The sequence below is a fragment of the Passer montanus genome, unplaced genomic scaffold, assembly GCF_014805655.1.
Source record: "Passer montanus isolate IOZ18808 unplaced genomic scaffold, ASM1480565v1 scaffold63, whole genome shotgun sequence".
Taxonomy (NCBI): domain Eukaryota; kingdom Metazoa; phylum Chordata; class Aves; order Passeriformes; family Passeridae; genus Passer; species Passer montanus.
The window spans coordinates 3,113,909-3,238,433 of NW_024371371.1; the positions used below are offsets into that span (position 1 = coordinate 3,113,909).

The 124,525-nt window shown below is 46.9% G+C and overlaps 6 protein-coding genes across 6 annotated transcripts; 5 read left to right on the forward strand and 1 right to left on the reverse strand.

The window, feature by feature from the left end:
- Window positions 1-14,503: 14,503 nt before the first annotated feature.
- On the reverse strand, window positions 14,504-47,438 carry LOC120511189 (pinopsin-like). Its single transcript, XM_039727927.1, has 6 exons — window positions 47,368-47,438; window positions 33,354-33,787; window positions 28,983-28,996; window positions 17,350-17,388; window positions 17,023-17,205; window positions 14,504-14,686 (listed from the first exon to the last, which is right to left on the reverse strand). Exons 1-6 carry the CDS (start codon window positions 47,436-47,438, stop codon window positions 14,504-14,506), a joined length of 924 nt encoding a protein of 307 aa, XP_039583861.1.
- Window positions 47,439-51,421: 3,983 nt separating this feature from the next.
- On the forward strand, window positions 51,422-52,354 carry LOC120511190 (G-protein coupled receptor 35-like). The gene has a single exon (XM_039727928.1). It carries the CDS (start codon window positions 51,422-51,424, stop codon window positions 52,352-52,354), a length of 933 nt encoding a protein of 310 aa, XP_039583862.1.
- A 2,762-nt stretch (window positions 52,355-55,116) lies between these two features.
- LOC120511212 (G-protein coupled receptor 35-like) lies at window positions 55,117-59,480 on the forward strand. The gene is made up of 2 exons (XM_039727966.1): window positions 55,117-55,334; window positions 57,081-59,480. The coding sequence occupies exon 2, from the start codon at window positions 57,093-57,095 to the stop codon at window positions 58,032-58,034; it is 942 nt and encodes a 313-aa protein (XP_039583900.1). The 5' UTR covers window positions 55,117-55,334; window positions 57,081-57,092; the 3' UTR covers window positions 58,035-59,480.
- A 3,679-nt stretch (window positions 59,481-63,159) lies between these two features.
- Window positions 63,160-66,101, forward strand: LOC120511225 (G-protein coupled receptor 35-like). Its single transcript, XM_039727993.1, has 2 exons — window positions 63,160-63,657; window positions 65,140-66,101. The coding sequence occupies exons 1-2, from the start codon at window positions 63,450-63,452 to the stop codon at window positions 66,099-66,101; spliced, it is 1,170 nt and encodes a 389-aa protein (XP_039583927.1). The 5' UTR covers window positions 63,160-63,449.
- Window positions 66,102-87,696: 21,595 nt separating this feature from the next.
- On the forward strand, window positions 87,697-93,496 carry GPR55 (G protein-coupled receptor 55). The gene is made up of 3 exons (XM_039728027.1): window positions 87,697-87,768; window positions 88,564-88,794; window positions 92,409-93,496. The coding sequence occupies exons 2-3, from the start codon at window positions 88,775-88,777 to the stop codon at window positions 93,421-93,423; spliced, it is 1,035 nt and encodes a 344-aa protein (XP_039583961.1). The 5' UTR covers window positions 87,697-87,768; window positions 88,564-88,774; the 3' UTR covers window positions 93,424-93,496.
- Window positions 93,497-113,029: 19,533 nt separating this feature from the next.
- On the forward strand, window positions 113,030-116,334 carry LOC120511223 (G-protein coupled receptor 55-like). Its single transcript, XM_039727992.1, has 3 exons — window positions 113,030-113,120; window positions 113,960-114,238; window positions 114,902-116,334. The coding sequence occupies exon 3, from the start codon at window positions 114,903-114,905 to the stop codon at window positions 115,830-115,832; it is 930 nt and encodes a 309-aa protein (XP_039583926.1). The 5' UTR covers window positions 113,030-113,120; window positions 113,960-114,238; window position 114,902; the 3' UTR covers window positions 115,833-116,334.
- The last annotated feature ends 8,191 nt before the right edge of the window (window positions 116,335-124,525 follow it).

Below are 124,525 nucleotides of genomic sequence, written 5' to 3' on the forward strand. Positions count from 1 at the left end.
CCAAAGAATTTAAGAGAAACAACAAAAAAAAATTGTTTTGTTAGAACTGAGATGCTCAAAGCAGTTTTGACAAGAAGCAACTTAATCTTTTTGAACTGTCATAGCAGATAATTTGAGTCTGACCAGGCTAATTGTGACTCATAGGTTAGATAAACTCTTTTCTTATTTTTACTAAGAGTTTTAATTTGCATAAATAAGATATGCAATCTCTTATTTGTTTTTCTTTCCTGCTGCCAGTTCTAGACCTGATTTGTGTAGAGACATTGACTGGGATAATGAGATGGAGATTTGGCTTTGACATGAGGTAATTGTGTGGGTAAGTTGTGTATCCTGGCAGCAGCTGAGCTCCCTGTGTCCAGCTGGGTTCTGGAGGTGCCAGATGTGTGGGGTGCAGTAAATGCCCCACCATGTCAAAACCACTGCAGCCTTGCTCAATTGGCTTTGAAGGTTTGAGAGAGCCTGAGCTCTCTTTGAGCTCACCTCACAGCTGAGCTGGTGCCTCTGAGCTTCTCTGCTGATCTCCAGTGGAGGTGTGAGGTGCCCCAGGGTGGGCACAGTGCCTCCTGCTCCTTCTGCATGGAGGGGACACAGCTGTAGCTGGCAGTGGCTGCTTTGCACTCCACCATCTGACTGCCCTGCTGGTGAGGGATGCAAAAGAAGAGCCATAAAATGGGTGTGTTTCCATAAAATGGGTGTGAACTGAGCCCCCACAGTCATTGCTGGGTGGGTTTTTCACTGCTGGGACACTGGGGTGGGGTGCTCTGGGCAAGCCTGCCCTGCAGCAATGCCAGCCTCTGTGTTTCTCATGGCATGCACTCAGAAACTTTCCCTGGGTGACAGAGCAATGGAACCATCTCCTCCCTGGCTGTGTCCTCCAAGGAAGGAAGGAAGGAGCTCTCTGCAGGTCTCAGCTCTTGATGTGTAGTGCAAACCAAGGCAAAGTGAGTGTGAGTGGGTCTGGGGCTGTAACCTGGGCATTGGTGAGGCTGTGCTGTTCCAGGCTTTATGGTAAAAGTTTCATCCAGCTCTGCACGCCTGACCCTGATGCCTTCCTGCCTCTAGACACCCAAACCTGTGCCCTGAAGGAATTCTGATTTACTCCAGTTTAACTTTACACTTTTAGTTAATAAAGAAATATAATGATGGTGCTATAAAGCAGCACTGTCATACACGACAGAGAATGAAAAAAAATATCAAATGAGTAGCCCTGGTGGTATGTGTGAACAAGGAAGTGATGTGTCAAGAAATCAGCTATTTTTACCACCGTTTGCTATAAAGTGAGCAGTGCAGGAAATAGTTTTATGCTCAGTTAATTTTCAGTTCTCTTGAATAACTATTAATATTAAAACAAAGCTCGTGCTGCCCCCCACTCCCCCCTTTCTGTCCAAAACTGTCACCCCAGGCTTGGCACCCAGATTCCTGCTTCATGGAGGAGATGTGTCCCCCCACTGCACCTTCCCTGCCCCAGAAAGTCTCCAAGGGCTGGAAGGGACAGTGATGGCTGTGGGTTTCTCCTTTATGAAATCTCTGGGCTTCTCCTTTCTGCAAGCCGTGTGTGTACCTGATCCCATCCCAGTTCTCTATCCATCCATTCCTGGGAGCAGATGGTTTTGTAGAGCTGTGCTTGATGTTTCCATAGCCTCAGCATGACATGGGTGCTTTTATTCACTAATCTGCCAGTGTAAGCAGTAAAGCATCTTTGGAAAAGCTGATACACAGACTAAAAGCAGCTGAGCTATCCCATCACCTGAAGTCATGCTTTGTTTTACTGCAAAGTGAAATTTGTCAGCAGGCTTCAATTCTCTCTGTGCCCAGCTGTCACTGTGTGTGGTGGGGGGATTTCTACAGGGGAGCTGCTTAGAGAAAAAACAATACACACAGAAAAGTTCAGCCTTGTGGTTTGCTGAGGGTGTAATGCAGCAGGGATCTCACTGGAGGTGAGGAGAGGGATTCAGCCCTACAGGAATTTGACAGCACTGAGGAGGAGACACCAGTGTGGTACCAAGTGTGTGTGGGAGCTGAGCCCCACGCTGCTTTCTGCACAAGGACACTCGAAGGGCAGAGGTTTTGTATCCCTGGTACAAACCACATGGAGCTGGTTTTGTGCCAAGTGTTTTGCTACAAAATCCCTGGACTGCAAAGTTTAGCTTAATCCCTCCAAACTCCCCAAAGCCCTTGGGAACACCTGGGTATCTTGCAGGAGGTTTTCACTTGTGATGAAGTTGCACTTCAAAGCTCTTGCATGGATCAGCAAGTGCCAGAAACACTTTATGTTTTCCTTTCAATCAGGGCTAAGCCTCCAGTGACTGCTCAGTGCAAGCCTGAGAATTGCAGTGCTTATGAAAACACACAGAGTTGGTGACATCTATCTGACCTGGTCAAGTTAAAAATTTGCTCTCTGTTTGTTTGCTAATGTACCTTTTGCTTTGATTCATAAAGATAGTGATCTGGCAGAACTGAGTGCAGTGTTTCCAAGAACACAGCTCTTAAAAACAGCTCTTCCTTTCAAGTCAGAAGGTGATTATTCTACCAAGAGTAGCACTTGACACTTGTTCGTGGTCAAACAACAATAAAAGCTTAGTAATAATCAAGGAAAGGAAACGGCATGTTGGGTGAGAATGGGAAAAGTTATGCAATCAGTGTCAGGAAATTCTATTTAATAAACAAAACAAAAGCCCCAAACCGACCTTACCAGCAACATATGGTAAATATGGCAAAGTACTTGACAGGCATCTCTGCACCTGGCAGTCAGAAGTGGCCTGAGTCAATGTGATTTTGCTGCATTATTAATATTTTAAGCTCCTTTACTGGAGCCAGTGCACAGGCACCCGAAAGAAATCCTGCAATGCCCCAGCAACTTTGCATCTGCAGATGTGAGCAGGTCCTTGCCTGGTGCAGAGCTGGAGCATCTCCCCTGGGCTGGTTGGGTGAGGGGCCTGCAGGGAGGGGCTTAGTGCTGCAGGGCTGGCTCCTTCCCCCTTTGCCAGAACTCTGCTGCTCTGTGGGATTTGAGCTCTTTGTGCACTCCTGGGGCCCTGCTGGCTTTCCATGAGATGTGTGTGTGCACATCAGGGGAAGAAGCACAAAACTGCGGAGTGAAGCAGGGCTGTATTCAGCAAGAATGGCAGCGAGGGCATTCCTGGCTTTTCCAGTATTCAGGATTCCTAACAGTTTTGAGGATGGGGCACAGGTTGGAATTTGGGAGGTGGAGACTCAAAAATGTGAGCAGGTGTAACCAGCAGGGACCTTCACACTTCAACTAAAGGCTGTGTGTAAATGAAAATGAGTTTCTTTCACTCAGTTGCTGTTCAATGAATTTTTCCTGCCTTAATTGAGTTCCCAAGGTTGGAGCGTCCAGTCCATTCACGTTGTCATGGGTTGGTCAGTGCCTTCACTGCCACTCTTTGGCTGTTTAGTTTTGTAGTATTTGAGGTTGTTAAAGCCACTAGTGTAGTCTAAACCCAGATTTGTAATGTCTGCTGCCACAGCTATTCCTCAGTTTCTCTCTCAAGGCTGGTAATCTGATTTTTTAGATATCTGGCTGGAAGAAAAGAACCCAGGAAAAATAAAAGGCTTAAATATATCAAATGGGATAAAAGCACAACCTCCTCCCTCCAGCTGCAGTAGACACTTCCCACAGTAAAGTATGCACTGAAATTAAAGCAGCCTTTGGTACAAGTTATAAAAACTTGCACAATTGCAACTGTCTCATGACAAAGCTAAGGAACTCAGTATTTAAAATGAGGAGTTCTTTGAATTGTTTGAGGAAAAACACAGGAGCCTCGTAGTTTTCTCCCATGAAGCAATTTATTGTCACCTCAGAACAGCAATTGTCCACGTTTGAGGAGTTTCCTATGCCCAGTTCATGAGTTTCTGTCCCAGCTCTGAAGGGCTCCTGTCCCTGAGTGCTCTGAGGTGTGTGGAGCCAGCCCAGGGTGGGCCTGCACTGCTGAGGGAGCTGGGCCGTGGATGGTGATGGATCCTTCCATCTTCTCTTGGGGACTTTCAGAGGAGAAGGGAGAGCAGCTGGGAATGTGGGCAGGGCACAGGGCGGCTGCTGGGGCAGCAGGGACAGTGGTTCCAGCTGCCAGCAGCTCTCAGGGCAGGAGAGCTCCATCTTGAGAGATTCCCTACAGGGTCAGGACACTCATGTCTCTGTTTTCAATAAACTGGGGAAAAAAATCTACCCTTCTATCTCAACCATTTAAGTATGTGCATGTGGCTTTTCCCCTCTTGCACCTTTTTTTCTAATTATAATTTTCTGACATACTTCCTGGAAGCCAGAGTTATTAATATTTATTCTCCCAGGACTGAATGCCTCTGCTCAGCTCTGAGTCACCCTTCTAATTACAAATTAATTTAACCACTATTGCTCTTTGCTGAGAGGAGCAGCAATGAGCAGTGCACCAGTCTTAGACTGAAATTTGCTGAAGGGAAGCAGTGCCATGTCTGAGGTGTGTCTCTGGGGTTCAGCTTCCTGAGGGGTGCATGGAAACAGGCTGAATGTTTGGGAAGGCAGTGGGGGAGTGTGATGGCTGATTTACCCCTAGGAGTTTTACAGTGTGCAGGTAGGAACAGCCCCCAGTGCAGGGGAGCTCCCCAGGGCTTCTCTCCTTCACCTGCCCTCCCTCACTCCTGGGGCACCAGAATTTAAATCAGCCTTGGTTTCTCCCTGCTGCACTGCTCAGGACAGGATGTGGATTGCTGAAGGCATCTCAGTGCTCCAACTTGCAGAGCAACAGCAACTTGCAAAAGAACGGTTTGTTGAACTGGGTAGCTTAAGATCACTCTTCCCTGGTTTTGGAAAAAAATGCAGATACTTGGCTGTTGGTCCTTCAAAATAGAAAAAGCTGTTTAAAGGATTCCTAAAACATATAGGTGGTGGAAAATGACTGAAAAGTTTTTAGCTGTTTCAACCACAGTCAAATTGGCAGTGGCTGCAGCCCAAACTTTGGACTGACTGGTGAGAATCCCTGTTGGGATGGAGGGGAGTCACAGCCAGTCATCCTGAGGAAAGCTGCAGGGAAATCCTCTGCCAAAATGTGGGAAATGGCATTTGCTTTGGGATATCTGCCAAGACAGAAAGCTGTCCTACTGTCCTGATCGATATCTGGAGGCATCAGCATGAGAAGCTGCTGTGCATTTGGTGATCACTGAAAAGGCAAAAGCCAAAATCCTCTTGGGGTCACCTGAACTGCATCAAAGGCATCCCCTTGCACATTACCCAAAGACAGAACCCTGACCTGGGGAGCTGCTCATCAAAACCAGCTCTTTGGGAGGCTGCAGAGTCACCTGCCTGGGTCTGACAGGGGTTCTGTAAATAAACCTCTGCCCTGGCAGATGGGGCAGGTCAGAACCCTGAGTTGGGGGTTTTGGGTTCCTGCCTTGGGTTGCCCCCACTCAAGAGCAGCACAGCCTGGCCAAGCACACCCATTTCTGCAACCCCCTCACTTGCCTGGTCACTTCCAGCAGGTCTAGATGGATTTCCTCTCCTCCCCTTGTTTTATCTGAAAGCAAATTCAGAGAAGTGCACCTAAAACAAACATGCCCTCTCTTTTCTTGGAAACAGAGATCCCTGTTTGTTCGACATGCCATGTCCTCCCAGGCTGATTGAGCAACTTCCCAATGCAGCGTGGGGTGAACCTCTCCTCTGGTTTGGGGTCAGATGAAAAATTCAGAAGGGGGAGGCATTTCCTGCTGAGGGGGCCTTGGAAATGTGCAGTGATGGGCATGGGACAGCTGTGTGAAACAAGTGTCCCTCTCCAGGAGCAGGGAATTGTTGATGTCACTGAGCTGGATCCTGACAACTCAGATCAGACCAAATCAGGAGCCAGCTCTCCTGGTTCCATCAGCAGTTTCAGACTCAGCTGAAAATGTTTTAGCACTGGAAAGCCTGTCTGATTAATCTTATTCTCATTGATTTACCACTGTGGCATTGTCTGGTTTTTAATGCAAAGTGGTGGGGTTTTTTAGGCAAATTATATTAAAAACCTCAACATGTAGAATTAAGACTGAATGAAGCTCTTTTTGTTGCTAATCAATCTTCCTTTATTCCATTAATATATTTTTATCCTATCATCATCATTTTGGATTGAAGGGAACATTTTTGTTATTTACCGTATTTATAAGTTGTTGGAACCCTGGCTGCTGAGAATTTCAGACTTTCTGTGCTGCCAGGCACTGACGCCAGGAGAACACTGCATTGACCTGAGGCCGTGGAGAAGGCTTCCAAAATGGAATGGCAGAACTGAGATTATGGATGTGGAGTTTGAATAGAAGTGTGTGATATCACATGGTGGAAAACTTAGAGTTTGGGCTTTCAGAATATAGCAATATATGTAAGGCAGGATGGAGGTTTTAGGGTGGAGGCTGGTCCTTCTTTACTTGGGGAGTCATCTTTTTTTCTTTTGTTTTCCTCTCCCTAATTTGTATCTCAGTTGTAAGCTCTGGTTTCATCTTTCAAGGTGAAAACCATGGCTGATGTTGGGGTTTAGAGGTGGAAAACCCTGCTGTGACTGGAGGGTGCCCACTGGATCCTGGGCCTTGGCACCTGCAGTCCCCAGCTGAGCTGGGCACGGGGTGATGGAGATGGAGGTGCCCAGCAGGGTCTGCTGGGGGAGCTGAGCCATCCTGGGGGAGCAGAGCTGAGCCCTGCTGGGGGGGCTGAGCCATTCTGGGGGGGCTCAGCCCTGCTGGGGGGGCTCAGCCCTGCTGGGGGAAGGGCTCTCCATGGAATACATGTACAGAGGTCACCCTCCATGCAAAGAGCTTTTGTTATTCTACCAAGATCCTTGAGATCTCAGTGGTTTTCATGCTAATTTTAAACTTGTAAGATGTTTCTCATGGGCTGTTTATAGATTGGTTGGCTTTTCAAAGGCCCAGAGGGACTTTTTCTGTAGAGCAAGCCTGAGAACTTCACTCAGGGAGACCAGCCAGGATCCCAGGTCTTTAATTTATGATACTCAGAGGCACAGCTCCCTGGAGGGGGTGAATGCTGCAGACTTAATGCAGCTTCTCAGCTTGGACTGACCACGCTGATGCTGAGGGAACTGCTCAAAACACCTCAAATAAAGGCTTGCATGGAGGTGTGTGGGGCTGGGGTCAAAGAGACTCCAGCACCCCAAAATCTGCACCTTTTGAAAACCAGGCTGCTGAAGATCTCCAGCTGCTGTGCTCCTAAATAGTTAGGAGACCACAGACATCCTCACTGAGGACAGCTTGTTTTGGAGAAGGCAGTTTCACACCTGACTCAGTATGCAGTAGTTTCCTCCCTGGTTTCTGCTATGAAAATCTTGCAGCCTGACTGGGTTCATTGCTTTGGAGCTTAAGGGGAGAGTTAAATCCCTCTTCTACTCAGTAGGGCACATGCAGAGGTTTCTGAAAGCAATCCCCTCTGTAGTGAGGGTTAAGCATTGATATGCAGGAATAAAGGCAAAGAAACAATCAGTCCTCTCTGAGGTCATCTACATAACCCAAATACAGACAATATCTCAAATTATTGTCTGTATTTGGGTTATGTAGATGGACAAGATAGGATCTTTCCCCTGTGTTTCCTCAAATTCCATTTGATAGGAATGAATTGTTAAACTCAGGCAGTTCAACCAAGCAAGGGCAGGTAATTGGTCATCTAATGCTTGTATAAATCTGTTTCCAGTGCTTGTGGTGGAACAGAGGTTGTGTGCACTTTGATGTTGTTAGGAAAATTAATCCACAAACACCAGAGGTTTATGTCCAAAAAGGAGACAGAGGAGTCCTTTGACTTTATTCAAATAAAGGGAGAGGAGTTAAGCATTGATGTGCAGGAATAAAGGCAAAGAAACAAACAGTCCTCTCTGAGATTGTTATAGAAGGCACTGTGCAATAATACCTCAAATTACTGTCTGTATTTGGGTTATGTAGATGGACAAGATAGGATCTTTTCCCTGTGTTTCCTCAAATTCCATTTGATAGGAATGAATTGTTAAACTCAGGCAGTTCAACCAAGCAAGGGCAGGTAATTGGTCATCTAATGCTTGTATAAATCTGTTTCCAGTGCTTGTGGTGGAACACAGTTGTGTGCACTTTGATGTTGTTAGGAAAATTAATCCACAAACACCAGAGGTTTATGTCCAAAAAGGAGACAGAGGAGTCCTTTGACTTCATTTGAATAAAGGGAGAGGCCATGGGGCATTCCCCTGGGATCTCTCAAATTTTTGGAGAACTCAGCCTCCTTTTTATCCCAATTTCCCAGCTACATTTCCCTTCTCTCTTTCCCCATTGGCTGAGGTACTTGAGAGGTTCAGGCTTTCAGGAATGTCTGACACCAAAGATTTCCCTCTAATGTATAACCCTTCCTTTTAATTTTTAATCCTTATGGAATTTAGGGGTTTTTCTTCCCCATTGTTTCTTTCATCTTTCAATGTCTAATTTCATTTATCAGCAAACCTAAAGTTTATTTGTAAAAGCAAATATCTTTTTCCATTCTTCAATCAGTGGAATCCTTCCCATTGTTTCTTTTCTCTCCCAGCAGACCCACAGCTTGTTTGTAAAGACAAATCTGCTATTCCTCTCAACTTTAATAATCTTCCTTTATTTTTCATCTTTCTTTAAATAGATGCTGAAATTCCTTCTCCATTGTTCATCAGTTTGGGCTGTGTAACTGTGTCAGTTGCTAACTGGGAGCCTGTGGAACAGGAGCCTCTCTGCTCATTCCTCCCAGGTCTCCTTCCAAAGGATGTTTTTCTTGGATCCCAGAAACTTCTGCTGAAGTATTTGTGGCTGGCACTTAGTGCATTTTTGCTACATTTAGATCATAAGGGTGACACCTGCATGAACCCTCACCACTGGAGCTTTTTGCAGCATTTCTGCCTTCAAAAAGCACTCCAGGTTTTTAAATCTCATCCGTGGGAGGTGCTGTGCGAGGTTCATTGGGTGTGAGCAGCAGGTTTGGAGCTGGTTGAAGCAAACCTGTCTGTGCTGTGTGAGGCTGGCTGCTCTGGGACTGCAAGCCATGAGAGTGTGCTCTGTCAGCAGCACAAAGCGTGGCATGGCAGAAGTGCTGCCCCTGGGGTGTAACAGGAGCTTGTCAAGGTCTTTGGCTTCGTTTTCATCTTTGATTTTAGCTGTGGCTCATGGGCAGCTGGATCACTCTGTCCTGTGGCCATCAGCAAATTAGTGGTGATGCTGATGCCTTGGAGGGGCTCCCCAGAGCAGAGGCTGGACAAGATTCAGAGAATAAAGTGGGCATTTATTAAAGCCCTTCAAACAGGTTCACTTTGGGCAGTCACAGCCTCCCAGAGGCTGCACCCAAGCTGGACAATGGGCACCAGTTTTTGAGACAATTATAAATTTGATCCATTTACATATCAGGTGTTAATCCTCCAATTACAGCTTCAGCTAATGAAGTAATTTACCCCCAGTTTGCTCCTCCAATTCACTTTTGTTTGTACTTTTTGGGGCCTGAGGCTGTCGGGTGTCCTTGGGTTCCAGGCCCAGAGGATTTGTTTTGTCTGACCAAAACGTGAAGACAGTAACTAACACTGTGTATGGAGTTTGGAGTTGTGCACTAATGCAGTGCAGGATCTGAAAAATAGAAAAGCTGAAATCCTGAGGCATCAGTGCCTCATAAAACCCCTCGTGGCCTGGGGCATGTCCAGTGCCAGGGCAGCCCTGGGATGGGCTGGGATGCTGTGGGGGCTGTGCTGTGCCAGGCCAGGGCAGAGCTGGGGGAAGGAGCTCTCTGCTCACACCAATCCTGCCTCCCTGAGTGACCAAACACAGCACTGCAGTGGAGTTCACCTCGTGGGGAGCATGGAAAGGGATGGCAGGAGCTTTTTGTGCCTTTGGACAGCCTTTGATATGACTGAGTTGTGGGGCACCTTGCAGATTAAAGAGTGCATGGTCAGGGCCAGCTGGTGGCATTGGCAGGGACTGACTCTGCTGACACCCCAGGGTTTGCCCTTTGGAGGACTTTTGGCTGTGTGAGGATGTGGAAAGTTGACCTGAATTAACATTTAAAGTAACCAGACCGTCTGAATTGGTTAAACCCTCCTGTGGGTTTGGATTTCAAATAGTGTTGCTTTTCTATCAGGTACTTCAGGTTAATTGTATCTGAAAGTAGAGTAAGGACCACTAACTCAAAGCAACTTAACACAGCTCAACCAATTAACTTGAAATCCACACCCCTGAGTTAACTCCAGCCAATTTCCCTGTGTCCCTGTGCAGGCAGGTCCAGGGCCCCAGTGCTCTCCAGAGTGGTTCTTCTCTCCCAAGCAGAAGCAGCTTTTAAGTAAGGGAATTTGATGGCCTAAATTTGCCTCATCCTTCCTTTCTCCCTCCTTGGAAACAGCCTCTCTCTGCTGAGAGCAAACACTGTAACATTACAATTAATGCCACTTTGTAATGAAGAACTGCCTGGAAGACACTCTCTGCTCCACTTCTAACTGGAAAATCTCATGGAAGGACCTGGAAAAGCTCTCAGTCTCTGTTACCTCAGTGACAGATTTCCCTGGCAGTCCCAACACTGCTGCTAAACAGTTTTTTATGTATAAATCATAACTGATAACTTACACTTCTTGCAAGAGGAGTTCCCACTGAGTGCTGCCTTCCAGCCTTCTGGCAAAGTTAAATCAGTAACACATCCCAAAGTAAAACTACGTGCAAGACGTGTGTGATGATCTAGAGCTGGAGAACTGGATGCTGCCTCCTCTCTCTTGCTGAGAAAAGGTGCTCAAAGGCCTTCTGCAAGAAAAACTGGGGGGGTAAATGAAAGGTGCTCTGCAAAAGCTGTTCACAGACTGCAAGATCAACTGGCCCTACCAGCAGGACTCGCTGGTGCTCAGGGAAACAAGAAAACCAAGGAATCAGGTACAGGAAAGAGGCTGCCTGGTATAATCTCTCTACTTGGGTTGCCAAAACAACATGAAAGTGTTGCACAATCCTTTGTTATGGGCTGCTGGCAGTACTGGTGTCATTCTGGTGTAATTAGTTCACCTGTTATTGAACTTGCTCATAGTTTGATGGGAAAATCCAATAAATATCAAAACATTTTCTGGGGGCTGGATGTTATTTCAGTTGTCAGCAGTGTGACTGGTGTTGCCCACTTTTTTGGGCAATATTCTCTAAGACTGAGGGGAGAAAAAGCCATCTAGCCTATGAAGAAGACAAATAAATTCAGTCACTGCAGTGATTGCAGTGAGTGCTAATCACCCTAAGTTTAGTTCTGCCCTGGTACTGTGCTATGTAAAAATAACAAGTGTGTCAGCTTCCTACCTGTCTGGGGGTTGTCCTGGCTCCAGACCTGACAGAAACTCTGCAGGGTAACTCCAGAATGAGTGCTGGCTGTCCCCACGTGGCCAGTGACCCCAAACTCCTTGGGATTCAGCTCCCTGCAGCTCCAGAGGGTGTTCCTCCTTCTCCTGCAGGACATCTGGGACCTTGGCCTTTTGCAGCTGAGCTGGTACTCATGTTCAGGTCAAGGTGAGGCAGAGGGTCACTGAGAACTGATTTGCTTTAAATTAAGTTTCAGACTGTGGGCCTGAAGCTCTCCTACAGTGGTGAGAAAACTCCCATTGCCTGAAGAGACTTTTCCTCATTTCTTCTGGAACGGGACCATCACAATCCAGATAGAAGAGGAAAGAGTGAAAGAGCTCCTGAAAGCTTTTTCTGTGATCTGTACAAGGGGGTCTGTGCCTCTGGGAGGTGACATCTGATGGCATCTCACATCTGATGTGTCCCAAGGGCCACTGCAAGGCTTCCTCCAGCGAGGTGCTGGTGCTTCATCATCCTCAGTTCCTGCTGCCCGATGCTGAGAAGGGAGAGCTCGAAAGGAGATGGGGATGTTTGACCTGTTTGATGTTCATTTCCTTGCTGGTTTCAGTTTTGATTGACTCTAAACCCAGTGCTTGTGTTTGTATCTGAAAACTCAGCAAAGTCTCTCTTGGGGTATCCTAGAGGGTCTCTGGGGACTGGGTCTGCATGCAGTGAAATGCATTCATTCAAAGCCAAATAAATAGCTTTTCCTCATCACAAAAAAAAAAAAAAAAAAAAAAAAGGCAAAGTAATGCAAGGGGAGAATTTCCTTCACATTTCCTTCATTTAGCTAATTTTTCATAAACTGAAGGTGCTGAAAAACAGGTAAGGGAAGGCTTGACTGCTTGCTGAACACCTTGTGATGCTGCTGGTTACACAGCTACAGTGCTTTGTTTAAAAAAAATCCAGATAAATGGTTATAAAATTATCATCAAACCTGCCTGCTGAAATGAAATTACAAGCTGCTTATCATAAAGCTCAGAAAGTAGAGAGCTGTACACCCACTGAAAAAAATGGGAGCTGTACCTCCTTTTCAAGGAGGAGATTTTTGCTCTCCCGTTGGAAGCGTGAATTGAAATCTGGGGAATTTGGTGTTGTTTTGCTTGTGCTGGTGTGTATGGCCTTTTTCTGTGTGTTTTTCATAAAACTGGTGTCACCTAGATGGTATTATCCAGCAAATTGGCCAGAGGAGCTGTGGGGCAGCACAAATCAGATGCAGCTGCTGTCCCTTTGGTGCCAAACGTGGGAATTGAGTGAGGGCTGTGGTAGTGAGCTGCTCAAGAAATGAGGCTGGGGAGGTACCACAGGAGAATATTTTTATTTACAGCTACAACATCCTGCATGTTTCCAAGCAGGGCAGTCACAAGCTGCTCTCAGGTGGTGTTTGCAGCAGGTTACAGGGTTATGGAACAGAAACCATCAATTTGTGCTGAAAACACACATTTGTCTCACAAACCACGAACTATTTAAAGCCTCCAAGACACCTACCAACACCAGATTTGTATGCTCTAAGAACAAATCCTTGCATGTACAAAACCCACCAGACACAGAGCTGCAATACTATTATTAATGTGGAAATTCATACTGGAATTGAACAATCCACCAAGGGACAACATCAAGGGAAAAGATGAACTGAAAATTTCCTGGCGTGCTTTCTAATCTGAAAATAACAAACTGCTTTTTAAAAATATGTGCTTGGGAATAAATAATTGATTAGTATTGCTTAGCAAGCAGTAAGTGCATCTATTGCTTAGATTTCATCCAGTAATATAACCTCAGTAAAAACCTCAATTCATGGCTTCTGCTTCTGTATTTTGAAACATTTGGTGTTATTTAGGTTATTGGAACAATTGTGGTTTAGGGATAAAAAAAGAAATAGGTTGTGAAATAATGTTGTGACAACAAGGAAGCTTTTGTTAATATTGCAAAGAAAAAATAAACCCACATCCCTGGAAGAAAAAGACAGCTTTGATCATCTGAAAAATCAAAATACCCTTTTGGAACAGGTACCCTGGTAATGATATGCATGGAGGGCTCACTCCCCCAGACCCCTGTGTTGGCTAATTATGATAATTACAGCACTGTGGTACAAGTTTTTGGCAGCTTTGTTGGCAGGGCTGTGGATTTGCTTCTGTGTGAAACTCCTTTGAAAGAAGGCATTCCCATCTAGTTTGGGATTGGAGGAGTAATTCTCCACAGAATGGTGCCATTTCATGTTTTCCTTCCTGTTTGGGATGAAAATATTGTCAAAATATTGAGATTGTGCTCAGAGTTGATGAGGGAGAAGGTTATTCCCTGTTTGTTTATAATTCTTCCTCCTGCTGCACTGGGGGGCTTTCCAATGCTTTTCTGTTTGTAGGAGGCACCACCTGTCCCTCCCTTCCCAAAGATGCCCAGGGGGAAGATCCTGCAGAAGGTTTCCCCCAGTTTTCCTGGTGGGGACAGTTGTGGGTGAAAGCAGAATTGTTCCCACTGCTGCCCTGCAGCTCACAGCCCCCCTGGCTGGCCTGGCCCTTGGGCCCCAGATCCTTCAGAGCCACCCTGCCCAAAGGGCAGCAATCCCTCTGCTGTGTTCCTAATGCTCAAAAACTGGCATTTTCCAGAGATTCCCAGAGACAGGGGCTTCACCCAGCTGAGTGCTGTGCATTCACAGCTGCTTCTTCCCTGAGTGCTGGGAGGAGTTTATCTTTTGGTGCACTAATGTCACATTCTCTGAAAAATCTCTTCACCCAGGATTTTTCTCCTGGGAAGAGTCAGGACTCTGGAGAGAGTCATGAGTTTTCATTATTATCTTTTTAGCACTCAGTAAATATCTTTTCTGTATTCTTTAGTATAGTATAGTATTCTTTAATACAATATTATGAAATAATAAATTAGCCTTCTGGGAAAATGGAGTCAGATTTATCAGTCCTTCCTTCATCAGGGCACCCTGCAGATACAATACACTAACTTTCTAAGCTGACAGTTAAAAAGTCCCTAAAATAAATATTTTCCTGAACTTCAGCTGCAATTTCTAAAGTTTGAAACATAACCAATACATGCACTTTAAGTTTTAGTAGAGCTTTACCCTGTAACTGCATAGCTCATCATGGTCTGTTCAGGTTTGTATCAAAAAGCAACATGAGATTTTTGGAGGAGCACAATCCAAGGCAGGGAGAGAGGGACCAGCTGCAGGCTGACCATTCCCTCCTGGAGAGCCTTTTGCCTCCTCTGCTCACATGCAGCTTGTTTCCTGGAGCCCTCCTACAGCAGCACACTCTGGATCTCTCTTTTGGGCTTGGCTGGGCTTTGGCAGGAACTCTTCAGAACCTGGGTTTTGTTGTTGCTTTTTCAGCCTGGACAAGGAGCTCTGGGGGGATTTGTTGCACCTCAGGAGCGCCACAAAGCACCTGTAAAACTGTCACACAAAGAGAACAGCAAGTCAGCTGGAGTTTCCTTCAGCTCAGGTTTTATAAGACAGACTTTATCTCATGATTAATTAATTAAGTTCCTGGGATAGTTCTGGAACAACATGGGTGTCATCATATTTTGTACTGGAGGTTGAAATGTTTTGTTAAATAAAACATGTCTATCAAATGCAGGGAGTGATTGGCATCTGACTCTGTGATCCAGAATGCTGAACAATTGCTTTATTAAGCTATGCTCTATTACATAAATGCTACATTATAACTGTACTAAAGAGATACTATGCTATACAAAAGATACTAAAGAATACTAAAGAAAAACCCATGACTGTCTGAGACAGCCAGGACACAGCTTTGACCCAACTGGCCAAGGAATCAAAACAATCCTCAGCTGTGTGAGCTGTCAAGGCATCTGCTACAGCTTTCCACAGCCTCAGGAATGCTGTTGGTGTTGAAGGTGGTTTTCTGGGTGACCAACACCTCCTGCTTTCACATGCTTGGCACTGTTGGGTGGCTGCAGCATCTTCTGGCCTGAGGTTCTCTCCTGAGTGCAGAGAAACCCAGACTACTGACTTCTCATTCTGCACTGGGTATAGAACCCTGAGCACTGATTGCTGCTAAAATACCAACTGAGCAATGCAAACCAAATGGAATTTAAGAAAAAGTTTTTAAAAACACTACCAAAAAACCCTCCATAAACAAAATTAAGTGTGTATGGAGCACGAGGAGTAAAATTTAATGGTGAACTTCAGAAGCCTGGCATGGATAAACCCAGTTTAATTTATGTCTAGCTGCTGTTTGTGTCAGACTGCTGTTTGTGTCAGCAAGCTATTTAGAATTGTCTGTGGAAAACTCCTCTGCACAGTCTGTGTTGTTTTGGACTGCTCTTTGCAGCCATGCACACGTTCAGATCAGCCTGGGATTTCTGAGCTGCCTCTCTGGATGCAGCCAGGGCTGGATGTGTTGGAGTGAGGCAGAGCTACCCTTTGTGTGTTGGGCTCTTCCCTAGTGGGGGATGGCAACAGCTCAGGAGGTTTCATCAGAGCGTTTATTCAAAAGCTAAATTATAGAGGAGAAGGGAAAGAAGGGCTCCTATCCCAGGGAAGTGCTCTTTGCAGCCATGCACACGTCCAGATCAGCCTGGGATTTCTGAACTGCCTCTCTGGATGCAGCCAGGTCTGGATGTGTTTGGACTGAGGCAGAGTTACCATTTGTGTGCTGGGCTTTTCCCTAGTGGGGGATGGCAACAGCTCAGGAGGTTTCATCAGAGCGTTTATTCAAAAGCTAAATTATAGAGGAGAAGGGAAAGAAGGGCTCCTATCCCAGGGAAGATGTCAGGGAATTCTGCAGAGAAGGGACTGCACCCCCATGAGGAGATGATGGGTGGTGAGGAGATGATGGATGGTAAGGAGATGATGGATGGTGTCATGGGAACTTTCACTCCCTGGCAATTCCTCATGTCCCAGTAAAAACACCCACAGCTAATTTAAGCCAGACTTAAATCAATCTTTTACCATCATCATTTGTTTCCAAGAGAGAGTGAGCAATTTACTATCTGTGCTTCCTAACAGCTTCCAAAAATCATTTCAAGTGGAGGATTTGCTGGACTTGAACAAATGATCCACGTGCTGTAATGCCAGCAATGCAAAGCTCAGTGAATGTGCCTGAGCACATGGGGTGGTGGAGCTGGACCTGGCTGAGGGACTGGAGGAGCTCAGATGCTCTCTGTTTTTCTCTGTACATCTCTGCTCATCTTCTCTTTTATTGTCAGTCCCTGTGCCAGGGGCTACCCCAGCTCCTGCCTGCTGTGTGCTTCCCTGCTGCAGCTCCTCTGGCACTGCCTTCTGGCAGATCCTCACCAGCTCCTGGGAGGGGAGAGCAGGACAAAAGGGTGACTGCAGGATTTGAGGGGCTTAAAAGAGTAAATCAGGGAGTAAATCAGAGAGCTGGTGTTGTGAGGAGGAGGAGTTGCTATGGGCAATGTGCTGTGCTGAGGCTCACATCCTCACAACACTTCACGTATCTGAGTCACCTCAGACAATTTCTGGTGCTTCCACTCTCGCCAGCACACGAATTTCTTCTCTTTTTGCTGAATTGGGCAATGGAAAAGAAGGACCAATCATTTGCTATTTGCACATGTGGGGAGCTGGTTGTCCAACTGCCAAAAATGCAGATTTATTGAATAGGTTTGCTCCTTGCAGCCCTTTTTCAGAGCTTCCCTCTCACGGATCTGGGTGATGTCACTGATGCTCTCCCTATCTCCCTTTGCCATTTTGTCACTCCTTGCACAGATGGAATCCAGACAGATGAAGGAGAGCATTCCACTGACCTGTTTGTTCAGAAACATGTAGATGACGGGGTTGTAGACAGTGCTGCTCTTGGCCAGGATGGCTGGGACGATGCTGGCTGCAGGGGTGATGAGCCCAGGCTGCCCAAAGGTGGCCAGCAGTGCCACAGCTGCGTAGGGCAGCCAGCAGAGGAGGAAGCACAGCACCATCAGCTGCACCATCAGCTGCACCAGCAGCTGCACCATCAGCTGCACCATCAGCTGCACCATCAGCTGCACCAGCAGCAGCACCAGCAGCTGCACCATCAGCTGCACCATCAGCTGCACCATCAGCTGCACCAGCACCATCAGCTGCACCATCAGCAGCACCAGCAGCAGCACACGCTGCTCATGGCCCCTGCTGCTCCCCTGGGGGACAGAGCACAGCACAGAGGTCAGCCCTGCTGGCACTGGCACTGGTTGTTTCACAAACAGGACTGCTGGGGCACCTTCCCTGAGCCTTACTGCAGCATCAGCCTCGTGACATGGTTGAGGCAATGGGAAGATGGCAAAGCTCAGCCAGCAGCAGCCAAAGATTTCTTTGTTACAGAGCATCTTAAAAGCTTTCCAGCAAATAGCACATTGCTAAAGCTTACAGACAGCTGTTTTAGATAATCACTAAAAGCACATGTACACCTACTTCACATGGTGCTTGCTTGTCATCTTTCTATTAACAATATACAATAAAACATTATTAAGTTTAAACCTTCTACTATCTTGCTAAGCACATTTTCCTGCAGTCTTAAGGTCTATCTTAGCCAAGCCTAAGACTCAAACTATTGTTTCATGTCTTTGCTTGCTGTACTATTGTAACTTTTTCTACCTCCAGATGTGCAGCTCAGCTGATCCTATGTTTCTCTGCTCTTTCTAAGGTTTTCTTTCCCAACTTTCTGAAACTCTTCTTACCTTTACTATTTCCCACACCTGGGAGCTCCCGGGGTGGCTGCACTAAGGGCAGGGCTGGCAGTGTCACTGAACAGTTGTGGCTGCAGAGGAGCTGGGCAGGGCTGGGGTGGTGAGTGCTGAGTGTGCTCCTGCCTGCTGGGGCTGTGATGCCTTTTAAAAGTGTGCCTACCTAAAAACAGAGGCCAGACAGAATTAAAGGAATAAAAAGCAGCTATATTTATTGAAGGGCCTTCAGGGCAGACAAAGGCCCCCAGGGACTACACCCAAAATGGATGATGGAACAAGGGGTTTCACACTTTTATAAATTTGGGCCATTTGCATATTGGGGGTTCATCTTCCAATTACAGCTTCAGGTAATGAAGGCATTTACCCCAAGTTTGCTCCCCCCAACTCACTTTTGTTTGCATCTCTGGGGTCTGAGGCAGTGAGGTGTCCTTGATTGCCAGGCCTGGAGAGGAATTGTTGTGTCTGCCCAAAATGGGAAAGCAGCAGCTCACACTGTGTGTGGAATTTAGAGTTACACACTAAAAACTGCAGGATTACAAATATATGAGAAATAGAAAAGCTAAAATGCTAAGGCATCAGCAGGACCAGCAAAAGTGCTCTGCATCTACAACAGCCTCCTCCAGCTTACTGCAAACCCCAGATCCCACAGGAGTGTCCTGGGCAGGAGGTAAGGAGGGAATGTGCCCTGGTGTGCCCGAGGGCAGCAGCTCCCAGAGCCCCGTGGCCCTTCCCCAGTCCTGCCAGGAGGGTCCCCAGCCAGGATGGGATGTGCTGTACCCACCAGCCCTGGGGCAATGAATGATGGGGGGCTGAGAGAACTTCCCTCCCTGCACCCATGGCAGCATTGAATCAAAGTGATTTACAACAGGCTCCTCCTCTGGACGCTGGGCTCACAGCACCTGAGAGCAAATCCCAGTGCATTAAACACTGCTGCCTGTGCCTCAGCTGGTTTGCTGTCAGTGTGTTTTGAAAGCCAGACTTTTCAGTGGCTGCTGTGTCGTGCCTGCACTGGGGAGTGCTGCAGGAAGCAGGAGGAACTAATTATTACAAGCAGTTTTATGGGGAATCCGTGAGGAGTATTTGAGTGTTGGAAGTCACCTTGAGACTAATTAAAAAACCTAACCAAAACTGTTCAAAAAATAGAACATATCTGTAATTGCCTGCTGAGGGAACTCAAATACCAAGTACTTTATAAATATCTTGTTAATGTGCAAATGAAATCTTTTATGACACTTGTCTGTGATTTAAAAGGAAAAAAGTGATATTTGCCACTAGGCAAATAAAGTTGTTAATCAAAATATTTCCATTAGCAAGAAGTGAATATTTCACTCAGAGCCACCCACAGGCATCAGTAGCTCAGATTTATTCACAGCCATCTCAGACAGAGAGCTCACATTTATCTTCCATTGTTGATAAGAATTTTGCACATTCCCTGGGTGTGGATTTTTTTATAGTCTGCCACACCTTGGTATAAAACTTCACTCAGGCTGTGTGAGGAAGTCCAGAGCTGGACTGGGGTGGAGGCAAGGCTGGAGGCCAGAGAGGGGCTGCATTTTGCACCTGTGTGTTGAGTTTGAGGCTCCTGACGAGAGGCACTGGAAGGCACAAGCACCAGCTGCCAGGGCTCTGCACCCCACACAAATCCCAGCTCTTTGTGCCCCCTGAGGCCCTCCTGCCCACCCCCATGGCAGGAAACACCAGGGAAGGTGGTGGGTGATGGCTTGCCTGTGGAGCACCTCAAGGAAAACCAAAAGCTCCCTTTGGTTCTATCGATTTCCATCAATTCCAGAAAAGGAAACCAAACCACCTCTTCCTTCTGGTAAAGTCAGAGAGGACAAATGTTTTACTGATGTCTTCTAGCTGGAGGTCAGGCTGCTGTGAGGCTGGCCATGGCAGGAGGGCTCTGGAGGGAATTCCCTTTAATAATCCTGAGCAGGGCTGGGTGTCACTGTGATATTTTCTGAAAAATCCCTTCGCCAGAATTTCTTCTTCTGGGAAGCTGAGAAGCCTCACAAAAGAATGTAAATAATAATTACCTGATTGCTTCTCGTTGTGTTTTGCTGCTTTGAAATGTGGTAGGTGATTGTTTGATTGCTTCCATGGGAATTGTTTTAACTTAATGAGCAATCACAGCCAGCTGTGTCAGACTCTGAGGAGTCAGTCACAGGTTTTTATTATTCATTCTTGTTAAGCCTTCTGATGCATCCTTTCTCTTTCTTTAGTATAGTTTTAGTATATCATTCATAATATATAATATAATATAATATAATATAATATAATATAATATAATATAATATAATATAATATAATATAATATAATATAAATCAGCCTCCTGAGAACATGGAGTCAGATTCTTCTCTTCCCTCACCCTGGGACCCTCACAAACAGCACAGGACTGGGGTCCCAGGGAGCTGTGCAATGCTCTCCCCATCTGCAAACCCTGCTGCAGGGGCAGGAACAGCTGCTCTGGGCCACTGCTTCAGCTCAGAGCCCCTGGGGGACTGCTGCTGCTGCCTGTGCCACCTGGGCACTGCTCCCTGCTCAGGTATCACCCTCCTGATGTTTGAAGTGTTTTATCCTTTCCTGGGAAAAGAGCAAAGCTTGCAGTTTTCAGACTGCTGATGCCAGGGAATGGCTTCATGGGTAAGCAAGGAAAGGTTTCAATTTCCTTGCCAGCAGCAGGATATTATTATTTTCATCCTATGAGGCCAGACATTTTGAATATCCTCCCACTTCTGTAGCTTATCCTTGAAGCATTTTTTGCTTTCAACTACAAGGCTCCCCACGACAGTCAAGGAAAGCTGAGATATTCATATCTGGCACACATGCAGAAAACTTCTGCAAAACTAAATCAAACCCATGAACCTTGAAATGTTTCTGCACCCCATCAGCAGATGGTGACTTGGCTGCACCATGTACTGTGGGCTGGCATCAGATCACCCTCTGGAGGTAGGCAAAGCAAAGAGCTCTGTAAGAGTGATGCTGGTGAATGGTGCTGTGGGTTTTTAGTTTAATTTTGTCTTTATTATTATCACTGCATTAATGAAGGGATGGGACCGTTCTGGGGCTGAGAATGATTTATTGCTCAGATAAACATCAGTCTTAGAGGCTGTCAGATTTTAGAGGAGCAAGTATCAGCCATAGCTCAAAGTAGTCACAAGTTCTTCATTACAAGACAATATAGACCCTCTTGATCCAATGGACCACAGGGTTATTTTGCATTTCTAACCCATCACCTTTACTCACTCCTGCTGCACTGTGGATACTGTTATGCAATGGGCTGTTAGCACACATACACACATTTGCTTTTATTATAACATCTAAACTTTTAGCTACTCTATACAATTACACCCCTACATTAGAAACCCTTCACATCTTATTAATACAATTTTTTAATTACTTAAGGCATATTCTTACAACTACAGAAACATAAGTTCATGATTTTTCTGCCTCATGTCTGTGCATTGTGTTTTTACATCAATCCAAGCTTCTTCCAAGGCTGCAGATCAAACCCTCCTGTGTCTGTGGACATTTCTACCTTTCCATTTCCCACAGTCTTGGTAACTTCCAGGAGAGCCAAGAGCACAGGTCTGGCCTGTGCTTGCCTTTGGTTGCTGGCCCACGAGGCTGGGCAGTCAGTGCAGGCAGCTCCAGGCTCAGGGGTGGCAGCAGCAGGAGCTCAGCACAGGGGAACCCTGGCCTGCACTGTCCTCTGCTTCTGGCTTGGTCACAAATTGAAACTTCAATCTGCTGTGCAAGAAATTTGTTTTTAAAATCTCATTATTTCTGTAGGTTTTGGTATAGAAAAGAGCCATGAAATATGTGTTTTTATAGCCTTCATTTTTTTTCCACTGGAAATTGGTCTCTGTTCCTTCTAAAATTATCTTTTCAGTTTCCTAGAATTTATTTTGTCTCTGTATCACACCTGCAATGTTGAATGTGTGGCCCAGTGTACTGAGTTAGCAGGACTGGGGACCTGCAGCCCTAGCCCCATCTTGCTCCTCCAGTGTTTTTTTTTTCCTCTTGCTTCCCATGACTGTTGATTTTTTACTGGCTAGGTTTCTTTGTGTTTTCTCCTGCAGAGAAGCACCTCAAGGTGGTGATTCATCCTGCAGAAGTGATTAATTTGCCTTTTTTTTAAATCTCACTGACCATAACTGGGATTGTGCAGAGCCATCCTCCCAGTGCAGGAGCAGAAATGCTCACAAATGGTGGAGTAGCATGGGACTAATGCAAACCACAATAAGGACAGGTTTAAACAGAGGTCACTGTGGACACAGCAAATCCCTGGTTGGTGCTGCTGACTCTGTGCAGAAAGAACAGTCATCACTTCACCAGGAAAGTAAAATCTGTGTTTTCAGCACAGCTGAGCCACCTGGGGAGCTCAGCCATGAAACCTCCCTGTGAAGAATTCCTGGATCCCAGGGTTACCTGAGAATCTCAGCTGAGGGACTGTGTCTGCTCTTGCCTTCTTGTGAAACCCCCATACTAATTAGAGCTTGGAGAATGGATGAATGTAGTTAGCTAGATTGGATGCTTCAGGGGAAACCCTCAACCCTTTGGGGCAGGGATTACAGGATCTTTAAAGTCCTTTCAAACCCGACACAACCCATCTGATGATTCTATGATTATTGAGAATTTCCTTGAAGTTCTGAAGAAGTGGGCATCCATTCAGTACTGTTTTATCAATATTTCATGATCCGTCCTAATACTAATTTTAAAAAGTTTTGCTTGGAAAATAAATAAATGGCTGACACTCCATGCAGAAATGTTGCAAGAACAAGTTAGATTTTATTTTTAAGGAAGTTTTTTTTCTATCCCTGCTAATATTCAAACCTTTCAATTATGCTTAAAAACCTGAAAATACAGTCATAAAAGCCAGAAACTCGTTACCTGCACTTACAGTGAAGCACTGCCTTTCTCAAAGTCCCATCCACTCAGTGCCTTGCCATGGAGATGAGAGTGGGGAGAGCAAGTGCCTGCTCTGTTCCAAGTCTGTTTTAATGCTTGTCTGTGAGAGGAGAGCTCTGCTCCTGACAGACCTGGGGGTTTTACCCCACAAAACATTGATGGAACAGCCTTGAGCCAGCAGAGCACTCTGCAGGGCAGCACAGGGACAGATGGGGAAGAGCAAAGCTGGAGACCCAGAGTGACACGAGGCAGAGAGCAGCTGCACTGCTGGTTTGTCTCTGGGAACTTCTGCCTCCAGTGTGCTGATTACCTGGACTGGCTCTGGAAAACTGACATTTCACCAGGCTAAGCTGCATCATTGATGACAAAACCCAAATTCATTTGTCTGAGTGAAAGACAAACCTTTTGTAGTGCCCTTTGTGCAACACCAGCTAAGCCCTGTCCCTCCTGGCTGGGGCCCAGGCCTTTCCTACATGAAAGAGGACAATTAGAAGCCCCTCTGATTTATTTAGATATAAATATTTCTGCATGCTTTGAGGGAAATGAGGGAATGTGAGGTGGGGGTGATGTTTTGTGCAAGATGTAGAATGGAAAGGATTTGTCAGTGCTCTGAAAGTGACAGAAAATGCAGCACCTTTTCCTGCAGGGACAGAGGAGCTTCCTGCTCTGCCTGGGCTGAAGCTGGGGGCTCTGCCAGCCCCAGCTGCACACCCAGCAAAGCTGAGCTGGCAGGGAGACTGGAGATGGAAACTGCTTTCAAACAGTGGGTGTCAGTGTCATGGGCAACCCCCCACAATTATTCTCAGGGCTGGAACCTTGCTCAGGATGAGAAGAAAGCCTGTCTGTGGGCTGGGCAGAGCCTTCCTTCCAACCACAGCATTCCTGACTCTGGGTTTCTTGCCTGGCACTAAGGGTATTTTTTATGGATATTGGAACACCTTACACACAGGAAGGAATAAAACATCTGTAAGAAATTCCTTTTGCCTCCAGCTGCTGAATATTTTAAACCAGAATCCCATGCTTCTTTTGCAGAAGAGGTGTTGGCTGGGGGAGCTGAGCCTGGAGTTGGGCTGCACTCAGGAGGTGTTTGGAGGTTTCTGGGCTCCCCTGCCCTGCCCCATGCCCAAGCAGAGATTCGAGAGCAGATGGCTGTGACCTGCACAGCTGAGGGGTTGCCTGTGGCATTCACATTCTCTGAAAAATCCCTTTGTCCGGGATTGTTCTCCTGGGAAGCTGAGGAGCCTCAGAGAAAAGGAAAACCATTCCTATCTCATTTGCTTCTCCTGTGTTGTGCTCATGTGGAATGTGTTTGGAGATTGTTTACCCACAGGTGATTGTTCCATTGGATTCTGCTGGGAGTTGTTTTCACTCTTTGGCCAATCAGGGCCAGGCTGTGTCAGGACTCTGGAGAGAGTCATGAGTTTTCATTGTTATTGTTTTAGCCTTGAGTAAGTATGCTTTCTGTATTCTTTAGTATAGTACAGTATTCTTTAATATAATATAGTACCATAAAGTAATAAATTAGCCTTCTGAGAGCATGGAGTCATGCATGATTCCTCCCTGCCATGGGGATCCCTGCAAATACAATATGTGGCCCCCCTCTCTTCTGAGGGCCTGTGGAAAGGCAGAGGAATCCTCAGCCACATCAGGACGTTTGGATCACTCAAGCTTCACAAGCCCACATAAATTACTGATTTTTCTAGTCACACATTTCCTTTCCCCCTGCCTTTTTCCTGTGCTGTTTTACCTTTGGCTCCCTCAGTTACTGGGTTTGGGTTGCTCTGAGCATCTCCTTGCTTTTGGAATGCTGTGGAGAGCTCCACCTCACTTGGCTGTGCTGTGAAAGGGAACCAGATGACAAATGTGACCATTCATGGTGTACAAAATGTGCTCCAAATCCCACTGATGCTTCTGCCTCAGCTTCAAACCTAAATACTGTGTGTGATCATGTGCCTTAATGAGATGGGTTTGAACCAAAACACCCCAAGTTTGCCTGCGCATACAGAAAGGACACCCACCAGTTTGGGGGGTCCAAACAAAACTTCTGACCCTGGGGCTGTGCTCCTGGTGCTGCCCAGCACTCAGCTGGGGGAGGATTTGCCTCTGGAAATCATCTTTTCTTTTCCTGTAAATGGAGGCTGTGGAAAATCTCCTGTGGTAGGTGAATTAACAAGATTGGTGCTGTGGAAATTTGGCCAAAAGCCCTTAAAGCTGGCTCTGAGCAAAGGCAGGGGTCTCAGGCTGGCAGGGGATCACAGCCCACGCAGGGATCATCCACTCCTGATGGCTGCTGCTGTTTCCAGTGTTAACACAGACCTCTGCCAGAGCTTGTAGGGAGGTGAGAGGAGAGAAGAAATCCATTTCCATCTGCTGTGCTGATGTCTTTCACCTCTGCAGCAGTAATTTTTCTCATTTCTAAGAGGACCTGGAAGGTGCTAGAGGAGTCAGTGAGGGCTTTGTGAGGTGCAAGGGAGTAGCTCCCTCGCTCAGATACCCTTTGAAGTGCCCAGAGCGTCCTCTCAAGGGTGAACCTCATGATTTAAGATCAAAATTTAAATCTCAGTTCAGTCCCTCACTTGCTCTTATAGACATAGAGGATTGTAAGGAAATGACTTGAAGTCACGAAAAGGGGTTAATGCTTAATCTCAAATGCCAGAATATTAAAATAATTCATCCTGGTTGTTTGCAAAGGCTGGAGCACTGAGTGCAGGCACGATGCAGCACTGCTGGGTTCTAGGTCTGGCCTCATTCTTCTCAGACCCTGTGTCTTAGGTTGGAAGATGTGGCTGGGGTGTGTGTTCTGTCCCCATCTGTCAGAGCTGGGCAGTTCTCTGCTGTTCATGGGGCAGTTTTCTTCCAGGGCATGTTCTGGCTCTGGCAGTGGGGTTTTGTATTACTGCATTTTTATTTTTATATTTTCTTTTAATTATTTTTTTCTTAATAAAGAACTGTTATTCCTAGTCCCATACCTTTGCCTGAGAGCCTCTTAATTTCAAAATTGTAACAATTCAGAGGAAGGGGGTTTACATTTTCCTTTTCAAGGGAGTCTCCTGCCTTCCTCAGCAGACACGTGTCTGTTCAAAACAAGACACCCTGAGTTCCCTGCAACACAGCCAGGGTGCTTCCAGGCCTGGGGGCTCCCTGTGCAGGGATGTCCTCGGGGGTTCTGAATCTGCACAGCCCATCTGTCAGTGAGAATGGTCATTACAGCATCTCAGCACCACTGATGGTCACACTGGTTTGGTTCCCCTCCTTCTGCACCTTGCACTGATTCTTTAATCAGTAATGACTGTGGTGAGAGTGTGTTCTTCTCACTGAGGGTGGAGCTCTTCTCAGTTATTCTTATCTGGGAATGCACACAAGGGAGCACCAGGGAGAGCCAGGGGAGAAGGACAGTGGAGCTCAGCCTGCAGGGCACAGCTGCTCCCTGGTGTCCCTGCCAGGCTCTGCCTCCCTCACTGCCTGTGCTTGGACACTTCCGAGGTTTGGGAGCACCTGCGGGGGAATATTGGCACTACAGGAGAAAAAAAAATATCACAGCTGCCTTGTTTTCAACCAGAAAAATCCTCAGTGTGCTCATCAGGTGGGTGAGTGCTGTTGGACAAATCATGCTGTGGCACACCCAGCCCAAGGACACCAACCCTGCAGCTCTCTGGACAGGCAGTGCCCCTCTTTGAGCAAATCCTCCAGGGAATCCCAGTATCCCAAAGAGGGGAAGTGTCACCCGTTGTTCCAGAGGCAGCACCTGGGCTCTGGCCCTCCTTCACATGTGCTTTGTATTCATGAGATGCCTTAGGGTTTTAGCTTGTATGTTTTTCATATATTTGTAATCCTGCAGTTCTTTATTGTATAACTCTAAACTCCATACACATTGTGAACTGCTGCTTTCCCATTTTGGGCAGACACAACAATTCCTCTCCAGGCCTGGCAATCAAGGACACCTCACTACAGACCCCCAGAGATGGAAACAAAAGTGAGTTGGGGGGGCCAACTTGGGGTACATGACTTCATTACCTGAAGCTGTAATTGAAAGATGAACCCCCAATATGCAAATGGTCCAAACTTATAAAAGTGTGAAACCCCTTGATCCATCATCCATTTTTGGGTGTAGATCTGGGGGGCTTTGTCTGCCTGAAAAGTACCTGAAGGCCATTCAACTGCTTTTTATTCCCTTAATTTTGTCTGGCCTGTGTTTCCAGGTAGTCCCCACAAGGCATCACACGTAGGGATCAGATCTTGCACAGAAGGAAGAGTCCTTCCTGCAGCTCTGAGCAGGGAGCTGCAGCAGAGAGAGCCACGAGCATCCTGAATGGGCAGAGCTCCTGCTGCCGTCCAAGAGGGGAAATACAGAAACATCCCCAGCGCATTTTCACTGGGACTGAACTCAGCTGAAGCCAGGAAAGCCAATTCCTTGGTTTTCCTGAGCGTGGGTGGAGTGACCCGAGGTGATTTCCCTCTTTGCTCACTGACCTGCATGGCCTCTGCTGCTCTTCTGGGCTCAGCTGTCTCAGGACTGATTTTCTCTTCCCTGGTGGCTGAGGTGTTCCAGTGCTTAGGCTGTCATGATTCCTGCCTTTGGGAATGTGTCTGTCTCACAGGCCCAGCCTCAGGTGATGGTGGCTATTCAGGCTGTCCAGATTAGTGCTGGAGGAGCAGTGTAATCACCCCTTCCCCTTCCTGCCCAGAAGGGAATTGCTGGAACACAGAGCTGTCCTCCCCCAGTTTCTCCTGCCCGTGCTGGACGAAGCTGTTTCCTGCACTGGAAACTGCTGCACTGGCTAATTGATGTAAGGAAATTAACATGGAACACATCAAAGGCCTCCTTGCTGCACTTTTTTTTCCTTTTCCATAACACATGAGGGACCAAGGGGGCAGAGGGCTGCTGGAAACCATGCCAAGGTGTTGGCTTTTCCTGCCCTGCCTGTGATTACTGCTCCAGGTAGATTCACCCTGATGTGACTCAACCCAGGGCAGGAGTCTGTGCAGAAAAGCAGAATATTGAGCCTTGCACTGATCTGCTTGGCTGAATAATTTGAAGGCAGACCCTCAGATTCATTTGTCAAGGAGATAATAGAAGAGTAGGTTGTCTGTGAATTAAAGGGAAAAATCCCCAACCACAGTGTAATACAGTGACACAAAAGCTGGGATCAATTGTGTTTGCACTGTGACAAGTCATGTGAGCGGGCTCAGCCAGCCTTGTCAATGACCCTAACTAATGACCATCTAACCCCTGTGCTCACAAAATGATTTATCTGCTTCCAGCAAGCATTTTTAAGGTTGCACATGCTGTTCTAAAACCTGGGAGCAGAATGGTTGTCTGCTGCAGGGTCCATGACTGTGCCTGTGTGCTGGCTGTTTCCAGCTGCAGTCTGGGATGCTGACTGTGTCTGACCAGGTGGTTTGCCCAGACAGGCACTGGGATGCACAAGACACATGATGGACTTTGGACCTGGTTAGCATAAGAGATTTGATAGTAGGATGCCTTGGCAAGAGCAAACAGAACTTTGAGGATTAAATCAAGATTGCAAGAAGATCCAATCAGACAGGTTTACTGGAAAAAGATTACATCAGACTTCTGCAAGCAAGAAATGTTTAGAATGTATAAGTGTGTTAATGTGATTTTTAACCCAATCATTGTAGCAAAACATTACTACCCTCCCTAAAATACTATATAAGCAGTTGTACTTCACAATAAATTCAGATTTTTTGACCATCACACCGTGTCCCCATCTCTCTCTCTCTTCCTTGCCAATAGACAGGTCCTTACAGGGCATCTTCCCACAGCACCCCTGGGGCTGTGCAAGGTGCTGAAACACAGGAAGGGCCAGGGAGAGCCCTTCATTCTTCAGGACATGAAGAATGGGGTGAGCCAGTGCTGGCTGCCAAGTCCTGCTACCAGAAGAAACCCTAAGCTCCTCTTTCTTGGCAGTCCATTGATTGTCTGCATTGCCAAAGCTGTCTTGAGGGTCCACGTGCACTGTTTCTGCTGGCTGGGGGGTTTGCAGAAGTTACAGACACCACCGAGCTTCTCAAAGCAGCCAGGAGCTTTGGATGAGGATGAATCCAGCCTCCCTGCACTGCCAGCTGCACGCTCCAGGGGTTTGCCCTGGGCAAGGAGCACTGGAACAGGTACCCTGACAGCCTCTGCCCCTGCTCTGGCTGCCAGGCCCTCCAAGGGCTCTGGGCCCTGCAGAGCCAGAGGCAGATTTGCTGTTCTGCTCCTCACAGCTTGCCCAGCCTGGCCTCCCAGGCTCTGCTTCCCTCTGTCATTTCCAAACCTTCGTGGATTCTGTCACTCTCCCGCAGTGATCTGAGCTGAGGGACGTGCCAGCTCCTCTGCTGTGGCACAGAGCAAGGTGCTGTGAGCCCCTCTGGAGCTGCACCCTCAGCTGCAGGAGCAGCAGCACACCCTCCAGCCCTGCTAACAAAGCCAAGGCATCCCAAAGCATCCCTGCTCCTGCAGCAAACCCAGATGGCAGATTCCTGCCTTTCAGGGGTGGGACTGGGCACGGGGGGCACAGCCACCTCCTGCCATGCCTGGGGCACTGTGGTGAAGCCAAGGCAGCAGAGATGAAGCCCCCGAGCCAGCTGTCAGCCAGGGCACAGCTGCATCATGTGCCCGTGTCCCCAGGAAAGCTGCAGCCTCCTTTGGCTTCTGCCTGGAGAGCTCTGAAACCTGTGTCAAAGCAGGAGGACTTCTCAGAAATGAGATGATTAAGACTAAAGCTCAAGGTGATTGGAAACGTAGATAGTCCTCATTTTCTAATAGTTGTTTTCAGAATTCAGATTCCTTGTTGGCAGTGTGCTGTAATACATCCCAGCTCCTGTGCTGCTCATTTTAAACTGCTCAGAGCAAGCCCTTCCCTCTGGCCATTCCCTGCCAGCCTCAAACAAGACATGGGAGGAAAAGCAGATCTGCTCCTAGAGCTGAAAATTCTCTTCAAATTTAAGGAAACTGTGACCTTGAAGCAATACAGTGGGAATGGAGCCTGGACTGACTTGCCAGAGTTAAGGCACCCCTGCAAATCTCTCGTGGTGACAATCAGGTCAGAAATCAGAGCATGAAAATACAAATGTTAAGTGAAAGGATACAATTTTTCATGCCTGGCTGAAACCAAGCACCCTGATCTCCCAGCAGTTTTACTCCTGTAAGTGGTGCAGATAATCTCACTTACAGGCAGATATCCATGGCAGGAGCTGAAAGCACCATTAAAGGCTCACACAGTGTTGCCTACAATTTAGGGTCCACCAAAAGCATAAACATCTGTCGTTCAGTTCCTTAAATATTAAGCTGGCATGTGAAGCTTATTTTTGTTCATTTTTTTTCCCTCTCTCTCCCACACACCCCAGGGATTTTGCTGCTTCTGCACCTTGCTGCCCTGGGGACCCTGGCAGCAGCCTGGGTCAGGAACAGGCACAGCACTGGGCATGGGAGGCAGCAGAGAGGCTCTGGGGCTTCTGCCCCTGCACCTCCCCTCCCTCCTGGCTTCCCAAAAGAGCCCAGGTGCATCCACAGGACCATCCAGTTCTGACTTTCCCTCTTTGATAAAAATACCCCTTCCTGGAAAGATAATTACGATCCAGACTGAAAAATTTTTGTATTATTTTCCCATGTTTTGTGGTTTCTGCAGGACCAGGGAGCACAGGAAAGACAGCTCCTGACCTTTAGAGTTGTCACCCATCTGACAGGGAGGGTGAGAGCCCCTGCCACCACCCTGTCCCTCTTCCATGCCACTGTGGTCCCTGGTGGAGCAGTTCCCTTCCCTGCAGAGATCCCATTTGTCACTGCAGTCACCGAGGGCTCTGTGCTGCCACCCACCCTGCTCCATGTCCACAGCTTTGCTGAGGACAGGCAACTCTCCTGAGGCCAAATGCAGCATTTCATGTGATGGCTGCATTGGTGGGAAGAGGATTTAATGTAAAAACCTCCAGCCTGCAGTGCTGCTGCAGCTCCAGCAGAAATAAATGTTCTGCTGGCACTGGAGAGGGCAGAGCAGAGCTTGTCCCAGCTCTGGGGATCACTCTGACACATCACACAGAACATTCTGACAGGAAAGCAGGTTTGTTTGCTGTTTCTTGCCCTTGGAGGAACTTTGGAGAGGAAGAGCCTCTCTTGCAGGCAGGACCTGCTCCAGCCCCAGCTGCTGTGAACACCTTGCAACAAGCAGCGCCTCTCAAACAGTATTTTTAGCCTTAAAAGATGCAAAACCACTGAATTCCTGTGAAATGCAGTCCTTGCCTGTGCTCAGGAGACTGGCCTATGGTGGTGCAGGAGAAGCAGCTGTTCCCAGCACAGGGTGAGCTGGCTTTTGTGGGGAAAGAAAGGTGTTTGTAACAGGACAATGGGCTGGGGGTGTATGAGGATTAATTTAAACATCTCCACTGATTTAATCTGCTTCTCCCTAAAGTCCCTGAGCAATAATAGGCTTAAATTAAAGTTTACATCTGCAAATGTGGCTCACAGAGTGATCTTTATCTAATTCCATCTTATCTTTCAGGTGCTCCCTGCATGAGGTTTGGAAAAATGATGGAGGTGGAGCCAGCCTGGGGTGGCTCCCAGGGTGCAGGGACCCAGTGTGGAGGTGCTTAGGGGGTGAATGATCCCTTTGTGCTGGGAGAGTCCTTGCCTGTCACAGACTGGTCCCCAAGGGGGCTGCCCTGCTCTCAGTGTCTCCCAGCATCTCCGTGCCATGAGCAGCCAGTGCTGGTCCATCACTCGTGGCTAAAGTCAGATTTCTTCACACAGGAGGAAAAACCTCTGCACTGGCACTTCCAGGCACCTGACAGTGCTGCCCTGATGGTGTTTGGTACCAAATGTTCCACTGGAATGGCAATATTTAGAGCTACTATTCCTTATCTTGGCAAAAAAAAGCTCATGGCCTGTTGGAACCCTGGTTACTGAGAATTTTAAACTTTCTGTGCTGCCAGGCACTGACCCCCAGGAGAGCACTGCATTGACCTGAGGCGCCTGACAGTGCTGCCCTGATGGTGGTTGGTACCAAATGTTCCACTGGGATAGCAGTTCTTATCTTGGCAAAAAAAAACTCATGTTCCTTATCTTGGCAAAAAAAAAGCTCATGGCCTGTTGGAACCCTGGTTACTGAGAATTTTAAACTTTATGTGCTGCCAGGCACTGACCCCCAGGAGAGCACTGCATTGACCTATCCACATTGCAGGCACAGGTGGTTGGTTATTGGGTTAGAGGTAAAAATAATGTAGGTGTCATTTCATAATTGGACACTTTATCCTTAAAAGACCTTACAGAGAGAGAGAGAGAAGCTCCATTTTTAGTTTGTTAAAGTGCTGCGCTGCCGAGAGAGAAGCTCCATTTTTAGTTTGTTAGAGTGAAGTGCTGCAGAACTCAGGGTTTGTGAGACTGTAACATGGATAAGAACAAATAAACATCCGAGTCCAAACAATAAATTCCATCTCACACATTTAATCCTGACCTTGGCAGAAAATAAGTTAAGACTCAACGATGATCATTTATGGACTGGCTTTGCTTTGTGTCCAGGTTTATCTGCCTCATGTCACGGGTCTGTCTTGCAGTTTGTATTTGTTAAGTTCCTGCTTTGCCTGATCCCACCAGCAGCTTGGTTACATGTGACTATTTTCTTAGCAGCCTTTTTTGCAGGCTTCACTCTCCTGCTCTCACAAGAGAAGCACTGATCTTCAGAAGTCACTGCTCCCACACTCTGCACTGGCCATGCAGCTGCTGGACCTGCTGATAATGCTCACCTCTCTCCACAACATTCCTGCAGATTTAAATCCTAGGACCAATCTCATCGAGGTAGGTAAATCTTTCCTAGTTTTAGTTAGGGGTAATTTGAAGTATCTAGAGTGCTCTGGCAAACTTTCCTCATCTGTGATGCTGCCATAGGAGCCTCTGATGCCTCAGGATTTTAGCTTTTATTTTTCAGATCCTGTACTACATTAGTGCATAACTCCAAACTCCATATAAAGTGTTATTTAACTGTCTTCACATTTTAGTCAGACAAAACAATTCTTCTGGGCCTGGGAACTCAAGGACACCCTACAGCCTCAGGCTCTGAAAAGTATTTTTAAAAAGTGAATTGGGGGGAGAAAACTGGGGGTAAATTACTTCATTACCTGAAGCTGTAATTGGAGAATTAACCCCTGATGTGTAAATGGACCAAACTTAGAATTGTCTGAAAAACTGGTGCCTGTTGTCCACCTTGGGTGCAGCCTCTGGGAGGCTGTGACTGCCCAAGGTGAGGCTGTTGAAGGCCTTGAATAAATACCCACTTTTTTCTCTTGTCTAGCCTCTGTTCTAGGCAGCCCCTCCAAGGCATCCCCTCCAGCTGTGCACACCTGAGGATGACTTTCAAAGCCCTGGTAGGCTGGAGCCTGTCACCAGGACAGCCACAGGAGAGGCATTTCCAGGGGAGGCAGCACATCTGAGAGCAGCAGAGTTCTAAAGGTGGAAAATGGGGATCATGGGCTTCTGCCTGGTTTGGGGTCACAGCCAAAAGGCAGCTGAGGGATCAACTTACCTGTCTGACAGCACAGAGCAGCTTCCCATAGGAACAGACAATGGCAAACGGGATTACGAGGCAAAAGATGAAAAGATAGATGATGTAGGAGGTGTTGTTGGCATCCTTGGAATGCCAGTTCACAGAGCAGGTTATCCCTGCTCCTTCTGGCCCGTAGCTGCTCCAGCCAAGAAGAGGAGGAACAGTCCAGAGCAGGGAGTAAGTCCAGGACAGGAGGATGGCTGCCCATGCTTTCCTGTAGTTGGTGGTGTCAGGCTCTGCTGTCCTCGTCACGGTGCAGCAGCGCTCGTACGAGAGCACAGCCAGGGACATGAGGGAGATGATGCCTGTGTCAAACCAGACCCTCGTATCAGCAAAAAGTGAATGAGTGAAGGCTTTGCTCTGCCTCCCAAAAAATATTGCAAGCTGTGGATGAGACCGATGGCACTGGCTTTGGAAACAAGGCAGGCAAGGACTGGGACTGGAGGTGTCCCCCTGAGGGCAAGAGGTGCTGAGAGCCTGGCCCCACTCACCAAGAGCTGGGGGTGCTTAAACACGTGTCCAGCCAAAGCCAGTCACTAATAAATGCTCATCAATACTTGAGCACACCTGTCTGAATGGATATATGTGTGTGTGACCTGCAGCAAAATCCTGCCTTCTCCATCAGATTTGGTTCTTGCTGCGCCTGTAAAATTCGAGATTAATATCTAGACTTGCCCAAAGTGTGGAGCTGATCTGGTGCTCCTCTGCCAGCTCTGCAGCCTTCTGAGCCCTTCTTGGCAAAGTGCAGCCCCACAGGGTTTCATAAGGGTTTCATGCTGTGCATAATGAAGAGCTGTAGATGAAACCCATGTCCTGAAGCCCCCGTGCCAGCAAGTGCCCCCTTGGGGAGCAGGCAGCTCGTGAGCCTTTGCAGGGACAGTGCTGGGTCTCCTGCAATTGGGGTTCTGCCAGCAGACACCAAGGGGGCAATAAAACCACCAGCAGCAAATCAAAAGCTTCTTTAGCATGCAGAAATGCTGGGGGGAGGTAATTTCTAAAGCTGCTATAAGAGTTTTCAATTTCCCTCCACACACCTCCCAGGCTGCATTGTGGAAGCGATGCTGGCAGTACAATGCTGGATGCTGACACACTCCTGCTAAACTTTCCTTGCCAAGTAAAGGTTTTACATGCACAAATTTGGCTTTTTACCCTGTGTAACTTCATGAGGGAAAGAGATGGCAGCAAACAGCTGCTGCAAATATCTCTTCAGAGTGTGCATATGCAGTGTCAGTATCTCCTAAGTGGCTGTGGGAAGCCTGGATGCCAGGCTAAGCTGAGTTCCTGGGATCAGAGGGATGCTCTGCTGGCACAGCCTCTGCTCCATGTGAATGCTGGCTGGGGAGAGCCCCACTGATGCGTGCCAGTGTGTGCAGTGGAACAACAGGCTGGGAGAGATGGTCAGCGCTGGGAAGGCTGAGAACACGAGCTGCTGTTCTGTGTAACACGATACACACTGCACCTGCCAGCCCCACAGCCCCCCTGCGTGCCCAGCTGCCAGCTGCGGACAGGGCTGGCTAAAGGTGCCAGGGCTGCTCTTTCTGCCGGCCTGTCCTCCCGCTGGGAGCTGGGCTCAGGGCTAGAAGCCAGCAGATTTCCAAGGAATCGCGGCTGTGGGGGCTCAGGGCTGCCCGCGCTGAGATGGGGCACTCAGGGACAGGTTTAGTGGTGGGCTTGCCAGTGCTGCGGCAGTAACTAAACTCGATGAGCTTAAAGGTCTTTTATAAACTAAACGAGGCTGATTCTGCCCCGTTTTCATCCTTTAAAGTTTATAAAGCTCTTCCTCATCCGCTGGAAACACGCTGTGGAGCCTGAATGAGGACTCACACCTATCGCTGCCTGGGCTTTTCCCAGCAGAACAACCGCAAAGCTGGGGAAGTTTCCCACCACAGCTGGGGAAGCCTGCCCCCAGCGCTGTGCTCCTGGCGTGCCCGGTGTCCCCTCCCCAGGCGCAGCCCGAGCTCCATCACAACCCCCGGACCCGAACCCACTGCCCCTGAGGGGGTCCCTGCCCTCCCGTGTCCCCCGGCGCTGCCGAGGCTCTTCCATTCTCTCCTTTGAGCTGCCAGGATTGTCCCATCCCCTCTGAAGTGCCTTAAAATCTAAGTTCTGGTTATATCCCACCCTCCAGCAAGGAGAGCACTCTCAGACATTTTAATGTATTGATGCGCTGACCTAAGAGGGGAAAAAACCCACCTTCATTGTTCTACTCACAAGGGAATTTTTCTCTGTGTTTGCAAATAAAAAGTGAATTTGTCCAGTTTCCTGCAGCATGGTTGCTATGAGCAATCAGTACTGAAAAGGTGAGTGTGAAGCCTGGCATCCCCCCTCTTTTTTTCCCCCTCTTTTTATCAGTTGTTCATTATGAGGAGGAGGCAGTTCAGAGTATTTCTGCTTGTAATGACATTCAATATGTTTTTTTTAAAAAAAAAAAACAAAACCCCTGCACTTTGGGAAATCTGGCTATTTCTTGCCTTCCCTCTGGACTGCTAAGGGGATGGACAGGGTCCGGCATGATGCTGTTATTTATCAACATTTCTGAAGACTAAGAATGTAACTGGGCAGGGTAGCTCAAGAGGTCAGTCACCTGAAACTCTGCACTTTAGGTAAAAAATAAGGATGGAAAAACAGACCCTTCAGCAACTTTGCTGCACTGCTCTGGACGTGCCCTTCAATGTCTTTCATGGAGTGAGGGGCCCAGAACTGACACAGGATTTAGTGAGGGGCCCAGAACTGGGCTCAGGATTTGAGGTGCATCCATCCAGGTAGTTTTTAATGCAGTGAAGAACGTGCCTGTCCAAGCTGTGGGCTGCCAGTTTTCCCAGCAGAACGCTGTGGGATGTTTCAGACCATTTACTGAAAATGTGTCAAGAAGTCGTTTTCATAAGGCAAAATTGGTTTGATCACTTGGAAAATCGTATCACTTACTATTTGTTGTGGTGGCAAAAGGACTTGCCAACTCATTTGGGGGAAAGGTGCTACAGTGTAGTACCTCTGTCTCCTTGATCATCTGGGAACTTGGCTGGAATTGCCCAGCTGCTGCTGAAACTGATTTCTCCTGTGAAAAAAAGGGATAGGAATTGCCTAAACCCAAATGTAGAATCCGAAGCGATTTAGTGACGTTTCCCTCGATTTTAGCAACGGCCACAAGATGGCACAGGGCCGCTCCGAGCAGGATGGGACGTGGATCCCTGGGGAAAGGGTTTTCCAGGACGCCTGGAGCAATGGCTGGGCTCAGCGCTGGAAATGAGCCGCGGGCACACGATGCCCGTGGGCCGTGCCCTCAAGCCGCGTGTGCGACAGCCGGACCCAGGGTCACCTGTGTGTTTGTGAGGGTCCCAGGACGAGGGAAGAGATGAATCTGCCTCCATGTTCTCAGGAGGCTGATATATTATATAGAGATATTATATTAAAGAATGCTATACTAAAACTATACTAAACTATAGAGAAGGGATACATCAGAAGGCTTGACAAGAATGAATAATAAAAACTCGTGACTCATTCCTCAGAGTCCAACACAGCTGGACTGGAATTGGTCATTAAGTAAAAGGGGCTCTGGTGTGGCGGCCCAGCTCCCTGCCGGGCCGGGCAAATTCCCTGCCGGGCCGGGGGCGTTCCCTGCCGGGCCGGGCGCGTTCCCTGCCGGGCCGGGCGCTGCCCGCGCTGTCCCGGCGGTGCAGGGGACGGGACAGGCGGGGACAGGGCAGGGCTGTGCTGGGGCTGGCAGCAGCAGGGCGCTGCCGGGCTCGGTGCGGAGCCCAGGGCAGGACAGGACGGGCGCTCCTGGCAGGGGCAGCGCTGGGCGCGGTGTCCGCAGCTTTGCTGCTGTGCCTCGCTGCTGGCTACCGAGTGCCAGCGTCCAAACTCATTTCCCGCACAAAGATTTCCATAACGGCTGGAAAGGGGCAGGAAAGAGACACGGATAATTCCCTCTGGCTCGCAGCACTCTATGGGTTGTGCTGTCCTGTAAATCCCTTGTCTCGATGAGGAAATCCCACCAGCCACAGCCACCAGTGGCACTGAAGTCAACAGTGTTGTGGCAAATTATCTAAACTCTCTTAGTAATGATAAGAGAAGTAATAATCCTCCTACAGGACTAATTACAGCCACAGAAATTGCGGTAATGAAAATAACTCCCTTTGCCAGCTTTCGAAAAGTTACAATTTACATGAACTAAGAGGCTTATGTAAAGAATGATTCTTATTTTGTACATGGCTCTCTGTGGCCCCATCTACTCTGATCGCAGTAAATCAGGGTGTAATTAATCACAGAGGATTAAATGTTGCAGGACAAAGACTGAAAAATTCAGTAGAAGAAAAACTCTGGTTGGTTTTGACTCAAAATAAACTTGGGTCATCTGTCCCAAAGGAGGTGACAGCTCTGCTTCCCTTGCTGCTCTCAGAAATCAATGCCAGCTCCTCTTGCTGCTCTCAGAAATCAATGTAATTCTTGTTTGAGTTTTGGGCTTGTGTTTTTTATTTCTTAAAGATTCTTAAAAAAAAAAAAAATAGAGATCTTTATAAATCCTCACGTCCTTGTAGGGCTGTAAGCCCCAGAGTGTCTCAGAGATGTACTGGCCCTGAGCTGCAGCCTTGGGTCTCCCAGCCTGGATCACACTGCTGACACGGGGTTTCAGATCTCTCTGTTGTTCTTGTGGTGTTTGTTAGTGCAGATCTGAGGTCTGTGCTCCTCTCCAGCCTTTCAGCTTCCCCAAAAGATGGGGTGTGGTGGAGCAGGTGAGCACAGCACTGTGGTCCTTGTGGAACCAGGAGACCTGCGGGATGACATGTCCTCCATGCCAGGGGAGAGGTCTGTGTGTCTCAGAGAACCTGGAAATTAAATAAAATGGACATCAAACTGTAAAAAAAGACTTTAATTTAGCACTGGGGGCAAATAGATACCCAAAAGGCAAAGAAAAAGCAAAACAAATGTATTGCTTGGGATGTTGAAGTCAGTAATGTCTGTGTGAAAGACAGCCTGGTACAGAAACAGGGTGTTCCCTGTGTGAAAATCTCCAGAGCAATAAGGGAAGGACTTTGGCTCGTTGGAGTCCTCACCGGCCTCTTCCCTCTCCCTGTGGCTCAGGCAGGTGGGTGCATGGCAGGTAAAGCTCCTGGAGCAGAGCTCGAAGGCTACAGAGGTGCTATGAAGTAGAGCCTCTGCTCACAGCAGAAAAGAAAAACAAAACAAAACAAAAAAAACCAAAAAAACAACAAGGAAAAAAAACCCACAACCAAACAAAGATAAAAAAAAATCACCCAGGAGAAAATAAGATTTAACTCTTTTAACTTTCAAGACAAAAATAATTCTGAACAGATGTATCAGTGACCAATTTCCTAGGATACATTTCTCACAGCAGGAGCTGTGAGGCATAAGCATACAAGCACTACTTGCCCAAACAAAGATTTAAAAAAAATCACCCAGGAGAAAATAAGATTTAACTCTTTTAGCTTTCAAGACATCAAGACAACAATAATTCTGAACAGATGTATCAGTGACCAATTTCCTAGGATACATTTCTCACAGCAGGAGCTGTGAGGCATAAGCATACAAGCACTACTTGCCCTATGCTGAATCACAAAAAAAGGCTGTCAAAGAAGAAGGTAGATAATAAGCTCTGGAAACGAGGAAAAAGCTTAATGACTTTTTCTCATCTCTGTTTTCAAGGCCTGTTAAGGCTCCTGGGATGTGCTAAAAGCCAGAGAGGTCCCTGTGCTCTGCACTTTAACAGACATTCCCAGAATTTTCTTTTTCTTTTTTTTTTTTTTCAGCACTGGGCAAGAGCAAATGCAAGGGGAGTCTCTCAGCCATCAGAAGCTGCCCTGCTGCCACAGCTGTGGGTGCCCTGAGAGAGCACAGCTGGCTCCTGGCCACTGTGGAGTGATTCCCTAAAAAGCCCCCCAGCTGCCAGCTATCCCAGGTTTAGCAGGTTACCAGATCCCCCACTCACCTCTCTGCACTCCTGGCTCCAAAACCCAGGTGAACAAGCTGAGCCTGGTGTCCGCTGCCCCTGTCCCCTCTGAAGGGTGCACAAGTGCCACAGCAAAGGCCATGAGGGAGGGATGAACAACTAGGGTGTCCTGGGACATTCAGCTGCACACAGCCAGACCCCCAGAATAATTCTGGACCTCCTGGATTATTCAGCTTTGTTTTGCCCAGCTGCAAGTACTTAAAATGTCCTCAGCAGTTCCAAGTGATGTCCCAGTCCCAGGTCCCTGCTGCACCGTGGGTCCTGCTGCCACCAGAGCAGCCTGAATTTGAGACGCCATCCTCACTGCTCTCTAAATAATCAGCTCAAATGGTCAAAATAGAAGCCTGAATTACGCCACAGCTTGGTGTTATTCACACCTGATTCTTGTGGTATTGAGGGGCCATCTGCCAAACAGACCTTAACACCACAAATAAACCCATTTCCTCTCTTTGTCTGCATTAAAAATTTGAGCATCAGTTTTCCCAGCCAAATTTAACACTGGTGTCAGCAAAGCACTCTAACTGAAGGTACCAAAGCCGAGGATCAGCCCCAGCAGACACAGCCCTGCTCACAGGGGGCTGCTTGGGCTCTGTTCTGGCTTGCCTTGGTGATGCCAGTGTCTTCAGAACTGGCAATTTCAAACCCCAAGTTGTTTCAGGCAGGAATTACTTTTACTAGGTAGGTGGAGCACCTAAAAGCAGCCTGGAACTTGTTTAGGACTTGAGGTGCTCCTGCACTGGAACAGGGGCCTGCCTCCTGGATGGAGGCTTGAGGCTGTGAGAGCTGCAAGTGCTCAAATGTCAAGAGGAAATATCACTGTCATGAACATCTGCCCACACGGTGTGGGGCTAATCTGAATTTTGGAGTGCAAGCTCTTGCACTTCCAAACTGTCTTATCTGGAAATGATGCTACAAAGTTTATAAATGACCTTTAGACACCTAGTTCAGACACCATTTCCCCTGACTATAACATTCTGGTCACCTCGGGTGTTATAGCATCCAGCAGGGTGATAAGAAAAATAGTATTAAGTCCTGGCAGAGCCACTGCAAATTGGCTGTGAGCAAAATGGAGACTGATCTCTGTTTAGAGAAAAAGCAACACAGTGATCTGCAATCGGGAAAGCAAATCAAGTAGAGATTTCCTGAGATAAAAGGCTTACAGTGAAATTGATGTAACTGAATGGAAGAGAAAGGAGGAACCATGACTGGTTTCATTAAACACATAAGCAAGGTGAGCAAATAATTTCTTCCTTGCTCCCTGTTTCTTTCCCTGAGAGGACATGGTTTTGCTTGGATTTACTGGTCCTGGGTATTTCTGTTTGAGGATCTACATCTGTCTGGCTGATAAATTGTCACTGAGGGTTTATGTTGGTGTGAGAGGGACCAGAACACAGCCATGGGGCAGCAGCTCACAGGTGGGGGTGTGGGGGCAGGAAGGCTTGGGCAGGGTGGGTGCTGGAGGTGCCTGGCCCAGCTCCCCATCCTGCTGTGCCCAGAGCCCCCCTCTGTCCTCACCCCAGCTCATTCACTGCTCCAGCCCCTCAGCACAGGGGACAGAAGGAAATTCCCCCTGTGTGCTGGTGGGGATCCCTGAACACACACAGGGCTGAGGTGGGTAGCTGTGTGCTCACAGCATCCTCCTTGCTGTGGCACTGAAGGGTTAATGGGAACGGTGTTCAGGCACCCCAGCACTTCAACAAACCAACAGAGAACTCTGTCACCTTGCAGCAAACTGGGAAATTGCTTTCAAATGTAATGGAAATAAGTCATGGAAGGTTACTTCCTGTGCTTGCAAGTTTTTTAAACCTAGGGGTCTAGGAGCAAAAAATAAACATCACATCTCATTTGTGTCCTATGGCTTCTGGTAATACCAGCAGAAGAGGCTGATTTTCCCCTGACCTTTTACTTCAAGGAGGAAAGGAGAACTACCAGATGAGAGGTTTCCTCTGTGTGTGGGACACACTATACTGTGCTCAAGGCCATGGTGAGTAGAGTCACTGACATCTCAGTTGAAATGCCAAAAAGATACTGATGCAGTGAGAGAAATAATGCTCATTTTAGGAGTTGCTGGGATGAAGCAATAGCCTGAAGTCACATAAGCAACTTAGAGCAGCACACGTGTCCCCAGAGGCTCCTGCCCAGTGTGGCCCAAAGGGTCACAGCCTGCTCTCATTGCGTTGGAGGGTGATTTTGGGCAGTGTATTTCAGGCAGCACCAGCAGCAGATTCACTCAGGGGCCTCAGGGTCCAGGGCTTTCTCAGAGCCTGCTCTGTGTGCAGCAGTGGTGCCAGGCACAGCAGATGGAGACTCCCAGCACATAACCCCAAAACGATTTCTCTCAGGTGGGGAGCATTGGTGTGCTGGGAGAGGGCTTGTGGGAAATGGAAAGATATAAACTTCCACAGACACAGGAGGGTTTGATCTGTAGACTTGAAAGAAGCTTGGATTGATGTAAAAATAAAGTACAAAGACATTAAGCACAAAAATCATAAATTTATGTTTCTACAGTTGTAAGTAAGAATATGCCTTAACTAAGTGAGAAACTGCATTGATGAGATGAAGGATTTACAGTGTCGGGGTGTGGTTGTATAGAGCAAGAGTTTTGATGTTATAATAGAAGCATTTGTGTGTACATGTACTAACAGCCCATTGGATAACAGTATCCACAGTGCAGTAGAAGTGAGTAAAGGTGATGGGTTAGAAATGCAAAATAACCCTATGGCAACTGTCCATTGTATCAGACAGTTCTATATTGCCTCGTAACAAAGAACTTGTGACTACTTTGAGCTGTGGCTGACTGCTTGCTCTCATAAATCTCAGGGCCTCTGAGACTGATGTTTATCTGAGCAATAAATTGTTCTCAGCCCAACAATGGTGCCACCCCTTCATTAAAAAGCAGTGACAATGATAGGGGCTCAGTGCTCTAACCCACCCCAGGGCTCTGGAAGTAGCTGCACAAGTTGGTCCCATCACTGTGCTCCAGGTCAGGAGATACCTGTGCTGCTCCTTAAGGACCAACCTCCCACAGGAGGTCTTTTCTTCTCCAAAACAACCAATACTGCCATAAATGAGTATTTTAAACCACTGCAAGTATTTCAGCCACTGAAGCTAGGGAGAGGTAAAGGGCAGGGACCCAGATAAGGGGTCACTGCTGTCACTATTGCAGCCACAAAGCTTGGGCAGGTTTAGGTGTCCCTGACCAGCACCAAGGGAAGCCCTGCCCTAAAGAGGCACGAGAAGGTGCAGGGTTATTTATGTGCAGGCTCAGGAGCCCTATCAGTGACACCTGGAATCTGCACTGCAGATATTTGTACAAAGGGGCTGTGGGGAAATTTGCTATCAGGCTGTGGTGATAAAGGCTATCACACAGGAGAAGAGTACTGGAGCAAAGCAGACACAGAGCCAGGCACCAAATGAACTTGGCAGTGAAATGGGGTCCAGCACAGCTTTATGGGGTTCTTGTTTTCCCTTCCTCATGTGCTCCCTGATGAGCTCACTGTCCTGCACAGCTTTATGGGGTTCTTGTTTTCCCTTCCTCATGTGCTCCCTGATGAGCTCACTGTCCTGCACAGCCCCTGCTCACTCACTGCTGGGAAGGGGAGCAGCCACTGCCACCACATGGGGTCTTCTTGGGCCAATTTTCCCACCCAAATGTTGGGGTTTTATGTTCCTAGGCAGCAGGGAGGTCTGGAAGTGGGAGGCCCATGGGAAGCCTGTATTTGCTGGCAGAGCTGTCAGGGTTCTGGGCAAAAGGGTGTGTCTGGCACGAGGCCAGGGAGTGGAAGTGTCCTGCTATGTCAGTTCCTTACCTTTGATGAGTGGTTTGATAACAGAGTGATTAAGTAAGAGTAAACATGCCTTGATGTAAATCAGTGGCTCTCCACTGGTGCACAACTTCACACAAGTTTTAACTGTGAGATGCTGAAAGCCAAGATTTCCAAGCTCAAAATTAAATTCCAGTGTCAGAAGTTGGAGCTGACCTTACCAAACCACATTTTCCCTGCTTCCTGTCCATGCAAGTGAGAAATATGCACATCTCACACACATGTTCTTCAGCCAAGTTCATGTTCTTTGCTCTTCTGTTTTATTCTCTGAGCACAGTGTGTCAGCACAGCCCTGCAAAGGAAAGGTTAAGATAGATGTATTTTTTATAGATATCTATAGATATGCTTATATGCCTCCCTGGCCTGAAAAGCAAAGCAAATGTGACCAACTTACTGTTTTACTCCACAAGGCAGCCCTGCAAAGGTTACCACTCCATCCCATCACTGACATTTTACATTTTCTACAACTGCACAGGCAGATCTGTGGCTCACACCACCCAGCAGGATCAGGGTGGTGTCATTGCTTTCAGCCCTGTCACTCCAGTGGCACAATGTTATTATGCTGATGCTCTGTAGCTTGCACAGGAAGGCAAAACCCATTTGTTATCATGAGCTGGTTGCCCTCTGTCCCCAGTCCTTTGGTGCTATTGACTGATCTTGTCAAAATCACTATTCCTAAATTTCCATTTATGAAAGTTATTATTAAAATGGAAATTTTTAATTTCCATTTATTAAAGTTATTATTAAATTTCTAAATTTGCATTCAGTTTCAGGAAACGGAAAGAGTCTGATGTAACTGGGAATTTTTGGTACAGACTCATCATCACCTTTTCAAATGAGGTGAGACCTACTTGAATCTAATTTATCACCTCTCCTCTGCCAGGTTATTTCTAGTTTTTAACTGATGGGGTAATTTTCCTTCTGAAAAGTGGATGTTTATGGAGCACTCTCCCTCCCTGTACCCTCTGATGGCTGTCCTGCCTCCTGCAGCAAAAGTTTCCCAGTTTAAAAACCTCTGAGCTAAACTGCTTGTTCTCATCCACATTTATGAGAAACCAAATGGAATGGGGTTTAGAAGGCAAGTGGAAAAATAAGCAGGAGGAAGAAGGGTGATGAATCCAGTGAGTTTTAGGAACACTTTTATTTCAGGAAACTAGCATACACACATTTCAGCCTAGCCTGTGCTAGTAATGCCTAGAATACTGAGAGCAAAGCAGTTCTATAGGCAAGTCCAAAAGTATAAACAAAAGCCTCTAACACTCATAAGTACTACATTGCACGAGTGATGCTTCTGCAGGCTGAAAGTGCCTCTGTCCAAATGCAGAAGTGGGGAGGATAACTACAAGCAAATTACAGACTTCTGGTGAAAGCCAAGGATAAATTGATTTGCTCTCCTGGGACTAGACAAGGTCAGAGCATGGGTTACAATTACTAGACCTACTTCCACTCTCCTCTGTTGCTTTCCATTAGCAAACCCTTTTTCTTTTTTCTTTTTTTTTTTAGTGTTTTATGGTTGAGGGAGAGTAATGAAAAAAGCTGGTGGAGCTCTTGAAGCATTAGATGTCTTCACTCAAACACAGGGCACTCAGAAACAAAATTATTCTTAGAGAGGGGAGAGAGAGAGAGAGCAAAAAGGAGTTTTTCATCTCAGGAAATCAATGATGAGAGTCTTTAGCATCAACATAACGAGTTTGGATAGGCTGGAGTGCAGGCTGAAGAGCACTGAGGATTTGGTCCATTATGGCCTGGTCATATATAAAATAATTCCAAACCTGAGATGTATTTGTACAGCATTGCACAGGTGGGTATTGCTGCAGCCCACCCTGAACAAAGCATGGATGGCTGTGCAAACACTGCCATCCTTAGCCTATCTTTGTTTTCCTCCTTCTTGGACATATGAAAGTAAACTGTAAATAAATTAAGCTTTGAATTTAGAATATGAATGTGGTGAAGACCTTCCAAACCCAAACGATTGCATAATGAAGTGACCTTTCAAACTGATTATATAAGAAAGAGATGTTCATGACTGAGGGAGGGAAAGGGGAAAAAACCCCAAACTAAGTTTAAGAATGTTTTTGCCTTGCTGTCATGGCAAAGGAGGTACCTTCAAAGGTTGCCCAGGCTGGCTTGTGAAGGTTTGAGGCATCCCATGTAGGTGTTGCCCCTGTTTCACACCACAACCAAACCCACTTTGTTTAGTCCTGCTTAGTATACTGTATTTTAGCAAACACAAACAGATGTAATCTGTACCAGTTTAGAATCTTGAGATTTGGTAGAAGAGAGGTAAGAAATGCCAGGTGCTCAGGCAGACCCAGCATGAGCAGCCTTCTCCTGTCTTCCATGGGGGATGAATCCTCCTGTCCCGCTGGACACTGCTGCAGGCAGGTGCCACTGTCACAGCCTGATTTCCCCAGTGCTCCTTGGCTGCCACCATCCCAGAGGTCCTCTGCTCCATGTCTCTGTGTTCCCTGGCCCCTTCCAGTGGTGGAGCTCATCAGTCCAGACAGTTTGGCCAGCCTGTATCCATCCCTGTCCCACATCCATGGTCTTCTCTCCCCAGCCACCTCACCCTCCTAGCTTACACCCCTCTTTGGGGCTCTTTCCTAGATCACCACCTCCAAATCAGCTGGAACTCCACAGGCTGTGTTCCATCTCCTTCTGGCACTGGCAGTTTTTAGTCCCCACCATCAACTGCAGCCCCTGCAGATCGTGGTGGCACAAAGTAATTTTCCAGTGCTGTTCATCTCCTCACATTTTACAGCCCGGCCTGCCGTGAGCTGACACTCGTGCTGTGCTCTTCCCTTCAACACTGCTGTGTCCCTCAAATGTCACCCTCCAGGAAAGGCAGGAAAGAGCACCCAGAGAGCTGCAGCACAGTCAGTCCCTGCGATTCCTTCAGCTGAGGAGGAGTGACTCCATACCCTTGGGAAAGCAGCCTGGCAGAGGAGACCCTGGGCTCCAGGAGGAAATAAAGCTGATGGAGAGCCAGCAGTGTGCACAGCAGCAGGGAGAGGGAACAGCAGCTGGGGCTGCCTGGGAAGGAGCACTGCCAGCAGCTCAGGGGAGGTGAATCCTGCCCCTCTGCCCAGCACTGCTGAGACTGTACCCAGTACCAGAAAGAGCTGGACTTACTGGAGCAGGTCTAGAGAAAGGCCACAAAGATGACTAAGTTACTGGAATATCTCTTGTATGAGGAGAGGCTGAAAGAGCTGGGACTATTCAGCCTGGACAAGTCTCTCAAGGATCTGATCCATGTATATAAACACCTAGTGGCAGGGAGTAAACCTTTTTTTATGTTTAAACAGACTTTCCTATATTTCAGTTTGTGCCTTTTGCCTATGCCCTCTCCCTGACAGTGCTGAGAGGGCAAGAGGCAAAGGCACAGACTGAAATATAGAAAAGTCTTGTTAAAACATTAAAAAAAATTAGGCTCAGAATGATCAAGCACTAGAACAGGTTGCCCAGAGAATGTGTGGAGCTATCCTTCAAACTATTCAGAACCAAACTGGACACAGCCTCAGACAATGGCTCGGAGCAAAGCATTGGTGGAAACCTCTTTTTGATGGAAGGAGGTTCCTTCCAGCCTCAGTGGTTGTGAACAAGGCCATCACGTGGGCTCTAACTCAAAAATAACTCAAGCATCAGTCTCTCTGGGGAATGCAGCTGCAGCTACACAGGCAAACAGCTCCCACCTTTGCTTTGTGGCTCTCTTCACACAGGTCTTTCCTGTCCCTGAACATCTGCAGTGACCCTCCTGCCCCTCTTTCACACTGTGACCCAAAGAGCCACTGCAGCATTTCATGTCACCCTGCTTCCCTGCCCCCCTCCTCCACAGCACCTCACAAGTGCCAGATGCTATCCAAGGGTCTTATCAGCCTGTGGTTCTGAGGTATCTGACGTGGCTCCTGCCTTGCACACTGGCTGCTCCTCCCGTGACAGGCACACCCAGGACTCTGGATGCCTGTTTGCCTCCTGAGGGCTGTGATCAGCACGCACATCTCTGTGGTTATGGGATGGCTGCGAGCTGCAGAAGCCTTGTGGTGGGACACAGAGTGGGCCTTATCTTCAGGATCCTGTGCCTGGAGCTCTGCCCTGCACAGCCCCGTTTGGCAGCTGGGCTGCAGCGCTTCCTTTGCCCGGTGCCACCCAGTGCTCCTGAGCCAGGCACCTGCGGGCATCCTGCCACCCTTCACTCACCTCGGCAGTGCCCCAGCTCCAGCCAGCTTCCTCCTGTCTCTCACAGCTCCCCCAGCCAGCACGGAGCCCATCGTGCTGACTAAAGAGCAGCCAACCACCAGTGCATCCCTGCAACACAGCAGTGCAGCAGCTGGCCAGGTGCCAAGGCTGAGTGCAGTGAAGCAGCCCCCACTAGCAGCTAATTACTGACACCAATTAACAGCCCATTACTGAGCCCTTTGGGACTTACAGCTCTGCCTGCCCCCTCCACTCCTGTTAATGCAGACTGACAAGCGAGGCTCTTTGCCACCCATGTGAGATGCTGAGGCCTTGGCTTAGGTGGCAGATGAAGCTCCCCGATGGTTTGGCTGTACCTGTGCTCAAACAGGGCTGCAAGCCAGAGCCCTAATGCTGCCCCTATCATGACCCTCTCCTGCTCCATCCGTGCCCCAGGCACCAAACCCAACCCAAGGCACCGTTTGAGTGCAGCCTTTGAGGAGGCTGGGAAGGCTTCCCTATACTGCGTGCCAAGCTGCTCCCTGTGCCCACCTCCATGTCCAGAGCTGTGCAAGCACAACTCAACACTCAGGTGTACCATGAGCTGCATGGGGCCATCCAGACAGCTATTGCATGTTCCTGGCTTTACTTATCTTAGACTTCAGCACTAGTGGGCATTTCAAATCCCCACTTGCTGACCACCTCTGTTAGCCATAGAACACCCCCTTCCGCAACTGCAGAGTGGTGAGGTGCCAGAGCTCACTGTAAAGTAGTGCTACCATTGATTTGGCCAGAAGGTTGGCATTTGAAAACCTAACTGATGTGAAATCTGCTCTTACGCAGCAGGAGGAGGTGCTATGGAAACCCTCAAGTACCAGGGAGCTGCTGGTGCCGGGCCCCTGCCCTGCTCAGGCAGCCTGGGGCTGTGTGGCTGCACAGAGCCCGCGTGCCCTGCCTCGGGTGGCACCTGCTGCTGACTTTGGCACGTTAAATCTGCAGGTAACATCACTGTTTCCTCCTCTCTTGCTGGCTGAGAACTGCTGAGCGTGGTCCTGCTGTGCCTGGGGGGAGGCAGAGGAGGCTTTGAGTGTGGTTTCTGCTGGGCAGCGAGGGCCCTGCCAGGCAGGAGTCCCTGGGGTGGGCTGTGATCTCTGAGCCTTCCGGTTTCTGTTTCTTACTCCAAGGTATTCTCTGGATACTTTACCTGGAATATCACAGCAGCTGAGAACTGGAAGTTAATTCATCCCAATATGGGAAACGAGGATTCTAAGAGATTTTTTTTGTCTAAGAGAACTCCTTCCAGCATCCATCAAAGCAGATCATGGTTAGGATGACCATATTACAGTTTTCAAGGGATGCAGTGATAGATGAGCCTGAAAGAACACACGTTTCAGAAAAGAAGATAACAAACTGCTATGCCTTAGATCCTTGCATTTGAGAGAGGTGTGAACAGCAGCAGCAAGGGTGGAGCAGGCAGTTTGCAGTTTTCTTTATGTTATTTGGAAACAGAGAGGAACAGCTCCTCACTTCAGTACCATGGCAGGGCCCTCACCTGGGTCTCCCTGTTCACATTGTCACAGGATGTGCCTGTGGGGGTCTTCTGAGTGCCGTGTTGCCTCTTGCCCACACACAGGCTCCCCACTTTTAAGCTCTCCCAGAAGGAAGGAGAAGAATTTTTCATGCAAGACTTCCCCTTCAGTGCAGCTGCTTTTCTGCTGGAAAAAAACATTGGATGCAGCCACCACAGTGCTGCTACAACATCCCCTGTGCCTTCAGCCTCTGCCTTGCACCTCTTCCTCCAGCCTCTCTGTTCAGGGTCTGGCAGAAGCCTCCTGCTTCTTGAGCTGCTGGAGGAAACAAATCCAGCCCAGGCCTTCCTCCCCAGATGGTCACCAGCCTCTGGGCTGGGGGACAGCTGCTGACCAGCTCTTCCCAGCCTGTGGTAGGGACAGCAGGACTACACAGTACTGGTGACCTTGTCTGTTAAGCCCCAGCCTATTGCTGGTCTTCCAGCAGCAGCAAGATGCTGTTTCACAGCTGTCTCCATCCTTTTGTCACAGCTGTAAGTTGCTGTCTAGCCCCTCTGATGCTGCAGACATTCCATCTGCCCCACATGAAGCATTTTCAGCAGCCACAGGATATGCTAGCTAGTCAAGCTGAACCTCTTTAAAGATTTTTTTTCCTCACTCATACCATATCAGTGCTTTTTGGACTGCTTTAAACCCTCTACTCGTTTCCTCCATCCTCCTCCCAGCTCTGGACTGCCCTGTGGCCTGGAGCACTTGTGAGTCCTGCTGCTGGGGACTGCCCTGGGCCAGGTCTGCAGCTCCAAAGGCAGCGCTGGCCAGAGCCCTTTGCTGCTGCAGAGCCCAGCAGTGTGGTTTGCCTGGGCTGCACCTCTGCAGAGGCTGCTGCAGGCACTGCAGAACAGCACTGCTGCAGGCACTGCATCCCATGGCAGTGAAAAGAAACCTGGGCAGCTGTCAGACTTTGGCCATAATCAGGGACAGTTCCCTGCTGGTACTGTCCATAGTGCAGAGGGGTTTTCCTCAGGGGACAAGTGTCCCCTTTTCTGAAGGATGCAGGCAGTGAGCAGCAAGCCTCTGTTGGGAAAGCCAGGCCTGAGCATACAAGAACTGTGCAGCAGTGCCTGCATTCCATTAGTGTCTGCTATTGTCCAAGACACTTACACATCCCTCCAGAAACTGAGTTATTTGTGTATTTTTCCGTCACTTCAGGTCTGTATTCTGATTTGCAGGCAGTGCCCTCACCCACTGGCCACAAGATCTGAATTGCTGGTGGGGGCAAATAACTGCTTAACCAAGGCAAAGGTGGTGTCCCTTCCCAGGTCTCTGAAAGCTGCAAGATTTCACCAGATCCCTCCCCACTTCACTCTGTAAAAAACTTATTTTACATTGAAAGGGGTTTTTTTGTTTGTTTGTTTTTTTTCTGAAGTGAATTTAGATGCAAGCAAAAGTGACAGATACTGAGAATCACCGTTCAGAGAATTTTTCCATGTGCTTGTCACATGAAACCACTTTGCACAGGAAGGGCTCTGCTGAAAGATGATTTTTATCAGCCCATGAACTCACACTCTTCACACAACTAATACTCCTGCAAAGCATCTTGCAGCTAGTGTGACAGAGGCTCAGCAGCTACTCCTCACAAGATGGATTTCTGAGGGTGGCTGGCTGCCTACCCGGAGCAGAAGCAATCTGATTTCAGCCCTTAACAGCAAGATCCCTGCTCTGCAATGGTATTCTCTCTTCCAGATGTGGCCTTCTGCTTTGCATCTGCAGACTCCTACTCTCTCCTGGAATGAATGGACTTAAAATCAGGTTAATCCTTCCATCCCCCATTCCCCTCCTGGCGAGGTGGAGAGCAGCATACCTCACTCTCTCCTTTAGGGTCTCCTTGGGAGTGCAGGAATGCAGGTGCAGCTGTTTTCCTCAGCTTCCAGGAGCTGTTCCAGGTTCACAAGGCAGTGCAAAGGCTCAGAAACTTCCCAGCTAGAGCCAGAGCACAAGGCTTTCTATGAAGTGACATTTGCTACACACTCCCACCCGTTCACCCCCAACCTGAAGCCAAAACCAGTAGAACTGACAGAACACCTTTTGCTCACGGGTTGTGCTGAGCTTTAGTTTTGGTTGCTGCAATCCCTGCCTAGCTCAACACCAAGCTAAGGGTAATTTTACATCATCTGCACAGCCTGGCTTAAGGAATTAGTGTTCACATAGTCATAGGATGTGCCCTCTACCTGTGGGGGCTCTTCTGAGTGCAATGTTGCCTCCTGCCCTCACACACTTCAAGATCTCCCTATTTAATAAAGGCTGTCTGCCATGTCCTCCTGGAAATGTACCCTGAGACACTCATAAACTGTGTGGACATAAACAAAGCTTGACAAAGGATGCCAAAGGATGACACAGGCTGACTGAGAAAGACAGCTCTGTAAAGTTCAAATTTTTAACCAAGGGCATATGTACTTATATGTGCTTTTTTTATAGCTACTAAGAGGTCTTACCATGTCTTTTCCTATTTCAGGTCTCAGAACATCGTACAACATCTGTACATCAGGAAAATGAATGTGTCCAACAACTGCAACACCACAAATCTAGAACTGCATCCCCATGTTCGCCTCATTGAATTTGCTCTGTATAGCCTCATTTTCTTTTTTGGAGCACTATTTAATGTCCTTGCCTTCTGGGTGTTCTCCTGCAAGATGAAGAAGTGGACAGAAACCAGGGTGTATGTAATGAATTTAGTCTTTGCAGATTTCTCTGTCATCTGCACCTTGCCTTCCATGGTTTATTTGCTCTGGAATAAGTCAGCCCAAGGGAAGCTCTGCCAGTTTACAGAGACAATGTATTTTATCAACATGTTAGTGAGCATCTACATCATTTCATTCATCTCCATTGATCGATACATTGCCATAAAGCACCCTCTGAAAGCCAGGGCCTTCAGGTCCCCATCAAAGGCTGCCCTCCTCTGCGGGCTCCTGTGGGCCTTGGTGGTAGCCAGTGCCACCATCCAGCTCTGGCACAGACACGCAGCTCTCTGCTTGCAGACCTACACCCCCACGCCTGCTGCCCTCAGCCTACTGGCCATTTTCTTTGTTTTCACTCTCCCATTAGCAATCTTGACCTTCTGCTCCACAGAAGTCATCAGGAACCTCAAAAAACATCTGAACACAAATTCACCGGAGGAGAAATCGATCCAGAAAGCCGTACACATTATTTATGCAAATCTGATTGTATTTCTGATATGCTTTCTGCCAGCCTACCTCGGGCTGCTTGCCAGGTTCATTATGGAGAGCGTTGGAGCTACCTGTTTCCTGCTCCATGTCATGAAGAACTTCTCCTCCGTGATGAGGTGCATTGCCACGTCCAACTGCTGCCTCGATAGTGTCTGCTACTACTTTGTCACCAGAGAATTCCAGGAAGCCTTTCTACAGCCCAAAGCCAGCACTCAACAAGCAGAGGCAACCCACCCCTTGCAGTTACAGACATGCTAAAGGAAAAAGGGGAACGAAACCCAACATCTGCAACACAAAAAGGAAATACAGCTTCAGGGCTATTGAGATAAATATTTCTCTTTTTATCTAGCAAGTTCTTTTTTAGGTTTAGAAATTTATACTCTATGTTCCCATTAAACAAACAGGTCACAGAGATGTGTAAAAGTGTTTGTATGTAATCAGTTGTTGTTAACATGCCTCCATTCCACCCTGCAGCACCTACTTGTTACTATTACAGGAAGACAGGTGAGCCATGTACCTCTTTTAGTTCCTTCTGCAGCTAAAATCTATTGATCCTTCTTGCCAACATGTACAAATGTGTATATCATATTATACCTCATGGTGTATTTCAGGTTGTTTCCATTATTAAGCTAATTCAGTTTATATTCATCCCATTCCTTTGGCAGTCTGGGCTGGGTGGCTGTTCAGATGGTTCTGGCATATTATTAAATACATGTCCCTACAAAACAGCCTGGGCTGTCCTGACCTCCTTCCCCTTCAACTCAACAGGTCGGACAGGTGTGAAGGAACACTTTTGGGATGAAAGCAATACTTGTTCAATGCCATGAAGGCACAAAGTCCAGATTGCAGAGCTGAGTCCTCCTGCCAGCTGCTCTCCAGCTGCCTGCTGAGCCCTGGCCCAGAGGCAGCTCCTTAGAGCAGCCATCCCTGCAGGGCTGTTCCTCCCACACACTGAAAGCCTTTCACTGCTGCCCTGGCTCTTGCCACCCTCGCACTGCCCTGCCCTGCCCTGTTTGTGCTGTGGCACCAGGCCGACCCCCAGGGCCACCACAGCTCGGGCTCACAGTAGCCCACTCCTGCTGGGTTTCCACAGCCTGCCCACACAGACACCCCTAACATTTCCATCACGGATGTGTGCTTTTCCACGAATCAGCAGCCTAGAAAAGTCAGGGGAGAGAGGAAGTGGATAAATGCTGCCTAGAACTGGGCTTCTTTCTTTCTGAATGCTAAAAAACCTCCAAAATGACGCTGAGCTTTGCCCAGCAATGCTCAGAGTGTTCCGTCAGACAGTGTGGGGGAGTCTTTCCTGCCCACAAACACATCTTCCCCTGTGACCTACACCTGCCCTCAGCCAGCCCACAGCTGATGCCCCACCTGCTGCTGTCACCTTTGAGAGCATGAGCTCCTGTGTTGGTTTTACAGGGCCTGGCTTTTGGTAGCAGGGGGTCCACAAAGGTGGCTCCTGTGAGAAGCTGCTGGAAGCTTCCACCGTGTCTGGCAGAGCCAGTGCCTGATGGCTCTGAGGATGGATGTGCTGCTGGCCAAGGCTGGGCCAATGAGAGAGGTTGGCAACACCTCTGTGCTAACAGATTTAAGAAGAAAATCACAATAAAGGGGGACACAGCTTTTTCCAGCCAGAGAAGAGGAAAAGGTGAGAACATGTGAGGGAAACAACATGGAGACATCAAGGTCAGTGGAGAAGGAGGGGCAGGAGATGCTCCAGGGGCCAGAGCTAAGATTCCTCTGCAGCTGTGGTAAGAACATGGTGAGAGAGCTGTGCCCCTGCAGCCCCTGGGGACTACGGGGGATGCAGAGATCCACCCACAGCCCATGCCGGAGCGGGTGGATGCCTGGAGGAGGCTGTGCTCCAGTGGAAGACTCAGAGGAGAGGGGGCCCTGCTCCCAGGCTGGAGCAGCCTGTCCTCGGAGGACTGCACCCCATGGATGAGTGACCCACACTGCAGCAGTTTTGGGAGGGACTCACATAGCAGGAAGGACGCTGCTCAAAAGTGGACTCAACTCTGGAGAAGTTCACAGAGAACTGTCTCTCCCATGGTCTCACAGGCACTCCTCTCCCAGAGCAGCAGAAGAAAATCTTGGTGATGAACTGATCAAAACCCCCACACCCTGTCTCCCTGTGCTGTCAGTGGAAAGGAGGGAGGGGTTGGGAGAAGAAAAGGTGTTTTAAGGGCTTACTTTACTTATTATCCTCCTCGGATTTTGTTAGTAATTAACTCACTTTGTATCTCTAAGATGAGCCTGTTGCCCTTGGAATGTTTTCTCCCAGTCCTTAACTTAGGAGCCCTTTGTCAAATGTTCCTCTCCTCTACCCAGCTGTGGCAGGGGAGGGCGAGTGGGCAGCTCTCGTGGGTGCCTGGCATTTGGCCAGTGTCAAACCATGACAGCTCCAAAGACAAGAATTAACAGGGCGAGTGGGCAGCTCTCATGGGTGCCTGGCATTTGGCCAGTGTCAAACCATGACAGCTCCAAAGACAAGAATTAATGGGACAAATCCTGAGGGAGTCAGCCTGGCTCCTGTAAGCTGGCTCACAGAGACAGGATTGCAACTGCTCTACCCGGTGGGCAGCAAACCCCATCCAGCTGTCTGTGGAACACCACTGGGCAGCTCCTGACCGTGCTCCCAGAGATTCCAGCCCCTCAGTGCCACCCTGGTGGCAGTGCCTGCCTTACCCGGCTTCCCAGCGGTGCCGGTGGGCAGTCACGCTGCTGGCTGCTGAGCCGAGGCTGAGCCAGCCCGTTACAGCTGTCACCGTGCGGGTGACAGCAGCACCGCTCCCTGGGCTGGCTGTCCCGCCTGTCCCCTCGGAAAGGTCCTGGGGCACCCTCTGCCACCGCAGCACAGGCTGCCCAGCCTCCCCGGGGAACCTGCTCTGCCAGACGCGCCATTTGCAGCCATTACGGGTTTTATCTCAGAAATTGTTTCCCCGCGACTGGAGAGATGAAATGTTAATTGCCGGGCTGCGTGAGGCGAGGCGGGGATGGGCGGGAGGGCTGGCGGTGGAGCTTAGAGCTGCCGGCAGCGGGACAACAGAGGGCACCAGAGGCCCCAGCCCTAGGAAATCGGGGCACAAATGAAGCTCTGCTGTTCGCACGAGTTCACTGCTGGGCTCAGCCCTGCCGGGCTGTGACAGCCCCGGGACAGCACGGATCCCCTTCCCTGCCGGGACGCCTGCGGCCTCTCTGAGGAGCCAGCCCGCCTGCGGCCTCAGCGGAGCAGGTAAAGCCCTTCCTTCAGTGTCCCACAGCGTGCGGGCACTGTGCCCTGCCCGGCCGTCTCACCCCCGGCTCGCCAGCAGTCAGGGTTTCCTGCTGCTTCCACAGCTCTCTGCCTCTGCTCTGCAGCTCCGTTCCGCTCAGGGGTCTGTGCCCCCCGCTGCAGTTCCCATTAGTGCTCCCTCAGGCGTGGGGACGGCTGGGGACACGGCCTTGGAGCTGCCACCAGCTCTGTGCTTGCGTGGGGGCTCGGTGGGGCTGGTGTGTCCAGCCCAGAGGGCTCAGCTGCTCCTCAGGCCACTGATATGCAGGCAGAGTGGCTTTTTCACTGCAAGGTGACCACAACAGGCTGCCAGGGAACACCTGCAGCATAGGCTGAAACCATGGAGTGGCCAAGAGCTGAGGCTGAAAGCCCAAGAGCACTAGGACACAGGCTGTATGTTAGTTCCTCCATGAATCCACCTAAAAATGACTGTACGCCTGGGGTTCAGTACTGCCGTACCAGTTCTGGTGCTAGGACAGGTGTTGTGCCTTCCTCTCGGGTTGCCAGATCTGTCTCCCAGTCTTGGACACTAGAAACATTTCACTTACTTAATGCAATCATCTATTTTCACTACAATTTTCATGTTGATGTTTAGAAGCTGCTGAATTATGAGGCAATGTATTAGTAAGAGATTGTAGGAACCTGGACACTTTCTGAGCCTGGCTCATTGCAAACACTTCCTATATGAGCTGAAAGTCTGATTCATCCTCTTTGCTGGTGGCAAATGACCTGAGATATTTAAAGGAAGAGCAGCAGATAGTCTAAATTCTCAGATTCATGTTTTCTACCCTAGCAAAATTTTTTCTTCCTACCTTTGAAGGCTGAGATCAGACACGTGCTCATTTGCTCACTTTCCCTTCTTTCTCTGGAGGCCCGTTATCTGCTAGGGCTGCCAGTACCCCTGCTGAGCTGTTCCTCCCCACCAGAGGAATGGATTTGTGTTTGGGGGCACAAATCCTGCCCACAGCAGGCACCCACCCACCCAGCAGCCTGCAGCAGCATTCCCACTGCCCCTGGGAGAAAAGCCACTGGGTTGGAAGGGCTCAAGCCCTGAGGATGTTCTCAGGTCTGGCAAGACCCAGAGCAAACCCATGGGGTGGCTTCAGCAGCAAACCAAGGGCTGTGGAGAGCAAATGGGGAATGCTGCCCAGGGCAAATGGGGAATGCTGCTCAGGAAAAACGGGGAATGCTGCTCAGGGCAAATGGAGAATGCTGCTCAGGGCAAATGGAGAATGCTGCCCAGGGCAAATGGGGAGTGCTGCCTAGGGCAAATGGGGAATGCTGCTCTGGAAAAATGGGGAATGCTGCTCAGGGCAAATGGGGAATGCTGCCCAGGGCAAAAGGGCAATGCTGCCTAAGGCAAATGGGGAATGCTGCCCAGCTCTGGTGTGGGCTGTCCTAAAGCCACTGGCTCCGACAACCACAGCAGAGGCAAAGGTAACAACAAAAAATATTATTCTGCTTTGCTGTGACCCAAACTGTTCATACCAGGACCGGAGGGACTGAGGTGGGGGCTTAACCCTGCACCAGCAGCAAGAGAGGGCAGTCTCGGAGGTTTTGTGGACTGAACAAAAACCAGTTCAGGTTTTTGAGGCTGCCCACATGAGCGGTGCAGGGACATGAGGAGCTGCAGGGCCATGACAGGAGGGCACAGCCGCAGGACACTGCCAGTGAGCTCAGTCTCATGCCTGCACTCTTTCCTTGCAGAGACAGCCCACCATGGAGAACTGCACTGAGAGAGGTGCCCATGGTAGCATTGTGGTGCTTCAGCTGGTTGTGTACATCCCAGTGCTCGCTCTGGGGATCCCACTGAACGCAATTGCCTTCTGGGTCTTCTGCTGCAAAATCAAGAGGTGGACCGAGACCAAGGTGTACATGATCAACCTCATCGTGGCAGACACTTGCCTGCTCTTCACCCTGCCCTTCCTGCTGTATTTTACCAAGTACAGACATCCCATAGACCAGCTGTGTTTAGCCATACAAAACATCTATTTTACAAACATGCCTATGAGCATCTTTATCATCACCCTGATTGCGATTGATCGATACGTTGCAATCAAGTTCCCTCTAAAAGCAAAGATCCTTCGATCCCCACTGAAATCAGCTTCTATCTGTGGCTTTCTTTGGATAGCAATGATAATTTATTCCAGTTTGTATCGCATACGTCAAAGTAGCAGGAAAGGTTGTTGCTTTCGGAAACAATCTGTTGAACCTAGCTATTCCTCTTTATTCTACAGTATCTGTGGGTATTTTATTCCCTTAGGGATTGTGATGTTCTGCTCAGTACAAGTCATCAGATGTCTAAAACAGAAGATGGCCACAGGTCCTCATGAGACAAAATTATTCCAGAAGGCTGTGCAGATAGTTTCTGTGAATTTGTGTGTGTTTGCTATATGTTTCTCACCTTTCCACATCTCACTGCTCTTGCAGTTTGCAGTGGAAGTTGCTGGAGCTCATTCTCTGCTGCCGGGAGTTGTAACCTCTATTAAGGTCTCTGCATGCTTAGCAAATTGTAACTGCTGTCTGGATGCATTTTGTTATTATTTTGCAGCCAAGGAATTTCCAGAGTTTTCTTCTATGTTCCCCAAGTGTACATTTATCAGGTCCAAGATGAACAAAAGTGAGGAGTCACAGCCACCCACGGATCAAGTGATTCTATGAACAAGGTGTAGTGCACAGCAGTGTTGAGTGCCACAAAGCTGCTCAAGTTTTGAGGCACAGGCAATGGAACCACATACAGTTTTTACAATCATTGTAGGCAGAGGCATATGGACAAAAAGGGGCAAACCCCTCCAAAGGGTCTGATGTTAACTTGAATTTTGTCCTGCTGTCCTCTGTGACTTGACTCCAGCTCTGACTGCTGTCTTGTATCGTTGCATCGCAGCTCCAGGCACCTCCTGGTGACAGCTTGTCTTGCTTAGCTTCATGGTCCTTCACTTTCAGTGTCTTCTGACTTGTAAACCTCTAAAAAATTTCCTCCTGGGACTGCAAGCTCATATTCTGCTGTTGTACTTAGAGGCACTTAACTTCCTTAGTGACAACTGACGTATAGTTCCCGTACAAGTCTGTCACCACACAGCAGTGACACTGGTTCAGACCACAGTCTGAAACCACTGACTAGACCTTGGTGCAATAAACACGCAAAGGACTGTTCCCAGCATGGAAAGTGTCCCACATCCAGGCATTACATCCACCTGCTTTGTCTCAATTCTTGGGCAACAACACGGCGGAAGCTGCAGTGAGCAACGGTGCCATAAAACCAGATGAAACCACTCAGGTCTTTCAGCTGATAACTCATGTCCCAGTTTTCTTCCCTGGTGTATTTTCTAATGCTCTGGCATTACTAGTGTTTCACTGCAAGCAGAGCAAGTAGCCTGTGTGTGTATGTGACCAGTTTAGCCATTGCACACTGTTTATTCCTCGTTCTGCCTTCTAAATTATCTTTTCAAAGGCAGGAAAAGATATGGGAGACAGTGCCTGATCTTATCAACCATCTATTGCTTAAGGAGATGTGTGAGTGTTGTCACCCACCAACAAATATGCTGCAATGAACTACCCTCACAAAGCAAGAGGCTTTTGGCAGACATCTCTTACAATCCAGGCAAGTGGTGTTCAGCAAGGAAAAACACTGCTACTTCAGGAACAGCACAGAGGGCCTTCAAAAACATTTTTGGACCTAGGATTCCCTTCTGAGACCTTGCATCTCATTGCTTATAATGAATGCCTGTTCCAAAAACATTATTATGATTTTTTTATTATTGTGAAAAAAGAGATGAAGATTCATATCAACCTGTTAAGAATCCAGAAATCCAGAAAGAAAACAACTTGCTTATTTTTGCAGATTCAGTCATGCTTATGTTTTCTCCCGGTTAATGTGGAGAACTTGTTCAATTTCCAATGGGCTCCAGACAGGTCATCTACTCTGAAATACAGAGCAGCAATGCTTTTTATACATGTGGCCTCACGTATACGTCTCATAAGTGTTCCTTTTTCTCATTGTAAAGGGGAAATCAGTTGACTTCAGAATCTCTGTCATCATTTTTTTGCTGTTTCCACTGAATGCTATGAAAACAAACAAACAAAAGATCTATACTTTTGCAAGTGCAAATAAAGGTCATAGTAATATATCTATAAATAAATATTCATTTATTACCATTATACATCAGAGTCTTCTACTCTTAATGCTAAACCTGTAGTGGAGATTGGGAGAAAAGCCTTTGCTACCGAGATATAAGATCTGCCTTACAGCAGGGTATTTTACAGTGAAACTCAAAGATGAGCAAGGAACTTTCTGATTATCTGAAGACTGATGTTCTACCTTGGACAAAAATTATTATCTGGTTTATATGTCAAGTTTAGGATGGGTTTCTGGCATCCTGCTTCAGTCTGAACAAAGCCTCAGCTCCCTGAGTGCTCCCAGTAAATGGAACAGATGAGTTATCAGACCCTGGGCCACAACAAACTGCTGGCCAGCATCCAGCACTGCAATAGCAATCCAGGAGGATGGTGACACCCTTAACCACCAATCTTTCCCATTTCCTAGCACAGGAGTCTGGGAAATGATAGTGGGGACCAGCCACAGCTGCCAGAGTCCATCAGCTGCCCCAAACAGCAAGGCTGAACCACTGCATTTTACCAACATTTCTGCAAGATGTAACTTTCCTGTCCTTTAAAAGAAAAAAATCCTAATAATGGTTTCCACTTCAGGCTTGTGAGGGAAAAAAAATTCAGAATCTTGCTTTTATGTGAGTGAGTCAGTGAGTGAGTAGCCACCAGATAAAGCATTTTTAGCCCTCCTATGCATGGAAGGCAGGGGCTGGCATTAGACAGTGTTTTGCTGTTTGGTGGCATTTCAGCAGGCCAAAAACAAACAGCAAAGAACACAAGGAAAAGCCTACAAAGTAATTCAGAATCTTGCTCTTAGCTTTTATGAGTGAGTGAGTGAGTGAGTGAGTGAGTAGCCACTGGATAAAGCATTTTTAGCCCTCCTATGCATGGAAGGCAGGGGCTGGCATCAGACAGTATTTTGCTGTTTGGTGGCATTTCAGCAGGCCTGAAACCTGAGTTCTTACCAGAGGTTTGAACTCCAGGGGGCTGAAGGACACATACTGGGGAGCTGTGGGCTGGGTGCTGCTTTCAGGTGCTGGAGGCATCTCTGATTTTGTTTCCTTGGCACAGCAAGTGTTTCCAGGGGTGAGCGCGGCCCAGCAGCCTCCAGAGAACTCCACAAGCCCTGAAGCAGCATCAGGCTCTTGGGAAGCACAGGCTTTTCCAGTGTGTGGGCACAGATACTCAGCTGGTCCCTGGTGCTGCTGATGCCTTAGAACTTTGGCTTTTGTGTTTTTCATGTATTTGTAATCCTGCAGTTCTTTAGTGTATAACTCTCAACTCCATTGAGAGTTATACACTAAAGCCGCTCCACACAGTGTGAGCGGCTGCTTTCCCATTTTAGTCAGACACAGCAATTCCTCTCCAGGCCTGGCAATCAAGGACACCTCACTGCCTCAGGCCCCAGAGATGTAAACAAAAGTGAGTTGGGGGGGCAAACTTGGGGTACATGGCTTCATTACCTGAAGCTGTACTTAGAAGATTAACCCCCAATATGCAAATGAACCAAACTTATAAAAGTATGGAAACCCGTGACCCATCATCCATTTTTGGGTGTAGCTCCTGGGGGGCTTCATCTGCCCTAAATGTACCTGGAGGCCCTTCAATACATATAACTGCTTTTTATTCCTTTACCTTTGTCTGACCTCTGGTTTTAGGTAGCCCCAAAAGGCATCACTGCAGGAGTGTGGGGAGGGTTGCAGCACAGGAGCCCTGACAGTATTTTCTGCCACAGGCAGAATTCTGTGCAGTGCTGGGGAAGGGGAAAGGGGAAATAGCCCCAACAGCCAGGGCTGGTCATTGTGTGGGATTGCTGCACTTAGCCTCAAACTGCCAGTTGACATGCTAAAAATAAGACTGATATGTTTTGCTCTCAACTCCACAGTTCTCTTTTGGTCAAGATCTGCTGTTGCACCATCCCTTGTGGCCGAGAGAAAGGCAGGAAAGAAGCCCCGTGGGGCAGAGGCACTGCAGGGCAGCCCAGAGCCCTGTGTCCCTCTCCGTGTGTGGAGATGGTACCAGCACCCCTCCCATCCTACCAGAGGCTCTGTCCCACCCTGCCATTCCTGCAGCTGCAGCCAGCAGGACACAGGGATGTGGGGGACATGGAGATTTTCCCTGACAGGGAAAGGAGGCAGGAGCCCATCAATCTGTCTGACAGCAGGCCACACCAGTGGTTCTTTACCTTGCAGGAATATTTTGTCCCACTGGCTACTTTCATTAAGAAAATCACTTTTCCAGGCACAATGTGGTGGATGCTGGTGTCAGTGCAAGGTTCTTTGGGGCTCACTGCAGGCACCAGTGCAGGCTGTACAGGCACCAGTGCTCTGCAGTGCTGCTGGGCCCTGGAATACCCTGCCCCAGAGCTGCCAGCAGGGACACAGCACAAGTGTCACCTCCACTGCGCCACACGGGGACAGCACTCACAGGACTGAGACAGGCTGGGAGCTGCAGATGAGGGGAAATACCAAGTCAGCGTCAATGGTCCATGGCAGGGGTGATAAAACCTGTGACTGTGCGGAGGGAGGGGACCATGAACAGCTGCAGATGAGGGTGGCTGATGTGGAGGCGAGGTGGAGAGAAGGATGGGGATCCTCATGCTGCAGTGGCCAGGAATCAGGCACAGACCCAAGAGCCTCAGCAGGAGCCATGTAAGTTCTCCACAGACAGCACTTTATCCTAGCTTTGCCTACTGGTAGCTTGTGTTGAGTTTGCTTTGACACATGCTGGTGAACCTGCTGCTCACAGCCAGGTGCTTTGTGCTTAGTGACATGGCTTCTCCCCCTCTTGAGACCTCCCTGGGCTGATGAGACCCTCATATGGCAACCACAGCACCAAGCTGTGGATGGGAAGCATCAGATTGGGGAGGTTCTATGAGCTGAGCCCCTCCAGGCATGACTTTGACTTCTCATGGTTTATACCACTATTGATTGCCTGGACACAGACAAGAGGACACTGGGAACAACACTTGAGGATGATGCAAGATTTTCTGTACAGTGATGAAACCATCACAACCCAGAAGCTGGATGACTCTGAAGACTAAAGTACCAACAAGGACCATGACATAAAAATATTGTTGGCTGGGGATCAGTGAGCTGGGCACGCTAATATGTCAGTAACTACTTGTAAGCATCCACCAAGGAGCAGCCCCAAGAAAGGCAAAAGCAGTCCCTGGAAATTTAGAAGTTTGTAAAATATTGTAATTGTACACTGGCATGAAATTATTTTCAAGGGCTGTTTTGTGATGTGCAGACAGACAATGCAGAAATACTCCAGAAACTGCCCTAAGGTGACCTTAGAGCAAAGTGGAAAGGGGAACTACATTTGGCCAAGACAGCAATTCAAGGTGCTAATATCAGCACCTTTAAGCTCATTGATCAACTTGTCTGAGCTTTTCTGGTAAATAGGCTGTCATGGGGAGCCCAAGAGCAGCCTTGGGGCGCAGGCACCTGCAACCACTGAGCCGTCACAGAGCCATCAGGTCACAGGGTCACGGCGCCACGTTTTCTCGGAATTGCTGGCTGAGAAGAGCTATGGAAGACAAGAGAACTACTATGATTCAGAGTGAAACGCTTTATAATAATCACAAAACTTCCTGCAAACCACTGCTCTCACCTCTCCAACAGCTGCAGGACTGTTGGGGCTGTTCTGTCCCAGGCCTCAGGCAGTGTGAGAACAGAAACCACTCCTACTCCAACCCCAGCAGGGGTGGCACTCTGGAAGGCAGAGAGAAGACCTCAGGACATTCCAGGGCAATGGGTCCCCTCAAGCACAGTCTGTTGGGCGAGGAGGGTCAACAAGCATTGCTCAGTGAGACATCAGGCAGTGGAAGGTAAAGCAAAGGAAAAAGCCAAAGCTATTCCACCTCCAGAGGAACTGCTGCAGGGATGCAGGGCAGACAAGCCTTTCACCTCCCTGCAGGACTACTGCAGGCTCCTCAGTCAGCAGGAGGTGGTACAAGCCACACCAATGGTGATGACAGAGGAAGCTCTGCCCTTTGTTCAGCAAGAGTGCGGGTGCTTTCTCGGCCAGTGTTGCTGCCTCTCACAGCCACCAGAAATTGTGATCAGAGGACACCTCACTGGTCATGTGCAAGGAGCACTGCTCGTCGTGTCTGCACAGCACTCCACAGCTGGGTTGGAGGAACTCACTCTCTCCAAGGACAGCAAGAGAACAGGTAATTTCTCCTGGCTATTTACTGGCACGGTTATTTGCATTCTGCAAGGCTTCGCCTTTCCCCAGCAGTAGTGGGACACCAGAATAGAGATGGAGAGAGAGGGCTGGAGCCAATATATTTTCAAAGGTTCATTTTGATACTGACCCCATCTGTCACGTTTTGGGGTGCTGGAGGGCTATCTCAGCCTTTGCTATATCTTTTCTAGGTCTCCCTGTTATGATCTTCCCTTTTATCTTATGGGCTCGTAACGCATTTCTCATGTCCAGAGGACAGAGCTGCTGCAGGTATCTGCTGTACCACATTCCCTCACCTCTTCAGAGGTCTCCTGGTGTGATTCCTCTGCTGCATGATTTTCAGAGCTAACCAAGACCCACAGATGCACACAAATGCTGCAGCACTGCCTTACGGTTTGCTCGCTGGAGATGCTTTTGAGACCCATGAACCTTCTCCCATGGAGCCACGTTCCCCTTGCAGGGAAAATCCAAAGACATCCTGGCTCTTTTCTGTCCGTGAACAGTTGCACCTGGAATGTGCTTCTGCATTAACTCCTCCAAAGCTGGAGGGAAAACAGCAATAGTGCCCTTAGATCCAAGGTGATAAAACCACATGCTAGACCAAACATAGCTCACCTCTTCCATATCACATTCCTGCCATGGCATAGGTGAGTTTCTACTGTCTTGGAATTGTGGCAGTTTGCTGTAAGGCTTCTAAGATAAAGAGCAGCTTTGACAATCCTTGAAAGGCAGTGAGCAGACCCAGCACCCGATTCTCAGTGCAGCCCTCTGAGTACAGAATTTGATGGCAGCTGAAACCAGTGAGAGATACACTAATAAGAGATACCCTAATAATTGCTCATGTCACTAATGAGAAGTGACACAGAGACATCTCAGCACTGAGGGAAAAGACAGCTGTCCTTCTGCTGCACATCTGGGACATTTTAAGCTGCAAGGTCACTGGTTGGCTTCCACTGAGCCCTGCTATAAGGGAAGGGATGAAAGTTGGGTTTAGGGATCCCCTATCCCACTGTCAAATATTTGCAATGGCTCACATAACTCCTTGCTGCAGGGTATCTGCTGCTGCCTGATCCAAGTCTGGATCAAAGCAAAAACAGGGCCCAAAACAGGGGCCCAAGCCCTTTTCTCTGCCACCCTCCAGGAGCAGTCTTCCCCGCACAGGACCCAGGGAGAATCTACATTTTTCTCTCCTTCACAACTGATCAGGCTTGTGTTCCTGTCCCACAGGTACCCATCTTCTTCCCACTAGGTACCCTACATCAGGTTTTCATGGCTGGCAAAGTCTAAGTTTTTCTCTCCTTCACAACTGATCAGGCTGTATTCCTGTCCCACAGGTACCCATCTTCTTCCCACTAGGTACCCTACATCAGGTTTTCATGGCTGGCAAAGCCCTGAACTCTCTCAATTAGAATTAATCACTGATTCAGTCCAGAACCTCCCTTGTAAAAGGCTTCATTTGCTTTTGCAGGAACTGTACGCTTTGATACTCCCAAAATGAACCACAGCAGCTGCAATATCACAGCCTATGAAATATTTTCAGTTTTCCAGCTGTGTGTTTACATCCCAGTTTTGGTTTTGGGCATCGTGCTGAATATGTTGGCACTGTGCGTGTTCTGTTGCAAACTTGGCAAATGGACAGAAACCAGAGTATACATGGTGAACCTGGCTGTGGCTGACTGTTTGCTGCTCTTCACCTTGCCGTTCAAAACTCTGTCCCAGTTCCAGCACCTGAAGGTGGACGGGTGGTGCCTGGTTCTGGAAGGTGGCTATTTCACAAACCGCTTTATGAGCATCGGTATCATCACCCTCATTGCTGCTGACAGGTACCTTGCAATCAAGTACCCTTTGAGATCCAAGGCACTCAGGTCACCGCTGAAGGCAGCTTTTGCCTCTGGATTCCTTTGGATATTCATCATCTGTGAAACTTCCCTCATTAAAAGCTTTGAGGACCGAAGAGAGGATGACTTTTGCTTTGAAAAATCTTCTGTGACACCCTCAGTGATCACCCTGTGTGCCATTATTGCAGGGTTTTTCATACCGCTGCTCATCTTGACTTACTGCTCCATGCAGGTCATTGCAGAGCTCAGGAAAAAGAAGACTGACAACCCTTGCAATGAAATGCTGACCAGGAAAGCTGTCTACATTGTGTCTGCAAACATGGCTGTGTTCATCATCTGCTTTTTACCTCTTTACCTCGGGCATCTCCTCCGCTTCGTCCTGGACTCCGTCAGCTCTGACTGCTCGGCAATACAGAGCATCAACAACTTCGTTCACTTCGCCTCCATCCTCGCCAACACAAACTGCTGCCTGGATGCCATTTGTTACTACTTTGTCAACAAGGAATTTAAGGAAGCATCTTCCAAGCTAGCAAAGTCCAAATCTGAGTCCAGTGAAGAAGCTGCAATTCAGCTCCCACATGTAACACATTAAGGCAGAACACATCCAGCACACATTTTATATTTGCTGTGTTCAACTGGGACTCACTGGCAGGGTTTCACACTTGCTTTTTTAAGAGTGGGATGGAGGGACATTCTGCTAATGACAAACATTCAGATACATGATTCAGCTCTGAATCAGACAACCACAGCAGTCCAGGTCCTGATCTAATGATCTAGTTGCTGCTGACAATTCTCTGCCTTAATGCAAATTTGCATAAAATGGTAGATTTCCCCTGCCAAAAACCCCCATGCTTCATTTTCCCACAAAACCCAAAAGAAGCACAGGGACTGGTAAAGGATTGGGTTTTGTCTTTCATCCCCGCCTTGGATCAGTGTTTGTGCAGCTGTGACAAAGAAATAGTCTATTCCAAATATTAACAAATTTTTAAAAAATCAGAGTGAAAGCATGCAGAAAAAGAGAGGATGGTGTTTCTGTAAGTCACAGTCTTACTGGGTTTTAGTTGCCAACAATGCACAATCCCATAACAGGAATATTTAGCTTGCTTTAAATAACTTTACAGCAATGTAACAGCTACAAAATGGTCATCATTACAACACAAGGTCAGAAGAAATTGCAATTGCTTGTATTGCGGAAAAACTTGTGTGAGTCAAAATGTTTGAGTCAAATGGCATTAAAATTAAATAAAAGAGTTAGTACAGGGCAGTGGGAACAAGGACTCTGTATTAGGACTCTATTCAATCTTATAATGTAAAGGACTGTCTAAAGTGGTAGCAAAGCTGTTCCAAAGAAATCAACCTAAATAAAGTTGTGTCTCTAGCATGGAATTCAGTTTCTTAATGAGTTAAATGGAAAAGGGGGGAGATGGGGTGGTAGAGGACCTGCTGTGCTGCCTGTGGAGGAGGGACAGCTCCCTGTTGTCCAAGCCAGGGGTAGTGGGTATGAGCTCTAACTGGGACTGTTAGAGCTGTTTCATCTACTAAAAAAGTAGATGAAACCACTCAGCAGCTTCAGACCACACACCCTGAGCTGGGCACACACCTCCACTCACACCTCCCAACCCCAGGCTGGGCTGCTGGATTTGTTTTAGTTTAGGGCAAATTTGGCATGAAACTTCCAATGGGGTTTTTCTAGAAAGCAGATGTAAGTGGCCTTTTTCCCAGTTGGTTTGGAAAAGATTTCTTTGGAGAAGAGTGGAAAAAAACTGTTTATGTAACAAGCAAAGTGTTCACAAGTATATATATTTTTAAAAAAATAAATATTACACAATAAAATTTCTCCTTGTTTTGAAGAGATGGCAAATTCAGGAAGTTTTTTGGTGGGGTGTAACTTGGCTCATTCAGTCTCTCGTCTGTCCCTTCTGTGCTGGAAATGCAGTGTCCCAGCCCCAGTGGGCCACAGGTGTGAGCTCCCAGTGTTCTGGGTGTGCAGTCCAGAACAGGCTAATCAATTTCAAGAAAAAGAAAAATCACAGTCTGGGGAATTTCTCTGCTTCAGTTAGCTAAAAAAAAACCTCACTGAGAAGCAAAGGAGAGCTCTTTTTTGCTGTCTGTGCTGCAGACAACACAGTCTTTGAGAAGGAATGCAGAGCAACAAGTGCAGTTTCTGCAAACAAACTGCACATTTTTTTATTCCCCTTCACTTTCAAAACCAGTCTTAGAGGTGCAGAACTTAATATCCAGCCTGAACAGGACAGATGACTGGGGATACAAGCATCATGAAGTCACCCTAGAGCAACTGCTGTCCACCTGCAGGTGCTGGGCCCAGCCCTGCTGCCACAAAAACATCCTCACAGTTCTCACAGCCAGCCCTGCCTTTGTGTCTCCTATTCAAGGCAAGGCCAAAGGAGGAACCCCCTGCTGCAGACAGTGGTTGAGCAGAGTCCTCCATCCACCCGGGCAGTGCACAGGACAGCAGCAAAACCCTGCCAGCTTCCCAGGGGATGCAGGCTTCTCAGCATGCTTCCAGAGATTCAGACAGAAATGGGGATATCTGCTCTGTAATCACAGAAATCTGAAAGCAGAATCTTTCCTTTGCTTACTACACAATGGGGAGGGAAAGGAGGAGAGGCTCTGGCTGCAAAGACCTCCTGAGGAGGTTGGTTCATCTCCCCTTTTCTACTCTTGCATTTTCTTTGAACAGATGAAAGCACAAACGAGGGGTGCAGTGCATGCAGAGATGGATTATCTGCTGCTGGCTCAGCCCCAGGGTCACACCCTGCTTCCCCAGCCCTGCTGCTGCCTCTCCTGCACTGCTGAATGACATCTTCACCTCTGGGATCTGCTGGATTGTTCCCCAGTAAAGCTAAGAGACCTTGACCATCCTCCCCCCAGTACAGGATCCGTGGGGTGAGCACTGTGATGTGAGCGATGCCCTGACTGCCAGTGTGTTTTTCCACACCTCTGGTCTCACCAGCATGGATGTGAGCTCCTCAGAGGCGAAAGCTCTGCACAAACCAAACTGTTGTTTTAGATGGGCAACAAAAACCACTTCTACTCCACCAACCGCTGACAAAAAGGGTGGGGGAGATGCAAAGCAGCCTGTAAACAAAGCACTTCTGAGCACACTCTGCTCACCCACCCAGCTTCCAGCACGCCTCTTCCTCTGGCAGACCAGAGATGCACACTGTCAGTGCCTGGCCTGAGGCAGCCAAAATTCCTCCCTGCAGAGCCTCCAAAATTTCTGTTCTTCACCATTCAGGCAGGGCAGGCAGGGATTCAGGAGTGCTGGGACTGAAGTGCAGCAAAAGGACCAAGAAACCCCCTCAAGTTCCCGAGGTAGAAAACTGGTTTTTACTGTTCTGTTTATTCACTGTCTTTTGATTTTGCCATCTGCAGCTTTCAGGCTGATTTAGTAGAAAGAGTGTCCTCCAAATTCATGACCCACCTGGCCAAGCTCTCCTGCCCATGCAGAGAAGAGGTAAGAGAAGAATTTAGTAGTGAGGAGGCAGCAGTGATATACAGGTATTTCAGTGATGTGATATACAGGTATTTCAGTGGTATGCAGGTATTTCACTGCTATACAGGTATTTCAGTGAAATATAGGTATTTCTGTGATATACAGGTATTTCAGTGGTATACAGGTATTTCAGTGGTATAGAGGTATTTCAGTGATATACAGATATTTCAGTGGTATACAGATATTTCAGTGGCATACAGGTATTTCAGTGGTATACAGGTATTTCAGTGGTATACAGGTATTTCAGTGGCATACAGGTATTTCAGTGAAATAGAGGTATTTCAGTGATATACAGATATTTCAGTGGTATACAGATATTTCAGTGGTATACAGGTATTTCTGGTGGGCTCAGCAACTCTGGGAGACAATGGGGATCTGAGGACTTGCCTACAAGGTACTGATTCTTGCTCCACTGCCTGGAAGGCAGACCATAACTATCCAGGCAGTGCAGGCCTTGCCTGGCTTGCTTTTATCTTGCTGCAAAAACCTCTCACCACATCCGCCAGCTTTCGAGTATGTGCAATTTAACCTTCATAGCATGGGATGCACTGTGCCTTTCAGATTTCCCAGATTTCTCTGGAGCCAAGGCTGGACAGCACCAACACTGTGCTTGCCAGGTGAGGAGGGCACAGGTGTGAGAAGGGCTGGAACCTTCACCTCTCAGACTCCCAGCCTGCATGACTTCACCCTGCCCTGGTCAGCCCCCAGCAGCTGCAGGATGCAGGCAACACAAACATCTTGCACTGGCAGCTCCTACATGACAATAATTCTACGATTCTATGAATTGATGACAAAGCTGGATGCAGCCAGTGTCATAGCTGTCAAAAACCCCAAATGGATATGTTACACAACCATGTGGAAGTAGAGCAGCTCAGCACTGGAGGTGGCTGCCCAGGGAGGACACACACACAGGATGCAGGTACACATCCCAGCCTCCCTCTGGCTTTCATGTTGGTGCTCACAAGGTCTGGTAACATCTCACAGCAGATTTTTGCTTGGGGCTTTCCATTTGCTTTTGTTGTCACATTTTAACAACGAACCCTGTGTCAGCCGGGGCGGCTGACTGAAAAATGAGAGTTCAGCTGAATGTCAAGTGTGGGGGGAAAGTGTGAAAGCTGCTACCAAAAAACTGTGACATACTTCAAAAACATTTTTATCTGACAGAAAAAGAGGGCGCTGCTGGGGAAGTGAAAATTGGGCTGGCTCATTATCGTCAGCTTGAAGCAGAAGCAATCTCTCAGTTCCTGAATGAAGCCCAGAGCCATCACCGTGTCACTCCAAGGCGATGAACTGTCCCCTGTGGGCAGTGCCTGTCCCAGCCAGGAGCAGTGTCTGACACCAGGCACTGCTCACTCCTCAGCGTGCTGAAAGGCTGCAGCATCTGCAGCTCTGTCCACCAGAAACCCTGGCACAGTGTGCCAGCACTTTTGCTTTGTTAACTTCTAAATTCCATTTCTGCCTGCTAACATTTTCCTACCAAGGCAAGCACTCCCTAATTCTACCTTTCTGGCCCTTGGCTCTCCAGCCAGGCTCCCTGCTTTGGTTCAGTAAAAATCTGGCACAGATATTTCAGGCCTGACTTCCATCAGCCTCAAAGTTGCAGGAGCAATTTTCTAAGTGTTTAGCCCCTGGTGGTACCACAGCCCACAGTTAAACCCTTGCTCTGTGTTGCTGTATAAAAACAGGCTCCAGAAGCACCACATTTCCCCCAAAAGTCACCTTGCCCTGCCTGGATCCCAAAGGACCAGCTGTTCTCAGTGCCACAGCAGAGGTTGTGCACCATGTCCCCAGCACACCATCCTGCACACCCCACACAGCTCACACAGCTCCTCTGCATTGCTGCACCTGCTTCATGGCTTCCCTGCACTTACACTTCTGCCTGGCACAAAGGTTATTTATTTCCTGTTTTTCCTGAGAAGAGCCCTCAGTGGCAGAAGGAAAGATCTGCCTGATCTGATCTGGTTCTGTGGCAGAGAGGCAGCAATGGGCATTTTCTCACCAGCCAGTGCGGGCAGAAAGCCAGGAGTGATCTTGGGGCAGGAAGGAAGAGATTCTTGTTTAAGCTGTCATTTAACATCTTAACATCTTTTACTGCTGCTCACATCCTTTCCTTGCTGATTATTCTGCTGAATGGAAGAATGCAGCTGGTGCCCCAACACCTTTCTACTCCCCACTGACAACTGAGCAGTCATGGAGATTTGAGTCCTTTATTTTACCTCTCCAAGGCTGCTTCCTGCCATGCTCTGGACACTGAGCATGCCAGGCTGGAGTGCCCTGGGAGCTGCTCCCTGTCCCCTCTGCCAGGCCCAGGGGCCAGGGCAGGCTCTGTGCCTGGCAGGAGCACACCCACCACTGCACCTCTGCTCTCTGCCACTGCAGTTACAGGTTCCACCTCAATTCATGGTTACACTCACAGGGCTTTTCGTGATTTTAGAGGGGCTTGGTTTTGTTTTGAAAGAAACAGAACACTGAAACATGTTAAAGGTGAAATAAACTGGGCAACATTCAATGATAAATGCCTTTAATAACATGACTGGAATTCTTTCTTTTGCCACTTGGTGAGTTTTGCCCCTTTGGGAAGAGCAGATGATATTTTCAGCAGGAATGATTTCACCCCCTACTCCTGGGGGGTGGATGCTCTGCAGCACTCCCAGCTCAAATACAACAACAAATACAACAAACCTGCTCCAGTTACTCACATATGGGGTCTGGCAGGCATTTTCTTTTGTTTTTTAAGATTCTTCAGTTCTCACCTCTCACATCAGGGACCCCAGATTTATTTCAGTCACAGCAGGGAGTTTCAGTAGAGGCAGAGCCTTTACCAAGTCCCTTGCTAGGCAGAGCCCAGTGTAGGAAATGGAATGAGCTCCCCTGTTTTCAGATGTTTAGCTCCTGCTGGACTGCCCAAGGGAAGACCACCTGGACACCCACTGCCTTCCCCCAGTGAAAGGGAAGGGGGTTCCATCACCTGCCTGCCTGGGACAGGGACCATAACCTGTCACCATTCCCCAACAGTTTAAAAAAAATAAAATAAAAAAAACCCATTTAAAAATAGAGAGAGAAAAGGCCTCCCACAAAGATGTAGGCACAGCAGAAAAATCCCTCTCTTTCGAAGAGGTAAAGGTTTCCCAGAGTTTACATTTATAAATGTAAATTTATAATTTAAAGTTAAAATTATAATTAAAAATTATAAATTTACATTTATAAATGTAAACTCAAAACAGGCTTGGACTGTGCTGCTGGTGACAATTTATCTACATGTTCATTGTGAAGCAGATTTCAGGTGAAAACACTGAGACCAGTCATGATTTCCAATCCATTTCTGGTTGCTTTGGGGTTTTTTAATCAATTCACATGGTCTTTTGTTCACCAATAAATGCCAGGCTGACTTCTTTTCACTGGTGTGTTTCAACACTTTCCTCATAAACACACATCCTCACTTCTCCCTTTACCTTCCCTTGATACATTTCCCTATTTAGCATTTTAACATCTTTATTTTCCTGGTAAAAGTGATGCAAGGTGGGTTTGACCTTCTGCTTTCACCTGGGGCTGTGTTAGGCAGAGGTTGAAGAGTGTGAGTCACTTCTGGGCCAAGGTTTCCTGCTGCACAAAGGCACAGCACGTCAGGTGGCACAGACAGAAGGAAGAAATCACAAAAGCTGATTTTTGTGCAGTTCAAACTTCCACCCCTGGTGCTGGCAAAGGCCCTGCCAGTGCAGAGGTCTCAGCCAGAGGAGGGGCACAGGGGACATGCAGCTCCCAGTGCAGCACACAGCCCTTGTCCCTTGCTTTGGCTCTGGTGGTGCTGGTCTGCACGGGCTGTCCCCAGCACAGGCACTGGCCTGGCCTCTCCCCTGCGTGGCTCATTCCTGGATCTGCACCGGAGGCACCCCACAAACCTCTCCTCCATGGAGGGATGCATGGGGAAGCTCTGGTAGACTTCCAGGCTCATCCCTGATGCAATGAATGCCCTCCCTGCGCTCCAGGTGTGCATTCACCTGCCCTTCCTCCTCCAGACTGTGTCATGGGAAGTACCAACCAGTGCCCTTCTTCATGTCCAGCCAAGCCCAAGGTCCTGCTGCAACTGGAAACTCCTTTTGCCTCTTTGTGCTGTGACAGAGGAGGGAAATGGGGGAACAAGGTCCAGAGAAAAAGCAAGCTCTAAAAATAGCTGTTTCAGTGATGACACTTTCTAGAGAGCAAACTGCAGCAGTGTTCTCTTTCAGAGCCTTTCTTTCCTCAGGGTGTTGTTTCATCAGAAGCCAGTGCTTGCCATGGTCACCCAAGTCAGCACAGCACTGCCAGCAAAGTGTCCCACAGGGTCCAGCTGCTCAGCTGAGCCCCCCTTGCTCCTCTGCCCCAGCTGCAGCTGCAGCAGCTTCCCCTGCCCTGGGAAGAGCTGGGTGTGAGCAGGGTGAGGCTTTGGGAGCAGAGGGAGGGAGGATCCCCCTGCAGGGCAAGTTTAGTCCAGTAGCCCTGGGACATTCCCAACCCAGCCCAAGGTGTCCAGTGCAGCTCCCAGTGAGGCAGCACATGCACCACCAGAATTTCCATCAATGCAGGCAAAAGAAAGAGAAAGAAAACAAAAAATAACCCAAAAAACTTCACCTAGAAAACAAGAGCCAAAACAGCACATAAAACCAAAGCAATCTCAGCAACAAAAAAACTGATCTATCTACTGATTATAGAAAAGGTGACTCGTGACAAATTCTTGGGTGTGCAGAGATTTCCACTCATTTCCACTAAACAGGGAAATGAGAGGTTCCTTGGAAAACTATTGCTATTTCCATCAGCCATTTGGACTTGCCCTTTCCAAGTCTGGGGGCATCATCATCATCATCATCATTCTCATCATCATCATCCTCCTCTTTAAATGATCCCAGAAGCAGCTCAGACTTTGCAGCACTCAGAGGCAGATTTTGGTGGTCAGAAATGGTTGCTGCCACTGAGTTATCCTGAGCAGTGCTAATAATTCTGCCCCAGCACAGATCACTCACCCAGCCCAGGGCATTTTTGGTGTCAACTACAGCAAAACTGATCCGATAGAAAGCCAAAAAAACCACTAAAAGCAAGCAAGCAAACAAACAAAACTCAAAACCACTTTTCTGCAAGAAGCACACAGCTTTTATCTGTCCCTTTGGCACTGTATCACACTCCTTCCCTTTCCTTTTTTAAGAGTAACCGTTCCTGACCTAAGGCCAAGATGAGATGGTCAGAATGTGTTTATTACAAACAGGACCAACAAATTCAGGGGTCTGTCCAGGCTGCTCTGTGTCCCTACAGCCCCAGCTGTGACACCTGGGGGTGTGAGCATGCTGACAGCCTGACTCTGCCATGGCAGAAGCGGAAACCACAACGGCAGGACATTTCTTTTCACCAGTGAGCTTGAGCTGTGCCAGCCCCCTTCCTCCTGCTGCAGGCTGTGCTGCCCTGCACCAGGTGCTCCCTGGTGCTGCAGATCATGGCACTGCTGTGTGGCAGGGGCATGGTGAAGGATAAGCATCATGAACACCTGGCAAACAGCAGCATTTTGGCCTGCAGGGTAGAAATAGGCTCTTTGTTCTCAACAGGGTGAAGATAAGGGCAGGAGGTGCCAAAGCTCTTCCTCAGGCCTGTGTTCTCCCTGTTGTCATTAAAGATGTTCCTAAGCAATGCTGATACAGGTGGCTAGGGCCTTGGTTTCATGAGAATCCATTGTTTTCTCTAAAGCATTCACAGCTCATTGTGGTGCAGCCTCACCCACCTTCCCAGTGACAGCAAAGCCCAGTCTGACCCCTCCCGGTGCAGGGCCAGGGGGTCTCACAAGACCATGAATCCCCCTCTGCTCAAGCAGGCACTGGGAATTCAGAGCATCCTGGTGCTCCCTGAAGTCCCTTCGCTGTCACAGCTTGACAGAACAGCCCTCCGCTGAAGAGGAGGAAAGCAGGGAGAGAGGAAGGTGAGTAGCTAATAAACCCCAGCCAGCAATCCTGCTCCTCACATGGAGCAGTGAATTATTCAAAGTCTGTCCCTCCAACCCATCCCTGTAGGAATGAAACATCCAGCAGGGCAAAGTCCCAGGCCCCTCCTTCTGCACCAGCATCCCCCACTAAATTATTTTTTTACCAACCTCCACAGACAAATTACCAACCACCAACCTGCAAAATGCAGGAGGAACCACCTCTCAACCTTCTTCATCTTTTGCTTCTCTCCCTTGTGCCAGAGTAGCCTGCCTCTGATCAACAAAGCCTAAGCCACTAAATGGTTTGTTTCCAGCATGTCTGCCTCAATAAATGACACATATACGAGCAAATAAGCATAGATGTCAGTAAATTCAGGAAGTTCAATCAACCAGAAAGTTGTCACAAAAAAAAGAAAAAAATATTTGAGGTTTCATTTTAAGATAACGGTTAAAGAACAAACTCTCATGAGTGATCCTCTATAATTTCTAAAATACTGGTTTGGGAAGAAATACTGTGGCCACCAACCTCATTCTCCAGTGGAGAATAAATAATGCATCAGTCAGAATAAAGAGAAAATAACTCCTTTTTCTGCCTTTTCTCTTGTGCTGGTGACAAAAAGTAGTGGTGTGACATAAGAGGAACAGAAATCATGCACACATCGAGGAGAGACATAGCAGAGATGGCAGTGGCTGCAGCATGCAGGCAGGGAAAATAAAATACAGTTATGTCCTGGTGCATTAAGCTTGTAAAACCATGAGGAATTCCCCATGACTAGTATTTCTCAGCAGATAGCATGGGTAGTTGACTATAGATACTTTTTTTAAATAAACTCTTTTTTCTTGAAGTCCCAAATCAAAGATGTTCTGCATGAACTCAAAGGTTTAGTAATGTTCTCCACATGGGACTTCCAGACTAAAAGTAGGCTTCCTTTCCTTTCCTTTCCTTTCCTTTCCTTTTCCTTTTCCTTTTCCTTTTTTTTTTTTGAATACAGTGATTACAGAATCACAGAATGACCAGGTTGGAAGAGACCTTCAAGATCATTGAGTCCAACCCAGCCCCAACCCCTCAGCTAAACCCTGGCACCTGGTGCCACATCCAGGGGTGGTGACTCTGTGCCAAGCTGCCTTTTCAAGTGTCTGAAGAAACTTCACTCTGGCTCTTTTGATCTCAACCATCTTCCCTCACTGCTAGCCAGAGCTCAGATCTGGCTCTGCCACCCTGTCTTAGCAACTTCTGTGAGCCCCTGGACCCCCCTCTCAGCACAGAGCTCCTCTTTTTGGGCAGCCAGAGAAAAAGTGCAAGTGCATGACCCACTGCCCTCTCCTGAGCAAGAGCCTTGCACAGAAATCAGCCTCTCCCCCTACAGCTCTGCTCCCCAGCAGGGTTTTCCCCAGCTCAGGCTGACAGGGAGCAGAAATCCAGCCCAGCCCACCCTGTCCCAGTCCCTGGGCTGCAGTGCTGGCTGTCCACAGCACCTGAGCCCGGGGAGCCCTGGGGCTGCAGGGAACCTGCCCTGCAGGGCTGCAGCACCATCCTCACCATGGCAGGCTGCAAAACCACCCGTGCTGGCCCGGGCTGCTGCAGCCTGGAGCTGAGGAGCCTCCCAAATGGAGCTGAGGGGCCTCCCACACCAGAGAGTGCTTCTTGATGTAAAATGGCCCACCAGGGACATTTCTGCTCTCCATGAGCACACAGAAATGTGTCAAATCAACCACGCTGTCCACATCTGGCTCCTCAGCAGGTCCCTGCACCTGCCAGTGCTTGGTGCAGCATCACAGCAGGCACAGACTGCAGCCAGAGCCCCCCAGGTAAGTGCTGAGCTGGATCCTGAGATGGAAAACATCTGCACACACCCAGAGCTGCCCAAGCTGGAAATGCTCTTCACAAAGCCCAAGCTGTGCTGCTGCACTGCAGGGTTGAACAAAGTGTTAAACCACTAAAGGGGAACTTCACCTCCTGTCTGAAACTAACTCCAGCATGCCTGGGAGAGGAAGGGAAGAAGGGGGACTTAGAAAGCAGAAAAATATTTCGGGGGCAGATTTCTGCTGGCCTTCCTAAAGGAGGGAGCCTGCGAATTTACACCTTTGCTTGGATGTCTACAAAGACAGTTAAAAGGACTAATTCACAGTATGTTAACACATTTGGAAGAGAAAAATAACCTAAAAACTGATTTCCTAAATCAGTTTTTTCCTTATCCTCCTTTAGCTTGTTCCTTTCCTCCCAAAGTCATTTGTGCAGGTAGCCTGGGAGACCTCAGCTCACCTCAAAGCCAAGCAAAAGGGATTTGGGGGAAGGTGGGAGCCAAAGTTGGGATTAAATGAGAGGGAGGTAGAAAAGAAACACAAGTGTGAGCAAACTATGCATTGGTGTCAGTTTTGATACATCTGAAATGCATTCAGCTGCTCTGAAATGCCTTTATGCTCGTGCTCTCACTCTGCTCCCTCCCATGGGAGAAGGGGTGGGAAGCAGGGTCTAACCTTAACCAAGAAATGTCAAATTCCCACTCTGCTTCAGAGGGCTAATCTAAAAAAAGAACAATTCTCATAGACAGACATTGTTCAGCCCTGGTGATAAGCCAATAACCCAGAAAGAACTGCTTCAGCACAGCTTACTGTGGTCTCCAGATGACAAAGAAGCATCTGAAGAAAGCTACATTAATTCTTTTCACACCTTTTTTTTTCTTTTCCTCATTTTTGGTTGCTTTGTCTTGCTGGATTTCTCTTTATAGAGTGCAGTGATGTGTGGGGAAACTCCTGGCTTCAGTCAGCCATAGCCACTGGTGAGACCAGGGAACAAACTGTGCCAAAGTGGGCAGGGAGTAACAAAATCTGGGCTTCCACCACTGGAGAGGGGCTCCTCTCCACGTGCAGAGGGTGGGGAGGACTCGTGCCAAGGTGAGAGTTTGTGGGGTTACACTGATCTGTGCTCCAATGTGGCAGCACACTGCTCTGCCCCCCAGAGCACACCCAGCTGGCACGTCAGCCAAGGAAATAATGTCATTTATAATTCCCTCAGTCTCTGCATGTGAGAGCACAGACTTGTGGGAAAGGCTTCAAGAGACCATCTAACAAAGGGCCAGCCCAAGCGCTGCCATGGCTAGCAGAATTTTGTCTCACCTGCTGTGGATAAAACCTCCCAGAGAGGGATATTGCTAGTTTCATCTGTCTTCAGCTTTACAAAGGTTCATTTCAATTTCCAGGCACAGTATTTCCAGCTGCAGTGTAAATCCATGATTTCTTTTCCCATTTGCAGTGGATATAGCAGAGTATTTATTTCCTTCCCCTTCACAGCTACCATTTATGTGTTTGAAGACCTATTTGTGCCCTCCCCACCCCAACATCTGTGCTCTAAATCCTCTCAGCTACTTCTGTGTTTCTTGCTATGTTTGCCTCTGTTTTCTAGGCTCTCTCTTGAACTGAGCTGGGTCTTTCTTTTTCTTTCTTCTTTTCCCCTCTCTTTTTCTCTTTCTCCCTTTCTTTCGTTCTTTTTGTCTTTCTCTCTTGCCACCCAAGACTGAATGAGGTTCTTCCTACAATCTCAAAAAATCAATATCACATAATCACATTGACATTTTTCCTACAACAGCATAATCTTCTATTTAATTTCCAATCATGCTCCATTTACAATCTGTTCTAAGCTGCAGATCCCCTTTTTCACATCTGCAGCATATCAAGCTCACCCATATCTCACATTTGTGCTCACACCTAGTTCTAGATGTGTGTAAAACTCTGCATGTGTCTTTCTGCCTTGTTGAATTCCTTTTTTTCCAAATCATTTACCCAGCTTGTCAACACCATTTGAAACACTAATTTTGCTTCCACTCTCTTGTAGACTCTCTCATTCATGAAAAAACTAATCACATTGTATATAAAGGTAAGTCTTAGTTACACCACAACCAGAGAGGCACTTTTCAATAGCATTTATAATAATATAGGGAAATATCATTCTAAAAGGGTCTGTTCATACATAAAGTAGTCATAAACTACAGCCATTTTCTTTATACCCTTGTTAATTACTCTATTCCCTGTTCAGCCTACACAAATATCTGGAAAGACTACTGTTTTCTATGCAAAAAAAAAAAAAAAATCCTTTTTTTCATCCATTTCTTGCCTGTAAGTTGCCAGAGATGTATGAAGGCAGAGCTGGTGCTGTCACCACCCCTGTGAGAGGTGACAGGGACACCTGGTGCGGGACAGGCTGGCTCTGCCGGGCTGAGGTGACCCCACCGTGCCCCTGTGTTCCACCAGGACCCGACTCACACATTGCCCGGGCTGCAGCTCCCTCTGCTGCTCAGCCCGAGGGCCCTGACCCTGTCCTGCCCTGAGCAGGGCTCAGCTCCATCCCTGGAGCCTGGGAATGCCCTGGGAGTGCTCCCGCTCTGTTCTGGAGCCCTGGGCTGGGGCTGGGCTCTGAGTCACACAGAATGACCAGGCTGGAAGAAACCTTCGAGATCATCGAGCCCAACCCAGCCCCAACCCCTCAACTAAACCCTGGCGCCCAGTGCAGGCTCTGGTGGGTTCCAAGAATCCATCCAGGGTGACCCCACTCCACACCTGTGGGGAACCTTTGCTCTTTCAGGCTGGGAGATGCCCGTCCCTCTGTGATCAGGGGTGGCAAAGGCTTGCTGATTGAGGAATACTGCACGTTTGGGGGGAATTGGAGAAATACCCACACATCTGGCCAGTTGCCATTGTTTACCTGGGTGGTCCAGAACAATCCTGAGTGGAGATTTAGGCTCAGTGAAATTATTTTCTTCTGGCCCAGGAAATTTAAGGCCAGCAGGAACAAAAGGAACAAGACATGCTTGGTGCATGTGTGTGAGATGTTTCCTGGGGTCAGTCAGGACTCCAACAACACAAGACTTCAAGGCAATGTTACTACTTGATTCCTACAGCACAACCTACCTTCACAGATTTCACAGTTCCTGTACAACCACCCTGGGCTCAGCAATCACCCTTCCCACCAGCACAGGCAGGAATGGGGTTTATTCAGAGCAGCCTAACAGAACAGCACAGTGGGTTTTTTAGCAGCTGCTCACATGTCTTTATCCTAGCCCAAACAGGTGAGGCAGTCAGACTCCTAGGACAGCCCTGATTTGTGGCACAAGGACTGAAGGCAATCCATCCTGGGGAGAGCTGGCTAGCCAGGACACATTCTGGGCTTCTCTCTGGAGGCTGTGTCACTGAAATTCAAAAGTTGTCATCTCAGGCTGCTATTTCAGTGTCTTAGGTTGGAAGATGTGCTGGGGTGTTCAGTAACAAAAACTTCTATCCTTTAATTTGTTTTTTAAATCTTAGCTTTATTTTGTTTAAAAAAAGTTTGTACTGATTATGTGATAGCTACTGCCACTCTACCTGTAGTTCATTCAAGAGGTTTTCATCTGTTTGAGGTTTTGTACTTTCCTGCAAATTGGTTTTTTGAGCCCTTTTATGTTATGTGGCTTTTTTCTCTGCAGGCTATTTATAGGAATGCACCTGTGCTAAAGGGAAGAGAACTTTCCAGCATTTCAAATAAATGTCTAGCACTCAGTTTGAAGTGCAAAGCTAGAAGATTATCAATGTAAGTGGTATGATTATATGCAAATGAAGTGCAGTTTTTATTTCCAAAGCCTCTCTTATCAAACTTGTGTGTGGAGGGCTATGCCAGGCAGCCAGAACAAAGCCAGCCACACTGACTCAGCTAGACCAACACTGCAGAGCAAAAGGAGTTAAATATCTCATCCCCATTAGGCTGCAGCACCACGACCTCTCTGCACACAAAGGAGGATGGATTCTGCTCTCAGAGGAACAAGCCAGAGTGCTTTTCCCCCTGGGGAGCAAGCCGGGCTGGCAGCACCTTGCAGCATCCCCACCTTCTGCAGCAGCCAAGGCCTGAGACCAGGATAAATTGGTTACATTTTAAATATTGATCATATGCTGACAGCAAGGGCAGATAACCCACATGCAAGGGGAAGCAAGCTGCAGCTGGTTGGACTCAGCCCCATTGCTGCTCTCTTCTGATGTCAGGTTCAGGGGTGCCAATTCTCTTCGAGGCAAAGACCACTTGTGCAGTGGAATAAATGGGGAGGTTTGCTCAGTTGCTTTGTCCAGAGGACAGACAAAGCCATGTCTTCACAAAGGGACGTTTTCTTCAGCAGCATAAAACAAAGTTCTCAAAGGTCTCAAAGGCTGGCTACCTTGCTGAAATAAAGAGTGTTTATTCTTTATTTATTTACAAAGCCAGGACAGATTAGGAGAGATGAGAATGAAATGAAGCTCATAAAGTAACCCACATGAGCAATGTAACAACTGCTACTAAGTCAGTATGATATAGATGCTTACACAAATACACACACATGTATTTTTTCATATATACACATGGGAAGAGAGTGCAACACACCAAGGAGAAGCCAAGTTCCACTCTGATGCCTCTTGTCCAACTCATGGCATGCCTTTTCTTTGGTCTTAAAATCAAGAGCCACGCATGGCTAAGGGATACAGGGGTTTTATCTTGGTATTTAATGGGTATTTAATGAGGATCCTTATGGTGCAGCACTTTGTAAAGTGGAGCACACTGAAATGCACACACTCGATAGATTGTACAATTTTGTAGACCCTACAAATTAGCATTTCTAACAAAGATACCTTAATGAGAGGCTTGATGAATAGCATGATATCCTTCCATCCCAAAGTATTCTTCCCTGGATGGGCCTAATTCTAGTTTACAGGATGTATTTCAGGGGGGACCTTGGTTTCTCTAGACAGCACAGGATTTTCCAGCCTCCAGGTGTCTTTAGGATGTTTGGTCTCCTGGCCTAACAGAGTACCAGGATTATGCTGAGTTATCAGAGTTAAGGAATTACAAGTATGCATGCCAGAGAGCACTGAGAATACACAAAAGGTATACAAAAGAGAAGGCAAAAGCCCATCATGGCATCTCCTGGAGATGAAGTACCCAAAGATGGCACTGTCGAGCAGCAGTTCCCCACCAGCACCAGCACCACCCAAAACTGAGACACTGAAGTAGAGGTGGGGATCCCTCTGATTCAACTTTTTTTTCTCTACCTGTTTTTCCCTCTTTCTCAGCCACACCCACGGCATCTCCACGATAAGTCACTCAGTGGTGCAAAGTGGGGCTTTGGTGGGATCTGTCTGGACGCTGGGGACAGCAGCGCTGCTGGCAGCAGATCCCAGAGCCAGGGCAGGGGACACGGCTGGGGACATGGACTGGCACACCTGGCAGTGCACTGGGAATGCCACGCCTGCAGGAGCCACAAGGGAAAGCAGGCCAGGCAAAGGGGAGAGCTGTGGCTGTGGTGGCTGCCATCCAGGTGAGACACAGCCCTCAGCTGGCAGCCCAAGCTGCCTCAGCCCTGGCACAGCAACCACTTGGGAGGGACCAGAACTGGTCCCACTTCTCTGCAGTCCTTTGGGAGCTCTTTGAGAGGTGCCTGATTGGTGCACTGCTCTAAAAACAGCTGGATGTGCCTGGCAGCACACAGCTAAAATGGGAAAAACATTGTTAAAGAATCTAGGATTTCTAGTTCTTGGGGCTCAGATACTGCTTTGGGAAGTTCTTTGGCCAAAATGTTCCAATTCAATACAGGATTGCTCCTGCTGTCAATTTCTGCAGGCTTACTATTAATTGCTTTTTGGTCAAGGGCAATTCCTTTACTGGCACACTGACCAGGCAGGTTGAGAAAGGCTTTTCTGGTTCTGAGTGAGACAAACATATGGTGTCTGAGCCTGCTGCCTTAGCCCACCCAAACATTTGTTTTTGGTTGTTCCACAGGCAAATCTGCACTACAAGAAACAATTCAAACCAACCAACACAGCGTAACATTCAATTTCACTTCATCCTTTTCATGAGTTAATTTTTGGCAAAAGATGTTCCTATATATATCAACATAAAAACTTTGCTTTTTGATCTTTAATAAAAAGGGGGTTTTTTTGTTGAAACTCCAACAGAAGGGATCTATAACATAACAAAACCCACGCTTTTGCAAAAAGAGCTCTACAAAACCAACACCCAAGTGCAAAGATGACATGCATTAATGAAACAGGGCACAGCTCAGCTCTGGAAAATGTTCCTTTTAAGCCAGTCAATGATTGTCATTTGATGCTTATCCATTGCAATTATAGGTTTGAGTGGGTAGGGCTTTCTTTCCAGAAAAGCCAGCCCCTACACTGAGGAGGGATGGATGAGGAAAAGCTGAAGGAAATGGAAAAAATGTGCTTTCCACACAAGTCAGCTCCTTTTCAAAGCAAGCCATTCAGCAGAACCGAGTCTTTCAGAAAGTTCGAGCATCAAGAGTGCATAAACCCTGCAGGTGAGGCAGCTCCAGCCCTTGTGCCAGACTGGCTGTGGGAAGTACAGGAATGACCGTGCAAGGCAAGTGTGCCCTGCAGCTGCTGCTGCTTTCCTGCACTGACATCCCTCTGTGCCAGCTGTCAGTGCATGGTGGAATGAAAATGCACAGGAACTCATTTTCATTTTGTGTTTCCATAGAGCACTGCAAAGGCTGAGAAGAAAATGTTTTCTATGGGAAAAAAATCTAGATAGCATCACTTATCAGAGTTTATATGGTGAAGATGGGTGAGCATTACACAGCTCTGATCTGATCACTGCCTGTGTCAGGAAGAATAATAGTGTGCAATAACCACACACTGGCACTGGAGTGGTGAGGCAGAGCAGAGAAATGTCCTATTTAACTGCTCCCACAGAAGCCTGAGTGCTCAGGAGGCTGCTGGGAGCTGGGTGGGCTTCTGCACAGGTGCTGGGCTTGTACCATACCATCCTGCCATCAGTTCCTCCTGCAGGCTGGTTGTGAGACTCACTGGCAGTTTCATCCAAAGCCTGGGGCTGGTGCACAGCTCCTGTCTCCCCTGGCAGTGCCAGGGCTCAGAGAGCATGGCACCTTCAGCAGCAGCAGCCCAGCTCTGCTGAGCAGCCACAGAGCCCCTGCCCTGCAGCTGGCACAGGTGCCTGTGCTGGCAGGCTGCAGAGCTCGTGGGGGCAGGAAGCTCTGGGTCCATTCTTACACAGTTTCACTAAAGCTGAACTTGCAGCTTTACTGCCTGCTTCTTCCTACAAGCACCCAAGAACAATTTCTAGCCTTGTGCTCAGCCCCCCCCAGCCAGAATTGCTTTGGCCATCTCAAGCTATTCTGTCCCTGCCTAGAGGAGGAATGGACTGGCCATGAAGCATGAGTGCCCACTGGCCATGTCCAACTGGTGTTTTAGCCTCTGGAAGACAAAACTGAACTGGAAAATGGGACCATCAGCTGTGGACTGTCAGTATCTGAAGTGACTGAGGAGATGGCACCATGCAAGCTTGGTTTTCTGATGGTGAACTTTTGAGTCAGACACAGCTGAAGATATTCTGGACCATGATTTTGCTCACTCAACCATATTAGTGTGAGTCTGGCTGCTCACCAGAGTGCCCAGTTCCTTTCCTCTCATCACACAACCCTGACAAGCCTTTGTAAGGTTTCTCAAATGTAGAAACAAACCCACCCTCACAGCTGGACAGCTCCAAAAACTGTACCTTTTGCTCCATCTGGGCTGCCTGTAAGTCCTTGCCTCATCTTGAAGAGGCTGAGGGTGGTTGCTCCTTATAAAAACCAGCAGCTCCCAGGTTTTCTGGTTTCACATTTTGCAGTCTCCTGAACTCAACAAAAACTGGCTCCATGAGAAAAACCAGAACCCCTGAGCTATTCAGAGCTCCCAGCTGCACAGTTAAGATAGCTCACTGTTTGTTAGGCATTGGCTGCTTGGGAAGGTGAGGATGAAGAGTGTGGAGTGCAAGGTTTCCAGATAAACAAAACTCTGTACTCCAACCCAAGTGCAAACAACAATTTTTAAGCCATCAATGAAAATTAAGCTTGTTCTTTCATTTACTTGTTCCTTAGACAGAAAGAGCATGACAGTGCATCCTCAGGGAAGTGAGAGCAGCACAAGCTCTTGGCATTTTCCTTCCCAGGGCTTTGCTGCTGCTCAGCTGGGGTTAGATGAAGTCTCCAGGATCTCCCCTCTCAAAAGAAGGCAGCAAATCCCTTTTGGGTTAGCAAGCTGCAGTAGCCTGCTCAGAACAAAACCTGGCTTAGCTCACTATGGCTATCCAGTCTTTGAAGCCTTTAAATACACACCAAAATATCAGAAACCATTCACAGCACAGCAGAAAAGACACCTCAGAGTCAGGAGTCTAAGTTCATCAGCTTCCCAATTCCCCACTGCCTGCAGCATTCTTCCCAAGGACAAGGACAGTTTGTTACTCACCTCCTAGCTCTCTGCTGAGCAATGTCTTTTCCTGACTCATTTTACTCTGGGTATTTAAGTCTTGTTATCTGAGATGATATTTTACATCTGTCTGGGAGAACAAATCCCACATTCATTCAGGGTGGCCCAGAAACACAGGGACCATTCCTTTGAATTTTGATTAATTTGCATTTGAGCATCTAATCCTAATTCTAGTTCTGAGACCCAACTCATTCCATTCTGGCCATTAAGTGCCAGCAAACACATAATTCAGACACTTGTGAAAGTTGGAACTCAAAGCTGCTACAATATGTTTTCCACTTAAAAAGAGCAGAAGAATTCATGTTGGTGTAATGCAAATGAATGTGGTTTTGCACTGTATGAACATGTTTCCTCTGAAAGAGATTTTTTATTCCTTGAATACAGCAAATGCTGGTGCCTGACTTAGCAAGAGCAGCACTTATGGCATCAAGATGATAAAAGTAGAGAAAGTTCAGCAAACTTTAAAAAAAAACAACAAACCAACCAGCCAAAAAACCCTACTCACCTTTGCCACAATCATGAATTTTTTGGCCATACCCTTCCTTTCAGTTGGATTATGGTTCCTCCAACCACTATTCATTTACTAACTGGAACGCAATAGTGGAAAACAGATAAAGTTGTTAAGATTCATGTCTCTAGAAAGCACAAAAACTACATACCCAGTGCATTTTACTGGTTAATTTAAATAAACCTGAAGCCCTTCTCCTTCCCATTGAAAACCTCAGAGCCATGCAGCCACCTGGATCCCCAAAATACAGCATTTTTTCAAGCAGCAGCACTGGGTGAAAAGGCTCTGGAGCACAAAGGACTCACTGAAATAATTCCTGCTGAGCATATTCATGTCCAGCACCTGAGAAACTCCAAAAGCACTCACCAGAGATGGGGGAAACAAGCCCTAATTTCTCAGCCAGTAATGTATCTGCCAGCCTGGGACTGAGTCATTCAGAACTTGCCCTCATTAAATATGCTCTAGATGGAAGCTGTCCTCGTTTAAGCAAAAAAGGACGATCTGCAAAAAGATGCTTTATGTGCTCACCTATGCGTGGTGAACCCACCACGAATCACAAAAAAATTGCCAGCTCAGCAAACATGTATTTCTTGCATGCAGAAATGCTGATTTTTTTGTCTAGGTCTGATGCATCAAGTGATCCTAAGAGGGAAGTTCACAGAGCCACAAGGAATGAAGCTAGTGCTGGGAGTGAAGGCAGCTCAAAGTATTAAAATTCATTTTTAATGGAGGATGTTCATGGCCAGAAGATTAAAGAAGCAACCCCATTTCAGCTGCAACATGGCACAGAATCACTTGTTCAAAAGTCACTTGGAATTGTAGGTTGTTTGCTTTTTTGCTAATATTTAGTTGTACTCTTAAGTTTCTTTCCGTGACTTCAGATTCATTTCAGTCTGTTGCTGAGTTGGAGGCAGACCACAGCTCTGAGAAGACAGAAGTTGCAAAGCCCTCGAAACCTTCCAATTCCAGAATGGGTTTCCCAAATGCTATGAATCACATTGCATTCATTTCCTCTGCCACACAATTTTCTGAGGAGGTTTACATAAACTTTGTTTGGGGTTCTGCTTTTCCTTCTTTCCAAATCCCATTTTTAAGTGAGACAGGAAGAAAATTGCAGGTTTTTTTCTTCTCCTACTCCTGTGGTATGAATGCTGATGCTACTTTTTCTCCAGAAAGATGAAATTACCTCCAAAGCCAGGTTGCAATTTGAAAACTGTGACTTAGAGCTGTGCTTCTTCCTGTATTTTTCTGCGAAGTGTTGCAGCATGTCCACAAGTCAGGAGAGGGGCTGAGTGAGTGAGTTTCACACTTCAGCAGAGAGGTTCCAGAAAGCCCTGGAAGCTCATCTCAAGAGCAGTGCGTTTTGGCTCCTGTGTGACTCACACGTGTAAGGCACTCGTTTGCTGCTCTGTGCACCTCAGTCTTCTCACAGATAAATATTTGTTTGCCAGCCTGCAGTTATGAATCACACACCTGAACTGGCTAAAAGTGGCACAAACCCCTGAAATAGTTCAACAGCTGCAGGTGTGGAAGTAGCTGTACCTCTCAGAAGCCTCTGAGTGCTTCACTGCTGATCCCCAGTATGCAAATGGAGCAGAAACTGGGGGAAGAAACCCTATTTTTATTACAACCTATCCTACAACTTTCCACTTTCCAGCTCCTCCCCAGCTCAAGGAATAACTGGGAATTTGGGGGTAGCCAGCACAAGCTCACAGAAGCTCTGATCTGCACCGCACCAGGTAAAGGCCAGAGCTGCTCCCCACCCTATTTTGACTGCTGACTGGAAACAGCTGAGGATTCAAATTTTTACACTTTTTCCACCTTCACTTGCCTATGTAAGTAGGCACAGAGTGTATTTTGAGACGGGGGGGGAAAAAAAAAAGAGAAGAAAAGAAGGATGTGGTTGGTTGTGCCGCTTAGAAAACTGTAAGGCACGGGCTGTAAGAAAACGCTTTCATGCTCTGTAGAACAGCCTGGGCTGAAGCAATGCTGCTGATCTGCTTGCCAGGGTTCAGGTAAAGTAATTCCTGTTTTAGTTACTGACTTTTATTTTTCCAACAATTTAGTAGCAGCATTGATTGTAGACATTTTCTAAGCTGGTTAGATGATTGTTATTTATATAATTCCAACAATAAGATCAAATGTGGTGTTGTTTAGCTTTGAGCAGAAAGAAGGACTTCTGCTTTAGTGATAAATATGTCTATTCTGTTATAATCAAAATACTTTGGGAAAAAATTGGTAAGAAATTATCCAGCCACAGATAAAATACATGGCAGGAGTGGGAACTGCTGCTCATTGCACTGAGCCATCTTGCTCTTCTCCAGTACATCCATAAGAGAATAATTTACATCTAACATGAATAATGTTCTAGGAAATAGATATAAACAAAGCATGTTTCTGCTAATGAAGCTTTCATGGCCAAGAATACCCTTAGTGTAATACCTCTAAGCTGTGCTCTCATACAGATTTGTGTGAATCCCAGATGAATTCAGGCCCAAGCTGCAAAGAGGAAACCATTCATTAATTCTGTCCTATTGCAAAAAAAACCCCAAAAATCAAAAAACGAGTGGAGCTATTACTGTAAAACCTTGCTGTTCATTTCCTAGGTCAGAACACCTTTGCTGCTCACTAAACCACGAGCTCCTGCTATGGCAAAACCCAACTAATGTTTAATGAGTTCAAAGGAACCGGAAAATCCTCAGCAGGAGAAAAACAAATACAGCAGTGATGACACAGAGACTGGGCCAGCTAAGGCACACTCTCTTCAGTATTGTTTATTACAGGTTCTTGTATTATCTTTTGGTTTCTAGGAGTTGTCTGAAACAATCCTAAAGCCACAGGAGATTCCTTCAAAAAACCTGTTGAGGACAGAAATTTTCCTTGGAAGACTGGAAAAGAGCAAACGTGGTACCTCTCTTGAGAAGGTGGAGAGGAAGGAGTTGGAAAAACTAGACCTGTAATCCTGGCTTTAGTATTTGAAAGAACTATTAGAATCACCCACCAAAGAATCTGCTTGTGAGCATGCAGAACTCAAGTCAGTGGTAAGTAAAAATCTGCACAGATTAATCTGAGAATGACTGAAATAGAAGTAATTTGACTTCCTCTGTGAACCCGTCAGCAAAGGGAGATGGGGCTGTAGGAGGGGGAAACAGGCTTCACACACTACCTCTAAAAACTTCTCATAAGCAAAGGAAACATGAGCAGTATGAAACTTCTCTATGATTCGTGGTACCCACTGAGATTCTAATCAGTGTCTGATCTGTAGGAAAGATGTCTGGTACAGTTCAGTATCTTTCAGGATGAGTATTAGCAGTATTTTTACTAATAGTTTGGACAATGCAGTAAAGATGATGCTTATGAAATGACTGCAAGGTTATCTGTCAATGAAAATGAACCCTAAGAAAATGTTACTTAGTCTGGAACAGTTGCAAACAATTCCCACGGATTACTCAAGATGTGAATTTTAAATTTGAGACACTAAAATGATTTTAAAAAACCCATGTTTTTGACAATCAGACAACTATCAATTCAAAGACTCTTTTCTTGAAATTAGTAATTTTCTGGAGTAATGCTACACGTAATTTGGTACTAATGAATTCTAAAGAAAAGGCATTCAGTGAGCTAGTGATGCACCAAAGTGTTGCAGCAGATATCTTGTTAGGGGTAGGCATGAGCCAAGACACAGACCCTCATATAACAACATGGAAAGGGTCCTGGTTTATTCTTTACAGCTCAGCCATCCTGACTACTACAGCAAGCTCCTGCTGCTGGCTTCTCTGACTGCTGGCTATTCCTGCTGGAATGTGACTGCAAGTCACACCTAGGAGTATCACTGCAGGCTCCAACTCCATCAGACCCAGGCTCATCTCACAGCAGATCTCCTGCAGCAGCAACTCTCTTCTTTGTGAATCTCTGGATCCTGCCTTCTCCCTCAGGGCTCCTCTAGGTCCTCTTCTTCCAGGCTCCCCCTGACTGGCCCACCCACCCCTTTTATCACACTTATCTTTTTTAGTCACAGCTGTGACCCATCAAGGGCAAGGCTGTTCTTTGGTAATTAGTACAACTGTGATTTATCAGGGGTGAGGTCACTTCTAATCCCTCCTCCTACACCTACATCAAACCTCAGACTTTGAAGAGTCATCATCCATGGTTTTCTGATACATTTACAAAGCACACCAAGTGCTGGGTTGACAGGTGTTCTCCCTACCCCAAAATGTTTCATGTTGCCTGATTTTCTCCCCAGGTGGATGGGTGCCCTTGGCCACAGGACACCTGTACTCACACTAAAGCTCATGTTCCCATGTCTCCTTTCCTGTCCTGCCCCTCAGTGACAGCAGCATCTCCCCAGAGTGAGCCCTTGCACACACTGCACCAACTCAGCTCCATGTTCTGTGTGATTTTTCTCGCTTCTATACACCACAAACATGTCATTTTCCAAGCAGCAGCCACATATTGCTGGCTCAAATAGGTGATTTATCCTCACCTTGGTGACCAAACCAAGCTTTTCCCTTTTGCCCTCATTTCTGACAGATAAATCCAGTGATAACATCCAGCTTTCCTTTTGCTGTTTCCTAAGTTGCCGCTGCTGTGACAGCCCAGCCCAGGTGGCTCTGTCCAGCCCAGGTGGCTCTGCCCAGCCCAGGTGCTCTGCCCAGCCCAGGTGGCTCTGCCCAGCTCAGATGGCTCTGCCCAGCCCAGGTGGCTCTGTCCAGCTCAGATGGCTCTGTCCAGCCCAGGTGTCTCTGCCCAGCCCAGGTGCTCTGCCCAGCCCAGGTGGCTCTGCCCAGCTCTCTGCAGGTGGCAGTGGCACCCAGCCCCTCCCCAGAGGCCACCCTCACTCCTACAGTGGGGTCACAGAGCCAAGGACAGTCTCAGTGTTTTGCACCCCCTTAGTAGCCCCCACCCACTCTGTTTGTACCCCTCACCAGCTTCAGACAACCATTTCCCTACCTACTGATCAGCCCTTGTTCTAAATCCTGCTTTTTCTGGTGCTAACCACTTGTTTCTAGTACACTTTGCTGAAATGAAAGTGCCTGAAATCCTCAGCCTTTCCCTTATATGAAAAAGCAAATACTTCATCAAAGATAAGGGTCTGGTAAGGGCTCTCAAACACTTATTTAGCATTTTTCTTTATAAATCCGTGTGAAGCTTAGGCTCATCAGTTACAGATCTGCTCTAATCACACTTGACACTTTTTCCTACAACAGATAGACTAGACTGAACCTTTTCCAGCCACACTAATAACATCCACATCTCATAATAGCTACTGGGCTGGACCTTCAGCTCCATGTGCCTGTCCTTTCTGTAGTGTGAGCTGGAAATTAATGTTTCACTAGCAGGAGCATGGTGAGCTCTGAGTGCAGTCCATGTTCAGACAGTTATTTCCATTATCACTCACTGATTCCCACAAGCCATCCCACATCTGACCTCCAGCACAATGTCAGCACTCCTATGAAATTAATGGTATAAGAGTTGGCAAAATGCAAGGCTGTCTCCTCAGCTGTTCTCTGATTCTCTATATTTTTTAAAATATTTTATTTTTGTCACACACACACAAAAAAAATCTTTCACTAGTAGGTTTTGGTTTCTTTAGCAAAGTTTAGCTCTATTTGGCAGTGCTTAAGAGCTGTCACTGTTCATCCTCCAAAGCAAAGATTCTCCTCTTGATCAAACTTTTCTTAAAACACCTTCACTTACTCCTAAAATTTCTTTTGAGCTACTTGGTTGGCTGAACTGGACTGGGAACTTCAACTACCAATTTCCTCTGCTTTATTGGGACTTTTTGTGGTTTTGATTTAAAGAGCACTTATAAAAAGCACTTTTAAGGCATAGTTTGTTAAAGCATATGTATATTTTTAAAAACAGTGATAACATTCAAGACAAATGAGGTTTTTTTTAAGAATTGCATTATGAAGATGTCATGGCTTCCACTTGCTAATCTCTGCTGGATTGTCTAAGATAAGCAGTTAAAGTTTAAACTGCAAACCCCAAATTTAAGCAATGCTGAAAGTTAAGCACAAGTGAAAAAACACGCTTACTCATTTTGCACCTAGACAAAAGATCAGTCTTCTTAAGTTGACCTTTTAATATACTCCATTGGATATAAGCACTGTATGAAACAAAAATATCATATAAATGTGGGTGCAGTAAAAGCACATCAGCAAAGCTACGGATGCATAGTGATTAGATGTAAGAGCAAAATCCCAGCTATCAGATCAACATACCTTAATATGGAATAGTAATTTCATTTATTCCTGTGTAGCAACAAAACTAAGCATAAGTGTAGGGAAACTTCAACAGGTGTACAAATTATTAAAGATAGTCAGTAGTCTTTATAGGTTTTGAAAATATTTTGTTTGAAGGAGTCAGTCTCTTCAATATCTGAATGGGACTCTCGTACACGAGATGGAAATCAGTGGATGCTGACTACTTTCCCCTGAGAATCAGACTCCCTTGTAATACACCAAGCCAGTCAAATTGGAAATAGAAAGCTCTGTGCTTGAAAGGTTTCACTTTCTGTAACAGGCAAAGGCTGACCAAGTGTCCAGCTCAAAACAAAAAAATTCTAGAACTGCGTTTGAAAGGATTTTGGTTTGGCTTTATCACGGCATTAGCTGTGAGTGTTACACCTTCCCAACCCACTCTGTCATTTCAGGGCAGAAATGACCAACAGCAGTGAGAATTGCAGTTTTACAGCCATTGACAGCTTGGCACGGAGCGTGCAGCTGGGGCTCTCCATCCCCACCTTCATCCTCGGGCTGGTGCTCAACAGCCTGGCCCTGTCTGTGTTCTGCTGCTTTTGGAGAAAGCAGACCAAGACCTCTGTGTACATGATCAGCCTGGTGCTGGCAGACGTCCTGCTGCTCCTCTCGCTGCCACCAAAGCTGTACTACTCTGTCACCAAGGTGCCTGGGCTGCTGTGCTCCTTCATACAGGCTCCTTACTTCGTCAACACCTACATCAGCATCTTCATCATCGTCTGCATCACCGTGGACAGGTACATCTGCATAAGGCACCCCTTTGAGGGTCGAGCTAAGCAATCCCCCAGGTGGGCTGTGGTGATTTGCTGCTTCATCTGGGCAGCAGCTTGGATCTGCAGCATCCCAATTTTTGTGTTTCAGAAGAAGGAGCCTATTAAATGCTTTCACAACATGTCAGACCAGACATGGAACGTCTCCTTCATTGTTTCTGTGGAAATATTTGGGTTTCTCATCCCACTTGCTGTGATGGTTTTCTGCTCTGCTCAAACCATCTGGATCCTCCTGAATCACAAAACTCATGACAAAAAGAGCGTAGAAGAGAGCGGCTCATTGCGAGTAATCGTCATCAACCTGGTGGTGTTCCTGGTGTGCTTCACACCCGTCCACCTTGGCATCCTCCTGCAGTGCCTGGTGAGGCAGCACGTGATCCTGGGCTGCAGGATGAAGCAGACCATCAGCCTCTTCCTCCAGGTGTCCATGACATTTGCCAACCTGAACTGCTGCCTCGATGCCATCTTCTACTATTTTGCTGCAAAGGAATTCTGTAAGAAAGCACAGCTGAGGAGGGTGATGGAGCTGTGTCCCCTCTTTAACCCTTGTGCCGTGCGGTGGCACTGCCAGCAGTGGGAGAATGCCCCTTGCCAGGACACTGACAGTGTTGTGCCCGACGTGGCAGGGACCATGCCATAGGGAGATGGACAATGTTTTCCCAGTGACTGCAAACTCATTCCATATTTTTCTTCCTTTTAAAGATGAAGGAGAAGAAAAGTTAGATTAAGGAACCAGCATTAACAGAGTGACAGACTGACACCAAAAGAAGCATTAGCCTTGACAGTATCTACCAAATGTGAAAAGCTTGCCAGAAAACGAGCCCGATCATGGGAATGCCTTTTAATGTCAGCTTTGGTCATAGCTGCACCAGTTTTCCCTTTACATACGTGGTCAGAAAGCTGTTGCTAATAGCAAAACCATAATTAACTCTTCATAACCATTCTAATTTAGAATGTATCTAAATATCCAGCCAGAAGTCTGACTCTGCAGAAGGTCACTGCTGGAGCTCCTCTGCTTTGGACAGCTTGGCCAGCCTGGGACAGCAGGGAATCCTCCCTCCTGGAAGCATCATGGACTGCTCAGGGCTGCTAGGAGGGACAGCAGTTTTTGCTTTTCATGGAGTACATGCTGCCCAGAATAGAAATCCAAGGGACTACCTCAAGTGCCAGCCATTCCTGAGCAACAGCTTTCCTGATCACCTGTGCTGAGGGATCATCGTGGCTTTCTCCTGCAATTTTAAATCAGGTTTCGCCCATGTAAATCCAAATAACCCCTTCAAATATGAGATTTAGAGAAAGGCTGAATATGTACATCAGTGCCTTTCTGTCAAAGATATACCATAACACATTTATGAAATTCTTCTGCCTCTCTTCTCATTCTTTTTTAGAGCAGGGGAATTAAGAAAGCAAGCTCTGCATCACAGAAGATGAGGGAGTGATTGATAATCTCCTCTCTCCCAGCTAGGAGATTGGACCAGCTCTGTCCAGCTCATTCCTTAGGGAAGTCCTTCCAGCTTGCACTGTGCACTTCTCCAAATGTCTCTGGGCTTGCCTGAACTGTTTGGGGCAGCACTTCTGGGTTGTCACCACCCCATTTCCATTTGCGAGTTTGGCTCTGACGCTGCTCTAAGGGTTTCTTTGTTGCCATTTAAGCCAAGCATTTCTTGAACTCCTATCTGGGCATGGTTGGTGCTTGTAGCCAGAAACACTTTCACAAAAAGAAACAATTTTCTTTGCCTTTCTAGAACAGCTGTGAAAATAGTCTAAGACTGCTGGTAGTAAAGTTTATGGGGCAGCTATTCTATTTATTCAAAATGTGAAAAAAATTACCCTCTCTCTGTAGCAAATTAAAAAGAAAGGGGTCCAGTTTTGAAAATACAGTTTGTTGTCCATCAATTTCCATAGAAATTATTGACTGTGCCAGTAGGCAGCTGCACATATCTTATAGTAGGCCTAATATATGAACATTTTAAAACTTGTTAGTATTAAAACTATGACCACAGCTGAGGTGAAAAAATATTTTTACTATCATCTTTGCTGCTTTCTGTAAAGGGGCAAGCGGAAGAGCTTTCCAGAATAGTAGATTTTCTAAACATTGTTGAGTGCCTCCATCACTCAGAAACTCACAGATTTTCAATATGGGTCAACCTTTCTTCTTTGCACCTTTCACATTACTTTGCATACAAAATACGTGTGTGAGAAAGAAGTGGTTTTACTAAATAAACTGTACATGTGAAGTGTTTGATGTGAAAATACATTTTAATTTCCTAATTTGACAGCAGTATGTAATTCTCCTCTGCCTGCACTAGCTGCCTAAAAAATTACTCAGCAGCAGCAACTGTGACCCATCACACAAGGCTGGGATTATTAAAGTCAGGGCTAATTAAGCTGCAATAATGGGCAGTGGAGGGAGACACAGTGAGCCACTGCTCTCAAGGCCCAGTGTGTTCCTGGCTGCAAACCCAGACTACAAAATCTGGAAGTTAAACTGGACTATTTTCTTCACATTTATTGCCACCAGTGCCACTTCTTTGTTGGCCTAAAGTGTTTTTGTATATAATTTCATTGGTCTGAATTTTGCCTGTTGTATAAGTAAATGTGAGCAGCCTCGCTAAGCCTGCTTGAAATTTGAGAAATGAAATGAAAATGAAATTAAGAGAAAGAAGGGAGCCCAGCTGTGTTGATTTCACAGGCTGTTACAGTAGTCCTATTTTTTAGCACATAAAAGCACACATCTTTTGAGCAAGAAGGTGTCACTTTCAATTCACTGCTTTTCAAGATGAACTTATATTCAAATAATACACTTAAGTCCTGCCTTTGACCTGCAGCTAAGAATACAGTTCTTTCTAAATCAGGATTTTACACACAGGCTCCTGTGGTAAACTCTGGAGCATCTCCAGCTGGTTGTATTTTTATACCAGGACAAAGCAATAAAAATCCTTCTGCAGCTTGGGAAGATACACAGCAATTTTGATGATGAATAAAACTGAAAAGCATTTGTCATTTTAAAAACCCAGATCTTCCTGAGCTGATACACAGGTTCGGTGCAACAGAAGCAGTTTCTTCTCTCTTGGTGTTAGTTTTAATACACAGAAAATTGATGGAAACCTGAATGTGAACCTCTCACGTACTCAGGTCTTCTCCACTGCCTCAGCTGTACTATAAAGTGAAAGAAGCACTGTCTCAGTAGAAAAAAAATAAAAATCAAGTGCTAACCAGAAACACCAAAAACAATGCCTTTAAAAATTACATTTTCAGTTCTGCCCTCTTCTGTGGATTGGACAAAACCACAATTGCACAATTAACCACGGACCTTACAGAGGAGGTGTGTTTAACATTAATTCTTCTGGACACGGCTGTTTCAGGCCACAGGTGAGAATATTCTCAACACAAAGTTTTGTTTTCATCCCATTAAACTTCCCTAGCTGGGCCAAACCCCACAGGTCTCAACATAGAAGAGAGCTGATTTTTCCTGAGGGCATTTTTATCAATGGCAAATTACTCCAACATCTACAATTAGCATTTGTTCAACCATCACTGTGATTCCCCAAGCTGTATTTTATAGACTCACACAACTGAAAGACAGAAGAGCATGAAAGTAGTTTGGACAAACAAACCCCAACCCCCAATTTAAACAAGCAAACAAAAACTCCCAGCAGACAAAACCACGCAGGATTTGTTCCCCAAATTCTTTTCCTGTCCCTTTGCCTGCTGGGTTATATCATCTTCATTTCCCTGCTTGAGCACAGAACTCAGTGACATTCCACTAATTTCTAATATTATAAAACTAGCATCAAAACAATGCCAGAATTTTTGAAAAGTTCTATTGCCCAAGAAGTTCCTTCTGAAAGATTTTCAACAACGACATCAAAAAAAGGAAATTCAACTGGTTTAATAGCAAGTGGAGGACCTGATATATGAACTTTTCTAGCCTTCATACACTGCTTTTATGATGCATGATTTATGAGCTCAAAGGCACGTGGGGAGGGTCAAAGCCCAGATCCAAGCACTGTTAGTGTCCTGCCTTCTCACAAGGGGCCACAGTGAGCACAGATGGGCCTTGGAGAGTCAGTCCAACATCTTTTCACTCTGATGAAATACATTAGTTAAAAATATAAACCAGACAGTTTTCCATGTGAGGATGAACAGAAAGAAAACCTGATAAATGTGACTCTAGTAGTTTGTCACATCAAGTCATTTCAAGTTTTCAGGAAACTTCCAAGTGAGAAGAGCAGCCATCTCAGTGCCTGAGGCAGCCCCCAGATCACGGCAAGAAGCTGAAATGGGCTGGAAGATTGAAACTGATCTTCAGAGAGACCCAGAGCTCCCGGGGTGTCACTCGGGGGTTATTCTGCAACACCACAACTTAGCGTGCCTCAAACACATGTAACAAGAGACAAACCCAGGCTACTCAAAGGTACAGACTTCTGTCTGTCTCACCAAAGTGGTTTTGCTGAGGTTTTCCCCCTCACATTAATTTTCCACTTCAGACTAATTGCTTTCTCTGAGTCTTGGGCACGCTCTCCATCCTCCCACCCAAACACCAGGAGAGGAGCCGAGCAGAGGCAGTGTGCTCTGAGGCACTGGCAAGTCCAGCAGGGGAAAAGAGCCCACCCAGCTCCTGAGGGGACTGTCACCTGCCCTGGGAACCTGCAGGGACCTGCTCAGCACCACAGTGGCAGATGCCAGCAGCCTGGACAATCCCTCTGTGGGGCCAGGGGGACTGAGACACTTTGGCTGCCACGCACCAAAAGGTTTCCCAAGGACTTGCCACGGGGGAACAGGGGCAGAAATGTGCTTGCCCTGAGCAGACTGAAGGAAACCTGCCTGTTATTTACAGAACATTACGAATGGGAGAGCTGGCTCGGCTGGCTTTCAAATCAGTGTGCTTGCTAAACATGTAGGGAAACACAAACCCCACACACTGCTCTGGCTGCTCTCCTGGCACTGCCAAATTCAGAGCTGCAGAGAACAGCCAAAGGCTCACTTACCAAAAGGCACAGCAACTTCTCTTGCTGTTCAGCTGCTGTGTGTGCAGGGCGGAGGAAGGCAGAGGAAGAGGAGCAGAGGGGGCCACAGCAGAGCACAGAGGGTGAGCTGAGCCTGCTGGAAGGGAAAGATCTGCCTGGGCAGCCCGAGGTGGGCACAAACCTGCTCCCAGCATAAAGGTCACATGAGGCACATAATCCACTCTTTGACCCCTCTTCTTGCTCAAGGCAAGATTTTGGGTGTCTCCCCAGAGGTGTCCCCAAGCTGCTCCGGGCTTGTGCCTGCCCAGCACTCTTAAAAGTTGTGCCTTTTGTCACTGCATCTCACATTGTGGCTTTCTTCAGCTGCTTTTGTATACTCCTTTTGTAAGCAGCTAAAACCATTTCTCCTGTAAATGTGCGTGGGAAACAGAAGAAACCAAAACCAAAACCCACCTATTTCTTTAAAGTTATATGACATTAGACTATGGAGAACATTAGGTGAAGACTCCCGTGCTGCTTCTGAACACATAATTAAATGATTTTCTGTCTGCAAGAAAGCTATTTGCATTGGAAAATCACTCCCAGGAACTGATTGCCACAAAATGGCACTGTGCAATGAGCTTCCACAGCTCTGTAACCTCAGTGTTAGCTCGAAAACTCCAGAGAAACCAAGTTCACCCCTTCCCCATGGATACGTCAGGCTCACACAAGCAATCTTCTATCTTTTGAACATCAGGCCAGCATGGAGACTAAAGCAAGTGTTAGCACTGGAGCACACCTGAAAAGACTAAGAATAGCTGCATTTCTAGAGTGCCTTTCATGTGAGGAAGTCAGAATGACTGAGAGCGAGATACGATCCCCGCTGCACAGGCGCTCTCCAGCAAACATGGGAAGCAAAAAGGTGAGCCAGGTGGGCAGCAGCCAAGCAGCTGGTGTACTTCAGGCCCTGCAAGAAGTACATTCTGTGTTCCTGGAGTGGCACAATTAATTGCCTTTGGCCCTGTCAAAGGTTTTGCTTTCATTTATTTCATTTAAAAAAATATATACATTAAAAAAAAGAAATGCTGGCAGTACTCACTGCAGCATATGGCATGACAGAGGGCTCACCAGAGCCAAATTCATGCTGGACTGTGGCTTTTTAATTCATTCTTTCTTTAATCACTGTCGTTTCTGCCTCACCAAGAGGCCCTAGGAATGGCACTGCTTTCTCCAGCACCCATTGCTCCAAGGTGAGGACTCATCCTGCCAAGAGTGAGCTCAGTAACCGAGTCAGACCTGCTGTACATCTGTAAAGGGACACCAGGATGACATCCACATTGCCTCATTTACACCACCTGACACCCTTCACTGCAAAGAACCCTCAGGCAGCCCCTGGCAGCCTTTCCTCCCCATGCCCACTGTCCTTGTCCACGCTGCTGCACTGCAGGTCTCAGTGCTCACTCGTTTAAAGCATGAAAGGCAGAGCTGAGGGGAGGCAGGGCACGCTGGCAGACCTCATGACAAGTCTCAAAGCTTGCCCATGGTGCAGGTGTTTTGAAACAAACACATCCTGCTCTTTATCTTCTCCTCAGCGCAGCTTGGTGCTTCTGCAAGTCTTCCAGGCTCTAGCCAGGTTTTCAAGCCCCAATTGTGGAGATACACAGTGGCCAGATTCCTGGGGCAAAGAATGTCCCAGAGGCATGAGAATGAGATTTCCCATGAGAAATCCCATCCATGCAGCCACCTTGCAGTCTGCTCCATGGCACCCAGAGGTGCTGCCCAGGGCAGGCAGCTGCTGGTGAGCCATTACCTCTGTGGAGATTTGAAAAAGCAGTTGGTTTTCCCCCACTTGCCAAAGCATGGCAGCTTTAAGGACAGCTGGATTTCCATGTTAAAAAAAATTAGGGGAAAACACCTTTTTTTGTTCACATTAAGGCTGTAGTGTACTCATTGCATTTTCATGTTTCTGACACCTGGAAAATCACACCTGTGAATGAGAAACGTTGTTCCACAGTTAATCTTCATTCCAACCAAGATGGAATTTACCCAGTTCAGTGGGTAAGTTCACGTGGGTGAGGTCCAGTTGTAGTTCTGGGAACTGCAAACACCACAGATGCCCACGATCACCACATCAAGATCACAATCCAAAGCCACTGTTTTCCCTTGTTAAAAGTGTGACTTCAAATAAACCCATGAGACATTCATGTGAAAGCTAACAGAGAGAACAGAAAAACTCTGCAGGTTGTCTGGTCCCACAAGGTATATATTAAAAATGTATATATTTTACCTTTTGTGCAATGTGCTGAAATGAAACTCGAGTTTCATTTTGGCACAGCAGTGCCAGTGCTCAGTGCCCCTCTCCAGTTTCCCGGAGGTGCTCTCAGCAGCTCGACTTCACAGCTGCCTTTTGCCACAGTCTGAAAAGGGAAACAAGCAATGCCCCATCCTGCAATGTCAAATCCAGACACAAGTGAGGGTCCCTCAGCAGCCCCTGAAGAGCTTCTGGCATCTCTAGCTAAAAACTCAATATTTTACCTTCTGGTTTGCCCTCAATGAGCAGCAGCCTGCCATCCCCAAGGACAGCAGGGTGCTTGGACAGCTGGGCTCTCAGATCAGCTCTCTGTGGACTTGGATATCTGCATCCTGCAGATGAAACCATACAGATGCTTATTAAGCATCTCTGCCACCCCAATCAACTCATTACTGAAAGAGATGCAGCCAATAATTATGCCAGATGCTAGCTGAGCTCTGGAAAGGAGACCACACATGACTGCCCTTGTAGGTTAATGAGACAACCATTAGTATCTGTATTAATCAACTAATTACCTGGTGTTACTGAAAAAAAAAAGAAGTTGTTGGTGTTTTTCTGGTACCTTTGATCTGTTTATTTGCTGTGTTACTATGGTTCATTTCCCCTTCACTCAGGTTGACACTGGCTGGGTAATTTTTCTCAATATTTCATAAAAAAAAAAAAAAAAAAAAAGAATATGCCATGTCTTTTAAAAGAGCCTAATACCTCCATTTTGAACCTTTTTCAGACAGTGTCTTTTCTCTGCTACTACACCAAATCTTATCCAAAGGCAAGCAGTTCCAACCCAGTGAAACCAAGATTTGCTCTCCATTCCTACAGCAGCTGAAATAGTTGCTGAAACACTGCAAAGTCAACAAAAACTGCACTGAATTCTTGCAAATCCTTCTCTTCCCACTGCACTGAATTGTCTTAGGTGTGCCCTGCATGCAGCAGTTCCAATAAAATCAGAGATCTCTGCATGTTTCCAGCTCTCTCCTTCTCATGTATGAGACCACACTGCAAAGCCAGGCCCTGAGACATAATTGCCTTGAAACCATAGATCCCTTGGCAGCATAAAATGCTGAAATCTGAACTGTGGTGTGATTCTTCTAGGGTTTTTTTGTTGTTTCTTTTTCAATGTAACAACAAGCCCTAAGTGTAATAAAGACAGTAAAATTGTTAGAAAAAGTATCACCTTTAAAACCTGATTCTATTCAGGCTATAGTAGTAGAAACACAAAGATATCCTGAGAACTAAATCTTTCTCTTGAAAGTAGACAGCATGATTTGTTTTGAGTCACACACTTCTCTAAATTACTCCAAACCACATTTGCTGAATTTACACAGCAAACCCTTCTGTTCTTTCTTCTCTTTTGACTTCCAGCACTAGAAATTCAGCTTGGGGAATTCAGCTGGATCATCTCTCATTTATGAAACTCTGTCAAACAAATTCTGTGCCAGTAAATCCGAGTTTCTCAGGTGTGTTCTGGCAGCACACAGACAGAAGAGGGACCAGAGGCACAGCCAGAGCCCCCCAGCAGGGATGCTGAGTGTGAAAACAAGCACATGCTCCCTTTCCCTGCTCAGGCTGGAATGAAAATGCTGCTCTCTCTTGGACCATTATTCAATCCGAGCTCAGCCTAATGCCTCAGGTGTCATCACTGGCAGATTTCAGTCCAGCTCAGCAGGAATTGCCTCTGTGCTGGCTCAATACTGCAGGCAGGACAAAGAGAAGAAAAAATAAACAAATAAACACATTCTGCTGTCTCCTCGGTGCACCAAGCACCACGTCCATTATGTAAAAATGCATCCATGGTGATTTTTAGGACAGAAGACCTAAGAAGCCTCACTCCAGCAAACCAACCAGCGAGAGTTCTCCCCTGTGCAAAGCTGACAAGATTGAACATTGAATTTTTCAGCAAAAAACATACACTATGCACTGTCTTGCAGCTTGGCTCCAGCCTTCTGCCCCTGAAACACCCTTGGCCACACGAGCCATGGTTTGGTTTTCCTGCCACCCACATTTAAGCTGCTGTCTCTTACTTTCTGCTGCGTTCTTCCTGCAGTTTGACCCTTGTAAAAATCCAGAAGTATCACCAGATAAACCTTTCATCCTGTTTGTGCCCAGTTTACCCACGGATGGAAACTTTTTTCCATGCCAACACCAAATGCTTTAAAAATTAATCAGCGCTCCATGTGGCTGATTCCATCACCACTCTGCCAATGTCAGAGTTACACCCACACCAGGCTCTCAGCATCATCAGTCTGGTTTAAGAGACCTTGCTTTTTCAGTTGTCGCTGTAAAAGGAGCAGTCAGATGGTTTTTCAGTTTCTCTGACTGGAAGGAGAAGAGGGCACCCATGGGCTGCTGTGAGATCTGTAAGTGCCAAAAGGTCAGTTACATTACCAAGAGGCATCTCGGTTTTAAAATTATTTCAGATTATTGTAATTTGCAAATTATTTCTAAAATAATTGATTTTTTTAAAGTGGGTATCTGCAGAGTTGGGCTTTTTTTGCTTTTTCTTACTGTAACTAGAATTCAAAAGTAACTAGAAAACAAAAGTCTAAAAGCCCAAAGATCTACAAACATCCTCTGCCAAGATCAGAGGTGTCACTCAGCCTTTTTACTACCCAGACATGAAGTCACAGCCAAATTTTAGGCATTTCCATTAAATGGACAGGTCCTTTGGGGCAGGCTGTCAGCAGCTGGGAGCCTCAGTGGCCGTTCCCTTCCCACACCCAGCTGTGCCCCAGCCTGGGGAGCCTGGGCAGGTCTGCAGGGAGGCAGCCAGAGGGTTGGGGATGAGGAAGATGTTGCAGAGCCCCTTGGGCCTTGACAGTGACACCCACAGCTGAGCTGTGGTCCTTTCAAACATGCCTGCCAGTTTAAACCTACCAGCAGGCTGTTATGAATCATCAGGTGCTGACATTTCTTCAAATTTTTAAAGATTTTAACTCCACTCTGTTCTATGGCTGCAAATTTCTCTAATACAGCCACACACACACTGCATAGACAAGACCTGACACACAGCTTCAAACTAATCTCTTTGCAAAGGTTGGAAAGTCAGAAAAAGACACATATTGGAAAGCAATATAAATAAACCACTCTCTGTTCCCCATCACCACAGGCAGCTGAGGACCAGCACACACTGGGAGTGATCCAGAGAACTTTCAGTCTCTCAGCAAGTCCAAATTTTGGGCTCTTTGTTCTGCCCTTCAACAAAATCTTCAATTTTCCAAGTGGCTGTACCATCTAAAGTGCCATATACATCACAATCCCTCTCCAGATCCTAAAATAATAGCAATTACTCTAAATTTTAACATTCTGGGCAATGTGTTTTTTGCCCCTGATGATGGCCTCGGCTGAAATTTAAACCCTCTCCCATTCCTGAACTTTGCACTTAAATTTTGGCTCCTCAGCCTTACTTTTCAGTTCTCAAAACTGGTTTGTGGCTCACTTGCTTTAACTGAAAAAGTTCCTTACAAAACTTTCCACTTTGCTTGTCCTCTTACCTCCACCTCAAGTAGGAAGTTATGCCCAGGTAGGGAAAGGAGAGCCATCCCTGAGCCATCCCCCCTCCTGCCCTGCAGCATGCTCTGTCCTCTCTCACTGGGGTTATCACCCTCCCTGGCAGTTACCTGTCCACAGAGCTCCTTTCCCAGGTTTGGTGCTTGCCAGCAAGCCACAGCTGGGACTCTTCTGAGAATCTGCCCCAGATTTCCCTCAGCAGTGAGAAAAGGCTGCTTTTTCCTGTACACTGAAAGCTGTGGGATTGAGTCACCTTGCTTCTCATGTCAGAGAGCTGAGACACCCGAAGGTCTCATGTACATCTGGAGCACAGGGTGCTCGGCTGAAGGGGGAGAGCTGGGGGTTCTGAAATGACTGACATGCAACACGAGGAGAGCACAAACCTGAAAGCCCTGCCTGGGTTTCCTTCTGGCTGAGAGCTTCACTCACAGCAGCCAGACCCTTTGGTCTGCCTTCAGCAGCAGCCTGCTGAACTTTAGAGAAGACAGACCTGTATGAAACAAAAGCCCTTTAAATACAGAGAGCACCTTGGAGCACAGCCCTGCACCACAGGCAGGTTCTGAAGTGGAGATCACCCCTCTCTGAGCACGGCTCACCAGGAGCAGGGCACAGGGTGGCAGGGAGGCTCCCACAGAGCCAGAGCCCCTTCCCTGCTGGCAGCAGGCAGCCCTGGAGCCCCTGGCAGCTGGAATGAGGCTGAAGGCAAGCTGGGCCCCCTCAGTGCCTGTGCACCCCAGCACTGCTTGAGCTGGCTGTGAAAACCCAGCTGGATGCAAACCAAAACCCAGCACTCTGTGGTTCCAGTATGTACAATAAAAATTGTCTTGGTGTAACTAGTGTCAATTAACAAATAGAACAGCATCACATACCCTTTCCCCCCCTGCCTTGCTGCTTACATGCTGTAAGACCTGGCTCTTGGAAAATCTCTGTCCTGCTGAATAGCAGCTGCCCCTACCTTGGACATTGATGTGGGAGCTGCTGTTGAGCAGAAGAGGAATAAGCCATAATTACACTGTGCATCCATTTATTTGGGGGAGAATTCCAATTAAATTAATATTCGTGGGTGTCCCTCCAAACATATAGCTTCTCCTCAATCCAGAATCATAAGAGCTTTCCTATACAGAAATGGTCAGTATTTCTCAGTTTGACAAACCAGGTCAGGTTAAAAGAAGAAGAAAATAAGCACAAAAAATAGTTACTCTTTTTAACAACTCAAGAGGAACAATTTTTAAGTCACCAGTTACAGTTTCAGGTAGAGATTTGGCGAAATGCAGCAGGCTATGTAGATGTCATTAAACTGCAGTTCTGGAAGCTTGGACTCATCTTCATCTCAAATTTGATCTGACTTTTCACAAGTTTATGAGATCAAAAAAAATGGAAGAAACAATATTCTGGATGCTGGAACAATTTCCTTCCAAGAACCAGGTGTCAACACTGAAAAACATGACCCTTGCATCATCTCTGCAAAAACCAGATTACGGTAAGAATATTTAAAAAAATAAAGATCTTGTAGTTAAAGAAAAATATACTCTAACCACTTTCTCCAACTCCCCACTTAATTCAGATCAAAAGCCAGACTGCTAAATCAGCACTTATAGCCCTATTTAGTGTTGCTTCAGTGGTTGTGGTTATTTACAAAAAATGCTCAAGACCAGATAAATTTTTATGCTAAAATATTTTAATACTTGACTTTAGAAACACTTACCAGGAAAACAACAGGAAAAGGATGTGGCCTGATAAATGCATGTTACATCTTCATCAGTGTCATATATTTATTCATTTGAATTTGATTTCACTGAAATTAATAAGTGTGAGGAGTCTGAAGTGCAGGCGTGTCACCATACCAAATGAGCAGATAACATGCTCCATTTCCAGGAAGGAAGATGGACATTTTTAAACTCACAGTGGACATTGTCCACTAAAAACCTTTTAAACCTTTCACTGAAGGGGCATTCAAAAAAGGCAGAGAATGGTGTGGGCTCAGTCTGTGCACACCAGCTCTGAGGGAAGCAAAGCAGTGGGAAGAGGAGGGGGAAATGCAGCAGGGAGAGGGCAGGAGCAGCAGCTCTTCCTTCTTTTGGTTGAAACCCAGGTTTGGGTTTTTTTGTGGAGCCACTGGGCCCCTTTCTCTGGGGACCACATCTCTAACTTTGCATACACAGCATCTTCTAGACACAGAGGTTGGCACAAAGCTCTCCCTGCCCTCCTTCACACAGCCTCACCCCAACTGAAATGTTATTGAAATTGATCAGAAAGGCTGAAAGATTCAAATTAATTAGGTGATCACATACATATGAAACCTGAAAGGAAATAAAACAATGTCATTTAATACTTCTTTTGCTTGTTACTACGTACTATCAACACAGTTTCAACACTTCCCACCCAAGAATAGTTAATTCTGAATAGGAATGGGCAGACAGACAAGGTTTATTGGAAGAATGTAGGACTTCTAGAAGGGTGTGAACATCCAGCCATAACTGATGCACTGTTGTCCTTCCTGGGCCCCAGGAAGGAACAGGTGAAATATTGTGTCTTGGTCTTGGATATCTGGATCTAGGAAACTGCACTCCATTGCAAGCATCTTGTATAACCTTTGGGAAATCTTTCTTATTATCTCTGCTTTGATTTCCCACACATCAAATGGAAAAAAAACCCCAAATCCCAGACCCTATCTATGCCAGCAGGACAAGGTCAGAACAGGTACATCGAGAAGAGGACAAAAAAGCCCAACCTTGGCTGTGCCCAGCAGGCAAAGCATTGAGATGCATGGTGCATTGAGATGTCCTGTGCAGAAACCTAAATCACCCTAAATCACCCTAAAAGTGGTTTGTCCAGGCAGAAACACCACAGCTGATCAGCACAGTGTTCAGCAGGGACAGGATTGGATAAACATTGTAATGTTAGCAAAGCACCAAACTGATGTGTCCAACTGTGCAGCAGCAGGAGGAAAGAGATTTTCATTAGCAGCCAAATCCTCTGTGTGCTCTGCCTCTGGTGCTAAAAAGTTACATTTTACTGGTACATCATGATATCATAAATACATGCATTGCTGCTGGTCTGTTAACATTAAAACAGACTGTGAGTTGATATTTGGCACAACAATGGTACACACGGTTTACATAATGAAGTAATAGAGCAGAAAACAGAGAAAGCAAAATGAATTCTAGTAAAAATATTTTTTTAAAGTTTCCCTTTTTCCCCTGCAAGCAGGTCTTTTGCAAACATACAATTTTGTAAGAATATTTTCTTTGAGGAATATTTTATCTATACAAATTCAGGAAAATGTAGATTTTTCAGCTTCTCACTGATGCCACTGCATTCCTAAGTATTTAATCTCTTAATGCCAATTATCTAAACTTGGAGGTTTGCTGTCTTTCCATTTCTGCTACCATAGGAACACTGGAAATCATGATTCAGCTGCCAGCCCGAGTTTTTGTCTTCACACAGTTTTTAACTCTTCCCCTAAACATCCACTGCTGGCTCTGATCACTTGAACCACCTATTACCACACTTTTTCTCTTGCCTAAAATGACTCTTGGGTTCTTCTTCCGTTCATTATTTTTTTGTAATGAAATGACATTCAGAGACCTTCCCTCCCTGCTGTAAATACCTCTGGCAGTTTCTCACAGACACATTACACACCCAGAAACGAGGCAAGGAAAATGACTGTTCCCATTAAGAAGAAATGGAACCATGAGATGTGGGGTCTGACTCAGACTCTTTGGTCACCAAGGGTGCACACAGTACCTCAGCCATCTAAGCAGCCCAGCCGGCTCAAAATTGAGTGCAAGTGCCTTTTGGAAAGGAGCTCCAGTTGTGCAGTTATTTTCCTAGAGCTGTACGTGCAATTCACAACTGTGAAAAATAAAATGAGATCTTGACCATCTTCAGTAACTGATTTATTTTTTTTCCCCCACCTTGCAGAATTCCAGCCAAAGTACCTCTCTGAGCTTGCCATATGGTTTGGAAGTTTGTATGATCTCTCAGGAAATACTAGATTTGCGAAAATGCTGTCTCAAGCCTTTCAAGGGTAATGATAATTTGAAGACCAGTGTAGCTAATGGTTTAAACAGAAAAAAATACCTGAGCAGTGTCAAAATGACTCAGCCATTAGGCAGAAGAGACACATAGGCTGTGATGTGTTATGCAGGGCCCATAGCTGGGGTGCATGAGCCTCCTCTAACGCCTGCTCTGCGGAGCCAGGGAACAACCGAAAGTGCAAAATCTGCAACACCAGAGACACATCTCCACCAGCTTCAAATTTCACCACTCTCAGGGCACTGAGATGGAAAATACCTATCCTGCTGATTTGGACTCACAAGTCCCACAAGAGCATCCCCAGCTGACTTCTCTGTGGAAACTGAGACATGTCTCTCCAAAGATATCAGATCAGTTCAACACTAAACATGCCAAGGCTCAAAGAGCCAGAGCAGCTCACCTGCTCTCCCAAGCAGCAGATTCAGCTCCCCCAGCACTGAAGGACCCTTGGGGCACTCTTGCACAGCCGAGGTTGGCTGGTGCCTCCCTCAGTCTTTCCCGAGGACCCCAAACACCGTGACAAACACAGTGCTGTGGTCAGAGCGCTGATTCGGCTCAGCAGCTTCCTGGCCCCGGCCCCTCGGCCCCACACACAGTCAGCCCCTGTGGCCACTTCCTCCCCAGAAAAGCTTCATTTCAGCTGCTCTGTGCCTTGGTCCTCCCCGCCCAGAACATCAGAGCTTTGGCTCTCCCTTGCTCTTCATCCCAGGCTGCGGGGGCAAACAGGGCCAGGGAGGACAAGGAGCGGACTCGGCTGGTGGGGTTTAAACTGTCTGAGCTCCACGGTGAGCTGCTCCTCCCGGTGGCACACCACAGACAGACAGACAGACAGACAGATGGCAGGGCTGAGGCCGAGCTCCTCATTCCCGTGGAGGATTGGCATTCCGCAATGCCTTGCGGAAAGGCGAGCTGTGAGCCTGCTGTGCCTTTCTCCTCTCCCACCTCCAGCACGAAAGGAGCGCGCAGGTGATGAGCCGACACCGAACCCACCGCACTCAGTGGTGCATTAGCCGGGAAATCCCAAATTGGCCACCGAAACGCTACACTCCTGTAGCCACGAGATGGAGCAACTCAGTTACAAACTGCTCTGCAGAGCCACCAGACGAAGGTGATGGAGTATTTCTTCCCACTTCTGGCTCACACAGATGCTGCAGGCAGCTCTGCATCACAGCAGTGGATGCTCTCCCTTCTCAAGCAGGGCAAATGTATTCTCACTGATCAGGCTATGATTTAAATCGAGAAAAAACCTCACCATGTCTTCATCGCACAATCCTCTGTGGTTACTGACTTGTCATAAACTGGAAGGCTGGCAGCAGCATCAGCCCCATGCTGAGACTTCCCAAGAGCCAGGACTGACAGCAGGAGAGCCAGGACCTTTGCTGCCACAGCCCAGCACTGCAAGGAGAAGGATGGCCTTAAGGGCAAGCAAGGGAATCAGCAGAACTTCTCTGGTTGCCACTGAGGGCCCTGTGTGTGTCCTGAAGATGAGATATGTGTGCGTCCTGAAGGTGAGGTCTATGTGTCTTGAAGCTGAGATATGTGTGTGGCCTGAAGGTGACATATGTGTGTGGCCTGAAGATGACATATGTGTGTTCTGAAGGTGAGGTCTGTGTGTCCTGAAGGTGAGATATGTGTGTGGCCTGAAGGTGACATATGTGTGTGGCCTGAAGATGACATATGTGTGTTCTGAAGGTGAGGTCTGTGTGTCCTGAAGGTGAGATATGTGTGTGGCCTGAAGGTGACATATGTGTGTTCTGAAGGTGAGATATGTGTGTGTCCTGAAGGTGAGATATGTGTTTCTGAAGGTGAGGTCTGTGTGGCAGCAGTGATATGGCAAAGTCCTCAATACCAACAAAAAAATGCGTGTGAAGCAGCTCCTTCATGAGGAAAAAGGCACAAGATAATGCATTCAGCATCCAAAATCACATGAAACAGGAGGTGCTTCACACACTGGTGGCATGGTGACACACACAGAGCTGTCAAGCACAGACAGAGGTGGCCCCCTTCTCCCAAGTCTCCAAGGAAAGGGACCCACACTTGGACTTGGGGACTTTGTGAAGAGGTCAGCATCCAAAATCACGTGAAACAGGAGGTGCTTCACACCCTGGTGGCATTGGTGACACACACAGAGCTGTCAAGGACAGAAGAGAATGTGCAGAGGTGGCCCCCTTCTCCCAAGTCTCCAAGGAAAGGGACCCACACTTGGACTTGGGGACTTTGTGAAGAGACACATCCCCTTAGCAGAGAGCAGAGCCTGTGCTGAGAACAGAAAGGTTCCTTGCTGCCCACTGCTTTCCCCCCTGCATCACAAGTAATGAACACTGTGGGAGCCCTTCCTGGGCTGTGCCAGCCTTTCCGTTGTGCTGCTCACTGGGATTCACGTTACCCTCTCCATCAGCCCTCAGCACCACACCTTTCCATCCATTCCACTGGAAGGGAGAGCAGCCTTCACACCTTGTCCCAGGTGTGTTGGTACCCCTGTCCATGCCTTCCTGTCGGAACCCAGGACATCTCTCTGGATGCCCTGGATGTCTCACAGCCCTGGCAGGGGCTCGGACACCCTGGCAGGAAGCCAAAGACACCTGGAAATTCGATCTTAATTCATGGAGCAAATTGCCAACCTTATATGAAGAATTACAGGCACAAAAGTTTAAGTAGCATAGTAGTAGCAATCACAGGGTGAAGGGAAAAATTTTAGAGCACTGTACAGGGGGGTTTTGAATCTTGTACATGGGGGTCAGGGGTTCTAAGATGGAGGGATTTGGGCGTGCCCTGTCCTTCTTCTTTCTTCTCCTTGGCATCCATGTTCAGGATGATGTTGGCATGTGTGGATTGGTTCATGGTGAAGGTGCACCTGCCAGCAAGGGTGAAAAGTATTGGAAATTGAAGGTAAATATCTAATACGTAGTTTTCACTATAAAAGAGACAACCGCCCCGTGGGCAGGAGAGAGTGCCCTTGGCTGTCCTGCTGATCAGACCTCAGCTGGACAGACAGAAAAACTTTGTAGATAAGGAACAATCAACTCAACTGAAGACCAAAAGCAAGAGTCCAGACTCCTTCTCCAAAGCGCGGCCTGCCCAGAACCACCTTTTCCTGTGCTGGGGCAGAGACAAGTGACAGCCGACCCCGACACCTTCCTGGCCACATTTCCCTGAAGAACTCACAAGGATGCTGCTGGGGAAAAGCAGATCACTCACTGAGGTGGCTGAAGTACCCCTGCCACTGCTGTGCTCATCCTGCCTTTCCCACAGCGCCTCTCTCCAGATGTGGAGCCTCAGGGCTCTGTGCAGCCAGGGGACACCTTGCCCAGGACACCTGGCTGGGGACAGCCTCCAGCAAGGCGGGCAGTGCTCAGAACATGAGGGTCAGGAGGAAATGAGACAGAGGAAAAAACACCGAGCATGTGAGGGGAAAACCTCGAGTGGGAAGAGAGAGCCCCTGCCGTCAGCGTTGGTGACACTTTCAGAACTGGCATCTGCAAACCCCAGAGCAGGGCAGGAGCAGGGGAGCACTAAGCTAAAAATGAAAACTTTGGTCTAGCTGATGAAGAGGAACAAGAAACAACATATACTGAAGAAACTCCACCACATAATCCAAACTACCCTAAAAAAAAAACCAAACTCCAAAACATCTACAATATATCAATAACATCATTGTGTAAAAAACCACAATGAAAGTATTTTTAAAAAATCATCCAAATTCTCCTAAAAACCAATCAAAATTTTTCACTATCAAAAAACCCCAAAATTAAAAAACCTAATTCCTAAAAACACCCAAAATAAAAAAAAAAATTAAAACCCCTAAAATCCAAAATTAAAAAACCCAATTCCTAAAAATAAATAACAAAACAAACATCAAATCCCCACATCATCAAAATTACAAAAATACCTCCATTAACCAACAAAAACAAAAAAAACTCACAAACTTTCCTAAACATCATAAACTTCTAAAAAATACACATTTCCAAACACAACCAAATTGTAAACCCTCTCTACCTAATCACCTACCAAAAAAACATTTTCCAATAAAACCCTAAATAACAACAAATAAAAAATTTAACTAAAATAATACACCTATGGAAACATAACACAAATATCCTAAAACAAACAAAAAACCCAAAAACCTCCCACAAAACAAAAAAGCCAAAAACTCACTTAATTTTCAATATAAATACAAACCATAAAAACAAAACCTCGCAATCCTTCTTTTTAAATTTTAAACAAGAAATACAAAAAAAATTACCACAAAAATAATTAACTCATAACAACCATTCACCAACATCACTTTTTAATCCTTCAATATCACCTCTTCCTATCATTACGAAACAGAATTCAGCAGGTGTTGAATTTTGGTGTCTGTGCTGCCAAAGTGAGCACATCCCAGCCCCAGGGATCTCTTCACGGTGCTGGTGCCTGTGCTGGGTTTTGTTCACATCCAAAGCACAGCCACGGTCACAAGACCACCCAGGATACTCACAAGTGCAGCCTGGCTGACAAACGAGATATGGTGCTATTCATTCAAACTTGGATTGGTTTTTTCCTTTGGTGGTGTTGCCTTTTTTCCCTTAAATAGAGTAATTTCAACTAAAATACCCTGGGGAAACCCCAAGGGACTCTTTCTTCTCTCATCTCCTATCCCCCATATCTTTCACAGCTGCACACTTTTAATTTAGCCAATATAATCCTCAGTTTTGAAATGTAAGGAGCATGCAGAACACCAAGCAAAACTACGTCTGTGGCATTTCCTTCCCTTTTTGGAAAGAACACAGGCAAACACGCAGTAAAACAGCCAAAAACCCCACGTTTTTCCCCTTTCTACCTGAACCAAATCATCACCTGACACTCTCTACATTCCCTGCTCCCTAGGAGTATAAACAGATGTGAGAGTAACCCTTGACTCTTTTGAAACACCAAGCTGAAGTGAACATACCAGATCACCACTGAAAAGCAGCAATCTCTTCTTTCTGATATCATGAAAAGTAAGGGAAACAATGTCAGGATTTAGCTCAAAGCACATTTTGACAACTAACACTCTACCTGTGGATGCTGTGTACCACCAATAAAATCCTTTATTGGAGGAAAACAAAAAACAATACCAACAAAAAAACCAACCAACAACCGACCAAAAAACCCACAAAAAACCCCAACACCAAAAAAGCCACAAAAAAGAAAAAAAAAGGCAAACAAAGAAAAAACAAACAGAGGTCTGTAGAGCCAGATTTCTTTCCGTTATCAGAACCTGGTTTTAAAGGGTGACTCAGAGGTGTGAGTGCCGCAGATTTACATCCTTAAATGAGCTGTGTGACTCTGTGTACACAGAGCCTGCATGCAGACAGGCGTGGGGAGGCCCATGCTGTCATGGAAATCTGTGATGGAACAAAAAGCAGCAGCACTTGGTGCTTTCTGACATTCTGACCAGCAGCTGCTTTGCATGCAGCTCACTCTGCTGCCTTAAAAGAAAACACAAGATTGCAGAATTCTACAAGCTGAGAAGGAGAAAAAGTCAACAACCACAGTACGAGGCAGCCAAAGGTAAGATGACAAATAAGAAAACCTTGCCTTAAAAGCTTTCTTTTTGTCACGAGAGCCAAAAACAAATTATATTTTACATAACTTGCATTGCTCATAGCATAGCTAACTTTTTAATGACTGAACAAAACTTCCCCTTGCATTTATGCTTTATATAATATTTTTTCCATTTATTTTTTTAATAAATCTGCACAACAGATCCTAATCTGAAACATCTTTTAATCTAGTGAGAATTTTCTTAGTTAAACGTCTTGGTGAGAAGCTGAAATTCTATTTCTTTAGACCCAGAATTTCTTAGACACACTATCAAACAAATTAAAAACAAGACTGAAGAAAGAGGAAAGTAGTAATGAAATCTCCTACAGAGGCATTGAAGTAAAGAATTTTGTCAGTATTTATTACTTTTCAGAAATTCCTTAATTAATTTTTCCTTCCTTTGGCTCTCAGTAATGGGCTCCCTCCCAGCATCAGACTCACAGTGCTTCATGCTGCTTTTCTTACTTCTGTCTAAACCAGTAACTTAGAGAGTCTCACTTACCTGCTATTACTGTGTCTTTAAGGAGCAAAGAACTAAATTTCCTTTTTTGCTGATCTTAATCTTAATCTCTCAAACCACAGGGAGGGAGAGTTTACCTGTGAAATACTCAGAGGGGTGACTTGATCTGCAGGACAGAAACTTTGACTGCTCAGTTGACAAAGAGTTGGCAAATCTAAAATGGAATAACATCAAAATCAGCAACTCATGTAGGAAAGACACTGCTTTGAAGTAAAAACTAGAGAACAGCAGGAGACATTAATTTCTGGGTGCTGACAGAAAGATCTCTGACAGACTTTATTTACAGGTTCCATTTGCTATCATGGAACTGGCTGGAGGAAAGGACCTGGTATTGCTGGCCGTTTGCATTTTTAAGTGACTACAGCCCTGCAGAAACCAATGAGCACCTTCCTAGTCCTTATCAGGAGAGTCTGAGGGCAGGATCAAGCCAGAACCCTTCCTCTGAAGAAGATAATTACTTCGTGACCCCAGCTCAGCTCAAAGGGTGCCTGCCTGACTCCTTCAGTCCCCTCTTTGCAGAGGCGAATCCAGCTGCATGTTTCCTGTACCCCCTGTCTCTGTTGTGGTAAGTCTGACTGATTTAGGCAAAATCTCATCTTTCTACCAAAGACTTAACCTCTGCCAGAAATAGCCCATTGGAAGCTTTCTGCCTGCAGCTTTCAGACAGCTTTTAGAAGGGCCAGGGGTACTCACAGTCCCTCTTTGCCCTGGGTGGTGGGAGAGGGTGCAGGATGGCAGTGAACGCATGGGATCTTGCCATTAATAGATGTGGGGGGCCCTTATGTTCTTGGCTCCCTGAGATCTCATGTGATAGCTTGATGCAGGAAACAGGATCCAGATAATTGTTTCCACCCTCATGATCCAAGAACCCCTAAAATCAGGGTCTGCTACCTTGGTTCTGCAGGGAGATTGAATCTCTCCAAGGGGATGGTGCAGTTGTACTCTGCCCAGCCGGAATTACAGGACAGCACAGTCTGGGGTTACAGCTGACAGTGCAAGGGAGGGTGGGCACCAGAAAGCCCCATCGCCCCTTGAGGTACAACCTTGCCCCAAAATCACTGGCACTGAGCAGCTCCATGCTACCAGGAGCTGCAATTCAGCACATAGCAGTCCAAGAGGGCAAAAAAGTATTTCCAAAGCTGTGGACACATAGAAACCTCATTAGCCTTTGTTCTATGTCTTCTACATGATCTTCATCCCTCCTTGTGGTGATTTTCTTCTCTTCCAGCATGCCTGGAGATATGAATGACACCCATGGCAAGGGCAATATCAGTGCTGCTGTGGAACTGTTCCAGCTCATCGTGTACACCCCCACTTTTATCCTGGGATTGCTGTTCAACATAATGGCTCTGTCATTCCTTTTTTTTAAGGTTAAAAAGCTATCAGAATCTACAATCTACATGATAGCCCTTATATTCCTGGATACTTTGCTGTTGTTTACTCTTCCTTTTAAAATAATTTCCTACCACCTTCAGGACAACTGGAACTTGGGGTCTGTGTTTTGCTCCACCTTGGAGAGTCTTTACTTTGTGAACATGTACGGCAGCATCCTCATCTCCCTGTGCATCTGCGTGGACCGCTACATCGCTATCCGCTACCCCTTCGCAGCCCTCACCCTCAGGTCCATCAAGAAAGCTGCCATGGTCTGTGCTCTCATCTGCCTGGGCACCTCTGTGGGGACACTCTCTACTTTCCAGCTGCATGGAAAGGGCCACAACATCTCGTCCTGCTTCCATAACTTCTCCAAGAGCACGTGGGAGAACGCAGGCCTGTTAGGCACCCTGGAGATCATCTTCTTCGGCAGCATGGCAGCCATGACATTCTGCACTGCCCAAACTGTCCGGTGCCTGAGAAGGCACAGAAACCCAGACAACCCCCAAACACACAGCAGCAGAGCAGAGAGGATCGTGGTGACAAACCTGCTCGCCTTCCTGGTGTGTTTCACACCTTACCACGTGGCGTACTTCATGTACTTTTTGGTGAAGAACAACATCATCCACATCAGTTTTCAACAAGTGCTACGAGACACTGTGCAGGTCACCCTTTGCTGGGCAAACCTGAACTGCTGTCTCGATGGGGTGTGCTATTATTTTGTTTTAAAGGAGTCCTTGGAAGACCCATTGCAAAACAGTGAAAAAAGAGCCACGCAAAAGCCTTGATTTATGTACTGCATGTTCATTGCTTGGGATGATGTGTGGAGAGGCTTTTGTGGAAAGTACAGGGTTCTGAACTTGCCTAAGCAGTTTGTTTTAAATAGTTACAGCTGAAAATATTTCCTAAAAACCAGAACTAAGTCCATTTCCAGGAGACTTCCTAACTTTTTTTATTTCTTTCCATAATGTTTCCTGTTATTATTTATGTGTAAAAAGATATTTAATTATTCATTTGAATAATGATGCATATTTCTTTGGATGTGATTCTTCTTTACTTCGAAAAGAAAAAAATGTTCACTTGTATGTGGTAGCATATTTTAGCTTCCCTGTCCACACTGTACTTGTAAACCTTCCTTGAAACTTTAGTCACTACAGGCTTGGTCTGTCGAGAAACAAAGACCTAAAGTTATGGTAAAAAGCTTCAGCCTAAATTCTGTTGCCTCCCCTGTCCTGGTCATGTATGCTTGTCCTCATACACATGTGCCTGTCGGGTTTAGATTTGCACATGCTATTTAAAAAAGAAAATAATGATTGTAACTCTAAATGCAAAGACAGCTTTAGGTTCACATGGTTATAGCAAGACCTCCACATCATTCCTCCACTGCTGGACTTCAAGGTGCAGCAGTTGTTTTAGTGACAGCTGTTGTGAGAGCTCATCACACATCTAACTAATGCTGCCACTGGCTCCAATCCCCACACAGCACACATTAATTGACTCCCCCAGTTCCAGGCCTCCTCACCAGCTCCTCTCCTACTTGCAGGCTTTTCACATCTGTTCCTTCCTGCTTGGTTACAAACACAGTTTCATGAACAGAGCCAAACCAAACAAGAGCATGAAATAAAATCCCCATGTCCAATGCAGTGGCAAACACATGAACCTGAAGGAACCACCCCCACCTTATGGGGGGATAAGATAAGAGCAGCCCTGATCCCTAAAGCAGTAGCCAGAAACACACAGAACCCTGGGGGAAAGCAACCTTTTGGACCTCAGAGCAAGCTAAGCGCTCCCATTCCCCAAGCAAACAAGGCAATAAAAAATAATCAAGCAGCAAGAGCCTGACATGCCAGTCAGTTACTTATCAGCGCTCACAGGCACAGATAAACCCAAAGACAAGGAGCATTCAGCCTGCAGAGAGGCAGCCCAGTGCTCTGGGCCACCCCCACTGCTGTCTGCAGCCATCAGCTGCCACCTTCCTGAGGGATGAGGCTGATTTGGCAATCAAAGCCAAAGAGTTCTCATATTCCTGCTGAGCTGGATCCTTGCAGTACCTCTTTGAGGCAGGGACACTAATCCCAGCCTTTGAACTGTCTCTTTTCTACACAGTTTTGACAAGGATAATGCACAAACTGTGTACTGATTTCTCCCCTGAGCTGGAGATTTACATGGGGGGGCTCCAGTCTGTCAAAGGGAATGTTTTTGAGTGAATCTATGTATGAGATTGTACCAAAGAAACCCAGTTCCAGTTGGGAACACAGACCCAACAGCATGTGCTGCTGTTGACAAAGTCCTTTTGGTGATCAGGTGATGAATTGTGCTTCTGAGAAGACATGGACTGTGTATTTACCTTATGTCCTATATGAAAAATGCCTGAAAATAAAATTCACCAGGATATTCCAGCAAGAATTCCTTCCCCATAGCAATGGCCATTTCCATTGATTCCCTCAGTACCTTCAGAATATCTGAGTGCATATCCCTGAATGCTCATCAGGTCCTTGCTCATAATTTACCTTTTAACTAACTACACTTCAGTAGACAAAAATTTTATCATTGCGACTTCAAGCTCCTTTTGGAAAAAGAGTTAAATCATAGAAGAAAATAGTGCTGAGGCAAAAGTGTCATTTTCCATCTCAAAGCAGTGGGCCATGCCAAGAGGGCCTCCAGCTTAACTGACAATGCCTGAACAGAGGGAACAGAGATTGCGTCAGTACCTGGGGAGGCACAAAATGCCAAAGTGTATGAGAAAACTGATCTCAATTGCTCTTCTGTTGCCTGAGGCAGCTCCATTAGTTTCACTGACACGAGTTTGGGCTTACACTGCAATAACTGGGACTAGAAGCTCACCTGTAGTTTTATGCTTCCTCTGTTGCTCAGCTTTTTTCCAAGTCTGCCTGTTCTTTGGTTTTTTACCCTGCTGTCCTTGGTCCCACAGATCGTAAAGTGACTTGCACTGTAATTTAATTTAGAGTGCTGGTAGACAGCAGGGAGATTAACATTAAATTTAAGAATTTTTGGCTTCTAGGCTACCTTCCTCAGCAATAATATACTGCTTAGAAAGGGCTGGGATGTTGACCAGATTAAGCATTGTTAACACTGAACAAAGGAAAGTTAAAAATGCTTGAGGCATTTCTTCTTCATCACAGCATCTCCTCTGCATTTCTCCCGTGAATCTGGCCACTGATTTTTCTAGAAACAAACAGGCTGAGGTGTGGAAAAGCAAGTACCTGTGCATGGACAGGGTACAGCCAGGCACAGTCTGAGCTCCCTGCCTGTGCACATGGCTCGCAGTGCCTCTGCCAGCCTTGAGAGCACGGATGATCAGGGCACAGTAACGACTCATTCTACGTTCCTGGGAGAAATTAGAGTTTTGTAAAGGCAACACTTTCTACTAAAACATTCCCTGCTGGATCATACTTTTTCTGGGCCTCTGAATATTGGCTGTCCAGGTCAAATGCAGTGTTGTCTGATCCTTTCTTTGCTCAGATGGGTGACTGCAGCAACTTGCTCATTGGCAGGCATTTATATCTAAACCATGACACAGGGTATCACCAAGAGAATATTAAAAGCTGTAGAGTGCTAAGAAATAAGAGAAGAAAATCTGAAAATCTGAAATTCATATGAAGAATAAGAAAGCAAACCCAAGGATTTGTTTGGAAACAATTTGCCCCCAAGAACCAAAGACTCATTCCTAACACATACAGCTCTAGATTAAAATCAGTTTATTCTAAAAGAATGCAGTGAGGGCTAGAGAGCTGCTATAGAGTATGTTCTTGACTTGCACTTGGCTTTGCATTTGGATAGTGAAAGGCAGAAGATTTGAATCAGCACTGAAAGCACAGTGGGTCATGAGAGCTGATGAAGCTGCATTGCTGGGGAACTTCACCCTTTGGGCCAAGCAAGGCATTTCAATTGAGAGGCCTTTCAAAAACGCACCCTGAGGCTGCCAGATTTCTTGCCAAGTGTTGCAGACCTTCAAGCCTGTATCCTGTTCACATAAGCAATTTTCCCACTCACTTCTTTGCAGGTTTCACTGAGAGACTGGGCATGTGCTTCAGCAGCAAATGTTCTATTCCCTGCAGCCTCACTCACCTGGGAAAGCAGTGAGGCTCAGACTTAGATTAACTCTGCACATCTGTTCTTTGCTTTCCAAATTTCTTGTCTTCTAGTACAACTATTATCTTATGTGTCAGGCTCAGGAAGTATCTGTTTGGCTTGGAAAGGATAAAAGGTTTAAAAGAAAACATCACCAATGATATTTACAAATAACCACGGAAATTCAACCAAAGCATTCATGTCCCAGATGGAAAGAATCAACATAGGTACCAGGCATGCAGATAATTCTACAGAGTTTTCACTAATTTGGAAATAAAAAATGAAAAAAAATCACTTTATATATTTTTGATAGATGTTCACATACAATAAACGGAGAAAAGTATTTACCATGAACAATATCACATATATGATCAGCAGTAATGAGAAAAAGCTTCAGAAAAATAATTCTCAACAGAAAGAAAAAGGGTTTTATAGAGATTTTCTTATGCTTCACTTCTTCACTTCTCTCAAAATGTTTTAGCATTTTACTGCTGCTAGCCCTTTGTTCTCTCTGCAGAAGGACAGCAACATGATCTAAAGATGAATTTGTAGTGCTGTAGATGCTTGGCAGAAGCCCTCTGAGAAGTGAAATAGTTAATTTTGCTGTGAAAGTGAAGTGCCGCAGCCAGGCAGAGGCAGAAATCACACCCAAGCTCCCTTCACAGCTATTTCCCCACAGAGCAAAGCTGTTTGCATGCTCTTTCCATCTGCTGCATTTACTGGTGGAAGTCTCACAAAGAAGTAAAATGTCCTAAGACCACAAAGCGATGGAGAATTCCCACAGCTGACCTCGGAGTGCCAGGGACATGCAGACGTGGCTCCCGTTGTGGGGTGGGACACTGATCTCCCACATGAGGAGCAGTTTGCTCCTCGATCTGCAGATGGCCAGTACAGAGCCACACCTCAGTCAGGGGCTCCAGCTTGCCTTATTCATCCCTGTCCTCATCTTTCCTTCCCTTTCACAAGCCTCTGCCTTCAGCTTTTGGAGGCACTGAACCCTTTAGCAAAGCTGAGACTTCTCCCTCCTTTGAGTTTCTTGCTACTGAGGAAGGTCTACCATAGCAACAAACTAATGAATCAGTGTCTTTAGCTGCTGGGAAATGCAAAGGACGCCTACAACCTACTTTATTCTTATTATTCTGATTTGATGCACTGTCACTTTGTAAGAATGGCATTTATCACGTTTTCTAATGTTGCTGTGGGACAGTGTTAAAATGAAAAATCTACGAGGAATCAGAAATGTGTCCCTGGAAGAAGAGCTGAATCAGTGCCATTTGCAGACATCAAACAATGTAAACCCTCACATCTGCTGTATGCTACAGATTCCTATTAATCCTCCTCTCTATTCCAAGACAAAAAGGGCATTACACTGGGACTATATTTGAGAGCAAGCATCAGCAGTGTAGAGCTATAAACACTGGTGGGCAATTGTTAATCCAAAACTAAGCATTACAAACCCAGGAAATCCAGTTTAGATTACACTTTGGAGTACACCACAAGAATCCCAACCATTCCTGGCTAAATATTAACTTTGTGACTACAAGGAAAGCCACCTCCAAGAGCCCAGCATTTAACCTGGGCCTACTTGGCCAGCCATCACTATTGAGAGTGAGGGACACTGTCTGACACAGCTTTTATCAGTTTAAAGAAGAGCTTAGGAAAGAAAACACAAGAAGCTGCGGACAGCAGAGACCTGACTTCATTTATACTGATAGGAAGTGGTGTGGTTTGAAAAGGTTGCAGCTGGAACAGGGCAGAAACAAAGGACTGTGACTTTTGCCAGACCCAGCTCGGCATAGCATTAAAAAGCCTGCATGTGGGTTTGTTTCCCTCATGCAGAGCAAAATAACTTGGTATTAATACTAAACATGCTGTTTGGAGTTTTTTGTTTGAGCAGTAACTGAGGTATAAAACCCTCTGTTTCACTCTGAGCTCAGCTCTTGCTGCTGCTCCTGACTGTGACTGCACAAAGACCTTGGGGTAGTACCGTGTTGTGTCATGAGGGGTGTTTGTTCCCTTTTGAGCTGCCCTGTGGTATCCCACCCAGCCCCCAGTGAGGAATCCAGCAGGGATGGGGTATTCCTGGTCCATCTCACTTCTGCCCATCTGTCACGGCAAAAAACACAAAAAGGAGCCAGATCACCCCTAATTCAAACCCACAGCCTGACACACATTGCCTTATGATTCCTCAGAAAAACCACATATACAGGAAAGGGAGGAGGTAAAGCAATGCCATGGCCACATTTGCATTTCTAACACACTCCATGCTATAATGGTAAGAAAAGCCCAACACACTCAGTAGCAACAGCGAGATCTTTAATGCCCCTCTCCTTTGGAACACAAAATACTGAGGCTGGAATAATATGTTACCTTGGTCTGGAGCAACTGGGCACGAACCAAGCAGTATCACTGACTCTTATCCCAGCTTTCATTTCTGCACATAATCACACCATTCAGATATTTTTTATGCTCTACGCTATTATGGGTTATTGCTCTCTCAAATTAGCCTGTGTCATTTGCCTTGGGATGCCCACATACACCTGTCACAAAACATCTTTAGAAGATGTCCCAAATCTCTCTCCCACTTTTTGCCAATCAAAAATCCAATCCTGTGGGTAAATACACCCATTCTAACTCTCAGGCTATCAGATTGTTTAACTTGAACACCACAGCAGCCAGACTCCCATACTGAAAACTATTTTGTTTGCATTAGATGAAGCATTTGTTTTTCTAGAACTCCACTGCATGTGCTCAAGAATTTTATTCCTAACATTCTCCCTAGTCACATTACAGGTTTACAATCCAGCTCCCACCTAATGTGCTTAAAACACAGATGCAAAGAGAACCACATAGATAACAATCCCTCTTATCAAAGTTTTGGCAAAATTGCTCAGGATACAAAATATTTTTTTTTGTTGTACACAAAATGTCAAAACAACAAAGCTGTCTTTCTGTCAGGGAGCCAAGAAGAAGGAAGGACTTTTCTGGCCAGCTCAAGGACACCTGGAGATCTGGTTATGTTTTGAGGGTTAATGAAGACAGCACAAAGAACCATCAGGCAAGTTTCTCCAATCAAACAAGATGAAGCAGCAGCTCCACAAGCCAATTGCAAGTGACAAACCAGCCATGGAGCCGCATTGCAGGTGGCCCACTGGAACAAAGGGACAGCAGATCAGGCGCCTGCAGCTCCAGGATTCTCAGCCCCCAGGGAAGGAGTGGGGTTTCAAACACAGCTGGAAACAACACATGAAAATTTCATTTATTTAACAGCTACATTTGGCCCTTGGACTCTGGGGAAATTACTGTCAGAAGGGTATAACTTCCACTGATGGAACTTACACTTGTGGTATTACTGCACCCCACTCTCCATTACAGCCACATTCGCTCAGCCTCTGCTGCATACTTAATCCACCTGAAGTGAGAAACCCTTTCTGTCACACTCAGATGCTGTGGAAGTGAGTCCAGTATCCCAGAGGATTACAGTCCAGAGGATCCGAGTTAATTGCACTCACTGGGCAGACTCAGGCTCCTATGGTCAGTGTCCAAATGAGGAATAAGTAGCAGGGATGGATCAGTTCTTCAGAAACAAAAGGTCCCATTTTCATGCAAATAGCACTCACTAAGAAGAAAATGAAGGACAAGTAAAGAAAAGTCAGACAAAGCAACAGAATCCTTATGGTCTGAAGGGTTTTAGGAGGTATCAGCTGCTCCTTAAACTATTAACAAGATTTCAGAGGGGTTTTGTATTTCCTTTTGCATCCCTGGGTGGGAGTTCATAGTTGCAACCAAAAGCAAGTGTCCAATTTTCTTTAACTTTGTTTTTGTCACTTAGGTCCTATTCACACCCTCAAATTTCAACATCTGTTACCCAGTTTTTGAAGGAGGAAGAATGAATTAAAAAAAAAAAAAGAAGGAAAGAAAAATGCCGTAAAAAGCAGAAGGGTGGTAATGCCAACAGCTCTCCTTGGCAGGCTCTGGCTGTGAAAGGGGCCCCTTTGGAAGATGTTGGCAGCAGCACCCCGGGCCCAAGATGAGTAAGTGCCAGGAAAGGGGGCAGTGGGAGACAAGGGAGGGCTGAGAGAGCCCCTCAGCACAGGCACAGAGAGCTGACAAGCAGTGGGACAGCAAGGGCTGACACCTGCAGCACTGCTACATCCCTGGGGAAAAGTCCAGTCGTCAACTGTCACAGAGGGAAAGTGCCAGGAAAATGTATATACAGTGATAGTTCTTAGAATAAATCATGATAAATCATGTATTGCTTTGCAATTTTTTCCATGCTAAGCTCTGGTGACAGAGGACATATTTTTGTTTGTTTGTTTACATATTGGTTTGTTGTTGTTTTCTTTCTCCACTGACACCAAAGCACACCAAGAGAACATCACACCCAACACATGAAGGGCTCACTGCTGCCCAGCATTTGACTCCAACCATGCCAGTCATTTTTAGCACATTTTTTGAAATGACAAAGCAATTACAATGCCACCCTTCATGGTGCCACACATCCCTGAGTTCAATCTGCAGCCTCAGCCCTTTCTCCTCCTGCTCCTGCCACCATGGTCTGACAACCCCCCCTGAAGGTGCACCCTCCCCGTGAGGGTGGGTCATCACAAACAGCTGTTTGTTTGGATTGAAAAACGAACCAAAACAACATTTAAGAAACAAAACAAAACAAACCGCCCTCAAATACTTTCCTAAATACACCACCACGTGCAGCATTCTGCTTCCACAAGGTGTCCCAGGGTCCTGTTTTGCAGTGACCCAGGAGTCCAGGGGACGTGGGGGCACTCCCAGCTGCTTGCACACTATGCCTCAATGCAGCAGCATGAAAGTCTATTTTAAATGTGGACAGCAAAGGATATTTAACTTCTTTCTCCTCAAAGCCATTTGCCAAATTCAGGAACAGTTTTGGTCAGAAAAGCAGTGTTACTCTTAAACACCCCCTGTGCCCAGGGAGGATTTTGCACAGAAACCCTCACAGCTCTGGAGACCAAGTGCTGCCTCTGGCGCCTCATCTCAGTGAAGGAAAACCACGGGTTTGGACATTAAAATATTAATTTAAGCTTTTGACACTTCCTGTGTGTTTGGGGGAGTGCCAGGACATGGCCACAAGTGAGGACAAGCCCCGTGTGAGGGGAGGGAGGGCATGCAGGTCCCAGCCTGCTCCTGCCTCCCCTCAGCACTGCCAGCCTCAGCCACCCCCAGCGCCTCCATTGCCCAGCTGGGGCGGGTGGCAGCAGCAGGGCCACAAAACCTGCCGTGAGGGGGTCCCTTGATGAGATAGCAACATGGTAATTCCCCCAGGGGATGTGGGGGCACAGGGGCTGGGCAGCCCTGGCCCCACTGGCTGAGGAGGCCTCGAGCCACCATGGCGGCAGCCACCACGGCCTCA

What these genes read in the sequence shown, in the direction of transcription:
- LOC120511189 (XM_039727927.1), bottom strand. Translation starts at nt 47,438, where the DNA reads ATGGGCTCCGTGCTGGCTGGGGGAGCTGTGAGAGACAGGAGGAAGCTG. An exon ending in AGCAGCGTGTGCTGCTGCTG is followed by an intron (nt 17,206 to 17,349) that starts GTGCTGCTGATG and finishes CTGCTGGTGCAG; the next exon opens with CTGATGGTGCAGCTGATGGT. An exon ending in ACATGTTTCTGAACAAACAG is followed by an intron (nt 14,687 to 17,022) that starts GTCAGTGGAATG and finishes TTTGTGTGACAG; the next exon opens with TTTTACAGGTGCTTTGTGGC.
- LOC120511190 (XM_039727928.1), top strand. Translation starts at nt 51,422, where the DNA reads ATGAATGTGTCCAACAACTGCAACACCACAAATCTAGAACTGCATCCC.
- LOC120511212 (XM_039727966.1), top strand. Translation starts at nt 57,093, where the DNA reads ATGGAGAACTGCACTGAGAGAGGTGCCCATGGTAGCATTGTGGTGCTT.
- LOC120511225 (XM_039727993.1), top strand. Translation starts at nt 63,450, where the DNA reads ATGGTGATGACAGAGGAAGCTCTGCCCTTTGTTCAGCAAGAGTGCGGG. An exon ending in CAAGGACAGCAAGAGAACAG is followed by an intron (nt 63,658 to 65,139) that starts GTAATTTCTCCT and finishes TTGCTTTTGCAG; the next exon opens with GAACTGTACGCTTTGATACT.
- GPR55 (XM_039728027.1), top strand. Translation starts at nt 88,775, where the DNA reads ATGCAGAACTCAAGTCAGTG. An exon ending in ATGCAGAACTCAAGTCAGTG is followed by an intron (nt 88,795 to 92,408) that starts GTAAGTAAAAAT and finishes CTGTCATTTCAG; the next exon opens with GGCAGAAATGACCAACAGCA.
- LOC120511223 (XM_039727992.1), top strand. Translation starts at nt 114,903, where the DNA reads ATGCCTGGAGATATGAATGACACCCATGGCAAGGGCAATATCAGTGCT.